This window comes from Tenrec ecaudatus, chromosome 2, assembly GCF_050624435.1.
Source record: "Tenrec ecaudatus isolate mTenEca1 chromosome 2, mTenEca1.hap1, whole genome shotgun sequence".
NCBI classification, from domain to species: Eukaryota; Metazoa; Chordata; class Mammalia; order Afrosoricida; family Tenrecidae; genus Tenrec; species Tenrec ecaudatus.
The window spans coordinates 77,188,562-77,332,740 of NC_134531.1; the positions used below are offsets into that span (position 1 = coordinate 77,188,562).

At 45.4% G+C, this 144,179-nt stretch overlaps 1 protein-coding gene and 1 pseudogene across 2 annotated transcripts; both read right to left on the minus strand.

Moving 5' to 3' along the window:
* Positions 1-18,432: 18,432 nt before the first annotated feature.
* On the minus strand, positions 18,433-118,020 carry SERINC5 (serine incorporator 5). Of its 2 annotated transcripts, XM_075541218.1 has the most exons (12): positions 117,873-118,020; positions 78,090-78,257; positions 57,171-57,349; positions 56,612-56,694; positions 54,191-54,284; positions 43,425-43,636; positions 40,859-40,954; positions 37,762-37,888; positions 30,117-30,183; positions 26,086-26,125; positions 25,147-25,291; positions 18,433-22,849 (listed from the first exon to the last, which is right to left on the minus strand). In XM_075541218.1, the coding sequence occupies exons 1-12, from the start codon at positions 117,897-117,899 to the stop codon at positions 22,702-22,704; spliced, it is 1,386 nt and encodes a 461-aa protein (XP_075397333.1). In that variant the 5' UTR covers positions 117,900-118,020; the 3' UTR covers positions 18,433-22,701. The 2 variants fall into 2 exon arrangements, with proteins under 2 accessions (XP_075397333.1, XP_075397334.1); XM_075541219.1 differs by lacking the exon at positions 78,090-78,257 and having other exon boundaries at positions 117,873-118,016.
* A 19,849-nt stretch (positions 118,021-137,869) lies between these two features.
* Positions 137,870-138,411, minus strand: LOC142440024 (putative ribosome biogenesis protein RLP24 pseudogene; annotated as a pseudogene).
* Positions 138,412-144,179: the final 5,768 nt, after the last annotated feature.

The following is a 144,179-nucleotide window of genomic DNA, read 5'->3' on the forward strand; positions in this document are numbered from 1 at the left end:
AATAATGGGTTGGTAATGGGGGAAACTTTCAGTAACACTCATTCACAAAGGCAGAACCATGCCTGCCAGACTAATGAATGACATACGACAGCAAGGGGAGCAATAAAATAGTGCACCCTGAAAGCAAGAGATCCAAACCAAAGTCCAATACCACCGATTCCATAACCTTGAGATTATGGAATTAAGTCCAAGGGAACGTGTTGGCTCCTTAAATCTGCTATAGGTGACTTTGAGGTGAAGCCCAGTTCACTTAGTGGGGATTCCACACCAAATCTTCCTGGTGTGGACGATGTCGTGTGCCTCAATAAGACAGAGTCTAAACAGTCCCTGGGTCACCAAGGGCTGGATAGAAACAAGGTCAAAAGCGTCCAATTAGAAACATAGTTCCAGGCATATTCTCCCCCTCGGTTCTGTAGAAATATTGTCAAGGGTTTTTCCGTTTTATTTTTCCTGAAGGGTGATGGGTACATCGTTTCCCCACCAATAGAAATGGAATTGCCTTCTCTGAGACAGACACACTCCCCTGTCCTTGTCTTGCCTTGCATTTCCAGTCATGTCAGCTTTTCACTCTTGGAGGAGTGACTGTGGATTTGGGGTGACCGCAGCACCGTGGTGGAGGCCGCCGCTGGACGGTCTCCCTCTGCCCCCTCCTGAGAAACCAATGCCGGCTGAGGTCTCCTCAGTCAGAGTCTTTGCTTTTGAATGTCGTTTATTGGTACATAATTCACAAATAACACAATTCAATAGTTCAGTCACTTTAAGAAGACTTATTCAATCATCACTTTTAGGACATTTTCTTTGTTGTTGCACTCACTGTTAGCTCCCCACCTACCCTCAACTCCCCATTTTACCTCCAGGGAAAAATTAATCCAGTTGCTGTCTGTATAGATTCACCTATCCTGGATTTCATACAGAAAATCAGTTTAAAAAAACAAAAGACCAAAAAACCCCACTAATAATAACAAACTAAAACAGAGAAAAACCTCAATTGAAAAGAAAGCAGAAAACGTTACAAACTAGAACAAACTGAAAGTGGATCAAAAGGCAGATCGGCGGATAAAGTGTTACACCTTCGCTGACCTGCATCTTCAGTCATCCACTTTCCAATGCAGTCTGCATAATAAAAAGGCTATTCACAACCCTGGTCTCTAGTCAGAGGGAATTCACCAGAGGTTTAATCCCTGTGCATTTGCCCTTCACTGCTTTAAAAACTGAACTTTGAAAGGGGTCAAAAGGGAGGTCACATGATAAGATTTTAAATTTTAGCTAAACTTCTCCTGCCATAATCGGCTTCGCAATGCTCTGTCTGATAACAAAGCTGTTCACGTGCCTCAGCTACGTCAGAGGAGATTCACGGAGATGGAAGCCACGTGTGGACCCTGCAAATACATTCTGGGCTTCCACTGTCACCTGTAGCCTTCTGCAAACCAGGTGCTCATAAATTAAGCTCTAATACCATTCCCTCCTTCAGATTTGGATTTTATTTGTTACAATATTGTTACAATATTGTTACAATATTTGGCTCCACAGGCTGGTGTGCTTCTTCCATGTGGAGTTTATTGATGCCCCACCTTAGGTAGAGGCTTGTTTGAAGACAAACCAAGACACTATTCCTCTCACAACGGGAACCATCTGGTTTCTTCACCACATTTACTGCAGCATCCATATTTTAGGGGTCTCTTCATGAGGGCAAATATCAAGTAGAAACATGTGTTGAAGTGGTTTTTAAGGTGAATATATAAAGGGGCAATATATGGTTCATAAGCACTAGGCAGGCTCTCTACCTCACTGCTTGGGTGCCCTGATCAGAAGATTACATGACCAGAGAGCAGGTCCATCCACGTCATGAGATGTTTCATGGTTTTATCACTTTGTTAAAGGATGCGTAGTATGCCATTCATTGTGTGTATGGACCATTGTTCTTTATAGCTCAACTGATGGGCATTTAGGCTGTTTCCAGTTTTCTGCCATTGTGCACTGTGCTGTATGAACATGGGAGAGCATACGTGTTTGTGTTCTATCTCATATTTCTTTGGGGCATATACCTAGCAGAGTTTTTGGTGGATCGTATATTTCTATTCCCAGTTGTTTTGGGTAGCGTAATATTGCTTAGCACAAAGGTTGTACTTATTTACAAGCCCACCAGCAATGTACAAGCATTCCGATCTCTGTGCTCCCTTTAGCCTTTGCTGTTCTCTGTTTTTCTGAATTGGACGGAAGGTGAGATTTCGTTGTTGTTTTGGCTTACATCTCTCAAATGGCTAGATCATTTGAATCCCAGATTTACAAGAGAGTGTGTCTCAAATCACATCTTTACACAAGCCACGCCCTTGCTCCAGTCTCACCCTTGCCCAACTCACACCCGTACTCAAGGTACAACCTTATTCAATTCACACCCTTACACAACTCACACCCTTAATTCACACCCATACTCAACTCACACCCTTACTCAACTCACACCCGTACTCAACTCACACCCATACTTAAGGTACAACCTTCCTCTGGCTTAAGGGGAGTGTCCTTGGAGGCATGACCATACCCATCTTACCATGAGCAGTAGAGAAGTGTGTTTATATCTATCATAGAAACCTTAAGCAAAAAACTCAAACTGCAGACTATGGTTTCTTGACATATTCTCCATCTGGAACACTTTCCCAAAGAATTCTTCACTCTTCAATCTACAAGACAGAAAGTGTGGTCGTAGTAGCTCTCTGTGGGACTTAAATCATGTTCCTTTTAAACCACTGCTTGCACAGACAGATTTAAATATTTTTGTTTGGAATAGACCCATGCAGGTGTGAACTAGAACCCTAGTAATAAAAATGTTTTACTTACTCTAATATATGACTATATGGATGCTCGGTGAGACTCTCTCTTGCCCTGATCCTGCAGCCAGCTCCTCATCTTCTGACCTCAGATTTCTGAGACGTGAGCTAGCAGTCTGTGATCAATCAATTCTCCAGCTTCCACAGCCTGTCTGGGACTTACTGATACTGAAACCACGTGAGTCAGGAGGCGGCTCCAGCTTGTTGGCTGGCCCACAGATTACAATTTGTCAGTCTCTCCAAGTGCATGAGCCAGTTCCTTGAAATGAATGAATCAATTAATCTCTTCCTCCCCATCTATTTGTCTCTCTCTCTCTCTCCTTATACACACACGTATATGAATGGTTTATATGCTCGCATACTTTGCTGGTTTTGTTTCTCTAAGAGAACCCAGCCTAGTACATTTGCACTACAATTGGTTATTGATCCACAAAATTTTAAGGATGAATTTTCTAAATTGCTTCTTAAATCGAGCTATTCTAAAGGTGGTGATGCCTCTGCCTGCTCCTAGTAGAAGAGAGGACACGCGCTGGAGGTACAACCATGGCTTGAGGTAACAATAGAAACAAAAATAAGCAGAATATCAGCACCAATAGATCCAATAAATGTAAGAAAGAAGTTCCTAGGAAGTTGCATATTGGATACATTCCAATTTTGTTAAAGTGAAGAGTATAAGATGCTGATTGGTTAGTCCTACTTTAGACAAACTCGGTGTTCGAAAAAGGAGATGAATTTTCGGTGTCAGTTACAGTTCAAGAACTTCATAAAAGAATTGAAAACTGTTGCTTTGTGCCTTGAAAGAAAGTATATTGTAAACAAGTGGTCATCTAGCTCAGAAGCAACAAAGCCCACATGGAAATAGCACACCAGCAGTCTGTGTGATCACGAGGTGTCGAAGGGATCAGGTATCAGGCATCAAAGAACAAAAAAAATCAAATTATTGTGAATGAGGGGGAGTGCAGATTGGGGACCCAAGACCCAGTAGCAACTGGACATCCTCTTAAAGAAGGGTCGCAGGGAGGAGACAACCCAGTCAGGGTTCAGTGTAGCAACCATGAAACATACAACTTTCCTCTGGTTCCTAAATGCTTTCTTCCCCCATCCCCCACTATCATAATCCCAATTCTACCTTACAAATCTGGCTAGACCAGAAGATGTACACTGGTACATATAGGAACTGGAAACACAGGGAATCCAGGAGAGATGAGCCCTTCAGAACCAGAGGTGAGAGTGGCGATACTGGGAGGGTGGAGGGAAGGTAGGGTAGAAAGGGGGAACCGATTACAAGGATATACCTATAACCTCCTCCCTGGGGGATGGACAACAGAAAAGTGGGTGAAGGGAGACATTGGACAGTGTAAGGTGTGACAAAATAATAATAATTTATAAATTATCAAGGGTTCATGAGGGAGAAGGAGTGAGGAGAGAGGGAGAAAAAATAAGGAGCTGATACCAAGGGTTCTAGCCAAAAGCAAATGTTTTGAGAATGATGTTAGCCGCAAATGTACAAATGTGCTTGACACAATGAATGTGTGTATGGATTGTGATAACAGTTGCATGAGCCCCCAATAAAATGATTTTTTTAAAGTATATTGTGTGATAATACAGCTGATGTTGCTGTAAACCTAGTCTTATTGTGAGAATTACACCACCAGGGGAATTCTCAAACTTCAATTGTGTCTAAAGTTAAAGTGAGGACATTGATAGAGGAAAAATGGTGTCATGAGAATTGGGAGGGGAGCACATGGGCAGACAATCAGTAAGATGAAAACACTGAGTCCCTACATTTTGCTGACTTGCTCCCACCAACAACACAACCCCATCGAATCTGACTTTATCCCACCTTGGTCTGCTAAACCACACTCCCCAGAAAAACCAGTATCCATACTTCCACCACGCTTGATGAGGCTAACACAGCTACGCCAGGAGGTCTTCGTCTAGGATGGCGCCTGAAATGTTGCCTGGGACATCATCTGAGGTAGACAGATGCCTTCTAAAGCACCGATGAATATTCTCCATACCCATCTCCACAATTCCTTTTTGTACCTGGCCCGATAACAAGATGTAGGTCTCATTATAAATACAGATACAAGTGTCAGGGAGCCAATAAAAAAGAAAAAGCTAAGTACCAAGTGTGACCCAGGAGGAGGTTCACTGTACTCCAAAAGAACAGTTTTATATATATATATATATATATATAACAGTTATATATATATATATATATATATATATATATATATATATATATATATCTTGTCTGATATATACCATGTATATATGTACTGTAGTGGCTTGTGTGTGACTGTGAGCTGCAAGCTATGCCACTGCTATTTCAATGACCAGCAGGGTCACACCAACTGAAGAGGTTTCAGCAGGGCTTCCAGACTAAGAACAGACTACCCAGAAAAAAAGGCTGTCTACCTCAGCGGAATTAGTCACTGAAAGCTTGTTAATATCAGCAAAACATTGTCAGATACTGAAAACCTCATGAGTAACAACCTAACATTGTCAGAAATAGAGCCAATATGAGGCCCTCGGGTCAGACAACACAAAAAGTATGCGGAAGAGCTGCCTTCTCAGAGTGTGATCAACCATATTGACTCAGAGGGACTAACACCTACAGGACTAAAGCCTGCAGGCCCTTCATTTGCTGATTGGCCATCACTCAAATTGAGGGGAAACAGCTGTAGACATCAGTTAATAATGGGAACTTGGAATGGACAAATTATGAATCTAGGAAAATGGAAAGTTGTGAAAAATTAAATGGGCTACTAACGTAAAGATGGATATCCTAAACATTAGTGTGCTCATTATCATTTGAATGAAAAATCCATTCTTCAGGTAGTCCATGGTGTATTCAATATTTGTCACGACCCCACAATCCAAATATGTTATCAGGGGGGGATATCAAGGAGGGGCACCTCAAGTCAAAAACCCAAGGTTGAGGCAATGAGGCAGGGAATTTTCCCAAAGGCAATAATAGTTTTGAAAAATAATACAATCTACTGTAGTGAGGAATAAGGACATTAAAAAAATTCCTACATAAGTACTCCCTCAATGCAAGAACATTTTATTCTAATAGCCTGGTATTCCATGATGTTCCCCTTCCCAGCACAATCGCTGAATACAAAATGGGTGCATAAGCAAATGCGATGAAGAAAGCTAATGGTGCCTGGCTATCAAAAGATGTAGCATCTGGAGTCTTGAAGATAAACAAGCAGCCATCTAGGTGAGAAGCAACAAAGCCCACATGGAAGAAGCACACCAGCCTGTGTGATTATGAGGTGTTGATGGGATAGGGTATCAGGCATCAAAGACCCCCCCAAAAATCATATTAATGTGAATGAGGGAGAGTACAGAGTGGAGACCCAAGGCCCCTCTGTAGACAATTGGACATTCTCTTACAGAAGGTTCACAAGGAAGAGATGAGCCAGTCAGGGTGTATTTTAGCACCAATGAAACATACAACTTTCCTCTAGTTCTTTAATGCTTCCTCTTCCCTACTATCATGACCCCAATTTTTCCTAACGAATCTGGCTAGACAAGGACATGTACTTGGGTATAGATAAGAGCTGGTGTGGTAGTCACCTAATCTGGTGTCAATTTAAGGTTTATGAGTGTATGGGGAAGAGTCTAGGCTGTCAATCTGGAGATAGCCAAAGAGACTTCTGTGTGGCCATGGCCTTCTCCTGAGAATTCTGGGAAATCTGATACTTCATCCTTGGAGGTGAGAGACACTTCTCTCTGTCTGCCAATTCCTGGGAGACATTGCGGAAGACAAGCCACATGGACGCAACCAGACCTTGGAAGCCAGAGAAGCCACAGAGAGACTCCTGCCAGCACTGAGATGCTTACAACGCCACTGGACCCAAAGACTTTCTACCCGCTGGTTTGTAATCATCCTGCATTTGGCTTCATTGCATGTGTTTTGTGAGTCTGAAGAGGACTTTATAGATTGGTATTGGACATATGAGTTAATATCAGACTAAGCCTTGGACTGGACTGGGTTGGGATGCTTTCTCAATGTTCAATTCTTCTTGTATATAACTCTCTTTCTTATACACAAATGTGTGTCCATGGATTTGTTTCTCTAGTCTACCCAAACTAACACAGCTGGAAACACAAGGAATCTAGGACAGATAAACCCCTCAGGACCAATATAAAGAGTAGCCATACAAGGAGGGGAAGGGGAAGGTAGAGGGCGAAAGGGGGAACCAATCACAATGATCTACATATAATCCCCTCCCAGGAGGACAGACAATGGAAAAGTAGGTGAAGGGAAGCATCGGTCAGTGTAAGACATGAAAAAATAATAACAATTTATAAATTATCAAGGTTTCATGAGGAAGGGAGGGAGAAAGAAGGGAGGGAAGGAGAAAAATGAGGAACTGAGTATCGATGAAGAACACAGCTTTCCCCCAGATCCTGGATGCTTCCTCCCCCCAACTACCATGATCCGAATTCTACCTTGCAGGGCTGGATAGGACAGAGGCTGTACACTGGTACATATGAGGGTTGGAGGTACAGGGAATCCAGGGTGGATGATACCTTCAGGACCAAGGGCGTGAGGGACGATGCTGGGAGAGTGGAGGGTGAGTGGGTTGGAAAGGGGGAACCGATTACAAGGAGCCACATGTGACCTCTTCCCTGGGAGAGGGACAGCAGAGAAGGGGGGAAGGGAGACCCCGAATAGGGCAAGAGATGACAAAATAACGAGGTATAAATTACCAAGGGCATATGAGGGAGGGGGGAAAGGGGAGGGAGGGGGGGAAAAAAAGAGGACCTGATGCAAGGGGCTTAAGTGGAGAGCAAATGCCTTGAGAATGATTGGGGCAGGGAATGTATGGATGTGCTTTATACAATTGATGTATGTATATGTATGGATTGTGGTAAGAGTTGTTGGAGTCCCTAATAAAATGTAAAAGAAGAAAAGAGAAAAAAATGATTAGGGCAAAGACTGTACAGATGTGCTTTATACAGTTGATGTATGTATATGTATGAACTGTGAAAAGAATTGTATCAGCCCCAATAAATTGTTAAAAAAAATGTTTTGAAAATGATGATGGCAACATATGTACAAGTGTGCTTGATACAATGGATGTATGTATGGATTGTGATAAGAGCTATATGAACCCCCAATAAAATGATTTTTTAATTCCTACAATTTGCTTTAGTTTCCCATTAGACATAATGTCAATGTGACCTGAGGTCTGCATTTGAGAATGATTATGGTTTTAATTTTCTTCTTTGTGAATTCTTTTCATATATTGATATTTTTCCACAAGGGAAAAAGACCTATCCTTTTTTCTTGTTTAATTCATCATTTTATTGGGAGCTCTTACCAATATTATAACAATCCATAATTCAGTTAGATCAAGCACAATTGTACAATTGCTAACACCATCAGTTTCAAAACATTTTCTTTCTTCTTTAACTCTTTGCTATCAGCTCTCCTTTATCTGCTCCCAATCCCTACCCACCAGGAACCCTTCATTAGCATACTATATATTATTATCTGCCCTATCTTACACCAGCCAATGTGTCCATTCACCTGAAATCCTCTCCAGTGGGGTTATATCGTCATCAATGCTATCAGCTCCCCCTTGCCCTCCCTTCTTCACCTTCCCGTACCCTCAGGGAATCATTACTCCTGTTACTGTTTCTGAATGGTTATTTATCTTGGCTTTCATGCATTGACCACTCTTAATTATACAAATGAACATATGCAGGCCTAAAAGATTACTGAGGTAAAACAAAAAACAAAAAGAGAAAGGGGAAGAAACATTAAAGAACTAGAGGATAGTTATGTATTTAATCAGTGCTATACCACTCCCTAGACTTACCATCCCTGCCATGTGACCCTTCTGTGAGGGACTGTCCAGTTATCTTACAGATGGACTTTAGGGCACCACTTTGAAAGAACTATCTTTTTTTTTTTTTAACAATTTATTGGGGCTCATACAATTCTTATCACAGTTCATACATATACATACATCAATTGTATAAAGCACATCTGTACAGTCTTTGCCCTAATCATTTTTTTTCTCCTCTTTTCTTTTTTCACATTTTATTAGGGACTCATACAACTCTTATCACAATCCATACATATACATACATCAATTGTATAAAGCACATCCATACATTCCCTGCCCCAATCATTCTCAAGGCATTTGCTCTCCACTTAAGCCCCTTGCATCAGGTCCTCTTTTTTTTTTCCCCTCCCTCCCCTTTACCCCCTCCCTCATGTGCCCTTGGTAATTTATACATCGTTATTTTGTCATATCTTGCCCTATCCGGAGTCTCCCTTCGCCCCTTCTCTGCTGTCCCTCTCCCAGGGAAGAGGTCACATGTGGATCCTTGTAATCAGTTCCCCCTTTCCAACCCACTCACCCTCCACTCTCCCAGCATCGTCCCTCACACCCTTGGTCCTGAAGGTATCATCCACCCTGGATTCCCTGTACCTCCAGCCCTCATATGTACCAGTGTACAGCCTCTGTCCTATACAGCCCTGCAAGGTAGAATTCGGATCATGGTAGTTGGGGGGAGGAAGCATCCAGGATCTGGGGGAAAGCTGTGTTCTTCATCGGTACTACCTCACACCCTAATTAACCCATCTCCTCTCCTAAACCCCTCTATGAGGGGATCTCCATTGGCCGACACTTGGGCCTTGGGTCTCCACTCTGCACTTCCCCCTTCATTTAATATGGTATATATATATATACATATATACATACACATATATACATATATACACATACATACACACACTTATATCTTTTTTTTTTGTTTGCATTATGCCTTATACCTGGTCCCTTGGCACCTCGTGATCGCACTGGCCGGTGTGCTTCTTCCATGTGGGCTTATTTGCTTCTGAGCTAGATGGCCGCTTGTTCACCTTCAAGCCTTTAAGACCCCAGACACTATCTCTTTTGATAGCCGGGCACCATCAGCTTTCTTCACCACATTTGCTTATGCACCCATTTGTCTTCAGCGATCCTATCATGGAGGTGTGCAGCCAATGATATGATTTTTTGTTCTTTGATGCCTGGTAACTGATCCCTTTGGGACCACTCGATCACACAGGCTGGTGTGTTCTTCCATGTGGACTTTGTTGCTTCTGAGCTAGATGGCCGCTTGTTTATCTTCAAGCCTTTAAGACCCCAGTCACTATCTCTTTTGATAGCCGGGCACCATCAGCTTTCTTCACCACATTTACTTGTTCACCCACTTTGGCTCCAGCCGTTGTGTCGGGAGAGTGAGCATCATAGAGTTCCAATTTAATAAAAGAAAGTATTCATGCATTGAGGGAGTGTTTGAGTAGAGGCCCAAGGTCCTTCCGCCACCTTAATACTTAACCTATAAATATAGACACATAGATCTATTTCCCCATCCTCCTATATATATTTGTGTGTACATGGAAAGAACTATCTTTTTAAGCTAGATTAAATGATAAATTACCTGTGGACAAAAAAGGAAATAGACAACAAGTTTGCTGTTTTTAATCCAGGGAAGGTGATGGGCATAGAGCAATGTTTTAGAAAGACATCTCTCAAAACAGCAAGGGAAGAAAGACATTTGGTGATGTATTGTGGGCAAGTGGAACTTGTGTTTTTGTTTAATTCTATCCAGCCTACCAGCACTAAAGCACTGCAGCTGAGAAACACAGTATGCAAAAAAAAAAAAAAAAAAAAAAAAGGAAAGGTGAGTCAACAGAATGCTCAAATTATAGAACAATACCATTGACAACACATACAAGTAAAATTTTGCTGAAAACCATTTAACAACAATTGCAACAGGACCTTGATAGGGCACTGTCAGAGGTACAGGTCAGATTCAGAAAAAAAGATGTGGGACAAGGGATATCATTGCTGCTGTCAGATGGATCTTGGTTGGAAACAGAGAATACCAGGATGATGTTTCCTTGTGTTTTATTGACAATGCAAAGGCATTCAACTGTGTGGACTGCGACAAACTATGAATCGTCTTAAGACGAAGGGGAATTCCAGAACAATAAATTGTGCTCATTGTAGAACCTTTATATGTCTCGAAAGAGAGTATGTGAATAGAGCAGGGAATACTGCATGGTTGAAATTCAGGAAAGGTGTGCCCCTCACCCTTTATTTACTCAATCTGAACACTGAGCATCTGATCAGATAAACTGAGCATCTGATCAGATATATGAAGATGGATGGATGTGGCATCAGGATTGGGGGAAGGCTTATTAACAACCCACAGTGTGCAAATGACACAATCTTGCTTGCAGGCACAAATTCGAAGCACTTGCTAATGAAGAGCAAGGCTTGCAGCCTTCAGTACGGATTAAAGCTCAGCGCAGAGAAAACCAAGAACTGGACTAGTAGGTACCCTCATGATAAAATGAGAATAGATTGAAGTTGGCAAGGATTTTGTTTTACTGGGATCTACAATCATGCTCATGCAAGCAGCAGTCAAGAGAGCAAGCGATGCACTGAGTAAAGCGTGTCACTGAGGAGCACTGGTGGTGCTGTGGCTCGTGTTGGGCTCCTAACGGCACACAGGTCAGCAGTTCACACCCACCAGGTGTTCCTCCGGAAATAGGCGAGGATTTCTTCTTCCAGCTGGAGCCCTGGTCGTGGAGTGATCTTGTGTTGAGCCGCAATCCAAATGGTGGGCAGTTTGAAACCACCGGTAGCTCCTCGGGGGAAAGACTAAGATTTCTACTCCCTTAAACAGCTGCAGTCTTAGAAACCCACCGAAGGTCACCGTGAGTCAGCATTAACTTGGTGACAGTGAGTTTGGGGTTGTTTCTTCTCCTTCTCCTTCTTCTTCTTCTTTTTCCTCCTCCTCCTCTCCCTTCTCCCCTCTCCTCCCCCTCTTCCCCCTCCTCCTCCTCCTCCTTCTTCCATAATGATTCCCAGCCTTGGAAATACACAGCGACAGTTCTACCCTGTTCTTTAGGGTCGCTATGGGTCAGAATCAGTTTGATGGCAGTGAGTCACTATGCTCACTGGTTTCTTGTCTATGCAGAGCTTCTGAAACTGTCCGTAACTGAATGTGGGAGTGGTGAAAATTTTCGCAAGGGTAAAAAGTTTCTGAATGCACAGCATCCAAAAAGCTTAATGAACCCAAATTTAATTTGGGTGCATGACTCCAAATGGGGTTGAGAACCACAGTTTCAAGATCTGAGTTCTCTAGAGAAGCAAACCCACTGAAGCATATTCTTTTTTTTTTTTTAACAATTATGAAGCATATTCTAAGACACAATCCAAAAATCCAAACCCACTGCCATCCAGCTGATCAGTCCTAACTGTAAAATCAGAAGCAAATAAAGGTCAATTAAGCACGAATGTTTACTGAGACTAAAAGCTGTGAAATCTAAACTGTATTAAAGATGAAGTTTTCTACCAACATCATCTTCCCTGGTGGCAAAAGTCAGAGTATCATGACATCAGCCAGATAACCACAAAAGAATGCCGTCTCTTGTAATGGATGACACCTCTGGGTCAACGTAAGACGCTGCTTCCCCCGCCCAACTGACCAACATCTATCACTAACCAGTTCTCAGCCGCAGTGTTTCAGCACTAGCAACTGGATAGAATTAGACCAAACCACACCGGCAAATGCCTTTCTTCCTTCAGCATTGAGAGAGATGTCTTCCTAAAATGTTATCCTTCCCTGCACTGAAAACAACAAACTAGTTATTCATCGCCTGTCCACAGGTAATTTATAGTTCAATCTAGCTTTAAAAGATAGGGGTTTTCCCCCTTGACAAATGTCAAGATATGAAAAGAATTTACAAAAGAAGAAAATAATAAGCGTAGTAATTCCTATATACAGACCTCAGGTCACATCAACAGCATGTCTAATGGGAAACAAAAGCAAACTGTAGGAATTTTTTTAATGTCCTTGTTCTGCACTATGCTGGATTGTATTGTTGTTCAAAATTATCACTGCCCTTGGGAAAGTTCCCTGCCTCATTGCCTCAGTCTTGGAATGTGACTTGAGGTACCCTCCTTAATATCCCCACCCTGATAACGCCTTTGCATGACGGATGGGGTGCTGACAAAATTTGACCACACCAGGGACTGCCAGAGGAAGGAACAAGTCTGCATTGGAAGACGTTCAGTCAGAATGCTCCCTCGTGCCACTTTGCTCACGTACTTTGAGCATGTCATCCGGAGGGATGTGTCCCTGGAGAAGGACATCATGCCTGGTAAAGCAGAGGACCCATGCAAAGGAGGAAGGCCCTCAACAAGATGGGCTGACCCCTTAAAAAAAAAAGATGGCTTGACACAGGGACAGCAAAAATGGCCTCAAACATAACAACAGTTGTGAGGATGCAGCGACTTGGCAGTGTGTCCTTGGACTGTCACTGTGAGCGGGGTCACTTTGAGTCAGCACCTGCTTGTCGGCATGTGACAGCAACGGTCTAAAGCCTTCAAACCCTCAAAAAAGCACATTCACATTTTTATAAAAAGAAACTTCAAAAGCACTTACCACACACTAGGTCTTAATAGTTTTCTGTTAACATATTATAAGAAACATGTAAACATCGATCCCACTTAATTGCTTAGAGAAAGTCTAACAAGTCCATCCATGCACCCCGCCGCCTTTTCTTCCCTGCCCCCACCCTCTTCTTACTCTCTTTTTTTCCTCTTCTTACTCTTTAAGGCGGCTGCTCTGCACATTGTTTTTGAATCCTCGATCTTGTGCAAAGTGACTCTCTGTGTTCCCATCTTTGATGCTTAAAATAGTCACAAACGGCATGTTTTAAGGCCCCCAACTTCTCAGTTCAAAGAATGGCCCCTTTAAAATGGAACTCTTTCAATTCCAAGGACACATCTCCACAGAGAGACCAAATGTCCCAGCCTAGATCGGAAGTCCCATCCTGGATCAGTTACCAGTAGCTGCGACAGTAGATACCCATGGAAAGAGCCTGACTGCCCCTGCTACCACCAGGAGGACCACAACTCCAAAACCGAAGCCACTGCCAGAGAATTGATTCTGACTTGTGGGGACCCGAGAGGCCAGTGTAGAACTGCCCGCCTGGGTTTCAGAAACTGTCAACCTTCACAGGAGCAGCAAGCCTCATCTTTCTCCCTTAGAGCAGCTGGTGGTTTTGAACTGCCAACCACCCAGTTAGCAACCCACCATGTAACCCACTACACTATCAGGAGGACAGTTACCAAAATAGGGATGAGGAGAGCAGGGCAGGTCACGCTGCTCTGAATATAAAGCAAACAATAGGTGAATGCTTGGGGACATAGCGTGTGTGTGTGTGTGCACGCGCACCTGCATGTGTGTAGTCACTTATGATGATTAGGATTACATTGTTTACAGTTTTCCTCATGATTTTCCCTTCGATAATCAACCTGAACACATTCAAAGATATATTTTTCCATAAAAAGATATTATTAGCTACTTGTTTCAATGTGCAAATGCTCTGGTTGAATTTATTGCTATCATTTTGTTATTACAAACACTGTAGGATATGCTTATAACGTTTAACTGGTTGTAATTATTCCTCATTAATCCCTTCCAAGGACTCCTTGAATTGAAATGACCAGATCAAAAGATATACCATTGTTTAAGACTTCTCATAAATATTGCTAAATTTCCTAAGCAATTGGAGCCTTATCGCTCCACAACATAAGAAAGCGTCTCCAAGTTATCTTTAGCATTTCGCTAAAATGAGTCACCAATTTATAGGTGAAACAAAATTTGAATACTAATAAGGGTCAACATAATTTTTTTGTTCACTGCCTTTATTGCCTTCATCCACTCTTGCCATTATTGTGTCTGAGATGCAATGAATTGCATTGGGGTGCTCAATGCGTTGCTCACGATCTACTCCACTAGTCGATCGCAAATGTAGTGTGGGTAGATCACATGGCATTAAAAGAATAGACGTACGCCTATCATCAACCCGTCACTTAACTGACATACAGCACAGCCAATCAGATAAAATCTCAGGTGTCAAACATATATGCAAACAACTGCGCTAAGTGCAGCACAACTGACAACTTATCGCCAATGTTCAGACCTTGTTTTTTTCCTTTTAAACGTAAGAAAGGGTATTAATATGAGTGGGGGAGCTGGACCAAGAAAGAAGACAAAAACGTATCAATTTCACACGGAATGGGAGATTTTGACACTACAAGCCGACATTCAACTGAAGTCCAGAGCGCATGCGCAGTTCTGGAACTTACGGAAAGTACCCAAACATGAGAAAATGTGCTACCTCCTTGACTGCATTATTCGGCTCTACTTATTTATGTGAGTCAGCCTTTTCCCACATAAAGATCGTTAAGTGCAAGTACCGTTCCACCATGACTGATGATCATTTGGAAGTGTGCTTGAGGCTGGCTGTCTGGACTATGCATCCCTGGCTCATTCCATTCAGTGCAAGTCATCAGAGTAAACTCAGGTAATAACAAAAAATGTACTTTGTTAATTGCGTTGTGTTGTGCAATATGGACTCATGTGGTTATGCAAGGTACATAAACATACATTGTACATATAAAGAATTCTCAATGCATTTATGAATAAATTTAATAAACAAAAATAAATGTTTTGCACTTATGTAGTTGGAAGATCATTTTGACTTGATCGTTTTATAAGTAGATCGCTCGCATGCTGAAAAATCGTGAGCACCCCTGAATCACATGGTATGGCTCTTGCATCCAGCGTCTTTGTAACTCCAACCAAATGACTGGGTGGAAACATGCAAATAGGATACATAGAACTCTAATGTGTCTTCCCTCTGGGTTTAAAATGAGCCAGGTCAGGAACAGGAAGGGGGATCTCACCATCAAGAAAGAAGAGCCAGGAGTGGAGCACATTATTCGGACTCTGAGATCCCAGAGAGCTGGTCCTCCCTGATCCAGGAGAAAGCTTAGCAACATCAGAGGTACAGTGCAGGCAGAGCCCGCAAATACAACAGTGGGTGTCAGGGACAATGGAGCTATTGAAGCTGAACGGCTTTGTAGTGGAGTGCTTCCAGCACTTCACCAGGGAAATGGAGAGCGCTTCAGGGCTGGGGCTTCTGGCAGAGGAGAACCTTTAAGCATTTGTGGGCAATGTTAAAGGAACTTTGTAACACTTGCCCGAACAGGGCAGAGGCCAAAGAGCCACCTGGTTGAGAGGCCATGGACTAGAAAGGACACAGCTGAGTTGTCCTGACCAGCCGACTATATTCTGATAATTTCTGATCCTGTTAACTTCCCTAATATATGCCAAAATCTTGAGTATGGTCTGAGCCCTGTTGGCCAACGCAATGAATTATCAAACCCAAGAGAGAAGTAAAGCATAGTGGGATGACCAGGATCAGAATTGGTCAGAAGGGCGGAGGGTGGAGGCATGAATGACTCCTTCCTCAGAGAAATCAGCCTTGGGATCTTTGACTTCCTTCACTCTTGTGATTTCACATCAGAGCCTGGTGGCATAATGTTTATTTGTTGGGCTGCCAACCGTAAGGTCAGCAGTTCGAAACCACCAGCATCTCCATGGGAGAAAGACAGGGCTTTCTACTCCCATGAGTTAGCCTCAGAAACTCACATGGGCAGTTCTACCCGGGCCCAAGGTTGCTGAGTTGGCATTGACTTGAAGCTGGTGGGATGGGTGTGTGTGTGTGTGTGTGTGTGTGTTCAAAGGTCAGACCTCCCCCACCCCATTCTTAAAGCATCTCTTTAAAAATTCATTTGTAAGGTCTTTTTATATTAAAGGTATTAACACTTGGTCATACTGCTTGCATTTTCCTGGTGTGTCACAATGTTGCCGCTCTGTAATTATATAGATATCATATAGATTTCAATCTGGTATATGAAGCTTTTCATGAAACTTCAACAGCTCTCTGGATCAACATCTCCCTGGCCCTCTCTCTTCCACTATCACCATTCACAAATACTTCTCATACAATCACATATTCATCACCCATCCGAGCACCTTATGCAGAAAGTGGTGATCCAGCAATGAACAAGTTACCCTTGAGAATGGGAGTCTGCCCACAAATGTGTCTCCGTTTGGCAGAGGATATTTGCATGAGTACTTACTGGTGCCCCAAATATATCCATGAGTGTGGTGGAACACGGAGGGCAAAGGCCTCTTCTATTCCTGAAGCGTGTCTGTATACATATCCATTAGTAACGCCCTACCTAGGAGCCAGGAGACATGGCTGTGCAAGTCAGTGGTGCCTGGCTCTCTCCGTTTCTGTAAATTGTGACAGGAGACCCAGGATAAGCCACTGCTTAGTCCTGGTTACTCTTTGGTGACATTTGTTGCACTCAATTTGCAGGAAAGGCGGCAGTTTGAAACCACCAGCTGCTGAGGGGAGAGAAAGACAAGGTTTTCTACTCCCATAAAGGCTTACAGTCAGGGGGAAAAGAGCAACCACCAAGGGCTCAAGCAGAAAGACCATGTGTTTAAAATGGTGATGGCAACCTATGTCCAAATGATACAATTGATGTATGGATTGTTATCAAAGCTGTAAGAGCCCCCAGTAAAATGATTAATTTTTTTAAAGGGGAGGGGAATTTACTGGGTAGTGGTTAGGCATTGGACTATGATCCGCATGGTCAGTAGTTCAAAGCCACCAGCACCTCTGTAGGAGAAAGACCAGGCTGGATGGAGTTCTACTCCAGTCAACAGTTAGTCTTGGAAACTGTGATAGTTAAGTTTTTGGGTGCCGACATGGCTCCAGTAAAACCATGTGGGCAGAGTTTAGCCTGTCAATCAGGTTGCAGCTCGATTGGAGGGAGACCTAGATAAACGGCTTTCCCAGAGCCGCCTCCTCTCTTTTATTCCCTAGAGGTTTTCTCTGCTTCACCTTCCTGTGGACAAGTCACAGTGGAGCCATGCTGAGACCTGTGAGAGCCCTGGACATGCTTCCACAGTCACTGGATCCACAACTGCTTCCACATCACTTTGCACCCACTGGCCTGTGATCTTCCTGCATTTTGCATCATTACATGCGCTGTGTGTTTGAAGAGGAATTTATGTACTAGTGCTGGAGTTATGGGCTAATATCAGACTAATGGACTTGATCTGCTCTTGGCTGTTTGCTTAATATACAATTACTCTTTGATATAAAGCTCTTTCCTATGCATATATGAGTGTCTCTGGACTTCTGTAGTCAACCCGGCCTACCACAGAACCCACCGGGGTCACTATGAGCCAGCATCAGCTGGATGGCAGTGAGTTTTGATTTTGTCCTTTGAACCAAGAGGATGTGCTTACTGGAAGTAGTCTGCCCAAAGCACAGCTTTCTGGAAAATACTGGAGTTCCTTAAACACACGCAGAGTCAGAATAGCTGAACCCCACCCTCTTTCAAAACTCAAGACAGAGCTCCCGTGAAGTGAGATACTCAGGTATACACCTCCTGAATTGATACTGATCCCCTTTCCTGTGTGAAACCTTGTGGCTTCAGGTTGGGTGGCTCAGATCAGAAGGAAGCAGCATTCTTCAGATGGTTTCATGAAAGCTTTGGATTTCACATTTTGTACTTTCATCTCAAAGGTCAGAACCAGCTTTGCTATGCGTGAGAAAGCTGGATGACATGGGAAGGTAACATCCTTAGGAAATTATCTGGCTCCAGTAGAAGGGATGAAAGACAATGTGGTTTCCATTTTCAAGTTTATTGAAGTACAGAGTTAACAAGTTTTGCATTCTTTACATAAGAAAAGATTGGTCAGCTTCAGGTGCTTTATAGAAAAATTAGCACTTTAAAAACAAACAAATATAAATTCATAGTTGGTTTTGTGATCAATGGTGAAAAATAACTATTAAAAGTTATCAAAATCCTAACCACCTCGTAGACCATTATAAATTTCAAACCATAAGTAGACTTGCTATACATATTACAATTTCAAATTATACTATAGTAAAATATAACCACATAATTTGGCTACAGCTAGTTGGTTTCAGAAAAGTTAAAAATAAACATGTATCACACCTAAGTTATAAATCTATAAAACTTTTTTAACTTTTTAAAAAATTCAAAATTTAAATCTTCAATAAGGAAAAACAAAACAAACCTCTTACATTTCTTATAAATACCACTTGAGACATATATTATACATCTGCTGCAAACTTTCTTTACCTCAAGTATTTCCTAGGACCTTCTGCCCCAAAGGATTACTTTATAGAGGTCTTTCATCATTTTATATAAACAATTAAACTTCTATCAAAGTAAATTTGGACAAATTAATTCTTCACCTGTTATTCTCCATCCTTTCCCATCAACTTTTTCTGAAAGGCTTTTGGCCCCAACTACTTTTTCTTTTCACAATGACGGACTGCAAATTTGGTTGACCGTAAAGAGATCTTTAGAATGGGTAGCATTTGTGTAAGCACCTCTCCACTACCGTGACGTGGAAGATCCAACATTAGACTCCATCTCTGCCTGAAGCACAACACTAAGGAGCATATTTACAGATGCATCGACGATGGCAAGAAAGCATGGTAGTCTTAAGAACAAGGCCACAAGAAGTTAATTCTATTAAGCAAGTTAATGGGACTCTTCCACAGACAAGTCTCTGATCCTAGGGCTATCGCGTTGCTCCTGGCTATGGGTTATGGTGGGACCCATGTTCTTTCTGAATACACAGGCCCTTAGCACAAGGGGAGTCCCTTCTTAGATCTATGCTGAGCCTTCTTGCCTTTTCAAAAGGTTTGACACAAGTGTACGCCACAATAAGCTACAAGTTAGCATGGCAGTAAAGAGGGGAAATGTCTAGGAAACTTAAATACGGGTTCTGGGATTCCCTTTGTGGGGTATCAAGAAGCACCAGTGGTGGTAAACATCTGGGGGGGGGGGAGTACATAATCTTAAAAAGCAGGCGGTGACAATTTTGGGTGGGGGGGGGATGTTAACACAACACTGAGGCTATTCCTAACAAAAGATGCTCTGATCAGAGGTATAATGTGGGGCTCTCCTAATGGAAACAAGAATCCCAGCGCCCCAGGAACCCACGTCTCTCAAACACCGTCTGCCATACAAAAGAGCTCCAAACACCAGTGGCAAACCATTCCCTCAACATCCCCCAGAAACAAAGCCAACTGACATCAGTGTCCCTAAGGGTCAATCCAGTCAGGGCAAAGTAAGGTCCTAAGCTTATGAGAAAGAGTCTCTGGTCTTTAGTCAAGTATTAACGACACTCCCCGAAGCAGTAACAGGTCCGGTACAGTAACACTCCCTGCCCCTGAAGCGCGTTTTACTATGAATGGCAAGAGGGGACAACAGAAGAGCACGTTATTACAATCTTTTTTCCACATCTGAGAAATGGCACAGAGGAAACACAAGACACATCTTCTTCAGCTTTCATGGCTAAAGGGGTCTGGCCAGCAGCTTCTGGGATTTTAAAGTCAAATACAAGAAGTTGTAAGAAACAAAGGTCTTTCTTTTTTAAAAATTCAACCGTGAGTTCGTCAAATTAGTATTATTCAAGGAGCACAAAACAACTGGCCAGGCTTTTCCAGTTTCTTAAATCCCAACAGCACAAAACATAGGTTCTCTAAACCGATGAGTGACGATGTCGACCCATCACCTGAGGAGTGTTTACTACGAGGAATAATCCGAAGTCGCCTTCTTATTGGTGTAACTATATGCTCTCGGGCCTCACGCCCATCAATCGCTCTTAGATTATCCAAGATAAACTCTCCACCGCTTGCAGCGGAGGATAAAAATCAGTGACCCGAAATCCTTTCATTGCATCAGACAGACCTTCAGGGAGGAACTTGGTGGTCACAAACCCAGTCTTGTGGAACCACAATATGGACGGTCCACTGAAGGGAATTAGCAAAGGTCCTGCTATTGGCAAGGACTTTTCTGTTGGTGGGAAGCGGATCACGAAGAACAGGCAAGAACTAAGTGGCACCGTCAGACCTTGCGCTGGTGCTGGTGCCAGTTCTGCAGGTAGAGCAGGTTGCAGCTGAACTGGGCTCAGAGGAAAAACCAAGAATTCTCCTAGAGCTCGCCAGGGGATAAATGACGGGGGTGTGGGTATAAATGACAGGGGGGGGGGGTGCGGGGCGGGACCAGCCACTGATTACCGCAGCTCTTGGCCTGCTTCTTCTCAGGTCTTTCCTAAGCTTGTTCAGAGCCCCTGGGCTCCCCCTCAAAGCACTGGCCCTCCAAAGGGCCTGTGTCCCTTGGGCCTGCCCTACCCAAAGGGAACTATCTCCTATTGGCTATTTAGGATACCTAAGGGGAGCATGTGAGATTCATTTTATGAATCCAGATGGATCTTTAAGGGCTGGGTACAAATAACTCATGTCTCCCCCTCAACCCCCCCAAAAAAAGAAAAAGGAAATTTTTACTATTTTTACAAAGCGCCCTCTCTAATTGGTGGCCTTTAAAACAATGAATCTCAGATGCTGTAAGGCAAGTTCCTGAAGCTACGAATTTATTTTCCGTGTCTCTCCAATCTCCTCCCAGCGACCCCTCCCCTCCGGAGGAGGGCAAAGGAGAATGCAGAAAGTGGAGAATTAAAAGAATTTGCTGTGACAAACTGGCGCCCAGCTTCAGTGGGATTCAGCTCTGCCCAACCCATTAAGGGAGGCACAGGAAGAAGGTCCAAGATGAGTCACCTTATTCTCGGATCTTTTCTTCCAGGAAACATAGTGGCACCCTCCCCCATCCCGACACAAAATACTCACAGGAGCATCTCCACCTTAGTTCCACCAACATCTTTAATGGATGGGACACTGAGAAAATCTCTCCCCTGACTGAAGACAGACGCTGAGAAATGGAGCATCATCTTGGGAAACTCTGTCTCCTATTACTTCACAAGGGTGCATTCTGGAAATTTCTGTGGCTATGGCTTAATCAGATACCCTGTCCCCACCTCACCCCAGCCTCCTCATCTGGATGCATTTGGTGACTTCACACCCACACAGGAGGCATTATCTGGTGGGTCATGTGGGGGCTGCTGCCGGAGAACCTCACCCCCGGAGTCTTCCTGAATGTGGTCACGTTGCAGATCGGGTCAACAGAGAAATCCTTTGCTTGGATGATTTCAAAGGCCTCACGGTGGAGGGGAAACTGGACTGGAAGAGGGGTAGAGCAGGCTAGTGTGATTATTATTAACAGCACAAACCATTCAGGATTATAGCCTGCTGAAGAAAGCAGCATGAACTTTATCCGGGAAGACAGCACAGATCATCATTATTGCAGCAACGCAGATCAAGTAGTGGCAGTCTGGGGCGCGGGGTGGGGAGGGGGCTGGTTTCACCGGGGAGGGTGATGGCGAATTGTGCTTTTTCACATTATGTTGAAGACACTGCCCAGAGAAGCCAAGGGCGCCTCTGGGAAAGGCGAGGACCAAAGTGAATGAAGTCTGATTCCCAGCACCACGCGTCAGGGGGTCTTCAGGAGCCAAGAGCAAAGGCATGGAGGGAGGGGCTTAAGCACAGGTGCTACTTCCAGGCCAGAGCTGTGAGCAGGGTGGCCGCCTGAAGAGCCCACAGGCTCCGGAGCCCCGGGTGCTCCAGACGGCCTGCGCTCTGCCATGAACACGGGGCTCGGGAGGTTGGCGTGCTTCTGCTCTCAGGATGAGAAGCGAGAAGCTGCAAACAAAGGTGTCATTCCCTGTGAGGGGGTGCTGTGCCCGAAACATTCACAAGTAGCCTAACTCCGATCCCACTCTCTGGGGGATATGACAGGCACAATCCTTTTGGTCCAGATTCCTTTGGGAGAAACGGGTAGCTTCGTTCCCAATTCCATAATTGAACAGCTAATCTAAAGTTGTTGCTTCGTTTTGTTTTCTGGAAGCTTCTCAGTAAGTCTGGGTGGTCAGTTTTTCGGCTGGCAGTGGTCACTCTGTAAGCATCGGGACGCTGGTTCAGAGGACGTCACTCCAGGCTGCAGGTGGTGCCAGACCCAGGGTTTTGCGGAGATCCTCACACGGAAAACTGCCGAGAGGGGCAGCAGAGGGGAGCGACGAGCGTGCCCACGTACAGCAGCACACACATCCAGCAGGAGGCCATCTTCACCCAGAAGATGGACCAGCTCTCATTGAAAAAGGTTTCGATCTTGGCACTTTCATAGCTGTGGAAACAAGAGGCCCGGCGGGGTCAGAGCAGGAAGAGCGGGTGGGGTGGGAAGAAGGTCTTAGGCATTAATTCTCCCCTTGCTTTCTATGACAGCCCATCCTTTCTTTTTTTAAAAAACAAAACAATGCATTTTAATTGAGGTCCCATACACTTCACCTGCTTAAATGACTTAATTCAATAGCTTTTATATCAGCATCACCACGATCGGTTTTAGAACATTTTCATCACCCTAAAAAGAAATCCTGCACCCCCTGCAGCCCTTGCTCCCTGGAAACCACTCATTTTCTCTTCATCTCCGGGAATTTGTATGATCTGACAGTTCATGTAGATGGACTCCTATGGTAAGTGTGCTTTTGTGACCGGCTTCTTCCGGCTAGCATAATGTTTTCAAGATTCCAGGAGTACGTAACAGGACTTCATTCCTTTAAGGGTCAGATGATATCCCACTGAATGGCGAGGTCACATTTTGTTTAGCCCTTCATTGTTTGGTGAACATTTGCACTGATTTCACTTATTAGCAGTGACAAGTGATGCCACTGTGAGATTTGGGTATACAGTTATGGATTTGCCATTTCTCTTGGGTATAGACCCAGGCGTGGGCTTCCTGAGTCAGATGAAATAATGCTGGATTTCAAACGAGTGTGGCTGTGGCCCCATTTGGGAGGGTGTATCTGCTAACAAACAGGGATGGGGTAAGAGTGAGCTCTGACCTGAGTGGAGGGTGTAGATCAGACCACACTCTTTGTTCAATGGTGATCTTGGTTACTATTACTTACAATGGATGTAAGGAATTACATACTAGAGCTCAGAGGAGAAAGCTGTTTGTTTCTGGAGGGACCTGGGAAAAGGCCTGGCTGATGTAGATTGGTAGGAGGCCAATGTCTACTGGAGACATCTTGCCAGAGGCCCCAGGTCATATATGCATAAATAAGATACAGTCCTGGGGTGGGAAATAGACTATGACATTTGGGCGAAATCTGATTGCATCATGTAACTCCCACCAAAGGACTGGTGAGAAGGTGGAGGAAGATACTGATAGGATTTGCCCATGAGTCATTGTAAACAGGATTCCCTGCAAAGCCCCCTGCTGCCTATAAAATGAGTTCACTGAGCAGCAGGGGGGAGACGGGGTGTGAGGTCATCACTGGCAAGAGCCAGAAGTGGAGCATATCCAGATCTCAGCATGCGGCTTACCCCTGCCTGACCTTTGCACTTTGGAGTGAACTGGCCACCATGGCATGAGATATTTCCTCGAACTTTCGTGAGCTCTGTGGGACTCTGTAGAGACTTGAGGGAACCGAAACTGTCAACTGTGCAAAAGGAATGACCCTCTACGTAGGCAGCTGCTGCTGGGTGAATTCCAACTCCTTGGGACCCCCGGGTGTCAGAAGAGTGCGCCCTACAGGCTCTTCAAAGGCTGATTTTGCAAAACAGGATCAGCAGATCTTTCTTTGAAGGTGTTTCCGTGGACTTCAACCTCCAACATGGCAGCCAGCAGACCAAGTGCCTAACAACCGTCTGTCCCTCCCAGGGAGCTACTGAGAGGGGGTAACCCGGAGGAGCATCACTTTGTTACCGATGAAGTGCAAAGACGACGACCTTCAGTGTGGCTTGAACCTCAACATAAGGAACAGCAACTTTCTCATAATTGGGAGCAGCAAGCAGCGTCCTGGTAAATGGGTAGTGCTGATGTGGTCTTTGCGATGCACCAGCAAGTGCTTTAGTCCTCCTTACTTTCTACACGCAAGATTGTGCCACCTGTGTGCGGCAGGTTGTTAATTCGTCTTCCTCAATCCTTGAACGGCTTGCTCTGCATACAGACTGAGTATGGACAAAGGCTACCGCACCAGCGCACACCTCTTGGGGTTTCAAACTGCACGGCATCCCCTTGTTCTAGTCACCTCCCTGCCTCTTGGGTCTATGTGCAGATTATGCATGAGCATAATTAGTTCTGCTAGAATTCCCATTCTTCTCACCAGAGTCATAATTTGTTATGCTCCACACAGTCAAACACTTTGGGATAGTTAATAAAACACAAATACACAAACACAAATGTCTTTCTGGCTTTCTGTCTGCAGCCAAGATCCATCTGGCATCAGCAACCCACTACCAGCACTCTAAAGCCAGTGAAAACCTGAGGGTAGCGTGAGAAGCCAGATGTTGGCCTGAAAGAGTTTCGTTTACTCTAGGAGATTCCATCTGTGACTCAGAACCTGAGAGAAACTCCGCCAGACCATTTTGTTTCCTTTAATGCTGCCCCTTCGGAAACGTCTAGGGAAACGGGCCACATACTTGAACCAGCTGGTGACGGTCATCATCATATAGAGCGAAGCCAAGAAGAACACGAAGTGGAAATAGGAGTAGAGATAGGCGGTGCCTCTCTTCTCGTCATAAATGACCCGAGACCCTTCTTTCAGATTCTGCTGCTCTTCTGGATCTGCGGGGTCACAGAGGAAAGCACACGTCGGAGGGACGTGGGCACGCACCCTTGTTATTTCAGCAAGACCGCACCCCCTAGTTTCAATCAGATGGCAAGAATCATTTGCATCCCCAGCAACTTCTAGCGTTGCTGTACATGGAAGCCCCTCCCCATAGCCCAGCCCCTCCCCACACAGGGCAAGTTTCCTGACACTGCATTTACTTTACCAGGGCAAAGGGCAGCACAGGCCCTCGCAAACATCAAAATCAGAAAGTTGAGATGTAAAAGAGTATACAGGAACTTCCCAAGGCCCTGGGGTCCTTCAACCAAGAAAAGCAGGCAGAAGAGGAAATGGTCCCCCAAATTAGCCATCAGGACCTCTTGGTGTTTCCCAAAGTGTTCCTTTAGATACGTACTGTCAGTTTCTCAACATCTTGTTTAACTCCAACATGAGACAAAGTACAGACTGCTGCCTGCTAGAATATCAACACACGCACACACGCACACGCGCACACACACACACGCACTCGCACACACACACGCACACACACGCACACACGCACGCACACACACGCACACACACCACACGCACACATACGCACACACACGCACACACACGCACACGCACACGCCTGGGGTCTCGAGCCCTTGTGGAAGAATGTGAAATGCACGTGCATACCCTCCTAGTCAAGTTAGGTGTTTCTGTCTCCCAACTGCCTGCAGAATGGAAGGGAGCAGATCCCCGGGGATAAGGCAGAAGGGGGGGGGAGGGGGGGCTGGTGCAGGGAGGCGCACAGATGCTCTCTACTCACCCTCTCCTTTAGGACCCAGGCAGAAGCAACACCGAGCTACCTGCAAAGGAAAGGTGAACGCCGTGAGTGGGTGTCGTCATGGATTCAGAAAGCACTCACAGGCCCTCCACCCGCAGCCCGTAGTGGACTGCATGTTGCTGGGCTGCCTGGCGCTATGATGTCCCGTCTCGTAAGCTATCAGACGCTCTCACGCTTTCAGAATATGTGCAAACGTGCGCTCATGTATGAAAAAGAGCAGTATGCCTCCCTTTGTGAGGTCTCTAACATCAGAAACCTTAAAGTCATTACGTGGTCTTTGTTTTTGAACTTGGGCACAGAAGCCTGGGAAGGATGGCAAGAGCATAAACCCCCTGGGTGTGTACTTTGACCAGCAAGCGGTGGCACACACAGACATCAGCCACAGCTCACCTCTAAATAGCCTTCTCTGGCCTTGAACAAAGGATGAGGTATCTAGCTGGCTTCTAACCCTCAAACTATAACATTAGCTTTCGATGTCACAGGGAACCCTGGTGGCAAAATGGGTTAAGCACCAGCCGGGACGGTGAGGCCAGTGGTTTGAACCCACCAGCTGGAGGCAGTCTGCTCCCATAAAGATTTAATCTTGGAAACCCAAAAGGGCAGTCCTACTCTGTCCTTATGATGGGTTGCCTGAGTCGCTAGGAGCTGGCATCGACTGGGTGGCGGGGAGGTGAGTCAGAATCAACTCGACAGCAGTGGGTGCGTGGGTCTGCTGCCACACTGGCCCTGGTCAGGCAGAGCCAGGCTGACAAGTCCACACTGTCAAACCTGTAAGAAGCGCAACTGATGCGGCTGCCTTGGTTTCCCGGCTCTCACAAGTGTTCAACCATTGATAGAGAGGGTGCAAGTTGACGCTTTTCCATTGTTCTCTCTTCGTGGGAAAGAGTTGAGTTGTCCTTCTCTCACAGTGTCCGCCTTACATGGGCTACAGATCTCGTAGGCTTTACTAAACAGACAGGAAATGTCTGCTCGCTCACCGAGGGGAGGCGGAGAAGGACCAGATTTTGGCCTGAACCACCAACCTTGGACACTACCTACAAGAGACCTCTCACTGAGTATGAGCCATAGCTGAGGCCTGAAGTCCAAAGACGTGGACTTTAACCAATGAGCTAACACTATAGTCATGACGGTCAATTCTGATTCTCTGGTTCTGGATGAATGTTGTTGTGGTGTCTTACCGTAAGGTGACCAGACGTCCCGCTTTTGGCGGGGCAGTCCTGATTTTTAACAATTTGTCCACGTCCCGCGGTATTTTTAAAAAATCCCGATTTTTGGAAAGAATGCACGACAAGCTAAGGTATGCCGTTTTTGACTGCCATGTGGCTATTTCGCCAGGACATGAGTTTTATCAATGGCATCCCGCTTTACCAATGTTAAAATCTGGTCACTTTATCTTACCGGCATGCCTCGCAATGACTGACCTGTGATAAACAACACGAGTTCATGCAAAACCCGACAACTCGCTCTTAATCCAGTGGGCTCCAACCATAGACTTGCGCATATCAACAACTGTGAAGGTGGTGCAGGGCAGCGCAGCATTTCACTCTGTCGTACCTGCCATCACCGTGAGCTGGAACTGACTGGATGACAGCTCAACAGCAACAAAGGTCCTTATGTGTCAAAGCGTCACCCACGGGAACTGGACTTCAGGCCCTGACCTGCCCATTTTATTCTTTCCATGGGCTGTTCTGGGTACCAGCGGCAGGAAAAGCGAAGAACTTGAGGACCACTTGGCCACACCCCTTCAAGGAAGGGCCGATTCTAGCCCACCCTGCTGACTACGCGGGTGCTGGCAGCAGCCTCTCCAGCTCCGCAGGCTTTGCCTCAGCTGCAGAGTCTCTTCACTTTGGAGTAAACCCTTGCTGGGCAGCCCACGTGCAAGGCCCAGCTGCGATGGCCAGCTACTGGACAATCCTGATGGGGTGGCCACACTGCTCCAGAGCATTCCACGAGGTTGGCAAAGCCTTTGTTCAGCTGGTACTGCCCTTTGACATCACCCGCTTCCCTCCTTCTGTCCTTTGACATCCTGCACATCAAGGCCTCGCCTTGAACATGGAGTCTGCGAGAAAGGTCCCTGCTCCCTTCTGGTGCTTTGCTTAATGTGCTATTTCCTTAAGTGCTCTGAGACCTTTGGGGCCGGGGTTCTTATTCTGTTCACAGGGGAGGAACCGTGGGTCAGGCAGGTCAAATAACGGTCCTCAGACCACACAAGTAGCTCGGTGACAGCTGGTACTCAAATGCCCGGCAGTGGCTCCAAGGTCGCTGGTCTACAGGGGAAACGCGCTCTCTGGGAGGTGGGGGTGCTGATGCCAGCCGAAAGGGTACAAGGGTGCAAGGGGAGGCCCTGGGAGGCAGCCCACGTGGACAGCCTCCTGCTCCCTCTGGGGACAGAAGGGAGCCGTCCAGGAAGGGGGTGGATGGGAGGCTGGCCACTGGCGAGTCATCGGCACCTTTAGCATTCCCTACCGTGTTTCTACTCATCAGTAAACATCATTTTAAATGCCAGTGTGAAAAACCTCACTACAGCTTCCTGAAGGGCTCTGGTCACTGGGTAGGAGCCACTGCAGGTGCCAAGATGGCCTGTCAAGTGCTGGATCCCTGGTACTTTTGGGCTGAAGCACAGGGCACACCAAGGCCATGGCAGCGTGGGAACCTTTGGCCCAGTTACGCATGTCCAGGCACGCATCTGCCTCTGCCTCTGCCTCTACCCTGCAGAGCAGGTAAGCTTGTCACACAGGGAATAGCCAAGACATAATCTCAGGTCAGGGGCGGCAATGATCCATGACTCATTCAATGGTCTAGACCTCATGTGCTCAGGGCCTCCTCCTTCTACAGCTCCAGCTGCCATGAGAAACTATTCACTGTCTCTTTCACAGGTGGGTCCCCGAGACAGGATGCAGGGAGAACAAGCCACCTTCCTTTCTGTGCCCTCTCTCAGGGATGTTTATTTTCCCTTGGACCGGGTAGAAGAAAAACATACTCACTTCCTGCTCTCAAATCTAACTTAGAGACTAGCTCTTTGAGCGTCAACACTGCACAATAGGGATATTGAAAGGGGTCTCAGCCAATCACAGCAGGTGGCTGCACAGTCAGGGGTGAGAGCAACAAAGCAGATTCTCTTTCTGCCTTTCTTCAGCAACAGAAGTTGTTGATGAATGATGCTGGCTGGCTAACAGCCCTGCATGGAGAGTTCACTGTCCTTATGCCAGGTGTGAGAGTGACCATCCCAGAGAGCCAGCTGCAGAGGACAGTGACCCACTGGCAGGGTCCACAGCAAAGACCAAAAGGCCCTGGCGGCAGAGTGCGGGGGCTCGGGTGGGGTTGGAATTGTCTCCTTTCAGGAACTGCTGTGCAGCGAAAGGAAGGAAGACCATGTTCACTGCCATGTCGGGCAGAGAGCAGAAACAGACGCTGGCTCCCCGATGCCCTGTCTCTCTCCCTTCAGACAGTGACAGCAGGCTCTCAAGGTCACACTGCGAAGGGCAGACTTAGGTAAAACAGGTGAATGAACCTGAAGTTAAAACGTACATGTGTCTCTTGGCCCGCTGGCTTAGCTGCTTGGAAGACCCACGGCTGGGGCAGAATTCTGCTCTGAGCAGATGGTTTCAAGCAGACTAGGGAGGATGCCTCTTTGGCTCCCCTATCCCACTCTACTCCACCTATTTCCACACAGTCCCTTGTTAACAAATGGCCCTTCGTTGTGAAATAAATAAATAGAGAAGTAAACAAATAACCCACCCCACACACATCAGAGAAAAAGAGCAGGGTATATCTTGATAGAGGTTCCTCCAAAAAACATTTGTGGGGAAAAATAATGAGATTGTTTTCCCCTGAACTTTCTGAAGCCCTTGTGCAGGGAGATAACATTTCATGATCTCTTAAATATTTTCTTCTTTTCCAAGGAGAAAAATAGGATCACAGAGTGGAAGTCAATCAAGATACAAATACACACGGAAAGCCTTCCTGAAAAGTCGTCTGGCAGGCAGCACGACCCTCAGGAGAAAGGGACTCACCTCTAGTTCAGGGGCCCCGTACCGGCCCTGCAGAGCGTCAGAGCTGGACCTTGTTGTGGAGGTCAAACTATAAACAAACAAACAAACAAACCATCAGGGCACATGGGAAGGGGGCGCTGCCCGGCTCGTGCTTGAAGCCAAGGTAGCAGAGCTTAACTGCTTAAATAAAAGCAAAGTGCGCTAGCCCAGAGCTGGCCAGCCGACTCTCGTGGGCGGCTTTGCCACAGATGGCTACGGTCATTCTCAGCAGAGAGGAGGCTGTGGGCAGTGAAGACAGTCATTCCTGTTCCTGTAGCTTGGCTTCCACTGCTGGGGTGAGCTTCCCCCCTCCAATTCCAAAGGAATTTTTCTGATGGAACTTTTATCTTTTCTATCTTTCAGACTAGTCTCCATGAGAGGGGACCTCCCCCCATCCCCCCAAAAAATCCACGAAGGAGCCAGAGAAGACAATAAAAGGCAGAGGTTACCATTGTTTACTGAGGTGTAATCAGCCAAGGGCAGAATGGATTTTCCTGTTTGAAAAGCAACAGTGTGATGACATCCCTTGCTAACACTCTCCTAGTGCCCAGAGAGGGACAAAGGAGTCCTGGGGAGAAGGCGCCCATGCTCTGGGCTGTGAAGCAAAGGCTCAGCAGTTTGAACCCACCAGCTGCTCCTCAGGAGAAAGACCTAATAATCGACATCCACAGAGTCCAGCCTTGAAAACCATGTGGTGGTTGAATTCTGTCTACAGGGTCACTGAGGACTCAGAGTCTATTTGACAGCCATGGACGTTCAACTGTGAAATAAATTGGGTGTGTGGGAGCTAAAGGAAGGTTATTTCTCCTTTCTGAAACAAAACAAAAACCTGGAATATTTTAAGCAACTAGGGATATATACAACGCTACCTTGACATCTGGTAAACAGGGAGGGCTTCAAGGGCCTAATGCGGTACCTCCCCACATTCCTCCCCCAGAGAGGGTCCCACAGCTAAACAACTGTCCGTTAGAGAAAGGACCAGGTGCCCTTTCCACTTAACCCTGACTAGCTGGATTCACTTGCAGCCAGCCCCCTAGGGATGATTTTAAAAGGCAGTCACAAGTCCGGGGGCCGGGGAGCCACCCCTTATATCTGTGCTGATGGCACTGTCCCTCTCCTCACCCTGCCTCATGCCACTGATGGTGAGTGATGTTACTACACTGATGCATAGCAACCCCACCCCGCTGCACAACCTTTCCTGTGTGAGAGCCCCATGGGGCCGCCACTGTGTCCATCCATCCAGGGTCTTCCTCTTTCCTGCTGATGCTCCACCGAGCAGAATGTCCTTCTGCAGGAACCTCACCACTCCTGACCACCCTCACTTCTAGGGAGCATTCTGGCCGTACTTCTTCCAAGAGTGCTCTATTTGTTCTTCTGGAAATCTGTTGCTTTCAGTACTCTTTGCCGGCACCCCAACTCAAGTGAACCCATTTTTCTTTGGTTTTCCTGGTCCGTCCTCCAGTGAGCTATATGAGGGGCTTTTCCTTGCCCCCACTATGCCAACATGCCAATACAAAACTATGCCTGCCTTTCCCCCACCAACACCTGTGCGTCGCTACCCTGCCCCAGACTGCATCGTTTTGGCAGAACAATTCACCGGGCAGGCAGGTGGCCGTACACACCTGCTTCCGCTGCTTTCTTTGGTTGTGGTTTGGGTGCCGGTTGAGAGAGCAAGTCACTTAGCCATTCAGCCGTTCACACACAGTTTGTGTGGTAGCAAATTGCAGCTCCCTCGAGGTGATAGCATGCCCCCGCCTTTTCCCTGGATCCCCGTATTAATCCTTCTTTCTCCTCCTTCCTGCCGCCTGAGTTTAGTTTGAGGGTAAATGTGGTCCTTCTGTGTCCTACAGTTGACCATTTCCTTCAGCAGAGTCACTGGGTACTGTCTCGGTCACTTAGGGAACTGGTTCAAGTTCATGGGTTACAGAAAATATCTAAAGAACACACTCACACGTTCCTGTTGGAGACCATGGATTCTGCCCCTGCCCACCCCCACCCCAAACTAATCTGCAGGGCCAGGCAGTGGCTGTTTACAGCTTTTATGTGATAGATGAATGGATGACACCCAACCACGTGCCCACTGCCCTGTACACTCCTCCTAAGGGTTCCGTGAGGGCACAGGAGGAGGGGTGGGGTTGGGGAACTGGTAGCACTGATGACTGCAGAACCCAATTCATGGGCCCAAACAACAGAACCGTATGTGCATGGATATATTGGAATGTGTAAGATGTGGCAAAAAAAACCCCACAAACGATTATAGAGAAAAAGAAAAGGGTTCCTGGGAGGGGGGGGAGAGGGAGGGAATAAAGGGGAGCTGCTATCAGGAGTTCAAGAAGAAAGAAAATGTTTCAAAACCGATTGTGGTAGAAATTATACCATACTGCTTGATGTGATTGAACTATGGGATGTTATGATAGCTGTAAGCGCTCCCATTAAAAATGATTACAAAGATAAAAAGAACTGCTCCTTCTTTGATCGGCTGAGGAGCCCTGGTGGTCTAGTGGTTATGTGAAGGATTTCTAACTGCAAGGCCAGCAGTTTGAAACCACCAGCCACTGCTCCAGAGTAAACCAAGGCTTTCTATTCCTGTAAAAAAATTAGTCTGTGAAACCTACAGGGCAATTCTCCCCTGCCTCATAGGGTTGCTACAAGTCAGAACCGACTCAATGAGTGGATTAGGGTTTTGATCTGCCAGTGTTTTCTCAGTTCAGGCTGATCTTTTCCCCAGGTCATCAGACCAATCTTGTACCTATTTTCACACGCCTCGCCATACTGCTGCGAGTGTTCCATTTTTGAACTAGCCAATGTTTAGAGCGTATTAGGATCTTACCCTACAAAGCTTCAACCACTGATTAATTTTTCTCCCTTAAGCATGGTTAAAACTGAAACAGCCAGGCGCCTTTCACAGCACGAACGTCTACTAATCCTGGACTGATGTGAGTCAGCCAGCTATCTTTCCACTTCAGAAGGACCCTACTTTATAGTCACTTCAGGAAAAAAAATAACCAGCAACCAGTCTCTCTGGATATTTCCAGCAGAGGAGACCGGATGTGAAAGTTTCCTGAAATTGGGGGTGGAAGGCTAAGGCTTAAGGGCTGCTCACCTCAGTTACCTCAAGTGTTCAAGGAAGAGGCTGAACTCAGTGGACTCCAAGTCCTTCCCTGTCAGACTGAGTTTAAAACTGAAGCTAGTAGATTGACAATAATCAATCATAATTCAGAGATCAAAGAGGGGTATCACAGCAAGGATCCAAGTCTACGGGGTTTCGGGGGGTGGTGGAGAAGTGAGAGCCTCCTTTTCTACAGGTAGATGAAATAAGTTGTGGCATAATCATGTTTGGGGGCAATGAAACAAGTTTTGGAAAAAAGGCAGCTGAAAGCTGGGGCATAGGGTTTGGGCTGAGTCTTCTTCTAGGCAGATACAGGAAAGTAGACTGACAGTACCAGGAAATAGGGGTTGGAACAGCCAGTCTGAGAGAGACCACATGTGTCGTGATAGTTAGGTACTATGTCAACTTGGCTGGACCAGTTTTCTCAGTAATTTGGGAGGTGGGGTCTCTCCCGTGATGTCATCAAACATGATGCAATCAACTTCACGATGGGATCTATTGTGAGCAGCCAAGTAGTTGTGGACCGATTAGGGTGGATTTCTACCACCTTAATCAGGTCACAGGCGTGATCAAATGGAAAATTTTCCTTGGGGGGTGTGGCCTACGCTTATATACGCTGATGCTGTGGGGAAGGTAAGCTCCCTTTTGCCGGGCCTGGACCCTGCATCTGGTTCATTGACTTTTGGTTCTTTGACCTTAAGCCAATGGCCTGCCACATGGCCTTCCAACCCTGGGAGGCATTGGCAGGTCGCCTAACCTTGGATTCATTCGACTCTGCATGCACCAGCCCATGGTCTTCCTGTTTTCTGGTTTGTCTGTCCTCACACCTACACGAGTCAGAAAAAGCCTCTAGCTTAGCTTAACTTCTGATCCATGAACTGGACTTAAGCACTCTACAACTGTGTGCGCCACTTTCTTGATTATCTTACATATTTAAAAATAAACAGTATACACACATACACGTATTGCTTCTCTAGCAAGCCCAGCCTCTTATCATCATGAGACCCCAAAATGTATGAGGTGAGGGTCAAGGAAGCTTAATGGTCTCTCCAGATACACAGGAAAATGCCAACCCCAAAGAGCTTCAGCTTTCACTGAAAACAAATGATTTGTACTCAAAACACAAAGCAGCAACTAGTCTACAGACTCATACCATGAGACCAGAAGAACTGGATAATGCCTGGCTACGGCTACCAATTTTCATCCTTCTAAAGGGGCCACAAGAGATGAACCATGGTGGGAGAGGGGACAAATGAGGAACAGAACCTCAACTTCCTCTAAGAAACCCAAACCAGGCCTACTGGACTGGTTGAGACCAGAGGGCTCCCAAAGAGGATTGCCCTGAGAGATTCTTCAAGTCTTAAACTGAAACTACCCCCGAGGTCACCTTGTAGCCAAAGAACAAATTGGCTCAAAAAACAATCCACATTGCTCATGCATACTATGCTCTTAAAAAAAGGAAAACCACCCATGAGACCGAATAGTCTGCCATTATTTTAAAAGAAAGAAGAGAGTGCAAGGGGGCAGGGACACCAGATTCATGAAAATGGAACCATATGGAAATAATGAGAATATTCACATGATGAGAATGTAACCAATGCCACTTATATATAACAATTTATATAAAAATTGTTGACTGGGAGCCTAAACCACTATGCAAATCTTCACTTAAAACAATATTAAGTTTTATTAGCTTTTTTTTTTAAAGAGGGAGATACATAATTTTCTTCTACATTTAATCTTAAGTATTTTGGTATTTTCAGTCAAGATTCTAGATACTACTGCAGCTTTATTCAAAAGGCAGTTCCCATCTAGAACCTAAAGCCTTTTCTGGTAATACCTTATAAGCTTCTATTTCTCTGATTCAGGGAGAAAAACTTCAAAACTCTAAAATTGGTGACTCTCCCCACTAGCAGCCTCTTTTCAAGAGTCTACTGAGCCCAAACAAGCTTTCCTAGGACCTCAAAGACCCTTCAGCTGCGAAGACCTCACAGCTAACTCCTGGAGCTGCAGCTGATAGACCGGAGACCCTCACTGACTCCTGGGAAGGAACAATCGGCCCATCACTGGGATCGGAGCTCCCGAAGGAACAAAACTCGTTATTCTTATCTCTACTCTGGGCAAGCTGCTATTTTATAGCTCCTGTTCCATTGGGCACCAGAGCCTTGCAGCTTAATTGCCCCACTAGATAGCAGTGTTTTTTATGGGCATTTAGACAGAATTTACACAGCAGCTGTTGGTTTTGGAAATGAACAGCTTCCAAGGACGCTAGATTAGACTTTGCCAAGTGGCGCTCTGGAGCCTCTACACACTGAAATGGGCCTACCTGCACTTCTCTCTCACTCAAAAAAGGTGAATTTTTACACCTGCTAGAAACACTGCAAATCTGATTGGGTGAAGATCCCACATCACAGGATAACTCCATATGTGGAAATTCTAAGATTCTTTTTGTCACCTTTTTCATTGATTTGTTTCTAACAGATCTAAACTTTATTATTATACTTGATCTTAGACAAAAGGTCAAGAAGCGATGAAGCTATTTGGCCTGCAGGAAAAAAAATTTTTCCCACATAAACTGTTAGTCATCCAGCCACTCACAAAAAAGCACACGATTTTACACCATCATGTACCTCCTCCTTTTTTTCTGATAATAAAAAGTATTAAAACAACCACACATCGAAAGGCAAGCTTATTATAAATTTTTTCAGTAATAGATATTTTTAAAAGGCAGGTGGGAGGAGATAAGTTATTCCTGTTAGCACTACTATTACATTGTTGATCATCTCTTAGGATTTGTTTCCAAATAACACATTTCGTTGTTAAAATAAAATATTACTAAGTATAGAGTTCACCAAGCTGCTTTTCCTTCACTTGATTTAGACACGGTTTCCCATGTTAATACAGAACAAAACGGAGGGGCAAATTCTGAGACTTCTCCCCCTCAAGCCTGACAATAACAGAGGCAGGAAGGAAAGCCTTACTCAAGAAAGGAAGAGCTGTGAACTAAGATTCCAACTTTAATGGCTTTATAGTCTCTCTAAAAATATTCCCCACTGACTTGGGCCTGGCCTGGAATCCCGCCCCCCACACCCCTAAACACACACACACACACACACACACACACACACACACACACACACACACACACTGCTTCATATAACGAAAACCACACTCGCTGTCATTGAGTCAATGTTGACTCATAGCAACCCCCATGGGTTTCCAAGAATGTAACTGTTTACAGGAGTAGAAAGCCCAGGCTTCCTCCCATGGACCTGCTGGTGGTTTCAAACTGCCGACCATTCAGACCGCAGCCCAATGTGTAAGCACTACACCACCAGGGCTCCTGCCTTCATGGCTAGCACTCCATGTTGTAGGTGCTAATGGAACAATTTAAGGAGATCATAAAAGTGGATGGCCAGTAAAAAAAACCCACAACAAAAAACCCCGAAAGGCCATGATCAACCATGGTCTCTCCCCATGCAATAAGGAGAGTCTGAAGGTCAAAAACACCCCCCCCCACCTCAGAATCAGCCTCACACAACAATTTTATCTCAATACCAACCTGCAACACTAGCCAGCATCTTTAAAACTCAGCTCGCTCACCCACCTCTACAATATGTGTGTGTGCCTCTGTTGCTCCCTTTCTGGCAGTAGGAGGTGTTGGAAGCTGTGTGAGAATTTATATATATATATACATATATATATAAAGTTCTCACTACCTGGGATGGATTTATATACTAAAATGTAGCCCCCTCCTAAAATCCCCACAGAGAGGAAACCTAAATGGGAAAGGTTCGTAACAGAAATTTAATGATCAGCGAAACATGCACCCGAATAAAGAGCTAACCAGTCTCTTCCTTTCTTTTTCCCTTCAGCAGTCTCTCATAATTTTAAGGTAGAATAAGACACCTCCCTTACGCCACTCTAGGCACCTGAAATCCAGCCTGCTTACTGTCGTAGGCCCCATCTACTGTGGGAAGGGCTGTGGGCCCTCCACTGCACTAGCATCACGGGTTTGAGCAAAAATGAAAAGGGATGTTTCCTGTCACTCGGGGGCTACGGACAAATGATGGTGTAGACCGTAGCTTTGTACTCTTTCCATGTACGGCTGCACAAAGTTGATTTCCCATGAGTCAGACAGTTGCCAAAACATGCATGGTCCCTTCCTCCCTCCTGCTCTCCCACCTCACAACATTAGCATTCTAGCAACTAATACTTGAATTAACCTTCTAGCAACTACTATTCGAACTGTGCTTTGGAGGACATTAGGCAACACATGTGCAGTACCACCATATATTTGTTTTAAGGGACCATATAAATACAAGTGGAAAAGGCGGAAGTCCTAACAGATTCATGCTGTCAAGCCACCTTTGTTTTTCTGGGGATGCCCCCCTCCCCCACCACCCGCCCCTGCCCAGGATATTTGCTTTGCGGCTTTGCAGGTGCTGAAGTTTATTCAAATTCTTTCCCTACTTCTAAGTCAGCAAAGTTGGCCACAGATACCGCCCCTAGACTTACCAGGAATAGAGAATACACCCAATCAGGAGGGTGGTACCTAGTCCAGTAACCAAGTTCCTCTCTCTGTACAGGTCCTGGCCAAAGTTAGGCACACAGATTGTGACGTTCTTCCCATGTTCATCCAGACCTAAACAACACAGAGGGCGCAGTCAAAGGAGGAAGGTCTCGCTTTGCGGAGACTCACTGCTTCATAGTAGAATGGAGACAGCCCACTAGGAATTTCGACGCAACATTTTCACTCTTGCCTTAGTGCGTGAGTTCCAAAACTTATTTGGCCTACAGTCCCCTTTTTCCAGTTAAAAAAGGCAATTAAAAAAGGTTGTACTCTATAGCCCATAAACCAGAATAAAGGCATCTGTTTTGTAGCCCCCACCCCTACCCCCACCCCATCTGGATTTTTTTCCAGTGTCCCGGAGTGGGCAGTACCACCACTTTCAGAAACACTGGTTTAATGGGTCAAACTGCAACAGACTTCAAAGCATTGCTCTTCCACTATCAACTCATTCTTCACACAAGCCCCGGATTCCAGTTTACCTAATAGATCCTACAGTTCTAGGACTTAGAGCCTTGCTCTTAATGTGCTCAGGCTAGAAGTTCGAGTCTACCCAGAGATGTCTTGCAAGGAAGTCCTGGCAATCTAGTTTGGAAAAACCAGCCGCTGACAACCCTATATGGAGTACAGTTCTAGTCTGACATACCCTGGGTCTCCAGGAGTGGAGCTGCTCTTTTATGGTACTTTTCAAGCAATAATAAAAAACAAACAAAATCCACTTTTTTTTTTCAGTTGATTCAACAGCCTGTAGTGAGCAAGAAACAATGTACAGATAATTAAGAACTTTTTCTGTGTCTTACTCTCTCTCCGGAGGAGTGTGGAGGCTAATTAACAGCCACCCATGCAATAGCAGCAGAACAGTGGTCTAACCTGTTCTCAATACAACAGCCTCCGGTCCAGAGGAGAAACCAACCATGTGGTGTAATGGCCTTAGTATCCTCAGTCTATAACTTAGGAACCTTTTTGTTTTTAATAATTCTTGTTCATTTATTAATGACATGAAAATAACTATTGGACCCAATAATTCAGGGATGGGAATTTTTTCAGCATCTTAATAGAAGAACTTATGAACTCCCTGAAGGAGAGGTCTGGATTTAAAAATAATAATTTTGGGAGGCTACCTCATGAATTCTTCTAAAAGGTTAGCATGAGTAGTAAACTGCATTTTATTTTTATTTAATGGTCACCTTCAATTTTGAACAGCCAACCGAGGCTTGAGTGCCAGCTAACCCCCAAATCAGGGCGCCTCCACATAGAATAACAAGTCTAAAAACTATTTGGCAAATATGCACACGGTAATCACACTCAAAGTGAAACTGCTTCTGATGTGGGTTAAGGACTTTTATTTTTAGCCCAGCAGAATTTTTTTGTGGGGGGCGGGTAATTAACCAAAATACGATTTTTTTTTTCCATTTCAGTAGCACCATCTGGCCTTAAAACAAGATCTCCCCACCCCCATGTTTTTAAGTACTACCTGTATTTTAAAATAATATTACTATAGTTATAAACAATAAACTCCCTTTTACTAAAACCAGAGATCAGCATGTAAAAGTCAAAAAGAGGAAGTCCTATGGGGAAGACTGAAATAAACTTAAAAACCTCTAATTACATCACTTTCCAGTATAAACAGCTATTCCGACAAGGTCCATATCTTTGTATCTGCTTTCCAAATTTAATATGGGGAAAGAGTACTAACCACTTTTGATTTAATTCTAGAGCAGAGATACATTTATTTACCTTGATCTGTACAAAATCAAATGTGCCCAGCCATAAACAGTTGCTGATGAATCCACTCGGACGCGTGGCAATTCCATGTGTATCAGAGGTGAACTGTGCCCACATGTTTCCAGTAGCTGGGTGCTTCCCCCACCCCCACCCCCACTCCCAGTAAATGGCCAGTCCTTCCTTCTGAGGCTCCTCAGGGTAGACTAGAACCTTCCACATTTTGAAAGGTTGCCAAGCACATTAACTATTTGTACTATTCATAGACTTCATACCAAAAATAAGCACATTTATAATACACTCAATGGGATTCAAAATGAGACAATTTAGCCCTTTATTGGAAATGTTCAGAGGCTTATAAACCAAACTAAATTCAGGAATTGATTCTGACTCCTGACAGGGTCCAACTGCCCCTGTGAATTTCCAAGGCTTAACTCTTTACACTTGTAGAAAGCCCTGTCTTTTTCCCAATGAGCTAGCTGGTAGTTCCAAACTGCCGACCCTGTGGTTAGCAGGCCAACTTATAACCACTACTCAATCAGGGCTCCTCAGGGGTATATAACATCTTTTAATATAACAGGCTCACAGTATCTTCTAACTACTATAATAGTGTTTACACTTTAAAATTTTTCTCAAATGATCATAACAACGGCCCTATAATAATAGCTAATTCTTAGATAGCACGTCAGACACTGGTTTAGAAGTATATGCATGCGTCCATGCATGAACATGTGTACATGCACACAAAGCGTAAGCACATAGCTTAATATTTTTCTTATTAAAATTACAACCCTTCACTCCGAGATGAGGTGCACAGGCATCAAAAGCAAAGTTACTTGAGTATCAAGACCAGGACACAAACCCAGGCACAAAACTCTGACTGCGTGTTCTGTAAACACAAGTTATTTAAGAAGGGCAGGTCAAGATCGCACAGCGGGGCTCTGACCCTGTCTCCCAACTCCCATTTCCCACGCCCGCATTTCTTTCCACTCCTTCTGTGAACAATCAGAAAAATGCCCATCTGAACATTAAAATGAAAACACATTTTTCAAAAATAAGCAAAGCAAGACAAAACGGTGCCTTCATAAATATAGATTGAACCTAAAAGAAATTCGAAGGCCTGTCTAGCTTTCTTACATGGTGAGGGGCAAAGACTCCAAAGAAGAAATGTTTGTTTCCGTCACCCAAATTAGAGACTTTCCTTAATGAAAATCCCTGAATCATCTATCTTTGCCCAGTGACTACCCTGTCAATATTTATTCATTCTCCCACAGATGGGCATGGGCATCCACACACGCATGCTCAGTATCAAGGGCAGCTTACCGAACTCTACAGGTTTGCTGGTCAGAGCTGAGAAAGAGAGGTAGGTGACGTAGCAGCTTATGAGCCCTGACTGCAGGAGTCCCGAGTGTGGCTGGCCTGTAACACACAAGAGACGTTTTAGTGACTAGAAAACTCGTGCCTCAGGAAGACACCAGACACCCCAACAAACACCCCGATACTCCTTAAGCTTTAGGACCCCACCGCCTCAAGTGAAAGTGGAGAAAAAAAGACACATAGAGAGACCCTGCTGTATCCAGTTTTCCCTTTGGTCAAATTTGTTCACAGGATAATTAGTATTAAACTATAACTGCCAAGGAAAACCAAAGCAGAGGCCATCGAGTCAACTGTGAGTCCCGGTGCCCTCGCGCGTCTCAGAGTAGAACAGGGCTCTCTAGGGCTGCTATAGCTCTGACCTTGGCAGAAGTACAATAAGGACTCTGTTCCCAGCTGTTTCTGGGGAGACTCAAAACTTTCAGTTAAGAGCCAAGAACTTAACTGTCTGTGCTATTCAGGGACCCTCTCGCTGCCAATAAAGAGCAGAAACCAAGCCTTTTACGAATGTTGCTTTCTGCATGAGAGTAAGACTGGCCTCAGCAACTAATCACAATAAACCAAATATTTCAAAATATTGAGCCTACCTCGAAAGGTGATTTTAATCTGCATATTGTTTAATTCTTAATGACATGAAGGAAATGGGAAACAATACTCAAATTTAATACTACTTTTGAAACCATTAGTATGTGCATTTGGAACCCACTACCTTTTCAAATCACACCGTTAGGAAGGATTCAAGTGGGATCCCACAATGAGGGCACAATATATTTAGAGTCCTGTGCACAGTCAGCAGGTGCGTGCAGTATATGTGAAAATCTGTATATGTTTCTTGGCCACATTCCCTTTTCCTGTGTGGAAACCTGCATGTCAGGCACATGCCCACTGCAAGCAGAGGAAGACACACACAGGAAATCTGAGAGCAGAGACTTCGGAGTTTACAATCCCAAAGATAGCATGGCGGTGCCGTCCCAAGACATCCAACGTCGTTCATCAAGGATAACCCGCATCTATACATTCCAAACAAAATCGCCCAGTGCCTCCACCAACTGCCTCCTAGGATTTCAAAAGCTGGGGCTCTTTCTCTCGTTCTCTACGTTTCAGTGGCACTTGATCCACATATCACACCAGTCAATAGTAAAAGCGGTAAATCCTCATGGAATCAAACGGACACATCTTTCTCCTTCTGAGCAGCTGGTAGGTTAGAACCACAAGCCTCTAGGTTACAGTCAGGTGTTTAACCATGCATCACATGCATCTCGCTGTCCTTAGCGCAATACAACCAGGGCAAAAGGAAGACCTTAAGAGTGACAGGCAACTACGGTAAATATGATCCCATGCACAATTCTGTAAAAGAATACAATAACCTCAAGGCGTTCAGACAGGCAGGCAAACCGAGCAGGTATAGGAAGGTGAACAGGATTATACCCATGAGCCTAAATAGAGGATAGTCCTACAGATGTTGCTGTATGCGCTGCAAAGATATCCATGTATACAGTAAAGCATATGGGGCAAAGTTGTGAAAACTTCTTAGCGATAAGCAAACCCCAAAGAAATGAGTCGTGGGCTTCGGGGCTGAGGACCAGAGTCTTGGAAGACAGCTGGGTCAATTACCATAATGTAGACCACAAAGCGGTGTTCTACGTTGTGTTGTGCTAAATAGTGACTGGTATCCTCAGAGTTAGAAGGTTTCGCTGGGGAAGAACCTAGGTCTAAGGAAGGTGGGTGTAAGGAAGAGTTTCAGCTGCTGGCTGATTCGGGATCTGATTTCCTGCTTCTGGACCATGCTGCCGCAGCTCTCTGGTTCACAGTCTGGGAGTGAAAGATGGCACTAGAAACCTCTCTGAGAGCCTCTAAACTCTGACACAGACATTGTGTGGGAGCTCCCAGACACCATTTTTTAACATACATGCTGAACATTTTTCATTTAAAAGACATTGTGGATAATTAAGGAAACACTGTCACGTCAGGAGAGCTGGTGGCAGGCTCACAGGAGGTTAGCATTTGGACCCACCAGTGGCTCCACAGGAGAGGGCTACGTGTGTCTGCGAAGATTTCCCGTCTCAGAGACCCAAGGGGAGGGCTACAATGCCCTAACGGGCTGCTTTGAGTCAAACTGACTTCATGGCCATGGGTTTGGGTTTCGGTGGTCTATTACTCAAGAGTGGCAACATCTATCTCGATATTCATGGAGGTAAGTTTAGGCTTCATATGCTCTTTTTGACATGGTGCAGGAGAAAGGTGTGGCCGTATGCTTCGGAAAAGATCGCAGCCTTCAAACCCTGTGGGGAATCTCTACGCTGTCCAACACGGTCACTATCAGGGGCCACAGACATGACACAGGTCACTATCGCCCTCAGCCGCCCAAGTGTGGGACAGGAAGAAGAGCCTGCCTGAGTTCCCCGAGTTCCTTGTCCATCCCTGGCGTAGCCAAAGTGAGAGAAAATAGATTCGCTAAAAACAAGACCACTTAGCAATATGAAAAAAAAGGAAGACTGGGAGAAGCCGTACTTACGGTTTTGGACGCATGGTGAGATGGCCATCAGTGAAATAAGCAGGCACAGACCTCCATTTATCCCCAGGAAGATTTTGTTTTCCATGCAGCCTTCTCTCTGAGTGTAAAACACCGCCATCAGGATCAAGCCGCCGGTGGCGATGGAGTACATGATGAGTGTCATCAGGGACAGAGAGGCGTACCACAGCTTGTTAGTCGCTGTCCCCGCAGTCCTGTTTCTCCAGGAAGCAGGTCCGAGGGAGAAGAGAAAAGAAAGGTCCGTGAGACACACAGTTCTGACAGTGTTCCCAGGCTTCCCAGTTCTGATAGTGTTTCCCAGGCTTTCTCGCTAGCTGCAATCAGGCTCCCAGGTGACATCTCGCAGATTTTAGCTAACTGATAAACATGCAAACTTCTTAGTTCAATGTGCGATCTTCTCTCCACACTGAGATGATTCCGTGTTAGGTTCAAGTGCATTATTCAATTCAAAGAAATTAATAAAGGCTTCAATCTGATCGTATTTCCCCTTCTCCATTCTGAATTTGAACTACCCCGGGAGAGTGTAGTGGGCTATGTGTTGGTTGGGCTGCTAACCGCAAGGCCAGGGGTTTGAAACCACAAGTGGCTCTGAGGGAGAAGGATCAGGCTTTCCACACCTGCAAAGAGGTGAGGCTTTTTAACTCCCATGGGGGTACAGGCTCAGAACCCCAGAGGGGCAGTTCTCCCCCATCCTATAGGCTTGCTAGGAGTCCGCGTCGACTGGGCGGCAGTGAGTGCTTTGGCAGCATGCAAGTGGCTCTTTCCTGGGCCTCGCGTTAAGCGTTCCTGGAAAACAGACTCAGAGTGTGCACCTCAGTCCCACGGCAAGTGCTGTCAGCAGCTTCTGCTGAGGCCCATGTTTGCTCAAACAAAGCAGCAAATGAGATTCACCCAGAGAAGGACCAGTGGAGGAAACGCCAGCTCTTTCCCACTTTACAGACTAGGAAGCTGTGGATTGCCAATGTTCCTCCAAAACAGTGTCAACACTAGGGAAAATCCAATTACTTAAAAAACGGTAAAATACAAAATCAAAAGAGTGAACATTGTAATAATGAGATTTACAACAACAAACTAACAGATATGAGAGATGGGCTTTAGAGTAGTGTATAAAAATATTAGTGAAGGGAAGAGAAAAGTGTGGTGTATATCTAAAGAAATTGCTCTGAGCAGGAACAAGTTTGTAAACGCGACACGAGGGCAGGAAGAAGGAGAGGGAGACAGGACAACGGGACAGGAGAAGGAACTGCGAATCAGCCATGTGCCTTAGGATTACACCGCTCTTTGTAATCACATTCTCAAGCCTTCACAGAGCCAGCCGCTTGCTTAATGTTCTCACAAAACTGCAGAGTGTTCCAGCAGCCGGCTGAGCTAAACTGCTCTGAAGATCAAACCGCTGCTGCAGCCAGAGGCAGAGAAAAGGGAGCGGCCAGGCTAAAAGGGATAATGACCACTGCGCTTCTGAAGCCCAGCCAAGCCGTCCAGTGACTGCAGAATCCCAGGGCTCCAATCTAAGGCAAGCAAGGACAGGAGAGAGACTCAGGAAGAAGACAGATCTACGAACCAGATAGAACTGATGTGAGGGCGGGCGGGCGGGAGGGAGGTGGGATACATTTATAGAAAAAGGAAACCGCAGCCGGCCTGCCGTGTGGGGTGCAACTTGCCCTGCAGCAATCTCGTGGGCTGTGAGTATGTGAAGGTCTCTCTTCTTTATCGTTGTTGTCACTCTTCTATTTTCAAACTTAAATCTCCAACCCCACTCTCAGGTCCTTCCTGCATTCCAGATTCTTATTAGCCAGCTGTTTGCTCAACCTCTCCCAGAAGGTCTGATAGTGTTGAGTTCTGGGCCAGAACACACCCATTTTGGTTTGAGTATAATTAATATGGTGGTTGATTTGTTATCAGCTTAATAACAAAGGTTTAGTTGCCAGTTTCCCGGAGCTCAGTCACAGCTTGGATAGCTAACTGGTGCTTCCGCTCTGCCTGTGGCATAAACTGAACCCCTAGCCTTCTCAGTCACTATACAGGGATTGATTGGTAGCTGTGTGGTTTACTCACTGGGCTTCGATCAGAAAGGCCTACAGTTCAAAAACCACCAGCCCCTCCCCGGGAGAAAGACGGCGCTTACTTAGAGTTAGTCTTGGAAACTCCACAGAGGCAGGTTTAGCCAGCCCTATAGAGTCAATATTGTCAGGCAGAAGCGGGAGTTAGCAGGGCAGGTGCGCTAGGAGACAGAGCTGGTGAAACCACTCCAAGGCCAGACCCCCTTCCTCCCTCCTCCTCCCCTTCAGTGCCTTCAGGCCCAGGTGCAGAGGACTAACGATTACTGATAACTTTGAACAGATAACTATGAACACTGTTGTTTAACTCTGGGCCTGCAGACACGCTGCAGTGAAAATTCCCCAGCTACTCCCCCCCCCCCCCCCCAGACTTGGGCTATAAAACTCTCCACCTCTTGCCTGGGGCCCCACCTGGGGGCAGTGAACCTCACCCTGGAGCTCAGGATGCTCCTGTCCCTTTCTCCGCTCTCTCCTCCTTCCCGGGTGGCACCATTTCTCTGGCCCTGATTTAGGGATCTGTGAATTTCGCCCGGGAGCTCTGAAATGGTTTTCTATCATTGCCTTCTTTGCGTCTTTCCAAATCAACCTCACAAATATGAGTCGACATCGACTCGACTGCATTGTTTGGTTTTGGTCATGAACTGTTAAAATTGTCACCCACCTGCATATAATCTGTAATGAGTATTTACCGATGAACCCAGTATAAATATATGAAAGATTCCAATAATTAGAGTCCCCACCAAACAGTTGAGTTGCTGGAAGATTACTCCGAGGCTAGTCTTTTTCCAGCTCTCCAACGTCCACTGACAGTGGACACAAGTTGGGCTCACCTGCTGTGAGGCAAGAACCCAGTATTTGTGGGTGATAAGAGGCACCTCAAACTCTGCCGGGCTGGTATTGCCGTCCTATAACCATCAGGTTTCCTAGGTTCTAATCTTCGCCCAAAGCAAAGAGAACTTAAAACACTTACTGATGAAGATCAAAGACTGTCACCTGGGGTCCTGCAGGTAACTCCAGGTAACTGGGTAACTAGCAAGTTCCACCCAGGTGATTTGTAAGGAGTCAGAGATAAGCCCCACCCATCACCCTCGCACTCACGTGCACACAGCAACAAAGAGTTAAGTCAAAAGTTTACTCAAGCACAGGGTCACTGCAAGAGATAAACCGAGCCCCCCTATAGAAGTGTGAAGAATTCCAAGCTAGGGAGCAGCCCCACCCATCACCCTCGCACTCACGTGCACACAGCAACAAAGAGTTAAGTCAAAAGTTTACTCAAGCACAAGGTCACTGCAAGAGATAAACTGAGCCCCCCTCTAGAAGTGTGAAGAATTCCAAGCTAGGGAGCTGCCTCCTGTTCTCGAAGGGCACTTTCAAAAAGGGGGGACCGCAGCTCGCCAGAGGCTGCTTTCTAATTAGTTAGTAAGCTTGTCCTTGGGTCTGCTGTATATTTCTAATTTATTTCAGGGTGTAATTCTGTGTCAGGATGTCTTCAGTTTTAACTCAGGCTATAGATACAGTGTGGAGGTCTCTACCTTCCCCGGGGGACTGTAACTGGGTTAGATATCTCAGGGGGATCACCTAGCCTGACTTAATTCCAGGTTAAGACACTTAATCAGGCTCATGATCTCAGGGCCCATTAACAGGCAGAATGCTCGCTCCCTTCACAAAAAGAAGATGATTCCTAGCAAGAAGAGGGTCCACTTCCTCAGCAAACAGTGTTCACTCATTCTTAGTAAGCAGAGCGTTCATTCCCTGGGCAGGCAGAGTCCCTGACCTGACCTGTCCCTAGTGAGATCAGTCTTCACTACGGAGTCCACCTCAACATGAAGAGAACAAAAGCCCTCACAGCTGGATCAGTGACACAACATCATGACAAAGGGAGGAAATACTGAAGCTGTCAAGGATTTCATTTGGCTCCAAACCGCAATCTATGCTCATGAAACCAGCAGCCAAGAACCCAAACAATGCCTTGAATGTCACTTTGAGGACCCAAGTCCGCCTGACTCAAGCCATGGATGGCCTTTTCAATTGTAAGAGCTGGACAATGAATACAGACGAACAAAGAAGGAACTGTTGTCTTTGAGTGACGGTGTTGGTGAAGACTACAAATACGCATGGACCGCCGGAAAAATGAGCACATCTGTGTTGGAAGTAGTCACTCTGGCTCCTTGTTGTCCTTCTAAACACCTCAGGGCCATCCATCACCCCATCAGAGAAGTTCCAGTTTCCATCTTCAGAAGGTATCTAGAATCCAACTTCTGCTACCCCGTGCCTCACCTGTGTTTGTCCCAACTAGCCTCCCTACCTGCACACTGACTTCTTCATCTCTTTTCAACCTAAAGCATAAATTCACATTACTCCTGTTTTAAAAGCCAAAACCCATGAACTGACCTAAAAAACAGTCTTGCAGGATGTGGCCCAGTGCCATCTAGCTGGTTTTTTACTTTACCTCCTACTCCTCGTCCCTCAAGGAGCCCTGGTGGCACAGAGCTTATGCATTAGGCTGTGAACCACCAGGTGTACAGTCAGAAACCACCTCAGGACAAAGACTGGGCTTGCTACACTCATAGTCCTGGAAACTCACAGGGCCAGTTCAACCCGGTCCGATAGACTCGATATGAGTTGGCATCGACTCAATGGCAGTGACTATGGTTTGGGTTTACTTACTCTTCCCTACCTGTGGGTGGAATCCCAGCTTGGGGTGACAGGGAGAGAGAGGCTTTGTTCCTAGCACAAGTGAAGCACAGAGTGCTGTCCCAGGCTCTCCCTCATTTCCTCCTAGTCTCCCTTAAAACTCCACTTCCCACTCATCAGATAGCCTGTTGGTTCATCTAGGCCAGTTTCCTAAAGTGGGTAAGACCCCTCTGGGATGGGGGTGGGAGGGTGCTGGACCAATCCAGGGGAAATGCAAAGACAGATATCCACACTTCATCCTGGATGATGGGATTCAAATTTGTAATTGCCAGGGGGGATGGTAGGTCAAGTAATTTTGTTGTATATAATTCTCCCCCACCCCACAGAGTTTTCACTATTGAACAAATTGCATATTTTTCTGACTATAATTTGTTTATAATCAGACAGAGATCTGACCCCCACCCCTAGCGAAAAAAAAAATTCATTGTGATCAAATAGATTCTGATTCATAGCAACATTGCAGGGCAAAATAGAACTGCCATTGTGGTGCCTAAAGCTATAAATCTTTACAGGAGCAGAAAGCCTCGTCTTTCTCCCTGTGGTAGTGGGTTCGAACTGCTAGCACTGAGGTTGGCAGCACATCACACAATCCAGCCAGGCTCCTCTGCAGCCCAAAAATGTCAACTCCACAGGCCAGGCCATGGCTGTGGTTACTGCTAGAAGAGGGCCTGGCACTTTTATTAAATACTGGAGCAAGGGTTATTTACTGTTACAAAATTAATGTGTTGCAATACAAATTAAAAACAAGATGTCTTAATTCTCCTTGTTAAAAATAATGAATGAGACTTCCTTTCTCCCTCCTCTTCCTCCCTTCTTATTTAGCACTGACTTTACAAAGAGGGGCCACTGTACTTCTTTCTGCCTTTTTAAAAATTATGTAAATACAGGATGTTTCTGCTCATATTAGGGAACCACTTCTTTTGAAAGGTAAACTTTCCATTTCCTTAGAGATGAGCTTAACTTAATTCAGGCGGCACTGGACTCCAAATGGCAAACCAAATTCTCTAGCCACAAAGATACTCGGAAGTTGACCCTGAGAAGGCAAGTATGATTGGATCGCGGCCACTTAGCTCTACAGAACAGGGGCACCTTTCGCCTGGTGCGTCACATTCTGATTTAATGCTTACTCAATAATTAGATTGCCGTCTTTCCCTCCCACCTTTCCAGGCAGGTTTCTGGGCTGGGAAATTTTATTTTGAATGCTATTTCCTCACCGCACCACTGTTAGCAGAGTTTTTGTATTCCTGTTGCACGAGCTTAACTTCCAAGCGACATCTTGTTTTTGCAGATTTCCCAAATAACTGCTTTATCTTTACATTCTCCGTGCCTGCTTGTCACCCACTGAGTATTTGGAAACGTTTGTTGCATTCATAGTGTCAGATAAAAATTATCAGCAGATATCTTACTTTGATTTGGGAGTCCTCACTTATGAATCCAAATACTCACTTTTAAAGAAATCCCTGGCCCAAACTAATCTGCCAGTGGCTTTTCTTTAAATCAAAGTTGCCAATCATTTCCTTCCTAAAGGAAACCAGACTTAGTAACCTTGAATTTCAAACGCTGTGGCTGGTAGAGGAGCACAGGCTCCCATGTGAACTGCAGCCCCAGGGTGGGGTCTGGGTGGCAGGAGGTCAAGTAGTGACATATTAAAGATCTAGCCCAACCACACTGGCCGGGTGTGACAACTGAGGTCAGTGAGATGCTACAGATAAACAGTTAAATAAACAGAGAACTGGAGTCATTAAAGCGGCAGCCTCCTAGTTTAGAACCCCTGGCCTTTCTGGTCCCCACTGTCATTAGAATCTCCTCGGGCTCGGGATGGATATAATAGATATGAAGACACAGATGGAAACAGACATGGACATAGATGCTCATACACGAGCGGGCTTCAAACGTTTTCACGTTTTAGAAGTTCACAGAAAACCAACTGAAAAGGCAGTGAAAAACTGTCATGAACTTTTTGAAGGCCCCCTCCAGTACATGTGTGTACCCATACACAGAAAGGAAAAGAGGGGCTCTCCCTGGGAGACACTGCAGCTGAAAAGACACATGGAACTACCCTAGTGCCCTGAGCTGGACAAGTCTCATGGATGCAACCAGACCTCGGAAGCCGGAGAAACCACAGAGACTTCTGCCAGCGCCGAGATGCTTACAGCGCGCCACTGGACCCAAAGACTTTCTACCTACTGGCTTGTGATCGACCTGCATTTGGCTTCATTGCATGTGTTTCGTGAGTCCGAAGAGGACTTTATAGAGTAGTATCAGACACATGGGCTAATATCAGACTTATGGCCTTGGACTGGACTGGGTTGGGATATTTTCTTAATGTACAATTGCTCTTGTATATAAACCTCTTCCTTATACAAAAAAAAAGAAAAAAAGAAAGGAAAAGAGGGAGGGGGGTGTAAGAGCGGGTTTGCCTTGAAGAGTGTGAGCAACATTGTAAGCAAGAGACTTTCTTTGCAAGAAACAAAACCTCCAACACACACACACACACCAAACTCACAAAACTTAATGGAAATATCAGCAAGCTTCCCAGTTTGTTCTTGATTATAACCAGAACAGAACCAACTCTGAATATGTGGACCAAAGGGATTTGGGGACGAGCAGCCTCCAGGCCTGGACAGGAGCAGCAGTGTTTGCTGCGAAGCTCTTCACGTCATGTTTACTGAAGCGGTTTCTAGAAAGTTTTCAAAGCAACCAAAGCAACCAAGCCCTTCTTCCAAAATGCCCGTTAAAACTTGGCATCGATTTGTTTAGTCTCAGAAAATGGCTTCAGGATCAATCAAAACACTCAAGTCAGAGTGAAGAAAACCATTCTCAAGGGAGCAGAGTATTTAATGGACTAGCCAGGCACTCAGCAAACATTTTAATATTTTACCATCAAAGTCCCCATTTGAAGTATATAGGTGAAATATTAAAGAAAAACTTTAAGAGAGCATACTTATTTTTCTCTAATGAAAATTTCAGAGTAACAGTACATTAAGAATGATGAAAATCAGAATAAGACTGTAATCAATGAGGATGCATTTCCATCATTGTGGGGTTTTTTTCTCTACAACTGAGCAAAATAGGTCACAAGAGAATGGCACTAACCCACTCGAGTTGTCTTTTAAAGAGCAGCACTGCTTCAGAGCAGGAGCTAGTGGGAACACGAGCGTGCCTAGGCTTTAAGGCTGGCTCGAAGACCAGGACAAGAGCCTGAGTTGGCTCTGAAAATTAGGATAATTTTTAAGATGAAGAACTGAAACACCAACACCAGCTCACTGGTATGCTTTCAAAAAATAGTAACCTCAGTCATAACCTTAGTCTCATAAGGCAGCACAATCAACTGTTCTCTCCTGTCCGGCAACTTCACGAGGTTCGTGGTCGGCACCCAAGTGAGGTGAGCAGCATCCGGGATATGAAAGTGTGTGAGCTGACAGCGAATGTAGACTCTTACCTTCAGAAGCAAAAGAGAAAGGAAAACGCAACCGTCTCCAAGCATCAACGCATCTACAGGGCTAATGGCCGACACAAGCCACAGCCTCCGCTGCCCTGAGACCAGGACCAGACGGTGCCTCGCTACCATTCATCACAGTATTCCGATCCAGACCCCAACAGATGGACCCCGACAGGTTGAGAGAGCAAGTTGAAACAGCACTCAAATTCTTAAACAGACTCCAGACTGTTATGGACTAGAGGATTCCCTAAACGACCCCTCCCTCCCCCGCCCCTAGATCTTCTTTAAACCTTGAACCCAAACTATCCTGGGTTCCCCTTTCAGCAATCTATCAGATTGGCAGGCAATCTCAAGTCAATGGCAATAGGTTTATATGGGATCAATTGACAACAAAATGCACAAGGCTAGATGGTCATCTTTGGGAGCAATGTCTTTAGATTACTGGAAAAGGAACAATTCAAGAATCAAAGTCACTAAATGGAACATGTAGAAAGTGCTTGTGTATGTATAATCTCAGCAAAAACAAAATAAATAAAATTGTATTTTAAAAAATATATGAGATCAAAAAGTCAACAAGTGCACTAAAGTAAAGATAAGGGAGCAGGTTAGAAAAGGAGGAAGGAAACGAGAGTAGAAAAAAATGGAGCAACCTGAATGCAATTAGAGAGAATGAAATGCTAACCCATTCATTCAGGGGGGAAATGTAATACAATGTTACAGAACAATTTGTGTAGATGCAGACAAATGGGAACCTAATGTGCCATGTAGCCTTTCACCAAATACAAACACGCAAGAAAATATATCTTTATTAAAAACAAAAAGACAACTCACTGCTCTGTAGGACAGGGCTACTGGCCCTGTGGGTTTCGTTGTGAAGCTGGTCATAAGTACTTTGTTGTGCTTAATCCAATATTTACCAAATCATAAAATAACTAATACTACATCTTTTAACTTAAATACCCTGACAATTGTATCCTAAGATTTTATCTTTTAAGAAAACAAACAAAATAACTACCATGCAGATCAATATATTCAGGACATACAGTATATATTGTTGCATCCAACATAGAAGTAAAACATTTTATATACACACCGGGCAGTGTTTCGTTCTGGTTCACCTGGGGCCACTATGAGTTGGAACCAACTCAATGGTACCTAACACCACATGGCATTTTCACAACCACCCCAAGCCAGCTCGGCTGAGATCCAAAGGGCAGCAGGTCAAAAGCACCAGGAAGAAAGACGGGCTTCTGCTCCAGTAAGGAATGAGTCTTGGAAACTCATGGAGTGGATTACTCTACTCCATACAGTCTCTGAGTCGGCACTGGCTCAAAGGTAGTGAGTTTCTTGTTGCTTTTACGATGATGTCCTAAACTTACAAAGCCTTACTGGAAACACAATAGGCAAGTCTTTATGTCTGTGTGCTAAATAGGGAAATTCAAATGCTCTGCCTACGGTCACAAGGAGAACCAATTTGGTGTTTGAGCTCAAGGGCTGGTCCCCTTGCCCAGCTGTCATGTCCTCAGTGTGGCTCAGCAAGGAATAAAACTGGCTGTTAAGTTTGGCCTTCCTCAATCAGCCTAGAATGTGAGTGCGATTTCAAAGTCCGCAGAAAGCCCTCTTTTTACAGGGCAGGATAGCTTTCCAAAGTAGCACTACCGATCTTCCTGACGCAGTGTAAGGGCCCTTTCCCTCTCAGGCAGTTGGGAAGGAATGAAATTGGTATTCAATCTTGCATTCTTCACAGAAAGCAAACCTTCAAAAAGTAATGTGCTGGGGTATTTCTCTTGTGTGGATGGGAAGCTGAGGCCCGACCACGGAGCCGGGGACAACGGTGGCAGTTACAGGGTTGAACGTGGTTTCCTCACAAGATTGGCTGGTTCAGAACCCAACTAAGACAGCCCCCAGAAAAGGAGAAGCAAACACTGACGGAGGAGGAGGGAAGGGTGTAAAAGGAGGAGAGGTAGGAAGGACAGGAACACAGAACAGGCGAGCATTAAATGAAAAGAGGCACCGAGGGCAGGCTCACGGTGAGCTTTAAACACTGTAACTCTCTGTGGGAGTAAAAAGCTACCTCTTTCTCCAGCAGAGCAGCTGGTGGTTTCAAACTGGTGGCCTGGCGGTTAGCAGCCCAGCGTGAAACCACAAGGCCGCCATGAGTAAGAACTGACTTGACGGCAGTGAGTTTCACTTGAGTTACAAAGGGCAGGGGTGAAGGGGGAACCCCAACCAACTCAAACCCCAAGCACCGCTGCTGACTCGATTCTGATTCACAGAGAACAGAGTCGAGCTGCCTCACAGGGTTTTGCAGGCTGTGAATCTTGACTGAAGCGGACAACCACATCTCCGTCCCCTGGGGCAGCTGGTAAAGACGAATCACCAGCCTTTTAGTTAGCAGCGGAGCGCTTGAACCACTGTACCACCGGGGTTCCCGAGCGAAGGAAGCCCACCAGAGAACATGATTTTGGCTGTAAGCAGGCTGTTTGTCGGCTCGGGACAGGGCCTTTTCTGCACTGTGCCCTGGGCAGCTGCTCCGAGGCAGTGGATTCACGTACCAGTTCTTGTTCCATTTATGTGCGAACTCCACGATCAGCATCAGCTGGATGCCTATGAAGATGAAGGCCCCCACGGCTCCCACATAGCGCCAGGCTGCAGAAAGTGACCAACAGAAAGGAGGTGAGCCCATTCACCCAGCTGTTTGCCTCAAAATGAAGGAAACATCTGCTGCTAATTTCCACGGCATGTTACACTGCAGGTATAACACCTGTAACTCCCACAGTCATGGGAGTGGGTACCTTGAACACACCCGCGTTGCACAAGAGAGCCCTGGGTCTAAGCGGTGCAGAGTTCCACAGCCAATATGAGTGGGACTGGGGATGAATACAGGTAGTCTGGATCCAAAGCCTGGCCCCCATGCCGTGACTCCAAGACAGCTGACAGATACAGGGATTTATAAAATGCACGAGTTAAAACCACGAGCACGCCACTCTTTCACACTCAAGGTTCCGATTATCTTGTGCACCATCATATCCTAGGAAGGAATGAGGTCCAGAGTGTGAGCGCAAGCGCCCAGAATCTTACTTTTGGCTTTGACAGGGAGGGGTGGGCCTTGAAGGAGCCAAGTCATGGGGTTTCGGCTAGTGTGTGGAAATGACTGAGCAGACTAGGGTACACCTACACATGATTCCAAGACAAGAAGTGCGTCTGTGGGGAATAGGGTCACTCTGAGTCAGAACTCACCTGATGGCAGTGTGCTTGGTTTTAGTGGTGGTGAACAGAAATCTACCTAAAGGTGCTCGGTTTACTTGTTTACACAAAATCCAGACACATTCCTTGTGGCTTTGAAAGGGCTGTCAAAATAGAGGTCCCATTTTCCTCAGTGAGCAGGCTAGTGGAGGCAAATAAGATTCCTTCGGTAGCTCATGATGGGGTGCACGTAGCAGCATGCCAATACACCAGGGAAGCTTTCCCAAATCTCCAAACTAAATCTTTTAGCATCAACCCCTGGGTCCTGCACTAATTATGAATTAACAAATGAGTAAGAGGAGTAGTTGTTTTCCCTCAGGATTGACGTTTAATTATTCTTTTTTTTCAATGGTGTTAAGAGGGGTACAACTTCTTTGAGGAGTACATTAAAAACTCGTATGACTGGGTGGGCCCTGATAAGGGACTGTGAGGAGGCCTGGCTGGTCCCTCGGAAGCAGAACATTCTTTTAGCGTCTTGATGAGGACAGCGGATCCATCTGAATGGAACAAAGCGGTACCCCACGGAAGCCCAGGGCCCTGTCGAAGAGCAAACTGGAGCTTTTGTGAAAAATGAGTTTCCTGAAGGAACAAAGCCATCCAGGATCGGGCAGAGCCAGTACCTTGTAAAGATTCACAAAATACTTCAGTGAAAGGAAATCTTCACAGAACTTACATACAGAGGGGGCCAGGCATGTACAAGAAAATTCTGTTTGGTTGACATTTACAAAATCAGGCTATAGAACAAGCCTCCCTCACTCACGCCCTGTGCTCACATGGATGCCGACTCACAGTGATGCTGGAGGACAGGGAGAACTGATCCCGTGGATTTCCAAGACGGGCACCCTCTACAGAAGTAGAGCGCCTCGTCTTTCTTCTGATTGACAGCCACAATGCCCCTCAAACATTATTTTGCTGAGCTTGAGTCCTTTAACAGCAATGGCGATGTCAAGGGTGGGTGGAATGAATGCTCTTCCTGGGAGCAAGCTGGGAGAGAAAGGGAAGGAAGAAAGCAGGGTGCCTGGGGGCTTCCAGAGGGGTTCTGCCTGTGTCTTCGGCGGAAGCGTCTCCTGAGGCCACGCACCTAGTTCTTTGGAGCTCCTTCACACTCCCTCCCCTGCCCCACTTTCCATAGCCCATAGGAAGGGCTTCTAGTTTCAGCTGCAATGGAAGGTTATATATTAAATCAGTACTGGCAGGTTCTACCAGTAAGGGATATAACTCAGTGCCATGTGGCTGCACAGAATGCAAGTTTCCAAGAGCGAGGATGCTAGTCCCAGCCCTGCCGGTGCTGAACAGATGGGGAGGGGCTGCAGTGCTCCGTGTCCCGTGGCCCCGGGGAGTTTGTCCTTTGCTGGCTGTGCTCAGAAATAGCAAGCTCTTGCCCAGACCTCTTGTGAACCTCGCTGGTGAAGACACACTGACATGCCAACAGACTTGTCCAACGGAATTCTAGGTGCCTCTGTTTCTCTACAGGCCAATACACTTACACTTATCATTCCAATCCCTCAGTCGGCAGAGTGAAACAAAAGAGGTGGCAGGGGAAAGGATGGAAAGGGAAGGGGTGGACAGGGGTGGATTGAGTGTGGGCAGTTAAGGGACATGGCTTGTTTTAAGATATAAGATAATACGTCAATCAAAGTATCAAAGGCACTTGGGATTTTGCCTTTGAAAAATTGTACAAAATAGGTTAAAGACAAAATAAGCAAGGTGCAACCATCATCTATTTGTACCATTCAGAAAGGACTCCTGGTCAGGAATGAAGAAGGCTCCTGAGCACATTGCCACCAGCAGCAGAAGCTTGAAGAACCAAAAGCTGGAAGGGAGAGGCAGAGAAAATGGATTCAAATTATATTCAAAGGAGGACAAAAGACCCCTTAGAAGGTAAGCACGTCCACCCATGATTCCACCCCTTGGTAATGTTCTCTCCAAATCGAGGGGAAGTAATTACGTGTCTGGAGAAGGCCCCTTTTCCTTAATCAGGCAGACTTGGCATGGCTCTGATTGTGCCGCACACCACTTCGTTGCAGGGCTGGAATTGACCCGGGAAAGGTCTCAGTACAAGAACTAGAGCCCTTTGTCTCCGCTGCCTTTCCACTACTGTAGCGGTATGGAAAAGCGAGCACTCCAGCTCTTCGGACACAGTGTGCTAATCGGTGCAAGGTCCACCTGTGTGCCAAGTCTACTCAGAGGAAGCAGTGGGAGGGAGCTAGTGCAGAGCAGGGCTGCTGGCCCACTGTTTGGCGCGGAATATAGGCGAGGGAAAAAACGCCACAAAGACCCAAGACTTACCCATTGTGAATATGAGCTCGGCAGCTTTTGCTGTTCTTGACTTTGAAGGTCAGCAGGGAGAAGATAAAGAAGAAGCACGCCATTCCAAAGCAGACTCTGTACACCGCAGAGTACCCTACCAGCTTCTCACAGGAGTCGCCAGCTTGAATGCCTTTGCAAATATCTTCAAAGAAAGGGATCTGAGCAAGAGAGGAAAGGAGTCACCTGTTAAAGCCAACTCACAGCCGTGCAGCCGGGCGCCGTCCATCCCGCCGCTAAGTCAGAACCCAGTGGTGCAAACAGACGGCGCAGATCTAGATCTGGTGCTCACAAAGGGCCCCCAGTTCTTTAGGCGGGAAAACAACCTGTGTGATCGAAAGCCCTACGACCTCACCCCAGGACAACAGTAGCATGTTTCTATGAACGTCAAAACAGAAGGATTCCGCCCACTATAAAAACACTGCCTCTCAACAAAACCAAACTAGGTAGCGACACCAGAATTGAACCTTCTTGAGAACTGAAAATATGTGCAAAAATACATTGTACATTTTCTCACAATGTAGCTGTTATGCACTAAAAGACAGTAACATTGCCCGGAGGAGAGAAATGGAGGCCCCATGTTGAAGGGAAGTACACCGGTGTGATTGTAATGACGGCCTTCGAGTGCTTCTCTCACTGCCGGTCCGTGAGGCTGCGCTAATAAACACGCACCACGGGTTCGACATGGCACCACGATTAACCGCTAGGGTGCTGACCTCAAGGTGGGTTGATCAAACCCAGCAGTCACTCCTCGGGAGAAAAAGGAGGCTGTGGAAGCTGTCTACAGCCTGAGAAACCCTACCGAGCAGTTCTCCTCTGTCCTACAGGGTCATTACGAATCGGACGGAGGTGGGAGGTCACTGGGGTTCCCATACAGAAGGGCTGAGTTGACTTAGGGCTCGTCTTCCTGAATGAGGATTCCCGCTCGTGCTTTCCTGCAAAAAGCACTCTAATGTCCACATCCAAACCTGAAAATGCTTCTCCGAAGCTGCCCTCGCCCCCTGGACTCTTGAGCATAACTCTATTTACATGCGTGTGTACGGAAGACTTAATAAAAATGAAACTGTTTTTAAAAGCCAAACCTTCTGTTTATAGTTGGTTCCTGCCACTACAATTGGTGTTGTTTGAACAGAGGGAGACCAAAAGAGATGCGTTGTTGTGTTTGGGCTACAAAGCAAACTACCACACCTGGAGGATCTCCAGGTAAAACAGGATGCCGGTTAAATCTGAATTTCAGGGAGACGATGAAGTGTCTTGGTAGCTGGCATTAACTAGTATATTAAAGGAAGTCCGTTGTGTCCTAGGGCCAAGCATCTGGCGCACCATCCTGCAGACACAGGAAGTGACTATTTAACACTTTATACTTCTGGCTGCAAGATCATAGGGCATATATTGGAAAGACGGTGGATCTGTGGCCGCAGGTCCGTCTGGAAACAGATGGCGAAGGCCAACCAGGCCCAGGGAAAACTGTCTGTGGGGGGACACAGGTTAGCAGGACTGTGGGTGAGGAGAATGCCAAGACAAGGGTCTCCCTTTGGGGCTGCAGTGGGAGAGAGGTGGCCAAGATCAGAAGTGGAAACGCAGAAACAGATCGGGAGCTTGTTTCACGGCTTACTGGGTTTGAAGCACGGAAGCATCCCAATGAGAATGTTTCTGGAACTTGGTTCAGAACACAACAGCGGTGAGGGCTGGCCACAACGAGGCAGGAAGTGCTCGCCACACACAGACGGCGAAGCCAAGCAAGTGATTCTTCGAGGAGTCTGGGTTTGTTGCAGTTTTAAGTGGAGTGTGAAATCACATGACTAAATGCTTCAGCGAGTGAAGTAATGAGGGACAAAACGAAAGTTTCGAGACTCTCACCTGAAAGTTGTGCTTTATGGGAGAGGTGCTGCTGATAAAGAGGGAAAATCAATTTAAATCTGTAAAAGCTTTCTTCATGAAGGAGAAACCACACTTGCTGTTTCATTCCCGTGCAACTCATTGCTCTATAATATTCAACTCCTTTCTTCCCTCCCTTCTCCCTTCTGCCCTGAAACCATCTTTGACCACGCCATTCCCTCTGTCCAGCCACTGCCCCACTATGATGTGTGCCTGTGAGCCCCTTTCTCAGACAGCAGCTCACCGTTCACCCCCAGGATCTTCTCCAACTCATCACCCCAGACCACTGCTGGCCCCCCTCTCGCCTAAGGTCCATTCCCAAGAGAATGTTAATATTCAGAGATGAGCATGAAGAGAGGTGACTGTATTTGACAGCAGTACTTAGAGAGGCAGGAGTTTCTGTCCCCTCCCTTGTTTACCCCAAACCACTGCCATCGACCCTATTTAGGGCGGATAGTCTCATCTTTCTCCCAAGAAGTGGTGGTGGCTCCTTGTTTACTCCCCAAAAAACACAACCCCCGCTCACTGCCATCCAGTCCACTCTAATTCGTGGCAACCCTCCAGGACAAGGTCCAACTCCCCTGTGGGTTTCCAAAGCCCAACTTAAATGTGCCCTGAGCCTTTAAGTCATCACAGGTGAGTGTGTGGCATTGCATGTTCATCCAAAATAAAAGTAGGCAAACAACCCCTGTTCCAACTATGCACCAAGACAGTCTTTATGCTCTGCGGGTGACTGGGCACACTGAGCCCTCAGTAAGTGGTGAATATATTCAGGGAAGGAAAAAACCCTCCAAGTTGAACAAGCTGGCAGAACTGTTAACAGGGAACATTTGTTCTGATTAAATATTTGCTGTTCCAGAATTTCAAATTCTCGTGGACACTAGACATTTTGGAGCCATTGAGGCTGGCTGAACCCTTGAAACTATTGCCCTGAGGTTTACAATTTTAAAGCTTAAACCAAAGATACCTCAAGTTATCTAAAACCAAACACAGATTTAAGTTAGCCAGTCAGCCAAAGTTCTGCAGTGAGTATTAAGCTCTCTTAAGAACAATCTCTATGGGATCGAACTAACAGCAGCAGCCAGAAAGATCAGACAGGAATGCTATGCTGGACTTGTGCTCACGAGGGCAGACAACTCAGTAAGGGAAGGTAGGACGGCCATCCAACGCAAAGAATGTAATCAGTGTGACAAAATTATACAGGAGAGACTCGAATTTGTCTACATCTAGCCATACTTATTCTCAACCACAACAGAATAATAAAACTTAGGGGCAAAAAAGGGGAGTGCCTACTAAGAGAGTGTGTTGCCTGCTAAGTCAGGTTCTGAGCATCCAAGGACAAGTGTGGTAGCCGGTCCACACACTGTACTGTTTTCTATACAGGCCTTTGAGAGCACGGGGTTTCCTCCCAATCTGCAAAACAACCCAAAAAAGCAAAGTCACAAATTATCAAGTAACACTAAATAAATAGTCCATGTCAACTTCCAATCTTAACTCCAGCTCTTACCAGGTGATCTGGGCAAGTTACACATCCTCTCTGAGGCTCAAGTCCTTTATATGGAAATATGAAATATTACTACCACCTACCACCTAAAGCTGAGGTTATTAGATGGTACATGTAAAGCGTTTACGCTCAGCCCCTAATATGCAGAAGCAAGTAAGTGAGCACCTTTAATTTGAAGGCAGTTACTAGCATATAAAGAGCTCTGGGTGAACTGTACTGCTAAGCACAAGGTCAGTAGTTTGAACCCACCAGCTGTTTCATAGGAGAAAGATGAATTTACCCATTCCAGCAAAGGCTTAAAGTCTCAGAAACCCAAAAGAGGCAGTTCTACTCTGTCTGACAGGGTCACTATGAGTCAGAATCAGTTCATAGGCAGTGCATGTTGAACTAGAATATAGAATTTCTGGGTGGTACACACTGCTGGACTACTAGCCAAAGGTGGAACCTCAGAAGAAAGAACGGTGATCAGCTTCCAAAAAGTCACCATCACAAAAGGCTCAGGACCACAATCCTAACCTGAAGCATGCGAGATTGACATAAGTCAGCAGAGACATTGGCAACTGATTTACCTATACCATGTTTCCCAAGGTGTGTGTTGGAGGGGGGAGGGTACACAGGACTTCGAAGGAAAATACCGATACTTTATCCTGGATTGTGGAACTTATTCGCAAAAGTACAAAAATTTTCAGGAGTGACACGATCACTGAAGACAAAATGTGTGCACAAGCAAATGTGGTAACAAAAGCTGATGGTGCCTGGCTATCAAAAGATATAGCGTCTGGGGTCTTAAAGGATTGTAGTTAAACAAGCGGCCATCTAGCAAAGTGACAAAGCCCACATAAAAGAAGCACTCAGCCTGTGTGACCATGAGGTGTTGACGGGAAGGGGCATCAGAAGTTCAAAAAGGAAGCAACCAAATTGATATGACGGGGAGTGGATGTAGTGGAGACCCAAAGTCCACTAGCAAGACAACTGGATGGTTCCTCTCAGAAGCGCCATGTGGAACAGAGGATAAATCCAGGGTGCGGTGTGGCACTGATGAACCACATAACTATCCTTTAGTTCTTTTATAATTTCCTCCCCTTACTATTTGGGTCTTTATATGATATACTCATTAATCATGTTAGAGCTGCACATGTTCATTTGTATATTTAAGGTCGTCTGTACCTGGTAGTCAAGATAGCCGACCCCTCAGAGACAGTGATGGGAGTAATGGTCCCCTGAGGGTATGGGAAATTAGAGGGGTGGGGAGAGGGGGCAGGAGGGAAGGGAGTTGATAGCACTCATGATTGTATGACCCCCTGATGGGACTGAACAACAGACCTGTGTGGGAAGGGAAGGGATACACTGGAATAAGATATGCTGGTAAAAATACTACATATATATATTTTAAAATCTCAGTTGCTTTTCTTTTTTTTTTAAGAGAGGGAGGTAGGTCAAATAATTTTGAAGCTACAATCCAGCATATGGAGTATTTGCATGATGTGGGGTCAGCATGCTTGGCTGATAACCAAAATGTTGGAAGGGGTACGCCCAAGTCACCGCAGAAAGAGTTCCAACTTCCAGAAGCAAACCACTGAAAACCCTGGGGTGCAAGATACGACTCCATAAAGAGAGATGGGGGCCTGATGCATGTTATGACATGAATGAACCTAGAAAACATTATGCTGAGTGATTTAAGTCAACTGTGACCACCTGCTTCCGTAAAGATTTATAACCGTGGAAACCCTACGAGGGGCGGCTCTCTCCTGGGCGATCAGGCTGGGTGAGTTGGGATCACCCAATGGCTGTGGGTCTGTTTGATTTTTCTGGTTTGTGTTCTATACGGCAATAAAGAAAAAGAACACCCCATAAAGGGTGCGCCCTTCTCCTCTGACACACTAGGTGTCACCAGGAATTGGAATCAACTCAATGGAAACTGGGGGTGATCTGGCACATACACAGAACTTTCAGCCAGGGCCCAGGCACTACCTCACCCCTTGTTCTCCGTCTCCTATTTAAGTGGCCTTGTTTCTGTGAATCCCTGGAGGCCTGCATGGTCTCCCTCATGCGGATGATGCGTCTTTCTCTTTGTCCTGCTGAAGAAGACTTAGAAAAAACCCAAATCTTTGCAAACTGCACTTGAATTTGGGGTCTCTTTTCTCCCCAAGAAGACTAGAGAGGAGGACTAGAAAGCCTGTGTGCCTGCTCGGTCAGACTCAGAGTGGCAGCACAGTCTTGGGGGGGTGGGTCCCACAGCGTTAAAGAGGAAGAAGACAAGACCCGTGTGCCCATCATGTAGACTGCTGCTGGGGAGAGATGAGAAAGTGGGGCGCTAGCAAAGCTTTGTCATTTGTTTGCTTCCTTACATGCCATCGTATCACACTCCTAGAGCATTACATGAAACTGGCTGGCAAGGAATACTGGAAGTACCATGGATTGTCAAAAGGACAAACATCTTAGAAGTACAGCCAGAATTCTCCTTAGAGGCAAGGATGATGAGACTTTACCTCAGCTACTTTGGTCGTGTTGTCAGGAGAGACCAATCACTGGAGAAGGACATCATGCTTGGTAATTTGGAAGGGCAAGTGGTGGTGGGGGTGGGAGTGGGGAGAGACTAAATCCAAGGCACAAATATGCTTCTAACCACACAGGTAACATACCACAAATTAAGAGGTCTGCGCTTCATTTGGTGGAAAACATCATGATTGTCCCTCACTAAACATAGGGTCTGCTGGTCTGGCATGAACAAGGCAGATAGAAAGAGTTCTCCTGAACATGGAAATTTTGAGAATTTCTCATGTAGGAGAGGTAAGTACCTAAACAGGCAGATCTCTCTCTTCTGACTACTTATTAGAAGGAGGAAGTATCTGAGAGCCTAACATCCACAGCCGCCCACCGCCACTGAATCAACGTATAGAGTAGTCTAGAATTGTGTGCTGGGGTTTCTGAGGCATGGAAGCAGAAAGCCTCATCTTTCTCCTGAGGAGTATCTAGTGGGCTCAAACCATCAACCTTGTATTAGCAGTCCAATTCCTCATGCATTATGCTACCAGAGTCTAAAGGAGTTCCCTCAGAGTCTAAAGGAGTCCCAAATCAACTATTTTTCTTCTGTAACATCTAGATCTTCAATGTAGTGAGGGATTACATACAAATTCAATTATAAATGTACTGCTGTCTTCCTTAAGTGATTGTATAAAATAGTACGATTAGAATTTGTATATGTCTTCTTTATTACACATTACACTAGGAGCCTGGATGGTATAGTGGTAACACATTGGGACGCTAACTGCGAAGTCAGCAGTTTGAAAACACCATCCATTCCACAGGATGAGGCTTTCTACTCCTATAAAGAGTTACAGTCTCGGAAACCCACAGGGGCAGTTGTACCGTGTCCTATAGGGTCACTGGCAGTGACTCAATGGCAGTGAGTCGGTTTTTTGGTTTACATATTACATTATATGATTATACACATATGGAGGAGTCTTCAAAATTTAATGGGAAAAAATGCAATTTCCCCACACATTTTTAACCTTCCTGTATATTATAGCACAAGGCTTGATCATTCACTAACTCATCCAGAATCTACTATGTACAGGTACTGTACTAGGCTATGGGATGACAAGCAGGCGAGTAAACCAGATGACCATCTGCAGTGCACTGGATTACTTGCTATGGCTCTCCTACCACAGTCTCTGGAATGCCCATCAGACGACTGGGGAGAACATGCAAATTAGGGATAGAGGACTATGATATATGCCCTGGGGACTGGTCAGTGGTATAAAGTGCACCATCTCAGAAGCAGGACTGGCACTCTGTGACCATCAGGAGAGTGTGTGTCCTTATGGGACTCAGCAGGAAGAAGAGAGAGTGCTGTGGGAGGGAGGAGGAGGGTACGGAAGGGTGGAGGGTGGAGCCTCAGCCTCAGAGGCACCAGTCTTGGGTTGGTGACCCTCCTTGTGAAGTCGGGAGGTGAGATGTTGCCTCCACCACTTTTGTTCCATCCACACTATTGCTGAATCTTCCTTCCTAGTGTAGTGGTAAATACACACACTCAAGTGTGCTATACTTAGCTTTACTTCAAGTACTTACAATTTTTGTTTCGTGTGGAACTTTAGAGCCGAAGTCAACACATTGAGATAAAATTCCACCATAGCTATACGCCCGGGATTCTGAGAATCCTAGCTACTTGTTGCCCAGGCCGAGTACTAGTTACCAGGCAGTGACAGATCTTCAGGTTCTGGTCCCAGCACCTCTCCTGTTTGACCTCAGACGTGGAATTGAGAGTCCCCAACAGCTGAGGAAGGATCCCTGCTGCTGCTGCGGGCTAACCAGTACTAACTGCAAGGTGTCCCTAGGCGAGCAGTAAGGCTCTCCTCCCACAGTGAGCTGCAGACTTGAAAAGTCTACGGAGTGGTTCTACTCTGTCCTATTAGGTCCCGGTGCACTGGAATTGACCTGATGGCAGTAGGCTGAGAGTTTACCAGATGTGGTTCACACATACCAGTTACCTGAAATTGAAGCAAGAATTCTGGTCACCGTTAACACAAAGGTTAGGGCATGGAGGCTTTCTCTTGGGAGAAGAAAAGAATGAATGGCTGTAACAGTGTAATGTCACTGAAGGGGTAGATCTAGCAGGTCAGTATCACCCAGCAGCCTGTTTATGTAAATAAAGTTTTATTGGAACACTGCCACTCTCATTTGTTGGCAAATTGCCGAAGGGTTCTTTCACGGTACAATAGCAGAGGCCGATGGTTGCCACAGAGACCAAAAGGCCCCCAAAGCCTAAGATGTTTTACTAGCGGGACCCTTACAAGACCCTTACAAGAAAAGTCTGCCTACCCTCCATCTAACAGGAAGCTGTGCTGAGCTGTTAACTGTACAAGGACAAATTAGCATCTCAAAGACAAATGACAACTAGTGATAACTCACTCCACAGATCAAAAGCCAAAAGGAGTGGCAGAGAGCTGTTGTAGTGGTTAGCTGCCAACAAGAGGAACAAAACCCTGTTGGCCCTGCACCATCCCCAGGATTGGGGCCGATTGGACCTCTGTTTTCCAGGCAGTTTTCAGTTTTACGGCGTGATTTTAGAAGCAGGTCTCTGGGCCTTTCTCGCTAGCTAGTCTATCTTCACTTGGAAGCTTCACAGGAAACCTGCTCAGTAATATCGTAGCAATATGCAAGCCTCCAGCCGCAGGGGATGGCTGCCCATGAGGTGCTCTGGGCAGAAGCTGGACCCCAGACTCCAGCGTGGCAGGTGAGACTCCTACCACTGACCCGCCCCTGTCATCCCAAAGGCAGATCAAGAGACTGGCTGGTTTGTCTTCTGGGTTCCCAGCTCTGTGCTCTAGCCTTCAGCCCAGCCTTCTCCAGAGTGCTTTTAAAGAAGGCAAACCCTTTGCCAAGGTCATGGCATCCATTCAGACTAAAAGCAACCCTGCTGGAAAGAGCAGAGCTGCCCCAGGAGTTTCTGAAGCTGCAGATCTTTAAGGAGGCAGGGGCCATCCTTGCTCCCATGGCGTGGCTGGGAGGGCATCAGGCCTTGCAGGTTGCCTGGTCTCCACCCCAGAGCGCTCCGTGCTGTCCTGAGATAGAACCTGAGCTTTAAGTAAGACTCAGTCGATCTTCTGAATGCTGTTTTTAGAGCAGCAAATTAGGAATATGAATTTATCTTGCTGTAAAAACAAAACCAAAAACTCTGTGTTGGGCGGAGCAGTGGAGGGAATGAAAATATGGCTGTGAACTTCCCACTCTTCCCTGTGGGTCAGGAACTCTCAATTACTTTAACTGGAAAAAAAAATTCCACATCTGTTATACAAACACAGCCTGTGAAACCAAAAATAAAACCATGCTGATGAAAGCCAGCTCATCAAAAGATCATTTTAGACTTATTTTAACTGTAGAACGTTTCACTGAAACTTCAAAACCACACCCCCCAAAAGATCCAGCCCCTTGTGATTCTCCTCAACGCTGCAGGAGGGAAACACTGAAGTCCCCTCGCCCCAGCTCTGTCTCCAGACAACGATGAGGGGAGTCCCAGTTCTAGAGATGACCCCAGAAGTCCACAGAGGTAACAGGTAAACAGACACACTGTCTCTGACTAGCTAGAGGAGTCCACACCGTCTCAGCTTTCAGACAAGTGCGCACGCATGTCTGTTCCAATGTCTGGAGTCCCTTCTCTACAAACTGACCACCGCATGAGAGGCCCAGCTCCCTGAGGACAGGCCTATATGCTAGACGAGGGCTTGGTGCCCACAGCTGAATGAATAATGCTATTTGAAACTGTTACAAAAAGGATGAACTCACATTACAGTTTCACTAAGTTAAAATAGGATCGCCTCCCATTCAACCCCGTCCAGAGGGAGTGAGATTCGGCTAGTCCCAATCTTTAGGCTTTGTCCCTCTTCCCAGGTTTCTCGGGCTTCCTTATCTTAGTTCATTTTGTGTTGTGCCATTTGTCGGTTCTGCCTGGCTCTGTTTATCTGGGGACTGTCTACTTCCAACTGTAGGCTCCCCCTGTGTTCTCTTATCTGCAGGGGCGCCAAGGCCTTGTCTGTGGGCAGTTGCATAACAGACGCTTTTGATGATTGAAAAGAAAAGCATTACGAACCTTATCATCCACCCTCCCACGGTCAAATCAGTCCTGAAACAGAGATCCAGTCAACAACTGAAGCCCCCCAAAAGCTTCTGAGTCACAGATCCAGGACAATCACTATTGTTTCTTATTTGTTGGCAAGCTCATCATTACTAGACACGGATCAAATCTTTGTCCTTGGTTCAGACTCAGAAAGGGTTCTCAGCAGGGTATCCATTAGTTCAAACTGCTGCCTCTAGTACAAAACTGGTTCCCCCCCCCCAACTCCCAGCATTCACTTGTGTGTGGGAGGGTGTGCTAAGCAGAGAGGAGTCAGGGATGGGAGGTTGTAGATACTTGCTTTCTCACACATGATGGACTTTAGACCAAAGGTTAAGCTGTCTACAGAAGCACGTGTCCTCAGAACACAGAGGCAGAGACCCAGGGTCGCGAGGTTCCCCATCTTGGCATCAATTTCCCTGTGTTCGACAAAGGGTTGGAGAGTCAACACCGCAAACCCAACCCTTGCCTCAAAAGCATACCTCTCAAAACACTTGCTAGTTGCTGTTCAGAAAGTGAACGTTTCTATCTCAGCTGGAAAACAGGGAAAGGCCAGAATCAAAGAAATGGGTCAGCAATCGTTTGAATAGTTTGCTGTTGTTAATGTAATACTTACTCTAAAGCCAGCTAAGACCAGAGAGTTCTAGTTGGCTCCTACCAGCAGCACCGGATGCTGGGTCACAGGCACAAAGCTCCTTCCCACAGTCACCAAGTGGGCGCCACACTCAAAGTAAGTGCCAGACTCTGGAGTCACATCTGTTCTTCCATACGGGGACAAACAAGTGGTACAGTATACTGGATCAAGCCGTCCTTTTCATTGATGGTGTTTGTTGGCTTGGAAAAGATGGCGACACCCAACCCTGCCTGGTCGGAGGGCAATCCATTTTATATACAGTCACTGAATAACAAATACTAGGAGTCTGCTGGTCCCTCTCTCCTGCTTCAGGCTAACAGTCGGCCCTGGAGCACAGCCCCTGGCCTCCACAGCAGGAAGGAGGCCATTGGGAAGAGGAGCCAAGTACGCTGTAGGAGGACCGACGGAATTAACGCTCCTCGTCCCGCGATAAGCACCTGCCCCCCAGGAGAAAAGTTGAGGAGTCGGGATATTTTGTCCAGGGGTCTTGTCATGGCATCGGCCTAATAACCAAACCGAGTCAGGAATTTGAGCAGAAAAGACTCTGGACAGATGACCAGCCCTTCAGCCTAGTCCCAGATCTGACCAGAGTCAGCCTCACACAAGCCACTTCCTTCCAATAGCCACATCCTCTCACCTGTCAAGTGAGATGCTAATTAGGATCACCATGAAGGACCCTTCCACGTAGAAAGGTCTGACATTTTACCCGAATTATATCCTAAAATAGATCATTACTTCCTCTGAATAACATTCAACACCGCATCCTAGTTGCAGTTTCAAACCAAGGCAGAGCACTCCCTGAAATGGGGCTGCATCCTTCACTGTGGACCAGATTTGAGTGAAGAGCTCTTTCGTGTGTTTTATTCCATCTCCCTAACCCACATAAAGAAGCTGTCCCACAAACCAGTCATGCAAGCATGCCTTCGTATTCCCCTTATACGCCGAGATAAAAGTACAAAATAAAGTGCTTCATCTACCAAACTTCAAAGTCTCAAACATTGTGGACCAAAAGCTCTATCAATTCTCACAACTGCTTAAAGTTCTGTCAATCGTCACTGTGAACTGGTTAAAAAAGGAATGGACTCAGAGCTTTGTGAAATCAAAGGCATTCCATGAAAAATAGCTTCTTTAGTCTCTAGGCCGTGGTCACCCCAGCATGAGGAAGTGGGGTCTCGTTGAGGAGACACACAAGTATGGATAGCACCCTTCTCAATCATGAGATTACGTCCTGTGTGCAGGAATAACTGTGAAGCTGGGGACATTCAGGATTAGCCTAAGTCCAATACGGAGCCTGGGACGTGACATCGAGGAGCAGATGGCTAAGACGTGACTGACTGCAGAGCCATGCAGAGTGGAAACATAACATGCATGTTTACGACCGGCCTGGGTTAAGCGTGCCGGCAGCAGTGACTCTACACAATGGACAGTGGGGACAATCAAGTCTGGTACTGTCCACGCAGGGCACTGTGGTGCCGGAACAAGCAGCTGCACATGTAGGAATCTTCCAAGCCACAGTGAATGAGCTTCCCGGAGGAGCAAAGGGTCCAGGAGGGAGAGAGCAGTGTCTGAGGGACCAGGAAAGAGAAGCCACTCAAACCATAGCTTAGATGGCATGCCACGCTCTGAGCTGGGTTGGTAAGAAAAAGAGGGCAAGAGGGACGCTAGAAAGCTGGGCAAATATTGACTACGTATGGATGGGGATTCAAAACGTTCCTGGGAAAAAAATCCATTATCTTCTCATTCTCTTTCTTTCCACAAACTTTTTGAAAACCCCTCATATCTAAGAGGGTAACTATCCTTCCCTCTCTGTGGGGCAGGAGCAACGGTGCCGTGAGACCCCGAGAGAAGGGAACGTGACCGTGAGGCCGCTGTCCTGGCAGTGGAAGATTTCTGAGAAGCCGAACTGTTCCAGGTGATGGGTAACAAGATATGAAATGTGGCCTTGGACGTAGCTGGATATACGTATGATCCCAAACCTTCTTTATCTACTTCGATATACTCTGCGAATTATGTAATGTGGCTCTTCAAACTCCCACCAAACCGCCTTTCCATACGTGGGTCTGGTAAGAAGGTGGGGGACGAATCGGAGAGGACTCACCTATCAGTAATTGTGAACAGGCTTCCCTGGGGTGGCGTCCTGCCATGTAAAAAATAGAGCCAGCAGTGGCGTGCATCCTCTGGACCCGAGATCCCTGCTCGGTGAACGAACCTCCTGTAGCCAGATGGCACCTATCACTGGCACCTATAATGTCAGAGAAGCAGCAGCAGAGCCAGAGCCAGAGCTTAGACGAGAGGGAGTGACAGACTTTCTGGCCCAAGAAGCAGGTTAAAAAGAGTGCTTTCTACTGGAGGCTGGTTAGCAGAGGGGAGTGCCTCCAAGCAGAGGGGAGGCAATTTGGTGGGAGTTCGAAGAGTCACATTACATAATTCGCAGAGTATATGAAGTAGATAAAGAAGGTTTGGGATCATACGTTATCAGGCCACGTTCAAGGCCACATTTCATATCTTGTTACCCATCACCTGGAACAGTTCGGCTTTTCAGAAATCTTCCACTGCCAGGACAGTGGCCTCACGTTCATGTTCCCTTCTCTCGGGGTCTCACGGCACCGTTGCTCCTGCCCCACAGTGGTTCTCAACCTTCCTAATGCGGTGACCCCTGCATACAGCTCCTTGTGTCGTGGTGACCCCCACCCCCCCAACCATAAAATTATTTCCATTGTTACTTCATAACTATAATTTTTCTACTTTTATGAATCAGGCGACCCCTGTGAAAGGGTTGTTCAACCCCCAAAGGGGTCAAGAACCACAGGTTGAAAAACACTGCTCCAGGCACTTAATTCAGGAAGCTGTGCTTAATGACTCCCAGAAGTGGAGCTGAGTGCCTCCAGGCACTTAATTCAGGGAGCTGGGCTTGCTGACCTATGGGGCTTGAGCTGAACACCTTTATTAGATTAAGGCTTACAGGAAAGTGGTGTGCCCATTTGGGCAGACTTGAAACTCTGTAACTGTCCTGGTAAACAACTACCCTGATCATTTCTCACTGGCATGGCAATTTGTTGACTTCCTTAATGAACCCTTTAATCATGACTTTTGTCCCTGAGTTTCTGTGTAGCTATTGCACTAGATATCAGAACCCCAAGAAGTAAAATAGATAGCACGAGTTAAGACAATTCATCCCTTTTGTCCGGAACACTAATCTGCAGGAAGCTTTGCTTTCATTGTTACTCGTTCTACTTTCTCCTCCTACTGTTGACAATTTTGAACAGTAAAAATACTTGAGAAATATCACTTATCTTCTGATTCCATTATCCCACAAACTTTCTGAAGCCCCCTGGTATATGTGGAATAAATATATATGCACATATACAAGGAAAGTATGTACAGACACACACATGTGCAGAGTGATTGCCATTAGGAATCAGTCCATACCTGCACGGGGTTATTCCAAGTGACACTTCTGGAAACATGTCTCTGTGATGAGCAGATGATTGCACACAAGTTCTCCCCATTATTCACTTGTCTTAGTCTCTGTGTGTTGCCTTTTTAAAAATCAAGTCCAATCAAAACAGTGGCTTCCAACGTGATGGATCAGCTGGGCTAGTTAAGTTGACAACAGAGATGTCTGCCAAGAAGATTACGGAAAGTGTTTGGGGGACATGTCAAAGGGACAACCCTTATACATTTTCTTCAAGGACACAGGATGATCAGAGAGGCTTATTAGACAGAAGTTTTAAGAAAACTGCATTGATGAAAAAAAAAAGCCAGGGAAGTTGAGCCCTGACATTAATGCACCCGCCCATTCTTCAAGCGTAACAAGGTCTGTCTTATGAGAACTACTTGGGAAACCTTACCCCATCCATCCTACAGCCAATCTGAGTCCCGAGGATGCCAAAAGTGCCAACCGAAGATGGTGTAAATCAGAGAGCTTAGCATTCTTCATGGAAAGGTTAAAGAAATGGAAACACTGTCGTCAATAGATCTCTGTGCATATATTTATAGGTTTAGTATTAAGGTAGCAGATGGACATTGGGCCTCCACTCAAGTACTCCCTCAATGCAAGAGCACTTTGTTCTATTAAATTGGCATTCCATGATGCCCACCTTCCCAACATGATTGCTAAAGACAAAGCAGGTGCATAGGCAAATGTGGTGAAGAAAGCTGACGGCGCCCGGTTATCAAAAGATATAACATCTGGGGTCTTAAAGGCTTAAAGGTAAACAAGTGGCCATCTAGCTCAGAAGCAACAAAGCCCACATGCCTGCGTGATCATGAGGTGCCAAAGAGATCAGTTATCAGGCTTTAAAGAACAAAAAAATTATAACACTGTGTGCTCACCTCCCCATATGATTGCTGAAGACAAATGGGTACATAAGCAAATGTGGTGAAGAAAGCTGATGGTGCCTGGCTATCAAAAGATATAGCATCTGAGGTCTTAAAGGCTTAAAGACAAACAAGCGGCCATCTAGCTCAGAAGCAACAAAGCCCACATGGAAGTAGCACACCAGCCTGTGTGATCACAAGGTATCAAAGGGATCAGGTATCAGGTATCATCAAAGAACAAAAAATTATATCACAGTGAATGAGGGGGAGTGCGGGGTGGGGACCCAAAGCCCATCTGTAGGCAACTGAACAGCCCCTATGGAAGGATCACGGGGAGAAGATGAGCCAGGCAGGGTGCAGTGTAGCAACGATGAAACATACAACTTTCCTCTAGTTCCTAAATGCTTCCTCCCCCCCCCCACTATCATGATCCCAATTCTACTTTACAAATCTGGCTAGACCAGAGGATGTACACTGGTACCGATAGGAACTGGGAACACAGGGAATCTAGGACGGTTGCTCCCTTCAGATCAGTGATGAGAGTGGCGATACCGGGAGGTTCGCGGGAGGGTGGGGTAGAGAGGGGGAACTGACTACAAGGATCTGCCTCCACCCTGGGGGACAGATAACAGAAAAGTGGATGAAGGGAGATATCGGACAGTGTAAGACATGACAAAATAATAATTTATAAATTATCAAGAGTTCATGAGGGAGGGGGTGGAGGGAGGTAGGGGGAAAATTAGGAGCTGAAGCCAGGGACTTACGTGGAGAGCAAATGCTTTTAGGATGATGAGGGTAATGAATGTACAAAGGTGCTTTATATGATTGATGTATGTACGGATTGCGATGAGTTGTAGGAGCCCCTGATAAAATTAATTTTTTTAAAGTGTAGACCAAGATGGACGATATGCCAAGAAACAATAGCTTCACACTTTGATGCTGATGAAGAAAGTTTAACAATACTTTCTGAGGGGCATTTAATTACTACCTTTGTTCTAGTAGCCCAAATCCACAGTTAGCAATCTCAATATGTGGATTGCTACCCATTCAGAGGAAAACTATAACCCAACTCGCAGGCAACAAATTACGTGTAAAGAAAACAGAACTCATTTCCAGAAGAGATGCAGTAAGAGTAAACACCCCCACGCCTCCCAAAAATGCTTTCATGAAACGAAAAAGACCACCACCAAATTTAAGATCATGGTAGTCTCACTTTTCAATACAAAAAGCAATTCAAAATTTAAAGTTAATTGGCAATGACACTAGCGATGACAACACTTCCTTGATTAGAACTCTTTCCACACACCATGTACACTACAAATAATTTCACCATCTTGTTTTTGATGTGTGTGGCTTCTGAAGAAAATAAAAGGCAAAAGATTCCATGATCTCAATGAGTCAGCATAGCCCTGTGGTGTAGCCGTTATGCATGGGGCTACTAACCGCAGGGTCAGCAGTCTGAAACCAGCACCAACAAGCAGTCTCGAAAACCCACAGGGGCAGCTCTACCCTGTGCTATAGGGTCACTGTGTGTCGGCACGCACTGGGTGGCAGTGAGTTTTGCCTTTTTGATTGTGCGGGACCAAGTGGATGGTATGATAAAGAAGCTGAATCTGCGATTTGCGGGCCAGGAATAGTTAAGGCTTGCCCCACCGCTGCCTGGGACGCTGAGCTCTCAGGGAAGAAGGCCTGAGTGCCAGTACCCACCCTTCCTTCCCCGGTGCAGTTTTGGTTTTAGAGATCCTTATTTCTGTGAGTCCTGGTGCAGGAAATACAAAAGGCTGCCTTGCCCCTCTGTCCCAAAGTGCTTGAGCAGCTTGCCAGGCTGCCAAAGCAGAATGTGTTATCATGTCCGTCAAGCAGAGCGATCCCACCGTGATACAGTGGTGCCGTCAGGGGGCTTAAGCCGCTCCTCCCCTCTTCACACTGCCCAGGCCCCTCCCCTTCCCCTTCCTTCCTTGCATTTCACATTCTTAAATGGGTTTTTAGTTTTTCCAGACATCAGATAGCAAAATGGTGTCTGCTTGAATTATGGCTAATGACAAACAAGACCCATAATAAAAGTGCTCCAAGACTTTGGAGTTGGAAAAATGGCTCCAGAAGGCAGAAGGCCGGCACTAGAGAGCTCCTCTGAGCTGACGTTCTCTGGTTAAACAGTTTTCCCTGGCGAAGGAGCTGGGCAAAGCTTGGCCCTGCTTCTCCTCCGCCTTAACTACAGGCCCATGTAGAAACAAAGGAAAACAGAGGGGAGCTGCCCTGGTGTTCTTAACCCACATACCACAGGCCCACGTGACTCTGGCCAGAAGGCCCCTCCCGTGTGAGAGAAAGGCGAGAGTGCTGGGTGGGCAGCAATTCCCCACTCCCGCGGTGGCCATCACAAGTGTGCAGTTCTTTCTCCTCTTCCAATCACATCCTCTCACATTTCCACAGGCTGACAAAGAGAGGGAGAAGCCCAGCATGAGTCCCCACAAGGGGACCTTTCAACACCCGCTCTCAAGCTCCGGCCGGGGATGAGGTCAGCCTCTATTCTATAGCCCAAGGAACAAGTTGACTTTGTGACCATCTGGCCAGCTCCCTGGGGGGCCCTAAGACTGGAAAAGGAATGGTTTCTCCCACATGCACCTCATTCCCTATGCAGGGAGCCCGTTTTTAAATAGGTACATTCAGGGGACCACCACAGAAATGTGTAAAAGAGTCTCTATAGTGCTGGGGCTCCTTCTTACTCCCTCTCCTAAATGGCTCTCAGAGTTGTGTCATCCTGCACGCACATACGCACACACACACACACACACACACACACACACACCACTGTTGGGTTCACCTCTCACACAGCTCCCTGTTTCCAGGGCGACAGCCTCCTGCTCAAGGGTCCTGGTTTCCCATCATTCCCAGAACTGGTCACAGCACTGCACCCTAACGGTAGCTCCTCTCTGTTCTCCTAATGGACCGTTCGTATCTGTGTTGGACAGGGTTCTCAAGAGAGACAAACCAGATTGCTAGCAATTATATATAAATATTTTTATAAAGATAGATATATAACACAAGAAATGAACCGTTAAATTATATACAGATAGATAATACAAGAAATTAACAGTTAAATTATAAAGCAGTGAGACACTAGCAGTCCTTTAAGGCTTCAGAGCCGCCAGTTGCCAGTCCCCTTCTGTAGAGAGAGCTGGGCTATATATACCCAGGCAGCAAACAGCAAGGCAGGTCTCCAACTGTCATCAACTGTCAGTCCCCAGCTCCAGAGATGAACATTCCAATCGTGTGGTCTTAAAGGGACCTCAACTTACAGCGACACAGTCCACAGGCTAGGCATCCCACAGGCAGTGTACCCCTTTAAATTGAGGCACAGAGCAAGCAAGGCGAGGCTCACCGAGCCATTTATCCCTCTGCCCTTCAGTTAATCCTACTTGTGTTTATCGGCCAGGCTGGCACAATAAACTATCGCAGTATCCTTGCTCTTTCTGTGCTAAGAACTCATTCAGTTGGGGTTCAAATCGCAACTATCACTCAGGCAAGGTGCTTAAGGGGCTCCATGCTCAGTTTCCTCATTTGTAGTCCAGGGTTAATAATAGTACCTGCTGTCCAGGTAAGCAAATGGTCATTACACAATGTGATATAGGGAAAAGGCTCAGAATAGCGCCTGGCGCATGACATCGCCGGATAAATATTAGCTATTAAAAATAATCACTATTGTTCCTCAAGGAGTTAAACACCGGCTTGGTACATGTGCCAGCAATTCCACTCCTGGTGCTATAACTGAATCATGAATTTCAACAGACACTGTGCAGCAACGTTCACTGCAGCACTGTTCGCAGCAGACACAAGGTGGCAATCAGATGCGCATCAGCGGGTGAATGGGAAACAAAAACATGGCACACATTACTCCTCGGTCATAGAGAAACGGGAATCGCATTGCTCTGCCATCACGGGAACTGAAGTGCTGGCCCTGAAACCCTGTGCTGAGGCGGGCAGTCAGGCAGAAGAGGGCACCCGGTGCAGGAGTGTGCCAAGAGTGACCATTATCGAAGCATTACCCAGCAGCTTTCAAGGGCCTACTTTCCCCCCAACCCCCTGTTTTGGTTTGTTTCTTAATCATTTTATTGGGGGCTCGTACAACTCTTAGCACAATCCGTACATACATCCACTGTGTCAAGCACATATTTACATGTGTTGCCATCATCATTCTCAAAACACTTTCCTTCTGCTTGAGCCCTTGGTATCAGCTCCTCATTTTTACCCTCCCTCTCTGCCTCACCTCCCTCACGAACCCCCTATAATTTATAAATTACTATTATTATGGCATGCCTTACCCTGTCCAGCGTTTCCCTTCCGCCATTTTTCTGTTGTCCATCCCCCAGGGAGAGGGTCATATGTAGATCTTTGTGATCGGTTCCCCCTTTCTCCCCCACCTCCCCCTTACTGTCCTGGTATCACTACTCTCATTATTGGTCCTGAGGGGTTTATCTGTCCTAGATTTCCTGTGTTTCCAGTTCTTACCTGTACCCGTGTACATCCTCTGGTATACGGGATTTGTAAGGTAGAATTGGGATCATGATAGTGGGGTGGAGGAAGCATTAAAGAACTAGAGAAAAGCTGTATGTTTCATCGTTGCTACACTGCATCCTGACTGGCTCGTCTCCTCCCCGTGCAAACGGCCTACTTTTAACTAATGGATAAGAAGGTATCCAGTCCATCCAACAAAGTGGTTGTTTTGAAGTTCTTGTGTGTACTCCAATGTAAAATAGTCGGCTTCAGTGTAAGGCGGAGGAGGAACCCTGCTCACAACTGCCTTTCCTGAAGTTCTCTATTAGAATTGTGCTCCTGGACCCACTCATCCTGCCCTCAGACGATGGAGTGCTGAGTGTGTGAGGAGAAATGGGGTTTCTATACCTAGCCTTTGCTCTCCCTGTGCCCTGGGATGAGGACTGTTCTCAGGGAAGATGGCTTCCACTCCTCCAGGCCTGGTGGCTGCGTACACAGGACGGGTTTACTGTGGGAAGTGCATCTCTCTACAGATCTGAGCCACATTGTTGTACCTCTGTTCTAGCCTTCTTTTCAGTTGGCTCGGAATCTGAAAAGGGGATAACGGTGTCATTCACTGAGCTCTGCCACACGCCCATCACATCCAGCTATCATCTTTGGGGATCAAGACATCTACTATGGAGAAGGAGAAAATCCCAGAAAGTGGTCCTGTGTATCTCCATCAGTTTCACATACCAGCCTACCCTGCCCAAGGGAAGGCCAGAAACTCAGCTCTCACCATGAAAGACACCCACTCGATAACCACTCGAACCAGAGAGGTGAAACTCACCACGGCCCACTTCCCCCTGTCCGTGGGACTGTCTGAGATTTACCAGAATTCCCATGTGGGCCAAATCAAATACTTCTGAAACACCTGCCCCTTGAGATCCTGGCAGTTGTCCTGTGATGGGAAAAGAACAAAAGCCTGGAAGAAGAGACTACATTAATTGGGAATGGCTAGTAACAGTGCTTGGACAGAGCACACAATCCTCAGATTTAAACATGCTCTGCTGTCAGATAACAGCGTCAGATGCCAGCGATCCTCTTTCTAACGAGCGAGCCCCGGTTTGCCTGCTTGACAGTGAAGTCTGAGAGACGCCTCAGAGGCTCACAGACCCCAAACCATGCTGAGCGGGGCGGCCCGGCGCCTGCCGAGGGGCTCAGACTCGTGGCAGCCCTGTCTGGGTCAGAGTGGGGCCGTGCTTGTAGAGTTTCCAACAGGGTTTCCAGTGGCTACTTTGATGGAAGTGGATCAATTGCCAGGCTTTCCTTCCAAGGCATAACTGGGTAGACTTAAATGCCCAATTTTTGATAGCTGCTGTCACGTGTGTCAGCCCAAAGGCTCCTGAGGCGGGTGGGTACCAGCTACCAAAGTGAGTGTGTCCCAAATCGGCAAGAAGGACTGGCGACGGGCCTACTCACATGCTCCCTCATCATTCTGAACACAGTTTCAGACATCATGATGCAGCAGAGAACAGCAATGAGGATGAAGTAGAGGGCGTACATGAAGCGGGTGCCACGGGACTGTGGGATCTTGGGGCAGCAGCCACAGCACGGGGAGCAGCTGGCAGGGCCACAGCAGCAGGCCAGCTAGAAAAAGAACAGACGACAACTTCTTAAAGTCAGCCCTGCCACAGGGTTCTTTCTGCAAGTCAGCCTTCTAAGGGATGAGCTGTCCCTTCTTCCAAGGCACCGGACAACAGAGCACTCAGCAACACTTGGCATTTCATAACGCAAATAATACGTACCTTCTACGGGTGGCCCTCATCATTCTCAAAGCATTTGCTCTCCACTTAAGCCCTTGGCATCAGGTCCTCTTTTTTTCTCCCTCCCTCCCCACTCCCCTTCCCTCATGAGCCCCTGATAATTTATAAATTATTATTCTGTCATATCTTCTACAAAGCCCCTGGCATGGTGTTTCCTATATGAGTTTGTGCTCTTCTATGTCTGTGCACATAATTGACAAGCATATGTTATATGGAAAATATGCAGTGGTATACAGTATGTGAACAAAGTGTTTACCAGAATTTGTCTGCTATTGCATTTCTCGGTCAGCATTAGGATAGAGAAGATGTCCCAAAATTAAGCCAAACAAAAGAGCTGTTTACCTGAACAAAACAAAGATTTCTGGAATCAACTAAGAAGCAAAAAGTAGAAAAAGGACCAAAGAGGTAGGAAGACCATAGAAAAACAGGGTGCTGAGCCCAAAATAGAGACTTGTCAAAACCCATGAGCATAAAAAATGTACTGTCTGACATCACGGAGCATGTTAGGAGGAGAACAGCTACGCTTCTACCCCCTCACCTTTCGAAGGAACGATGGGAGCGGACAGAAGGAAGCCCAAAAGGAACAGACTCATCTTGTGTTCAATGAAAATAAATAGTCTTTCCCTTTCCAAAACTTCTCATGTTGACTTTGCTATGGGGAACTTCTGCAATGGGGCGCATCAACTACCTCCAAAATATTCCTTTCCCATGCAGAGTAACTACTTTTACTGATCTCATTTGGTCTTGAAAGAATAGTCACAGTGGTTGTCTAAGGCCTCAGCCACCCTGAGGCTTGGCATGTCCAGGCTAGAGAGTGGATGTGGGTGCAGAAGAGCAGAGTTGCTGCTCTAATCCTTACCATTTCTTTGGGAAACAAAATAAACTTTTACTAAAAGCACAAGATCATAGGGCAGAGGCAGTAAAAGCTCTGGTTCCAACTCAGCCTGCCTGGGTTTGTAACTGGCTCGGCCACTTTGTGGCCATCGGCAAAGGCCTCGGCAGCCTCCTCATTCAGAAAGCAGAGGAGGCAAGAGCAGTGCTTCATGAGCGTGTCGGGGGGAGAGGGCGCTCTATCGGGGGCGCCTGCCCAGACCATCAGGCAAAGGAAACAGTATGCTCGTAGCTAAGTCCAAGGACAGAAACCTTCCCAGAATAGATGAATGAAAACACAAAGAACCTTCCCCCAAAAGTATGTAGGACATGCAATTCAAAGTTAATTCTCAGGTTTAAATGTTTATGGTATGTGAAGTATATGTCAATAAAACTGTCAGAAAAAAATTGTTTTAATTAGGATATTTGGAATGCCACTTTCTAGATAGGTTGTATTTGTAAGGGGGGGGTAGGAGTTAATTTTCAAACAAGGCACACACAGCAGAAGCACTAGATGACTAGAAGCTATTACCAATAAGACACGTAAGTGCATCAAAACCCTTCCTCAAGGTGTGTGTGTGTGTGTGTGTGTGTGTGTGTGTGTGTGTCCAACCAACCCATCACCACCAAGTCAATTCCAACTCACAGTGACCTGAGACAGGATTACTGAGGCTGTACGATCTTTAGCAGAGTAGAAGGTCTCATCATTCTCCTAAGGAGTGGCTAGTGAGTTTGAACCACTAACCTTGTCCAACCCTTACTGGACAGTGAGAGGTGTGTGTATGTCCCTACAATAAACAGGAGACGACGCTAAAAAACTCTCTATGAACTAGCCCCCAGATGACTCAAGAACAAATTATGGGAATAAGCAAGGCAAAAAAATACATGATTTTAAGCTGAATATGAACACATACTAGGCAGAAATTCGAAGCAACGTCTATAGAAGCAATATTATACTCGCATCTAGGAAAAACTCATAGCTCTGCTGACTTACCCACTTAATTCAATGAAGATCGGGGTTTGAGTGCAGCCCCTGCCACTTACCAGCTTTAAATACCTCGAACATGTCACACTGTGCAAACTAGAAAAGTTAGTTCCTGGTGGCCAGCTTAGACTGCAGGCTAATGGACACTCAGGTGAGCTCCAGCTCGAAGACTCCTAGCTCCTGAGGGCCCAGACCTAGTCCCTAAAGTGCTCTAAGCCTTTTATTGAAATCAGGATAGGAGAACAAAACCAAAAACCTATAAATGGGTACTGAGCGCAGTCAACTCCCAAGGAGAGCATGCCTCAAACAGAGACTGGCACTCCCACTCCACAGGGCTAAGTTCCCAGGCTCAGGCTGCATTCTGAATTGCTTACAGTGTCATTACCTCACAGGGTGTTAATGGATTTAATTTGTATGCATTTCAGGAAGAGACTTTCTTTTTCAACAAGAAATTATGTACAGTCTTTGGAGGAAGAGCTATACTCATTTCACACAATACTGCAATTGTATCCTTTTGATATCATACAAAGGCAGAGACTTAGGATGTAAGGATGCTCATTGCAAACACTAGACACACCTTATTCTTCAGCTACAAGGGGCTTATTAAGTGAACTGTTAGGTGCCACTGAGTTGGTTCCAAAGCACAGTGACATTACAGACAACAGACAACACACTGCCCAGTCCTGTGTCACCCTCACTGCTGTTATGTTGAAGCCCACTGTGGTAGCCACACTCTCAATTCACCTCATCTCTTTTCTCTGACCCTCTACCAAGTAGGAGGTCTTTCCTCCGGGACTGGTCCTTCCCAATAACCAGTCCGAAGTACAAGTACACAGTTTTCCATCCTCACTAGGGATTTGTTGGTTTTTCTGGCAGTTCAACATTCTTCCTCAGCACTGACATAATCCAAATACATCAGTTCTGTCGTCTTGGTTATTCTTCGTCCAGCTTTCACAGGCATCTGAGCTGACTGCAAACACCATGGCTTGTGAGTCCTCGAAGGGGCACCTGTGCTTCTGAACAAGAGGTCCTGCAGCAGATTTGCCCAGTGGAGTCTGCCCTTTGGGCTCTTCCGGTTGCCTCCATGGGCATTGATTGTAGCTCTAAGCCAAAGAAAGCCTTGGAAATTCCACTTGTTTCTCCTTTTGTCGCGGCGCAGTCTATTGGTCCAGTTGTGAGGATTTCGGTTTTCTTTAGGGCGAGGTGTAGTCCATAGTGGCAGCCGCGGTCTTTTGTTTTTATCACCAGTAAGAGCTTCGGGTCCTCTTCACGTTGAGCAAGGCTGTGTCACCACACACGACTGGCTGTTCGTGAGCCTTCCTTCCATCTTGATGTCCCTTTCTTCTTCACAGAGTCCAGCCTCTCCAAGTCTCAGCTCAGCATGCAGACTGAGTAAGCCTGGTGAGCAGATACGAGTATGGTACGGACCCTTCCTGGTGTTTCAGTCAGTGTCCTCTTGTTCGGCCTGAGCCACTGTCTGTGGGTCTGCGTCCAGCGTCCGCACGAGCACAAAGGAGTGCTCTAGGAGTCCTGTCCACCGCGATGTCTCCGTACTTCGTTATGATCCATGCAGCCTTTGCACAGTCAACAAAACCCAGCTAAACATCTTTCCAGTAGGCTCGGCTTTCAGCCAACAGTCAAGGGACAGTAGCAGCCACCTCTTATTCCACATCCTCTTCTGACTCCAGTTTAAATATCTGGCATTTCCGCATCCCATTGGATCCACTGTCTTTGGAATGGAGAGTTTCTATTACGTATACCGGAAAGGCCTTGCTCTTCAGGTATACTAGGCGGATTAAACAAAAGATGAGCTAGCTATGCGTTGCCCTATTGTTTAAAGGGAAATATCAGCATGCCTTACTATTGGATGTGTGTGTCGATAATAACCCCTAAGCTATGGGTCAGAACTGACTAGACAGCACACAGCATGGATTGCCTCTACAGTGGGACTCGATGTGGGCAAGAAAAAGGGACACCCTGATTCCCATTGTTCTGCTCTCCTGTTTGAATTCTTGGCACGTGGGGGAAGCAGTGCAGAGGGCACATCTGACCGCCTCTGGCAGGTCAGACATGCCTCCACTCTCCATCTTTCTTTTCCTACTCTGCCACCAAGTGTTCCTCCCCCGGGACTCTGCTTCTGGGCTGAGTTTCATAATGCACTGCAGTGATCACATAGAACTCACACACAAAACTCACATGAGGGACCATCAGGGAAGGTAACAGGTTACCACAAATCAGGATCGGTAAACAGTATGGTCAGCAGCCAAGTCTCTCTCCAGTCCTTGGCCCCTCAGCCACACGGTCCCTTCACGGACTAAGAAGCGTGCCAGCCGCTCTGCCTCACAGTCTCTACCCTGCTTCATGTTCTGTCTCAGAGTCTCCTTGCCTCGGCCTCTGGTCTCGGCCTGGGCCCTTTGCTCTGTCCCATGTTCCCTTGCTGGAGCCTCTCGTGCCTCTGGTCTCAGCTTCCATCACTTCAGAGAGAGATCTCAAATGTGCTCCACTTCTGATGACCTTTAGTTTCTCTCTATGCTCCTGCGATGGCTGGTATGCACACAGGAATGGCTTTCCGGTGTGTCTTTTTGGTTTTCAGCCGACCACAGCCCCAAGGAAACAAAGGGTGGGGGGACTTGTTGCATGGCTCCACTAAAGTGGTGACTTAATCACACCCTCTACAAGCCCTCAGGGCAGAGTGGGCTGCTAACCACAAGGTCAGCAATTTGAACCCTGTTCTCCGCCTGTGAAGATGACCTTTCTCAGAAACCCACAGGGGCAGTCCACCTCTGCCCTATCTATGGGCCTGGTTCCATGACAGTGAGTTTTGAGTTAGGAATCCTGTAGATTAGCTCAGCAGAAAACTTTTTCCAAAATGGGGCTATAGACCCCGGCACAGAGGCCAGAGTTTAATTTAAAATACAGCACATAAGGGATTATGGTCAGCGCGGCCATCTCAATTAACTTTGTCTCATCGTGTATACACATTACTTTATAAAGGGGTGCGTGCGAAACTGGATGTAAATGCCTCTTTGCAAATGTGGTGTGTAATCATGCAGTTATTCTTTCTGTAGAAGCCTAAACACTCCTGCAAACAGACTAGAAAAGAAAACCTTTCACTCCAGGATGCTGGCATCCTCCCCCTAGCGAACACCTGCTCTGCCTTAGAAACAGCATCATGACTAGCAAAGGCTTTTCTCAATAGCGGCACTTTGTCCTTGCCAGGGAAGGGATCAACGTGCTGCTGGCTACTACCTGCAGCTGGCCTGTCCCTCCATGTTCCTTTGTTCTTCCCACACAGCCACACACAAACCCCCGTAAGCAACATCACCGCCCACTGGCCTGAGGCACGGATGGCCTTTGGAAGGACTGAGCCGGCTAGGTGAGGCCATGCGCAGAAACATGAGCCCGGTTTGTAGTAGCTTCTCAGTTCTTGGACTACACGAAAACCCACCAATACCTTTATCATCCAAAAATTCCCAGCGGGCAACACCAATTGGAAACAGCAAAGAATCACACTATGTGCGACATCACATAGCTGTCACACAGCAGTGTACACAGTACTTCTAACTGCTGCACACACACAGACACGGACACCATGTGCCGTACTCAGAAAAGGAGGAAGGGCACCTGATTCGCCCGCCCCCACGCCTTCTTTGACACAGTTCCAACAGGCGTGGCTCCCGGGGTTTTTATGCCCACAGTGAACTGGAGATAAACTGGTGGGAAGAACACAGGTGCCAGGCCCCAGAACACGAGGAGCTTAATTCCAACTCTTTGTGGTGACGGGCAAATCCTCTCTGCCTGCTTGCATCTCCACCAGGAAATGGAAGGAGTCTGGGTAGGTGACAAGTCATAGTTCAATAGGTTTCACCTCACATGCTTCACCCAAGCCACAGGCAGCAGCAGCTTGGAATGCTATGTTCAGGTGGATTCTAAGGGTTATTATTTCCCACAGGAAGAATACAATCATCACTGAGTACTATCTGCCATGGACATGGCGAGAGAATGCGGCGGCACGCGTGCCACATTCTTGTCAACCACCTAAGAAAAGATCTGCCGTCCCACCAGCTCTAAGTTCCTTAAGTTTGGGTGGAAAAGCAAAGTGCAAGAAGCCAGCGTAGTGAGCGAGCACCCCAAAGAGCTAGAAACCTGAAGGTCTTCATTTAGTCCCGATTCTTGATGGTTAGAAATGCAGAAACTGCAATCATTACAAATGGCACTGGGCGGAAAGGGTGCTGGGGCAGCTCCTCAAAACTCAAAACCCCCAAATCTCTCCCAGCTATGGAGTCAACTCAGACTCATAGCGACCCTACAGCGCAGGGCAGAACCGGCCCTATGGGTTTCCAACACTGACTCATTACCGGAGTAGAGCGCCTCATGTTTCTCCCACAGAGCGACTGGTGGTTTCTACTCCCAGCCTGGCAGTTCCAGCCCAACAATGTCACCGCTGCGCCACCAGACCTTTCCCCGGTGGTCACTAAAGCGGTTGGACTAGAAACCCAGGTGGTCCTGGGACATTCTGAGGGAGTTATAATATGAACAAACAGAAACAATAAAGACTTAATATTGAATTCAATATTTCTTAGAATTTCCAAAGTAAGCAGATTTCCCCTGTGGTCAGCTCTAAGGAAAAACAATATACTGCAGACATGACCACCAACACTGTGCAGTGCATTCTCCCACTCCCCTGGGCCCCTAAGCTCAGGAGCATGTGAAGCTTCCCATGAGCTTGCTTGTGCAGGTTTCTTCCCCACCCCACCCCTGCTACAAAGAGGTCTACGGCCATGCCACCCTGAGTGCACACCGTCTTGTCTACCTTGGAAGCAGACAGGAGTTGGGTCTGGTTAGTATGTGGATGGGAGACCCCCCGAGAACAAAGGGTTCTGTACGCTACCACCTGTCTGTCGATTTGAAGGACTGACTTCTGCATTGCTGTTCAAAAAGCATTTACTGATGAAGAGCAAAACTCTGCTGCCTTTGGTATGGGTTATAATTCAGTGTAAACAAAACAAAAATCCTCACAAGTGGACCCCTAGACAAAATTGTGATGCACAAAGAACAACTGGAGTTGTCAAAGACTTCATTTTACGTGGATCCACAGATGCTTCAATCAAGAAATCAGATGATATGTTATTATGACATTGGGCAAATTTTCTGTAAAAGAACAAAGAGGTCATTTTGAGCAATAAAGTGTATGACAGAAGCCATGGTCTTTTGCACCCCCTCACACACACATGGAGAAGCTGGAACCAGGAGTAGTGAGAGGCCAAAGGAGAGGTGATATGCCTTTGAATTATGGTGCAGAGATGAAGAATATTAAAAGTACTGCGGGATGACAGAAGAACACACGTATCTGTCTTGGAGTAAGTACATGTCTTGAATGCTGCTTAGAAATGAGAATGGCAAGACTTTCCCTTGCATAGTTTGAACATGTTATTGGGAAAAATCGGTTCCTAAAAAGGGCATCGTGCTGGGCAAAGTAGAGGACGGTGAAAAAGAGGAAGGCCCTCAACTAGATGAGCTGACACATGGCTCCAACAAATGGGCTCACCCATGACAGCTGTGAGGGTGGGAGGGGCCTGGGTAAGGCTTCCGTAACTCTGGTGCAGAGGGCCACTGCGTGGGAACCAACTTGACAGCACCCACAAAGAGAGGGCAGTGGACGTGGTGGGAGAAGAGGAATGATATGGTGGTCAACAGCAACTAAGATTCATTAATCTCTCAGCACCATGGCGCCAGGTACACGGTATAAAGGTACACCATGGTACCAGATACACCTGGTCCTTATTATAGCTATGAAATAGTTGATGAACAACATGCACAATTCTTCTGTTCAATGAATTAGGATAGTTGCAGAAAGTCATAAGTTGACTGCTTCTGAAGACTAACAATTATTAATCATGAGTTAGTAAATTAGTTTAGGGGTGACAGTAGATTTCTCCCAAATAAAAAAAGCCAGGATAGGTTTAGAGTTTACTTAATCCATTATTTTAAAATCAAGCAAACAAAAACTCACTGCCAATGAGTCGATGCTGACTCAGCAACCCTACAGGACAGGGAAGAGCTGTCCCTGTGAGTTTCCAAGCCACTGAATCATTAAATGAGCAGAAAATGTGTCTCTCTCTCTAGCAGAAAATGTCCCCCCCCCCTCCCTCTCCCTCTCTCTCTTAGTGGTTGTTGATTTCAAACTACTGACCTTCCAGTTAGCAGCCTCCCTCTCACCTTCTATGTGACAAACCGGGATTTGATAGCTATTGTACCCTATGTGCAGTGGAGCTATCTCTAGTAATAAACTTCCAAATATCAGCCGTTTACATCCACAGGTAGGACCACAACTGATAAAGAGAATCAGGAAGTGTTTCATCCTGTTATACTTTGTTTAGGGGGTGAGGCGTGGGGGAGTGCAGAGAGACTGACTTGATGGTAACACGAATAACATAGTAGATACCTGAGTAGTATTAGCTAAGTCCATGCGTGAACTGGGTATTTCTGGAGGATAAGGAATAGGCTTGAGGTATGGGTTAAGGCTGGCGGTGAGGTAGAGAGAGTGAGCATGGTGAGGGTGTGCTTTCAATATTTGAGGCAGGGAGAGAAGAGGTCGCAAGGGCTGGCTAAGGAGAGAGGAAAGGACACAAAGTGAAATGACTTCTTCGGATGGTCATTGAATAAAGTGACCAGATTTTAACATTGGTAAAGCGGGATACCATTGATAAAACTCATATCTTGGCAAAATAGCCACATGGCAGTCAAAAACCATATACCTTAGCTTGTCATGCATTCTTTCCAAAAATCGGGATTTAAAAAAAAAAACGCCACAGGACACGGACAAATTGTTAAAAATCATGACTGTCCCAACAAAAGTGGGACGTCTGGTCACCTTATCATTGAATCCTTACTGCTGTGCACCTCCAGTCCTCCCTGAAGTGGTCTCCTTCCAGGAACACCCTCTTCACACCACTGTAAGCAGAGTAGAGTAGTAAAGAGAATGGGCCCTGGAACCAGCCTGCCAGCTGTCAATCCGGGCTGTACCACTTGCTAGAGTTATAAGCCCCTGACCTCTGAGCATTGGTCTCATCGCTGTGAACTAGGGATGATAACTGCCAGCAAAAACATCTACTATACTCTGTATAGACTAGGAGATCAGTAAGTCTGAGTTATTGTTGGGTAATATTACCACAGATTGTTAAAAGGGTTCACTACCATCAGGGGGCCATCATGACTTTATGTGCAATAAAACAAAATGCTGCTGAGTCCTGCACTGAACCATGATAGTTTACAGGGCAAACCACTGGGATTCACGGGGATTCTGGAAGCAGCTCGCCACCCAGGCCTTCTCTATGAGAACTTACATTCTAAGCATTTGGGTAGCAGAAAGCTGAAGTTTTCAGTGAGTGAGAGCCGTAACCTGGCCCAAACTATGGTATTTTCAATCTCTTCATTTGTAAATGCTGGAAAACAAATAAGGAAGATAAAAAAATTGATGTATTTCTGAACTCTGCAACAAGCATGTTATCTTATAATAAAAAAAACACATTAACACTTAGTTTCTATTTTGGAAGAAAATAAAACGACATCCTGCTCCACCTTGTAGGCAGGTAAGCACTCAAAATGTTTTTTGTTTTTTTTTAATGAATCAAGGAGCCAATGAAACTCACTTCAGCTCTGTGATTGATAAGAAAACAACCAGAATACGCTAACACTGTAACTGGGGCATAAAAAATAAGACTGTCTTAACCTTCCCAGTATGTTTTAGAGTTTAATGAATACAACAAATCTTTGCATGGCAGACTCTAGAAAGTTTTGGAAAAAATAAAGTTAAGAAAAAGTCCAAAATGTTGACTTGGAAGGCATGTTTGCCTCACCCATATGTCAGCAATTCTATTTCCTTTGGCTCAGATTCAAGAACTTCCCTCATTGAGTTTTTATCAAAAACCAAATCCCCTGCTAGTGAATATATTCCAAATCAGAACAATCCTATAAAGGGGTTCTTTAGGGAACAGAATAGAAGGCAGGTTTGAACCCTCACTGACCTGAGGTTAGCAGCCCAAAGGCCTGGGCCTCACCACCACCAGAGCACATCCTCTCAGGTTACAGTTCCTAAAGCTCGCCCATCGCCATGACAGTTATTCACAAGGGTTATCTTCTCTGCTTGTGCCTGGCTTCCCACTCGACTTCTCTCCAGAGCATCAGGGGGCGGCAGCCCAGCCACAGTGGAAAAGGACCACACAGGCACAGCATCGCCCACGGACATGCATGCAATGCAGAGAGTGGGCTCCGAAAGAGGAGCGGATGAGTGTCTAAGGAATGGATCGGTCTGGGGCACAATGCAGAGGGATTTAGCCTATTTTAGAAATGCACAATACCTACACGCCAAAAATAAATCAATAACCAAACTTACTGATAGCAAGTTGCTTCCAACTCATAGCAACCCTGGAGGACAGGGTAGACTTGGCCCTGGGGTTTGAGACTGTAAAGAATTTGTAGGTATGGAAATCCTCATCTTTCTCCTGATGATAACAAAGGGGAGCTATGTTCATGATTGCTCAGGGGTGGGGATTGTGGGGGACCTCTGATAAGTCTGTGATCCATCCCTCAATTTCCCTTATTTGGTCAGGCCAGAAGTGTCACGGCACTAGTGGGAGTGATGCTTTATTATTAGAATGAGCAGTAAGGTTTCTTGAGGTTCTTTCTTTCTCCATCACACGTGTACCCCTTGGGAGAGTTCTCTAACCACAGCGTCCTTGAACTAGTCCATTTTACTGCAGGTTTCATCTGAACTCTTCTTGACTACTCCCTCACGCTTGGGGTGTTTTTTCTACCAGTGGAATTTCCAGCTTCTCGGTTCTTTCCCTAAAAGAAGGATGATCCGAAGAGTTGGCTCCTCAGCGATCTAGGGCATGCTCGTTTCCACCTTCAGGAGTGTTTCCCAGGAGAACCAAGTTTCAAACAGTATAAGCATAGACTGAAAACACACATGACGCTGGCCACTGGCTTTTGGGTTACAACAGAGTTCTAGACAAAAGTGTGTGTGTGTGTGTGTGTGTGTGTGTGTGTGTGTGTAAGAGAGAGAGAGACTGCCACAAGACTGGGTTACAAAACAAAGCTTCTCAGGCTCTGTTATCAGCAGTGGAATTCTCTAAACCACCCCATCACACCACCCTCTACTTATAACCTGTTTAAACAACCACACTTAGTAAGACACTTTAGTAGATTAGTAATGGGAATATGTAAAGTGTGAGTTTAAAATGTAAAACACTCCATCTACTTACTGGCATTGCAACACAAAACATGCAGTGTCAGTTTGTCACCTTGCCACTGTGTGCGAGATGTCAGATACTTTTTTGTTGGCAGTCAGTCGGGAGCTTGCCTTGGGCACTACGGAATGTTTAAGAATGTTTAACAGCATCCTTGGCTTCTACCTACTAAATACCAGTATCAACAGCCATGACATCAGCAATGTCTCCCAACATGTCCCTAGTGATAAACCACAGATCTAGGGGGTTAAAAGCAAGGATAAAAATGAAGACTATCTGAGATCAGTCCTAAGCTCTGGTATGGCCTGGCTGTGCGGCACTGGGCTCATTACCTCCCTAAGACTCAAATACCTCATTTATTCAAGAGGGATGAAAAGATCCACTTCATATGGTTGTTAGGAAAAGTGAATCAGGAAAGGCCTCTTTAAAGTGGCCCAAAAGCAGACGCCACTTAGAGGGGTAAGGTGTAACCTGGCCCAAACTATGGTATTTTCAATCTCCTCACTTGCAAACGCTGGAAAACAAATAAGGAAGATCAAAGAATTGATGTATTTGAATTATCATGTTGCCAATGAATATTAAGTATATCCAAACTTTTCTCTGGCAGGAGAATTAATAAGGAGCCCCGAGATGGCACTGGGGGTTGCGCTACTAACTGCAAGAGGCAATGGTTCAAATTCACCAGCCACTCTGAGGGAGGAAAATGAGCTATGGTAAAAGAGTCATAGTCAGAACTGACAAGATGGCAGGGTTGTGTGTTTTGTTGTGCCAGAAAAAATGATCAAATCTGTCTTGGAAAAAGTACAGCCAGGATGTTCCTTAAAAGTGAGTCTCATACTTTGGACCAATCCTGGAAGATGGAGATCATGTTTTCTAGAGGGTCAGTGAAAGGGGAAAGATCCTCAATGAAATAGATTGGACATAGTAGCTACAACAAGGGACTCAAACATAGTAACGATTGTGAGGATGGAGCAGGACCAGGCAACAGTTTCTTCTGTTGTTCATAGAATTGCTGAGTCAGAAACAACCAACAGCAAGTAATAACATATCAGAGATTATTAGACTTGAGAATATATTCGCTGCCATTAGAACAGTCCTCGTCACAAAACTGTGTCACAAATTCAGTGTTAGCTATCAATATTACTCTTGTAGTAGTTAGGTGCTGCCAAGTTGGTTCCAGCTCACTGCAACAATAAGGACTACACAACACAATGAAACACTGTTGTTATATACTATATATTACATACTGCATTTGAGCACAGGGAGGCATCACATTGATGCATTAAGTCCGTCTTGCTGAGGGTCTTGGTCTTAACTTCCTCTATTTCGCTGTCCTGCTACTTCACCAAGCATGATTTCCTTCTCTAGGGGCTGGTCTGTCTTGATAAAATTACTAAAATATGTCAGTCTTCCTAGCCATACTTCTAAGGAGCATTCTCAATTGTACTTCTTCCAACACAGATTTGCTCATATTTCATATTCTTTCCCAACACCATAATCCAAAGACAGATTCTTTTCCAGTCTTTCTTATATACAGCTCGGCCTTCACATGCATATGTGCAATTTAAAATACCACGGCTTGGGTCTGCAACACCTTAGTGCGCAAAGAGACATCTCTGCTTTGTAATACTTTAAAGAGGTCCTCGGCAGCAGATGGGTTCAATTTTGTTGGACATTGTTTGACTTCTTGACTGCTGCTTTCACGCATGTTGGTTATGGATGTTGGCTAAAAAAATATCCTTGACAACCTTCTACCTGTTATCGGTTTATCATATTATTGGTCCAGCTGTGAGGACTTTTACTTTCTTTACGTGAGGAGTACTCCATACTAAAGCTATATTCTCTGATCTTCATTAGTAAGTGCTCCGAGTCCGGGTTACTTTACGCAAACAAGGTTGTACCATCCGCATGTCACCACAGGTTGTTCGTGAGTCTTCCTCCGGTCTTGATGCTACATTCTTTACATAGCCCAGCTTCTCTGGCGGTCTGCTCAGCACACAGATTGAATAGATATGGTGAAAAGATACAAGCCTGACGCAGACCTTCAGTAAGGGGTGTCCAGTTGGCTGCCAATGGGCTTTGAGTCTCCACTCTGCACTCACCCACATTTTCAATGTTAAGATTTTTTGTTCCTTGATGCTTGATACCTGATCCCTTCCACAGCTCGTGGTCACACAGGCTGGTGTGCTTCTTCCATGTGGTCTTTGTTGCTTCTAAGCTAGATGGCCACTTGTTTATCTTTAAGCCTTTAAGATCCCAGATAACTATATCTTTTTATAGCTGGGCACCATCAGCTTTCTTCACCACATTTGCTTATGCACACGTTTGTCTTCATTGATCGTATCAGGAAGGTGGGCACCCAGGGATATGATTTTTAGTTCTTTCATGTCTGATAACTGGTCCCTTCTGCACCTTGTGGTCAGCCAGGCTGGTGTGCTTCTTCCATGTGGGTTTTGATGCTTCTCAGCTAGATGGCCACTTGTTTATCTTCAAGACTTTAAGACCCCAGATGCTATATCTTTTGATAGCCGGGCACCATTAGCTTTCTTCACCACATTTGCTTATGTTCACGTTTGTCTTCAGTGATCGTATCAGGAAGGTGGGCACCCACTGATGTGATTTTTAGTTCTTTGATGTCTAATAACTGGTCCCTTCTACACCTCGTGGTCAGCCAAGCTGATGCGCTTCTTCCAAGTGGGCTTTGATGCTTCTCAGCTAGATGGCTGCTTGTTTATCTTCAAGCCTTTAAGACTCCAGACGCTATATCTTTTGATAGCCGGGCACCATCAGCTTTCTTCACCATATTTGCTTATGCACACATTTTTCTTCGGCAATTGTGTTGGGAAGGTGTGCATCCTAGAATGCCGATTTAATAGAACAAAGTATTCTTGCATTCAGTAAGTGCTTGAGTAGAGGCCCAATGTGCATCTGCTGCCTTAGTACTTAACCTGTAAATATATGCACATAGATCTGTTTCTCTACACTCATATAAATGTATTTACATATGTACATTCCAGTCTTTGGACCTCTATAAATACCCTTTGTCACCTAGTTCTTTCCTCTATTTCCTTTTACTTTCCTCTTGTCCCACTATCATGCTCAGCCTTCATTTGGCTTTCAGTAATTTCTCTCGGTTACCTTGCCCTGCTGAATCCCTACCAGGCCACTCACACCCTACTTGCTACTGATTTTGGATCACTTATTGCTCCACTGTCCCTGGGTTGGTCAGCACCACCTCCTTAACCCCCTCTCCCTCTCCCGTGTCCCCCAGAACCATTGGTCCTGTTGTTTTCTCCTCCAGACTACTCATTCAGTCTATCTTATCTAGATAGATCTGTAGAGATAATAATAAACACCAAAAATCAAGTCATAGCAAGATAGTTGATGAATGAGAACACAGCTATGACAACAAAAAAGGAAATCATTTACCCTTAGAAGAATAAATTAATTAAAAGAAAAAAATTTTAAAAAGAAAAACTTGTAAATAGATCAAGTTCTGATTTTTTATCTCTAGGCTTGTCCTTAAGTCAGTTCCAATGGGGTACCATGCTCTGACTCCAGAGTCTGTCCTTTGTACTCCCTCTGGGGCTCCCTGCTCTGCTCCCACGGTTGCTGTGTCGTATGCTTTTAGTGGTTTGCCTCAGTGTCACAGGGTCAGTCTGGGCCAGTCCCAGCCCTGAGTCTCCAGTGCTGTCCCCCTTAGGGCCCTGGGCCATCAAGAGACGGTGTGCCTCATAGTGGGATCAGCCATATTGTCCACTCTGTGCATTGGCTGTTCAGAGCGGGGATATCGTCCTCCAGGACTGATGGCCAGGATGCGCTCCACTCCCTCTCAGTGCTTTTCTTATGGAGCACCTCTGTGTTCCAAATGCTACGGCCCTGCCTATTGCCCGCCGGCCAGCATTTCTCCAGCTTACGCAGTGGGTGCTATCATTACCCCCTCAACAGCAACGAGCCGTTTGAGCTCCAAAACGTAGAGTCGCTTCAGGCCACAGCTGATTAGTGGTAGCAACAGTGCTCAAACCCAGGTCTTACTTCAAAGTCAGCAATCGTACCCACTTTCATCAATCCAAATGTGGAATAAGAGAGAACAGCATGTTTGTAGAAACAAGAATGATGCTGAAAAACCCCACCAAAATCTATTTTCCATTTGAATCATTGCTTAGTCAACCAGTTTGCCGCTCTGTATGGCAGGGAGGATAGTGGCGTCTTGACAATCCCATTACTCAGAAGCACAGAGCTGCAGTATATGAATGTCTCTAGTTACTGACACCACAGTATTTTCTGACTCGCACAAACAAAGTCATTTCTCGGGCCTCTAACTGCATCTACTGTAGCCTTGTGTAACTTACAGAGAAACCTCTGTAAATATTTAATCATATGATCACACAAAAAGATGAGTCATCAGTCACCAAGCAGTCCTCATCTGATGGTGGCAGCCAGCTCGTGTGTGTGATACATAATCCCCCCGCATACATTACAATAAATTGGAGGGTCCAGAAATTAACCTAAAATTGACTGATTTTCAACCAGAGTACCAGTGGGGGAAAGGATAGTTTTTTCAACAAATGGTGCTATAGCATTGGCGATCCAAACCGAAAAGACTGAAGTCAGTCCCCTTCCTTACATTGTAGACCCACACACTCCAAACTCGCTGCCACCGAGTTCATTCCCACTCATAGCAACCCTATAGGACAGGGTAGAACAGGCCCTGTTTGTTTCTGAGATTGTAACTCTTTGTGGGAGTAGAACACCTACTCTTTCTCCAGCAGAGCAACGACCCTGAGGTTAGAACCTGAACATGTTACCCAACAAGCCATCTTGAAGTAAAGGCTAAAACTATGAAACACTCAGAAGACAGAAGGGCAAATCTTAAACATCTTGGATCAGGAAAAGTTTTCTTAGATATAATCTGAAAAGCACAAACAAAAGACTTCATCGACATTAAAAATGTTTATGCTACCAAAGATATCAATAAAGTCATGTAACCCACAGAATGAGAAAAACTATTTGCAAAAATTCACGTGTCTCATAAGAGGTTCATATATTGAATATATAAAAGAATTTTTTACAACAACAGGACAAATAATTCAGTTTTTTATTGCACAAAAGAGCTGAGTAAATATTTCTCCCCAAGAAGATAGACACATGACCTATGAATACATGGGAGAGAAAATGCTCAACTTCATTAGTCACTGGAGAAATGCAAATCAAATCATATGATACCACATCACATCACCAGGAATGAGAAAGAGGGCAACATGAGACACAACGGAGGAATTAGACGGGAAATGCAGAGTGAAAGTGAGATCAGCGACAGTACTGGAGGGGACTGCCATGGGCGAGCTGAAACATGTCCATGTTTCATGAACTGTCCATGTAAAATGATGCTCTGCTCTCTCAGCCTGCACCTAATGCACATTACAAAGTATAAAGTAGATGTGCTCATAGAAGGAAAAAAAAGTGGAAGCTGTTAGAATCCTCGTATGAAAGGGATTAAAAAACTCCATGATCTTTTCATTCCACTGTTGCCATGAATGTTTTGAAGGCCCCCACTACACTTCTGGTGGGAATGCGATGCTGCAGCATGCTCTTGAGAACCGCCTGACAGCTCCTCAAAAGGCAGGGAATGGTTACCACGTTGGTGAGTGAGGCTGCCTGCCGCCAGATCCGTTCCGACCCACAGTGACCAAGGTGATACGAAAGATGTGAAGTCTCAATAATTAATGTTCTCCCTGTTACCTCTCAGGGAGACAGACAAGGCTTTCTAACCGTGTAGAGAGTTACAGTCTCTGCAGCCCACGGGGGCAGTTTTTCCCTGTCCTACAAGGTCACTCAGAGTCCACATGAACTCAATGGCAGTCCAAAGGCAATCACTCAGCTCCACTTTCATGGATCAGCAAGCCCAACCTACCTAGTACTTGTCTAGAGGTACCGGTGGTAGTTACACAATCTGGTGTCAATTTGGGACGTGAGAGGATTTAGAATGGAGGGGTGGAGCCTAGTCTGTCAATCATGCCATAGCCAATGAAGCCTCTGTGTGGGCATGGCCTTCCCCTGAGGATTCTGGGAACTCCTATATTGCTTCCTTGGAGGCAGGAGACATTCTCTCTGCTCACTCCCTGAGAGAAGCTCTACTGACAAGACACATGGCACTATGCTGAGAGACCCCATGCCCTGGGAACTGGAGGAGCCACGCGGAGACCCCTGCCAGGGCTGAGATGCTTCTACCGCCACTGTATCCACAAGACTTTGTACCCGCTGGCCTGTGATTGCCCTGCACTCCAAGTCATGGCATGTGTTTCATGAGTCTGAAGAGGACTTTATAGATTGATATCAGACATATGGGCTGATATTGGGCTTATGGACTTGATCTGGGCTGGGCTATCTTTTCAATATCCAACTGTTCTTGTATATAAAGATCTTTCTTATACACATAACAGTCTCCATAAAATTTGTTTCTCTAGTCTACCCAGACTAAGACATATCCTACTATCCAAACCAGCCTCCTGTACAAAAGATCTCAGCTTTACTTGCTCCTTGGGTTACAAAGTCCACCCCTCTGTTCCACACTCTGGCTCCTGGTTCTGCTGTTCCTCCTCTGATAGTATAGCTGTCTTTGGGATCCAAGAGGTTCCCTGTGCTGGGGTCTCGGGTCCACATGATGTGTTCCACTCCTGGCTCTTTCTGGTAATGAGATTCCCCACTCCTGCTTCTCGGGGAGTTCAATTTAAACATAGCAGAATGGCACTCCAAGGAAGCCCGTTCACATTACTGACAGGGGTATCATGTAGTAGCTTCACATTACTCATGTTACTCACAGGGGTATCCTGCAATAGCTTCGCCTACCTTCTTACCAGACCCACGCAGGGAAAGGTGGCTTAGCGGGAGCTAACGGCTTTGGCTAGCAGAGGCACGTTAGGTAATGCACTGCCCCTGCACTAGAACTGTCCTGTAGGGTTTCTGGGCTGCCGTCTTCATGGAGGCAGACAGCTGGGTCTTCCTCCTGGACTGATTCCAGGAGGAATCATCACCAGGGAGCCTCTTCAAGAAGCAGCAATTCCACTCCAGGCATAATCCCGAAGAGAAATGAAAACATAGGTCCATACAAAACTTGTGCAGGAAAGGTGAAACCCAAGTTATTTAAAATAGCCCCATAATGGAAACAACCCCAGCGTACATCTGCTGAAAATGAAAGATAGTCCATTCCACGGGAAGGAAGTAGGTTGCAAGCCACATGGCAAACTTTGAAAAATAAGAAAAAACCATGCTAAATGATAGGAGTCAGTCACCAAGAAAAATCACATGTCATCTAATTCTTTCTAGGTGAAAACAGTAGCCCTGGTGGCAGAGTGGGTTATGGAATAGGCCGCTATCCACGTGGTCAGTAGTTTGAAACCACCAGTCACTCCTTAGGAGAAAGGTGAGACTATCTATTTCCGTAAAGAATGACACTCTCTGGAACCCACGGGGTCAGTTCTACCACACCAACTAGGGTCCCTGTGAGTGGACACTGACTAGTGGCAGTGAGTGGTCTATAGGAAATGCCTGGAATGGGCACATCCATACAGAATCAACTGGTGGTGTCCATGCTTCCAGGAGAATGGAGGGGACCAGTGAGAGTGGGCAGAGGGAAGACAACATGATATTGTGGGACGGTTAACCTGCTCTGTTAATGTACTACAAGCACTGAATTGTATGCTTTAAATTGTATACAGAATTTTTTAATTAAAAATAACCCATTTTAAACCTTTCTGAAAAATTAAGGTTATATATATAGATAGCTTAAAATAAATATTAACTATATTTAGAGAGTTGGAAAACATTGCTCAATGGGAATGGAGTAAAAGCTTGGGCATGTCTCCAAGTCCACTTCAAAAATAAAAATAAAATGAAGGGGTTTTTTTTGGTACGCCTCATAATTTAAACAAGAAAATGGTGTCCCCAAAGGCAAATTCCCAGCATTTTAGGAACTGAAACTGTTTCATGTGTTTAACTTATTGGTCTGCTGTAAAATGCTTTGCAAAGTTTACATAAATATTTTATGGCTTTTTTAGCATTTCGTGTTCCTAAGAGATTGCACGCTTGAAATGGCTGAATTTTAGCCCATTTTCTGTTAACAATTTTCGGGTCTTGTGCCAAAGCAACCCAGTGAGTACTTCCTAAATGCCCAAAGTCAGCTGGGCAGCTGAAGCAAGAGTGATGTGACAGCTTCTGCCCCCTTATGAGTGGCATTAGCCCCACACCCCCTTCTGTTCCCAGGGCTCTGTAGCACAGGGTAATGTAGAGAACCACTATCTACAGTCACATATGTATATCACAGATGGTGCAAATAAAAATATCCCGCCGCACATTGAGACCAGTGAGACAACCAAATGCACTGTCGGCCAGTTTCCTCTTTTAATGCAATATGGGTTAGAATCTGCACCCTCCAAACTCACCACCTAATTATATAAACCGTGCATATTTCACCATCAGCTCCAGAGACGAGTAATACCAAAATGAAAGCTCTTCTAGGAGATGCAATTATACAATGTGTTGAATTGCCCAACAATGTGTTAATTTAGGCTTATGAAAATATGACTTAAAATTTTCAAAGTACCTCTTCACCTAATTCACAAAAGAAAGGTGGTTTGTTTGTTTGTTTGTTTTAATTAAAGAAGTAGTTAATACACGCTCATGATAATTTCAAATTGCACAGCCAGGTCTTCAATGAAAAACAAATATCCTATGTTACCCTCCACCCCAAAACCCCCTACTGTCACCCCCTTGTGGTCCCCACTCTGTAAATAGTTTCTAGAATATCTGTATTTAATAAAATTTCTCAGAAATTGTGCAAATACAAAACCAAATATCTTACTGTCATGGAGTCTATTTCAACTCATATAGGACACAGTTGAACTGCCTATTTAGATCTGCATAAACAAGCTTTCACATATATACATATGTGTCTGTCCCTTTTGAAAAGCACATAAGATTGTTTGCCAGGGATTCCAGGTGAGGAAGGGTGGACAGAGGACTCAGTGGAGCACAGGGCTTTGGTGTTAGGGTGGGGAAGGCAGTGAAGCTCTTTTGTAGAATTAAGGAAACACCACATTAAGTTATCCATCCAAAGAGTGAATCTATGGACTATATATTTTATTTAATAATATATAGTCCCTCCAAAAAATGGAATGCAAAGCGTTCAGGAAAGAAACAGTGTACACAGGGGAGTGGGTGAATGGGAACCCTTCATATTTTCCTCAAAATGTTTCTATAAACCCCAAACTACTCTAAACATATTACATATATTAAAATCAAGCCTTACAAGTAGGTGCATCATACACCTTTAGTTCCAGTTTGGAGTCTTTCTGCCAGTACTCAACCCTATCCAGTACACTTTACCCTCTGTAAACACTAATTTACTTCGTTCATGCCAATGGCAACAGCGTGTTTCAAGATATGGAGACTGGTAGCTTTTATTTTAGTCTCCACTATCAGTGACCATGAAGCTTACCTCAGGTCAAGTCTAGTATAATAGAAGTGGAATTGCTAGCATCAGGAACCTATGGGCATTCAATAATGATTCAAAGGTACTACATCAAGTGAGGTCTAAGAGCCTGGCTATATTTCCAATACCTTGCCAACTCTGGAGTTACGTAAACTCAGCAGTTCAAAATCACTAACCGCTATGAAGGAGAAAGGAAGGCTTTCTGCTCCCACTGGGGCAGCTCTACCCTGTCCTTTAGGGTCCCTGTGAGTTGGAATAAACTCAGGGGCAGTGCACACTGGCTTCAAATCCAACTCTCACTGCCATTGCGTTGATTCTGATTCATGGTGTCCCTCGAGGACAAAGTGAACTGCCTCTGAGACTGTAAATCTTTACAGGAGTAGAAAGCCTCATCTTTCTCCCCAAGAAGGGCTGATGGCTTCAAACTGGTGATCTTTCAGGGAGGAGAGCCCAAATCGTAACCACTACGCCACCAGGGCTCCAATATTGGTTCAGAAGTTAGCGGCACTATTGGGTAACTGTTGGTCTCCTAACCACAAGGTTGGTGGTTCAAAGCCTCTTGTTCTGTTCAGTGAGAGAAAGCTAACACTATTTGCTTCCTAAAGAACCTAAAGAAACACCTCAGAACTCCTACATGGCCATGCTGGGTCACGACCAACGGAATGGCAATAGGTTTTCCTGAGATTCAAAAATAGAGCCTGCTCTTCAGCTGGTTAGAGCAAAGTCTTGCCATTGAAACATCTACTTTTTTGGTGGTGCGGGGGAACTTTTTCATCTCAATAGCTGTACACTACTAGAAATGGACCTCTGTTTGACTGTTTGCCATAGTTCTAAGTTGTATTCTAGAAATTACCAAACATGAGGGGGGCAGGGTAGGCTAACAACGAGCATGAGAAGAAAATGTTCTGAAACTGACTGTGGTGATGAGTGCACAACTGAACACAATTAAATGATTAAATTGGATGATACATGAAAAAAGAAAATTACCTATCAAAGATCAGTACGCGGTCCTTCTGGGGCAGAACCACGCCCCCCCCAAAGGCCTTCTGGGTACTTGGTCCTAAAGGTGGGGGCAGTGTTCCACAAACTTATCTGAGCTCTACTTGCACTTGGGGGTTATCAAGGATACTGTATCAGTGCAGAACACCCTTTTACTAAAGAATTGCCTCATCCAAAATACCACTATTTCATTCCTATTAGGAAACACCACCTGATACCTGTCCTCCGGAATGTGACAGCTCACTTTCTAATTAACAGCAATTAGTAACTTTCTTTACTCCCTTATCATGACAAGCTCATTGTTGTTGTCGCTGGGCACCCACCAGTGACTCTGGCTCACAGTCAACGCACAGGCTAAAGTGGATACCTGCGCCCAGTCCCCTATGGGAGCCGGCTGCCACCCCTCTCTCCTGCAGAAATGCCGGTGGGTTCAAAACACGGCACTTTCCATGAGCAGCCGAGCACTCAACCACTGGGTCCCCAGGGATCCCTAATATATTTTTAAGTGTTTTATTAAGGGCTCCTGGTCTTGATCACAGGGGCTATTTTCACAAAGGCTTAGAACAGAAAAGAGAAAAGGAAAGGGAAGAGGGGGTATCGAGTAACCCTCGAATATTCCCCAACCACCTCCTGGGCACCAGCCTTCTTCCCAAGCACTCTGGAAGCGGCTTTCTGCCACACCAGAAGAGGAAATGAGGATCAGAGACTAGGCTTGGCGGGACCTCTAGCTTCCAAGGAAATGCAAACCCGTGACCAAACTTGTCTCCCGCTCCTCCCACCATAAGGAAATAATTTACTGCTGTAAACTCTTCGAAGCCTCCAGCCAGAAGCGGCCCCTGTGCACAGCCATTTGCATAGAGTGTCTCATTGGTTAACCAACTCTTGCTAAATGCCCTAATATCACTTACCCAGCAACCCACAGTGTTCAAAAAGCACAGCAGCTTGGTAAGAAAGCAGTCTTAAAAACGGCTTCCTGTTAAAACCTATGATCTGCACACACTACAGATCTTTCTGAGGAAACATATCAACAACCATTTGGGGATGAAAGCCAGGAGAAGAAAAATAAATAAACTGGCTTTTTATATTACAGCCAAATAGAATGTAAAAACTTGTTTTCTAGATTTAAAACCCTAAGGCTGTGTTTGCTATCTGTAGCTATGAACTCTGCTTGAAATGCCCTGCAAAGTCAGCAGATGTCATTCAGAAAAGCCCAACATCCACCCTCGCCCAGATTAATTTGTATTTTGGACCAAACCTGGGGCTGTCCTGTCGACTCATAGCAACTCGATGGGGCAGAAACTGTCCCATAAGGCTTCCAGGATGTCGTCTTTATGGAAGCAGACCATCCATTCCTGTGTGTCCCCACCCCTCTCCATGCCTGCCCCGCCCCCCACCACCAATGGAGTGGGATGGTAGGTTCAAATTGCATCTTTCTATTAGCAGCAAGGTGTTGAGCCACCGTGCCACCAGGGCTCCATACTCATTACTGACAATTGTGCTGGGCAAATGGCAAAGGCCAGCAGGGCTGAGTGGCTGTCCCTGCTGTGAGCTAACCAATTGGGTGCCCTTTGGAGAGGCCCTCAGCTCCAGCTGATGCAGATGACTTAGCTTCCCAGATTCAAGTCTCAATACCACTTTATGGGCAGTGTCCAATTCTCTCAATCCCCATGGCCGGTCCACAGCCATCTAAGAATCCTATTCCCGACCAGGTGTGAGAGGCACCGTTCTGGTCTGATATCTCAGCAACAGGGAGACTCTCTGGCTTGTTGTCAACCGTGGATATCCCAATATGGTTCCACACGCTGTAAAGCTTTGAAGTCTGAGTAAAATTTCACATGTCCACAGGTACAAGTGTCCTTTGTAAGCATGTCCCAGTTTCGACATTAGGAATCCTCCTTTCTGGGAGCCAAAGACTTTAACCTGACTGTGACCTTTTATGACCCTCCAGCTAGAGCCCTTGCCTGCTATCAAAGCCGACTCCTCGGGCATAATTATCTAAAAATGACTCTCTCTGAGCTAAATTCTTCTAGCAGGAGACTGGTTCTTTCAAGTTGGCAGGAGAAAAGAATGAAGCGCAGCTCTCTAAAGCTGAAGCAGAGCTAGCCCCAAAGACAGTGAGTTCTTGCCTTCCTCTGGAGTTGTGCACATATCACAGCACAAGGAATCTGCGAGCAGCTGGTCAGTGTGGCAGATGACCCTTCCAACTCCCCCCAAGATCGGCTTCCTGTGAGTCGGTCGGTCGGGAGAGCTGGCTCCCTCCTTCACACACAGGAATGTCAATTGGCCTACTTCCCTGAAAAAAGCCTGGCAATGTCAACTCCACTGTAATGCTAGCTTTAAAAATGCAAATTTGTCCCAACAAGATTGATATATCAGAGAAAAGCTCGAGTAGAAGGAGAACTTGCTGTGGCTAATGTGTAGATGTGATCTGCGTTTGTGTCACAGCTTAAATTTGGAGGACCCCATTTGCAGAAGGCTATGGATGGATGAAGGTGAAAGCCCAAAATCCATCTGCAGAGTCCCCACATAGACCAAGCCCCTACTGGGTTCCTTCTGATCATTCACCAAGGAAGGAGCCACCTTAGACTGCCAACCACAAAGTCTGCAGCTTGGAATTCCACAGCAGCTCTTAAAAACAGTCTGAAAATTCTTCAAAACGCCAGACACAATTATTGCATGGGTGATGTTGGGTGCTGGCAAGTCCGTTCCAATCCATAGTGACCCTTGTGATTGAAGTCTTAATTCCTGTTCTGTATTTTAACTCTCTGGTAGAAAGATGAAGCTTCCTGCTCTTGTAACGAGTTACAGTATCATCGCTTCTCCGCCTTTTGACTAAGTTCAAGTGTGGAGTTACAGTATCAGAAACCCAAAGGGGCAGTTCTACCCAGTCCTATAGGGTCACTATGAATCTGTAGCAGAGTTTAATTTGGGGTATTAACCAAGGATGTAGATCATCTTGCTCCCGGTCAAAGTACATCAGAGAGTTACCCCCATCTCTATCCAGCCCAGTCCAGGAGAGGCAGTCTCTCTTAATGGCTTGCCCAGAGGTGTCTGCTAGAGAACACTACTAGGAACAGTACAGGGGAATCGTGTGGTCATGAGTCATGCACTGGGCAGAAGGCCCTGTACTATCTTGTAAACTTCTAACATAATGCACATGTCCCAGTCCTGGTCTTGTTCTTGTTTCTGTGGTCCCATTTGTAACCTGATGCATGGCTCTGCCACCAATCATGAATTGGGAGTGGTTCCCTTTGTTCCAAGCCTTATTTAGTTAGTGTGAATCCTCAGACCTCCTATTAATGGCCTCCCGAACCTGGGTGATGTGTCCAGATGATGTGTCTGTGTCTTTGTGTTCTCTTTGTCCCTTTTCCTTTTGTTGTTGTTGTCGTTTGGTGCCATTGAGTCGGTTCTAGCCCATAGCAACCCTGTGCACAATAGAATGAAACCCTGCCCGGCCCTGTGCCATCCGCACAACTCTCCTTCCTCCGTTGGAGTCCACTGTGGTCAATCCAGCTCAGTGAGGACCTTCCTCTTCTTCACTTCTCAACTTCACCAAGCATGATTGTCCTTCAGGGGCTTTGTCCCTTATAACACTTAATGATTCTTCTCCTTAACCTCTATTTGAGATTGGGATATCTTTTGAAACCTAAAACGCTGTTAAACACTAAGAGAAGGCAGAAAACTGCCCCAGCTGAGTCACGCTACTGAGGCACACATGGAACACGCACTTCTCAGTTCACCACGGGTCAGAGGCACACCCACCCACGCCCGGTGCTACGGCTTTGCCCCACTGCACAATCATGCCCACCTCCAAAAGCAAACATCAAGGTTTTTTCAGAGCACAGTGCCATATTTTATTTTAGCAGTTATATATTTCTTTGTTATTTAATGTGCTGGCCAGTGACCTGCTCGGTCTGCCAGCTGGAACCCACGAGCCGCTCCTCGGGAGAATGGCAGGGCTTTCTACTCCCGTAAAGAGTCAGTCTTGGAAACTCACAGGGGAAGTTCTACCCTGTCCTATGAGATCGCTATGAGTTGGCATCGACTCCATGCCAGTGAGTCTTGGTTTTTTTCAGCAACACCATTTGACTACCATATATACTTGTGTATAAGCTGAGTTTTTCAGCACAAAAAGTGTGCTGAAAAACTGGGGTTTGGCTTATACACGGGTCAGTGGTACCCCAACGAGGTATAACATCTTGCTGGGGCCCCCCCACCACCCCCTGCTGAGGTAATGGGATGAGCCGTGGGTGATTGCCATTTCTCGGCTGTTCAATCAAAGCCCCACTGACACTGCAGGGCTTTGAATGTTTGTTTACTCACATCTAACCAATCAGAGCCGTCTTTGATGTGCATCATTGAATAAGCCTTTTAAAGACCATGTGCGAAGGATGTGGCATGAATGGATGTCATCTAGTCAAGCCCGACTAACAAAAGGAGGAAATCTCATGAAGCCTGACATAGAGTTAATAGCAAAGTGGGTTCGAGATGCATAGGAAGACATTCCAGAAGACATGGTGTGACGTGCCTTCCAGAAATGTAGTATTAGTAATGCTGTGAATGGCAGTGAAGACTGCGCTTTGTATGAAAATGACAGCAGTGATGGTGATGACGGCGATCTCAGTGAGGACAGCGTCTATGATGACCTCATACCAGCTGAAGCTCTGCATTGGGATACGGATGATGATGAGGAATCCAGTTTTGAAGGATTTTAACTCTTTCCATTTTAGCTTGGTTGCTGATTGAGCTCAGGGAATAGTACTCTTAAGGTATCATTGTTGATACCTTATTGTTTTTGTTGAACCTATTTTCCACTTACTGTGCTGGTTTACTAATGTTAAATGACTTGTCCTTTTATTTATGTTTTTAATTTAAAATAAATATTTAAATACATTACCCCACTGATGTCTCAATTTTTAGTAATTTTATTTTCATTTGTTTTGATTATTAAAACTCACCAATAGCTTCTGCATTTTCCACCCTAGGCTTATACTCGAGTCAATCAGTTTTTCTGGCTTCCCAGGTAATAATTAGGTACCTCGGCTTATACTCGGGTCGGCTTATATTCGAGTATCTACGGTAGGCCCCTTTCTTTTGAGGGGGAAAAAAATTGCGTGTGTGAGCTAGGTGAATATTTACAGAGCAAATTAAGTTCCCATTCAACAATTCATATATATTTGTTTCATTTCATTGATTAAAAGATCTACAATTTTACTTTTTTACTGACTTCCCTTATTGTATATTGTCATCTCCTTCATCCTGGTTTATCTGTGACTATCCTCTACCCAGTAATTTACTGTCCCTTACTATCCCTTGCACTCCCAACCCCAACCCCATCCCCCTACACACACTGGAGCCCTGGCGGCATAGGGCAGCTAACTGCAAGGTCAGGAACTTCCAACCGCTCTGAGGGAAAAGAGATGAAGCTTTCCATTTCCATTAAAAGTTAGTTTTTGAAACCACAGGAGATGTTCTACCCAGTCCTAGAGGGTTACTATATGTCAGAATCGACTAAAGGGCAGGGAAGTTTGGTTTCTTAATTCTCCTCCTATCTCTAGTAACCATCAAAGAATGCTTCTTTCTGTGTGAAACAGGTTCATTTCTTCGAATGTTGTCACCAGCAAAGTTTTCCAGAGCTATGCCATAAATACATTTACCCCATGAGGTCAGTCAGGGATGCATATGTCATGTAAGGGTTGTATTTCCAGAGATCTTCAGTAAAAGGCACTGTCATTGAGAAAACCAAACTCACTGCCATTGAGTCAATTCTGACTGGTAGCGGGCCCTATGGGACTGAGTCGAATTAACTACCTCTGTGGGTTTCCCAGACTGTAAATCTTTATGGGAGCAGAGAGCCCCTCTTTCTTCTCCAGGGGGCTTGATGGTTTTGAACTTCAGACCTTGTGATTTGATTAGCAGCCCAAAACATAATCCACCATACTACCAAGGCTCCTCAGTATAAGGGAAGGTACAAAGGAATTTCTTATTGTACACAGAAACCTAGGAAAATTTTAACATCTGAAAAACCTAAAGAATAGTGAGCTCCCTATAATTGGAAAGATCCAAACAGACCTGATAGGCATTTAGCAGCAACATTAAAAAGGGGCAGCCAAGCATCAGACAGAGAATAAAAAGGGATGGCTTTTAAGGTGTCTTACAAGCCAATTTCTCTTGATTCCATGATCTGCCTCAAATATTGCTAAGCAAGAAAACAAAACCTGGATCTCAGGTCAGAGGTTCAAACCCACTAGATACTGCTCAGGATAAGGCAAATTGCTCCCAGAAAGACTTATAGTCTCAGAAAACCTATACAGGATCACTGAGTCAGAATCGGGGAGACCTGGTAGTGGGTTATGTGTTGGGCTACTATCCACCAACGTCAGCAATTTGAAACCAACAGCCTCTACACAAGAGAAAGATGAGGCTTTCTTCTCTTGTCAAGAGTTAGCCTCAGAAACCCACAGGGGCAGTTCTACCTTATCCTGCAGGGTCCTTATGAGTTGGAATTGACTGGATAGTCTTGAGAGATGGGTCAGAATCAGTTCAATGGGTTTGGGGTTGGTTTTGTTCTTAACATTTCTTTTGAGAAAGCTGAGAAATACAATGCACCCTTTTCTTGGGGCAGTGGTGAGACTGCTCACAGCATGCACCACTGTGTAACAGAGGGCTGCCATTCGGGGGACCTGCTCTCCACAAGCTCCCTTGGGGAGGCTCGTGTACTGGCAGGAGCAGTACCCTTTAGGGGCCCATCAGCTTCTTCCACTTTTCCCAGGGGAAAGGGTACAAAGCTGGATGCACAAGCCATCAACCAGCTGGTAAAGTTCTGCCCCCCACTCCCAGGAGAACTCTTAGCCCAGAGCTAGAAACCAAGACATTGATTCACAGGTTGCTCCCAAGCACAAAAAGTGGGCCTGGTATTGTCTTTCCATTTTTATTATTTCAGGTGGTCAATGAATACCAACAATTGGCATATTGCTTTATGGGGTGGGAGGGGGGGATGATCTTGTTCTGTTGTTGTTTTTCTTGTTCCTTTTTTTTTCAACCAATGAAATACATCAATAATGTCCTAAGGTTCTTAAGGTACATGTTATCAAAGCCTAAGAAAAATTCCTACTGATAATGAATCCTATTACAGAGAACAGTTCCATTACTATGGCTACGCAAAGCTGCCATTGTTTCTGAGCCCTCCAGGAGAGAAAGTCAGCATTCCAGGCCGGCATGAAAGACGCTGACTCCACCCGACTGGGACACACACACATCTCACTGAGGAGCTGAGAATTAAGAGACTAAATCCTCCATTTTATCCCTGAGATAGCTCACAGAACAGAAACTAAAGAAGACTCCATGGGCTTTGTTTCAAAATGCAGTTGGCCAGTTTATTAAAAAAAAAAAAAAAAAAGGTTCCCAGCAGGAGTCCAACGGTCTGATGTTCTAGCTCCCCTTAGTTATCTTTGCATAAATAAAATCTGTAGATCAGAGGTTGTGCGCATGTGTTCTTCCTAGTTTTGTTTTGGCTAGACAGTTTTCGTGAGGAAGGAAAAAAAATGCTGTCTAATCACTACATACTGTAGCCTTACTGGAAACCGACAGATCACAATTCATTCTGTGATCAAACCCACTCTAAATTTCCCCCACAACAGCTGTTTTCCTTAAACATGAGCTCTCACAAGGCAAACTACAGAAGAAAAGCCAAAAGTAAAATCTTGTTTCCTTTAAAATCCAAGCAGATGTTTTAAATAATCAAACCAATACACTGTTTGAATTCCCTACATACACACTGCACTTGACTCCCAGATGATGCTCTAAAATTGCTAATACCACTGAGATACAAGCTAGAAGACAGGAGGGCGTACCACCTGGAAATCTGGTTTCAAATATATTAACCCGTTTTACTAAGACTGTAATGGTTCACATCTGACTTCTTGAAAAAACCCACTATTTGGAGACAGTCACCAAATAATCGAATAGATTCCACCTCACGTGACCTTACAGGAGGCTTTTCGGATTGCCCCCATAGGGTTTCCAATACTGTAAATCTTCATGGAAGCAGACTGCCACATCTCGCTCACAGAGCAGCTAATGAGTTCAAACCTGTCTGCAGGTAAGTGCCACCACCGTTCCTTTTCTATCAATTTGGCTTGCACCATTCAAAATGAACCTGACATTCAACTTTTCACAGAAGTGTGTATTGAAAGTCCACAAATAAAGCTGCTCGACTCTGGGTGCTGAGAGAATGGAGGATATCTTTGCTTATACTTGTCACTGAGCTGATTCCAACACATTGCAGTAACCACAGAGGCAGCCATAGCTGACCTCCTCTGGCTTCCCTATTGCCACTAGCCAGGAGTCAGGAAGCCTCCATGTTCCATCTTTCTTGACCTGTTCTGACAACAGCCATTCCTCCCAATCACTCTCCATCTGTGATGGTTCCTCATTTCAATGGCCACACAGAACTCGCAGACAATACTCTTGCAACACAAGATTGCATGGGTTTTGTTAGGGAAGCTAACAAAAAGCTTAGCAGTTACAAGTTGGGCTGCAATCTGCAAGGTCAGCAGTTCAAAACCACCAGTTGCTCCTTCGGAGAAAGACTGGGCTTTCTACTCCTTTAAACAGTTTGAGACTTGGGAACTCACAGGGGCAGTTTGTTCACTGTCCTACAGGATCACTATGAGTTGGCATCAACTCTACGGCAGTGAGTTTGGTTTGGTTTGGTTTGGGTTAGGGAAGTTAACAGGTTATACGTCAGCATCAGCAAACAGTAAGGTTACTTTTTCCAGCCAGCAGCCAAGTCGCCCTCCGGTTGTCAGCCTCTCAGTCTTGTGGTAGCCAAATCTCCCTCCCTCGGTCCTTAGCTTCTTGGTCACAGGTAGCCAAGTCTCTCTTTGGCTCTTAGTGTCTCAGCTATATGGTCCCTAGACCTTTGGATCCATGGACCAGGCAGCCAGCGCACTGGTCACTCGGTCCATAGGGAAGGTCCCCTAGTCTTAGCACTGCCCCTCTGAGTCTCTGTGCCACAGTCAGGATGCATCTGGTCTCGGCAGCCTGAACCCCTCGGACAGAGATCCTACACATGCTCTTCTTCCGGGGCCCCGCGGTTTCTCCCTCTGCTGCTCCAAAGATGGCTCATCCTCACAGGGAGCGGGGAACGGACCAATGCCCTCTTAGGGTTACACACACCTTATTTGCATAGTCCCAACCAATCTTTTAGTGGGAGTGACAGGGACTTGAGTAGAGGGTCATATTAAGAAATGTCAGTCGCACGCAGTGACTCCAAGGGTAAGGTGACCAGACGTCCCGCTTTTGGCAGGACAGTCCTGATTTTTAACAATTTTTCCTGCGTCCCGTGGTGTTTTAAGAAAGTCCTGATTTTTGGAAAGAATGCACGACAAGCTAGGGTATACGGTTTTCAGCTGCCATGTGGCTATTTCGCCAGGATATGAGTTTTATCAATGGTGTCCGCTGGTGCCCCGCTTTGCCGATGTTAAAATCTGGTCACCTTACAAGGGTGTGGAACAGAACCGCTGCATCAAGCCCCCAAGGCTGTGCCCTGTCTGAAGCAGAGCAGGCCTCACTCCTGAGGCACCTCTGAGTGGATCTGAACAACCCACTTAGGTTAGCAGCCAAGGCTTCTCCATCTGCACTACCCTGGAACTCCACCTATCGATCATCAGGCAGGTATAACCACCTTTCATAATTAGGCAAGCATTTGTTGTTGCGATTAATTGCCATTGAGCCCACTCGGACTCACAGTGACCCCGTGATGCAGGGCACAGCTGCTCTTCAGGCTTTTCAAGCGGCGACCTTTCCAAAGCAGACTGCCAGGCCTTACTACCCAGGCACTTGCAGGTGGGTTTGAACTGCGAACTTTACATGAATGCTCCAGCACTTACCTCCCATGGACAACCTAGGCAAGTAATAGCACAGTCCACAATACTGGAAACCATTAAGATGTAAAAGGGAATTGGCTGCCCTCTGGCTAGTCCTGCAGGCCTATCAGCTTCTGAGGACTTTTTTTAAAACATCAAACATCACAGGGGAACTGGCCGTGTCTTGCTGCTCTGGAATAAAGCTGCTAGCTGCCGGTCAAGTTGGCCCCAAATCAGGGCGACCTCAGACACAGCAGAAATCAATGCTGCCAAGCCTCGGCCAGCCATGGATCAGGCCACTGTGATGCATAGTTTTCAATGGCTGATTTTAGGAAGCAGATATCCATGCCTTCCTTCCTAGTCTTAAGGTCACCATGGCAACCGGCTGAAATACAAGTAGACAATGCCATAATTGAGGAACCCGGGTGGTGTAGTGGTTAAGCAATGGGCTGAGAGCTGCAAGGTGAACACTTGGAAGCCACCAGCTGCTCCACAGGAGAAAGCCTTGCCACTCCTGTGAAAGAGTTAATCTTGTAAACCCACCCACAGGGGCAATTCGACCCGGTCACTAGGAGTTGAAATCTACTCGCTGGCAGTGAGTGAGTTACTTAGCTACTAATCACCCATCTCTGAGGCTCTGACAGGTGATCTTCTAAAAGAAAACTGAACAGTAATCGATCGGCAATGCCATGACAGCACAGCTATGCCAGCTCTACAGGCCATGGTTCACAAAAGCTGGAGGCATCACACTCCCACAGGGCTCCCTCCCTGGGCCATCCCACTCAGAAATGCCGCTGCCCAGAGCAGCTGCCCAGCAGTCCAAGAAAACAAATGTGAGGGAGACATTTCTCCATGCCAACTCACCACAAACACCAGCCTTTACCTCACTCTCCCTTCTTTAAAATGCCAGTGACAGAGGTTCTTTATCTTTCCAACAACTTGAATGTGGTTACACTACCTCTCCTGCACCCTCTGGGTTTTGTTTATCTGTAATTAAAACCCAAACAAGAACTTGAAAGAGGAGTTAGGAGATTAAAAAAATAACTCTAATGCTGGGATACTTTTCCCTGTGGTCAGCAGTATACTATTAGTAACTAAAATAGAGGATTCCTGCATTAAAATGAACTCAGCAGCTTTCAAATGATTATAAGGATTGAACCCTCTAATAAGAAGCTTCTGTTGATAAACTTAGAAGCTGTAGATAGTTACATAATAAATATTTGAAGGTCAAGCTATGACTTTACAAAAAGCCTCCAAAAGAAGAATCTGTGGCCCTATTAATATGTAGGCGGAGGTTTCCAGAATGGAACTGATGAAAGGCCGGCTGCTGGTGCTGCTTATAGATAGCCAGACCTCAAGGGATCTGCCTTCTTGGCTCCAAAGTTTAGGACCATGGTTTTGTGGGGCCTATCATTATTAGCCTGATACTGTTCTTAGTGTTTCTGTTCTACCTTTTAATTGGTCGCCTGAGGCCCGAGAAGCTTGTGAGTGGCCATCCAATGTACATTTGTCGGCAGCAGCAGAAAAATAGGCGAGGCAGGCCCATGGTCTAGACTCCACGTCTGAGAGCCTTCCCTAACAATTGCCTACATTGCCACGAGATGGTGCCCAGCCACCAGAACTTTACTGATCGAAGATTCTATAGCAAAAACCTGATGAAAATGGGAAAACTAAGGAACAATTTTTCTAATTCTCCTATAAGTCAGATTTCTGGATTCCTAAAGACTGAGGTGAACCATCTATCTATCACCTCAAGATAATCTTTGGATTTCAAGTCTTGAGAAAATTGGTGTCCTGAGTCACCTTTAAATTAAACCATTGCACTCTCTTGAGTTGATTCTGACTTCACAACAACCCTCTCCGACAAGGTAGAACAGCCCAACAAGGTAGAACAGCCCGATAAGGTTTCGTAAACTAGAATCTGTCTTGTCTCCCTCAGAACTGCAGGTGGGTTCCAATGGCCAACCTGTCCATTCGAGGGACCTTTAGGTGAGCATCCATCCACCCATCCATCAGCACCAATCCATCAGCACTGAGCACTGTGCTCTTTTAAGGAATGATCAAAGTGCAGTTTTGACAACTGGAAACCTCAAAGGTCAGACTAGAATCTATGTTTTAGAACAAACCCCATGTTTTAGGACAAATGAGTAATTATTCTCTAAGATCATGCTGCGTGGACACCTGCAAGCCTGCACACTGTTCCACTAGTTGCAAACTGGAGTATAAAGAGCTGTAAAAGAGAAAGATCTTCTTTGGAATATTTCTTATTCTCTAAGGCTCAAATGCTGCCCCAATTTGCATACCATCTATCATCAAACTTTAATTTATATTATTGGCTCCAAAATATGATTTTTACTCAACATTAGAAATCATCATATTCCAAAGCTAGAGGATGGCTACCTATATCTAAATTTAACCTCAAATATTTCAGTGATTGCCAAGTAATGGATAACCCAAAACAAACACAAAAACAACTCACTGCTTTTGAGTACAGATATCTGGACTCATTGTGACCCATGGCAGCCATCCCCATCTTTCTCCCTCAGTGCAGCCAGGAGGTGTGAACCACCGACCTTGACGTTAGCAGGCCAAGTTTTAAACCACTGTGTCACCAAAACAAAACAGAGCCCACTGCCATTTTGATTCATACTGAGCCTCTCTATAGCTCCCAAGGCTGTAACCTTTATGGGAACAGTAAGCCTCATCTTTCTCTGGTGAAGCAGCTGGTGAGTTTGAACTGCCAACCTTGTGAACAGCCCAACACTTACCTGACACCACCACCTGGGTTCCTTAAATTAATGGTTGGTACATTTTTAAGACTTGCTCAGTTACCCATAATTCAGAGAAAAGACTGGGATCAAATATAGGACCTATAACATAAGCTTAATTTTGCAAAGTTATATGAATGAATGGAGCATGAAACATTAAAATATGGAACTCTCTAATAGTAATGATGACTATATAACCCCGCTCAAGGACAGTGAATAACAGAACTGTAGGTGAATGGATATACTAGATAGAGTGATATATATATATATATATATACATACATACATATATATAGAATAATATATAATAACAACAAGGGTTCCTGCGGGGAAGGGTGGAGAAGGGAGGGGATAAAGGGGAGTGGATATCAAAGAGTTCAAGAAGCAAGAAAATAAATCTTTTTAAAAAGCAAGACAATGTTTTGAGTACTAGCAATTGTACAATTACACTTGCTCTACTTGACTCATGGAATGTTACAACATCTGTAAGAGCTCCCAGTAAAACTATAGATAGCACTGTCTGGGTGATGACAGGTGTTCTCCCATCCTCCCTGCATGTTTCACTGATATCCAACATTGTTCAAACGCAACACAATCATGGAAGGAATGAATCCCTGTGTTTGGACTCCTTCCAGGGCTGGAAGCGACACGTTCGACACTGAGGAGCTAACCTTCCCAGTGACTATAAACTAAGGCTGCATGGAGAGTTTTGTAATCACAAACACTGGGGGGTTGGGGCAGGTGTTAAGCTAGATCTTGGACTATGCTCGGCCTTGAGGAGAAGACATGTCCTTGGAAACAAATCCAATGAGTCAAAGGGTCAGTTGGTGGTGTGTGGACAATTAAATTCTGAGGAAACACTCAAAATAAGGGAAAGACCATGACTGAGAAAAAAAATCTATCTTCAAAAACAAAACAAAGAAACTCGCCAATTCACTGCCATCAAGTCAAGTCAACTCCAAGAAACCTACCAGACAGATTAGCACAGCATCAGAGGGTCTCTGAGAATGGTAAGCTTTTCCACAGCAAACCACTTCACCTTATTCTGAAGAGTGGCTGTGGGTCTGAACCACCGATCTTTCTGTTAGCAGCCCAATCCTTAACCCACAGCACCACCAAGGCTCCTTAAAAGTATGTGAAACAAACTCTGCCATTGAGTCAATGCTGACTCATAACAACCCTCTACGACAGGGTAGAACTGCCCTGTGGGCTTCCCAGATTGTTTGCAGGAGAAGAAAGTCTATCTTTTTCACGGGGAGCTGCTGGGGTCTCGAACTGCTGACCTTGTGGATCACACTGCCCAACATGGAACCACTAAGCCACCAGGGCTGCCCTTAAAAGTATAGGTTTATGTTTTATAGAGGAGGAGGAGGCCGGGCATTTCAGGGGAATCATTACTATTATGTGCTCTGTAATTACTTTTGAAAGAAGCCCCCAGGGCCGGTCTGTGTGGGTGTTTCCAGCGGCAATCTAGGTGGTCAAGTTATCCCTGGAGGAAGACTCATTCCAGCAGCATTCAATCAGAGGCCACACTCTAAAGGAGTTCCTTACATGGGCTTTAATTACCTCTAACTCAGATCAAGACCAGAGATTTTGCTAACTAGCATAATAAAAGAGACTAAGGTAGTCCCATGGCACTCAGTCTTCGTTAATTACCATAATAGACTTCAGAAAAGGCTTTCATTGGGGAAATGTAAAGAGGCAGGAAATAACCTAAACCTGTTCCCATATTTACAGACTCTAAGCCCTAAGGGGTAACCCTACTCTCTTTAGAGACCTATGAGGTCGCTGAATCTGCGTAGCCTTGGAGGCCTAAGTTTGGTTTGCTGCACATCCCTGCCCTGGCTTAAGAGCAAATGCATCTTCAGTTTGGGATGACATCATGGCTTGGATCCATTCCCATGGTACTCCTGCTGTTGATTCTTGAGTCCAACGACAATATTAACCAAATTCTTCCGACTAGAATGCTGTTGCACCTGCCTCAGGTAAACTTCTCATGAAAGGCGTGTCTTGGAGCACAGGAAAGGCAAAGAACTGAGAGTTCTGGAAGCCTCTGAATAGCAATGACTATTCTGTGCCTGTCTGCCAAGATAAGTATATGGGGCAGAATGAGATCTAAATTTATTTTTTTATAAACCCACCAGGTGATGAGGAAGAAGCTGAACCTCACCTACTCTTAACCACTGGTAGCCAATGTCTCACAAAAGCAGCCTAATAACTGTGCACTCGAAACTGCCTTTCTGCCACTGGCAACAGTTACTAGATATTATCTAATGGCCCCATTCATTGTCCAACCCCCGCCCCCGGTTCCACCAGCATGTGATCTTGGCCAAGTTAATTCATATCGCTGTACTCCAGTTGCCTCACTGTAAAATAACGCCAAGTAGAGCCTCACTGTAAAATAACGCCAAGTAGAGCCTCGCCCATCTCATAAGGCTGTTGGAAAAAATGGATAAAAATAATGTATATAAATGCACCTAAAAACCAAACCCACTGCTGTGGAGTTGATCCCAACTCGTAGAGACCCTACAGGGCAGGGTAGAACTGTCCCCACAGTGTTTCCAAGGCTGTCACCTGTGCAGAAACAGACTGTTGCATCTTTCTCCCACACGGCAGCAGAAGGCTTCGAATCATCTCTGATTAGCAGGCAAAAGATTAAGCACTGTGTTGCCAGGGATCCTGCTTGGCAAACCAACCCACTGTCAGCCAATTCCAACTCACAGCAAACCCTATAAAGGGTTTCTTAGACTGTAAATCTTTACAGAAGCAGACAGTCTCATCTTTCCCTCAAGGAGAGGTTTGTGGGTTTGAACCAGTTGACCTTGTGGTTAGAATCCCAGTACTAACCCACACAGGGTTTCTTGGTATTCGTTAAATGAACAGCTCTTGATTGCTCTGACTTCACTTGTCTTGGGTGCAGCGCAAGTTTGTTCAACATCCAAGGTCATCTCCTGCATATAAATCTAATCAGAGCTCTCCCTGCACAACATTTCTCCAACAGCCTCTCACTGCAAACAATAACATGCAAAGTCCAACCGTGGCTGGCATCTGGCTCTGCGTCTCTCTGATCTCATCCTCTGACACTCTACCTACCCAGCTCCCCTTTATGTTCTTTGCACACCCCAAGTCTGGAAGACTCCTTACTTAGAAGCTGGCATGGGGGCCTGCTACTCTGATCAGTCTCAATGCCAGAGCATCTTAGACAAATTTTCCCACCAACTCCACTCCAGGTGGCTCCACTACAATTCCCTGTAAAACTCGGAGTATTTACTGCTTCATTGTTTCATTATTTACAAGCTGATGGACGCCAGCCTCCTCCTACCCCAACTAAACAGTTTTTGATGGCAGAGACTGTTTAAAAAAAAAAATCAGTAGAATGAGATAGCTTCAGATGGTACCTTGGGGTGGGTTTTTTTGTTTGATGTTGTGTTTTGAATATTCAACCTGATTCACAGTCCCACAATATGAAATCATATTGTGATCACCACCTTTCTGTGGAAGAGGCCCATCTAAGTGACAGATGCCCAAGCAGCCCCAAATGCAGAAGTTAACTTTTCCTTTGATGAATGGCCAGACCCTTGGTTCTTTCCAAAGTCCTATAAGGGGGATTTTCAGAAATAAGTCATTAAATCCTGCCAACATATGAACTACATCAATATTTATTTTACAAGACTCTTTTGAGTACTTGTAACAATCATCAGAATCCAAAATAATGCCTGTGGGGCGGGGGAGGGGGGGCGCTTGTGGCCATACAAAGTCTCAAAGACCTTTCAAAGGGCCAGGAGGACAGCTCCTAATGATCTGTCATGTAATTACCAAATAATAAAGTTTGGGATCTAGTTGGGGATAAAGCATTTCTAAGCAACTAAGATAAAATATCTGCAAAGCTTTCTTGAGATTCTGAACATTCAAAAATTCCACCTTGGAATTTCGAATGTTTCACGTTGTTGGCAAAGCAGAAGAAAAGTGAGCTGTCTACATCTATAAAGTGTTACAATATCCAATCCCCCCAACCCACCCCGCCAAGTTCTACCCTGAACTAACTGGTCACTTTGAGTGGGAATCAACTGGCTGGTAGTGAGGGTTTAGATATACATATTATAAGTTATTTATATATATATTTACCTTGGTAAAATAGTAGTAATCCACTTTGTCCTTACTCAACACAAGGCAAATTATTTCACCTCAAAAGCCCCAATTCCTAATCACTGAAAAGGTTGGCTTGAAAGATTGCCAAAACAGCATTACACTTCAGAAACCAAGGGCTAATTCCAAACGGCCGCTAGAGAAAGAGGCTGGTTTAACGACCAGCACATAATTCCTCACCTTAAAACTCCTGCACCACTTACGGATGGTCGCGACCACCTGCAGGAAGACTGGATTTATTAGGACGCTAGAGCATCCCTCTACCTGGATCCCCAGAAGCTAGATTCATTTGTGAAAGCTCACTACAAATACGCTATTGAAACGCTGATAATCAATATGGATGGAATGGGGGGCCCTCGACAACCAAAAGGCTTTTTAAAACAACAACAACACAAAAAAAAAAACTATTTCGTGGCGTCAGTCAATGCAGGAAGGAGTGCGAAGAGCCAAGATCTACATGCCACCACACTTGGGCATACATGTTCTAAGATATGGTCAGTTTAACCAGGGAGAGTCACCGAACAGGTTGGGGCAAGTCAGTAGAGAAAGGGCCGGGAGCGCCAGTCTTCCCCGGGCCCAGACCCGCTCCGGGAGCGACGGGATCAGACTTCCCGTGGGTCCCGGGCCAATGCTGCAGCCACGAGACGTCAAACTCCACCAGTGTGGGTGGGCTGTTTGACGTGACTTTTGTTCCGGACATGGAAAAGATGATCCCCGAGCCCAGGTCTTGCCCGGGGATCATCGGGCAGGGCAGGGCAGAGCCGGGTCGGCCACGGAGCTCAGTGCCACTGCCGGGTGCCCTGAGCGGGACCGGGCACAGGGACACAGCCCGGGAGCGATCGGGATCCCCCGGCCCGCCCCACGCGGAGTCCCCGAGGCGGGGCGGGAGGACCTGGGGTTGCCTCCCCGGCTTCCCCCGACACAGGGTTTCCCCGACGGCCGCGCGAGCGCCAGGTTCGGGCCCGAGACGCTCACCCGGGGCGGCACAGGGCACCCACCGTCGGTGTCCGCCACCAGAGCCACCACCACCCCCCCCCTGCGCGGCGTCTGGCCCCGCTCACCTGGCCCGCACAGCACTGCGCAGACATCTCCGGGGGCCGACGACCACAGCCGCGCTCGCAGCTCCGGCGAACCTCCGCCCACAGCTCCCTCCCGCGGCAGCACGCCACTCAGAACTGGCAGCCGCCTCCAGCGCGGAGCTCCAGCTGAGCGCCGAGGCACGGCGGCCTGGGCAAAAACAAGCGCCGCCAAGCCCCGCCCCGCCCGCCGCCGCCGCTCGCCCCGCCCCGCCCCGCCTCCTGCGCCCGCCCCCGCGAGCCGCGCCCGCCCCTTCCCGGGGAGCCCCACCGCGCGGAAGGCTGGCCCGGGGCTCGTACTTCCGCTATCGTCACACGGTGGCGCTGCAGCCTCCTCCTCCTCCTCCCTTTGGAGCAACGTCTCCGAAGTCCTCGCACGGAAGAGCAGGTGGCAGTTCCCTGTCCGTGCGCCTGGCAGAGCCCACCAGTTTCCTGAAAAGGGAAGACGGGAAATGTACATGTATGTGAACTTGTGGGGACTCACGTCTCACTTTATGGGGAAACAGACTCGTCTCTCGCCCACGAGGGCTCTACACGCCGGCCAGAGAGCTGGTTGCTTACTCCACGTTAGGAGCCCTTACGGAACGTTTCCCGAGTATCTTGCCCTGAACCGGTGCAGTGCAGTCTCCAGCGACCCTTGAGGAGCGCCACAAGGAATATTCTCGGGCTGCTAGTCTAGAAAGCCCTTTATCTCCCTCATCTAGCAGAAAAGCTCACTGAGCTCCCCTGTATATGGATCCGTTTTCCAGCCTCTCTTCCCTCGCCCTCCAGGGAATCAGCTTCCAGCTGGCCTTGGACCTCTCTACAAAGAGTAATTGCATATTCATTGTAAAAGGCAGGGAGCCCGGCCCCCCACGCCCACCCTCCTTTTTCTCCTTACCCAGATCAGTTCTCACAAGAGTAAAGGACATTTTACGAGTTTGAATTTTGCACAGCGCCTTTACTCTGGTTAAGAAACGCAAAGGGAGCCCGAAAAACTAAGTAAGTGGCTCAAAGCCTCACAGCTAAGGACCAAACAAAACCCGGGGCATCCTCGTTTCTGACGCCCACTTCCCACATGCACAACACAGCACAAGGCCTGGCCTTAACCTTTCCCCAGGTTGGGTCGTGGTTGGAAAGTTAAGAACTGCGAACTAGGAGGGAAGTTGGCTGGGGACTAATACTGGGATTATGAGCTACACCGGATCTCCCCAAATCTCAGAGCCTGTTCTAGGGGAAGAGAGATCATGGAGCAGGCCCCACACAGTGCCCACAGGGAAAGTCGAAGACAGTTAGTTGGCCCTAAGGTTGGAGTCCGGGCTGCGCAAACAGAATCTGTCAATGCAGCAACCTGCGGGGGGCAGGATTTGGCAGCCAGGAGACAGGATGGTCAGCCTGGTCTGTGATTGATCCAAATCCCAGGGTTTCCCTGTTCTAGCCTATGGGGGGAAGTGTTGAGAGATAGGGCATAGAGATTCCTTAAGCAGAGTGAGAGAAAAGAGGCCCAGGAAACCTGGAGAGGTGATTTCAACAGCCTAAGATATTTTAAATCTTAAGCCAGTAGGCTCCAGACCCCTCAAAACACTCAAACCAAACTCACCAAACTCTTTAGTCAATGTGGACTCATAGTGCCTTACAGGACCGGGTAGAAGTGCCTCTGTGAGTCTGCAAGACTGGCAATTCGCAGGAATAGGAAGCCCCGTCTTTCTTCCAAGGAGCAGCAGACCTTTTGGATTGCAGTCCAATGTGTAACCCACCACGCCGCCAGGGCACCGCATCGGACCCCTAGGCTGATTTTGAACTCCAAAGTACTGTTCTTCTCTCTCGAAATAAACTTTGCTGTCTGCTTGCCATTCTTTGGTTGGCGAGTCCAAGAACCCCTGGACACATCCGAGCCGGGGCAACAGTGCCACACTAAAGCTTCCTCTCTACTGGGAAGATCTGGAAGGACCTACTAGTTTCTGGGAAATCTATGTATCTATGTGTATATATATTTGAGTCAGTAGGACTTATAGGGACACTGAGGCCCAGGACAGCAGAGAACTCTTTAACAGGAAACACTGGGTTAGAGACAGAGCTGCCGCTAGAATCCAGGCCTTCAGACTCTTGATCCTGTGCTCTTTTCGCCAACTCCATTTCCTAAAGTGGGAAAATTGTGTGCATATATCAGTACCCAAACCCAAAACCAAACTCACTGCCGTCAAGTCAAGTCTGACTCGTCGTGACCTGATGGGCCAAAATAGAACTGGATATCCTCCCTGGTCATCATTGTCCACCCCCTCCAAGAGTTGGAGAGCCAGTGGCCCAACCAAGATAGAGAAGCATCACACCCACAGAGTCTCAGTCACCTACGTATTTACTGCAAAGTAAAAGTTCATTCCAAAGGAAGAAGCGGCCAGTCTCTTCAGAGTGGAGGAGACTCAGAGAGGTACAACATGGAAAAATGTGTTCTTGTTTACAAATATATGATTGATAACTAAACAAAAACAAACTTACTGCCATCGAGTTGATTCCAACTCATAATGACCTTATAGGACAGGGTAGAACTGCCCCTGTGGGTTTCTGAGACTAACTTTACCAAAATAGAAGGCCTTGTCTGTCTCCGAAGGAGCAGCTGATGGTTTCAAACTTCGGCCCTTATGATTAGCAGCCCATCCTGTAACCACTATGTCTCTACCCTCAGGGCTCTGTATAACTACCAAGGAAAAAGAAACTCCAAAGTCACTGCCATCTTGTAGGTGCTGACTTACAGTGACTCCCTGTGGGTTTCCGAGACTGTTACTGTTTAGGGGAGTAGAAAGTCCAGTTTTCCCCCACAGAGTAGCTGGTGTTTTGAACTGCAGACCAGGCAGATGGCAGCCTGACTCATTACCACTGTGCCACCATAGCATAAGGGAAGAATATTTATGATTGACGGGAGACGAGGAGTGGAGGCAGGGGGCAGATCGATTGGAATGGCAAGGAATTTCTGAGATTCACCCTCACTTTCCTATTTGGTCAGGTCAGAAGTCTCTGGGCAATCTCCTAGGCAAACCTCATGGCATTAGTGGGTGTGATTTTTTACTACTAGATCAATTCTTTCCCCACGCTGAATGCTCATGGTAAGAGGGCATTCCTTAATCACATAATCATTGAATTCTTACTTCAGTGTATCAGCTGAATTCTTCCCAACTACTCCCTTATGCTTAGAGTGTTTTTCAGCAGAATTTTCCAACTCCTCTATTCTTTCCCTAACAGAACTGCCCCTCCCTATTCCTCGGTAGGTTTCTTTATGGAGTAAAGAGCCTCATTTTACTCCCAGAGCAACCGGTGGTTTCAAACTGCTGACCTTGAGGTTAGCGGCCCAAAGTATAACCCACTAGGCTACCTGGACTCCTCTATCAATGCCACCCCTCCCCTAGGGAACGGGGCCTCGAGTCTTTTTGCAAAATGTGTCCCAAGGTACTTGAAACGCATAAAGAATGCTTAAGCTTCCAGAGTCAAAGATACAAATTCTAACTCTAGCAGCAGCTGGCTGGGTGACTTAGGAGCCACAATGTCCTCATCTGCAAAAAACAAGGATTAGACAAACGCACTAATATGGGCCATGCAGAAATAGGGCCTAGCCTCAGTCATAGAGGACTAAATGGTAGCCCTGATCAGTTTTTAAAATGTTAACCCAACAATAACAAAAATCACTACGTGTCCATTTCCTCTTCCTGCTGAAGATATCAAAAGATGAAGGCCAGATCTGGGAATTTGAAGAGCCCAGGTAAGCAGTGGTTACATGTTGGGCTCCTAAAAGCAGAGTCAGCAGTTAGAAACCAGAACAAGGAGGCTTTCTGCTTCCAAAAAGAGTTGTGATTCGGGAAACTCCCAAGTGCAGTTCTGCCCTATTTCTGAAGAGTACAATCAGCTCCATGGCTATGAGACTTTACGAGGTGCAGAGGTACACTAGCCTCCCTTGCTTAGAGACTCGTGGACCTACTTCTGCATCCGTGGTTGGTTAACCTGGTGGTAAGCAATCACAGCATGAAACAGAAGCACATTGGTACCTTAATTTTTATTTTAAGTGCCTTGCAGACTGTCAAAGAAGACAGTTGTACTAGGTGTTTCTAGCACATAGGTAGTTTTACAGTTGCTCTGCTTTGATGTGGATTTTTTCAGAAACAAGCAGTAACAGACCTGTTTTAATAAAACTGTAGCCCTTGGCAGACCATAGAGAGAGCTTTACCCACAAAAACTTTCTTAAATTAACCAAATTACTGCCTTTTAAAACAGTATGAGTATATATGTATATATATATAACATTATAAATAATTAACTTATAATTTGGTTGGTTTTTTTCTTCTGATTTAAGATTTTGGGGGTTTTCCTTTTTAAAGATGGAGAGTCAATTTTGTTCTAAAAGCACATACTACAACCCAAACTGAAAATAGCAGTGTGTATATATAAATATATACTTGTGAATACGTGCTTTTTCTTTTACTGAATTTAGAAAATTTCATTGCAAATTTATTTCCAGTTCAAGAACTATCTCAAAGAAAATTAACTATTCTAATTCTCCTTTGAACTTTTACAGTTCAAAAAAAATCTAGTGATGGTTTCTATTGGTTTTTAAATATTGATGGAAAAATTTCCCTAACCCTCACTTATAAAGTCTCTAGGGACCTCAATCTAAAGGTTTGAAATTTAATTAATTTCAATAATGAGTAAACTAAATATTCATTTAGTAGCAAATAGCTGTACACTTAGAACCCTAAGCAAACACTAATCAGATCCCTGTCAGGTTCCCTACCTAACTCCTTGATTCCCATCAACATATGCTCCATTTTTTAAAATTGTAACATTATAAAACTGAAAATGAAAAATAGCATCTCCCTTCTCCCCAGAAGTAACCACTTTCATGGCTTTTCCCCTGCTTTTTACCTCCACATTTTCAGGAAATATCCACATGTTATTTTTTTCCTGGTCTGCTGACTTTATTAATTAGTAGGTTAACTTTTATGCTCCACGTGGATAAGAGTCTCACTACTCTTATCATACTATGCACCTCCCCTTTCATCTTGACAATCTAATTGTATATTATATAGGCTTATTAAATGAGTGTCCAGTATGTTCATCATAACAGTGCAGATGGTTCAATGCTTGACTCTGAACCAAAGGATTGGTGCTTTGAATCCACCAAGAGGCACCTGGGAAGAAAGGCTATGTCTCATGGGCAGCTCTACAAGAAACCACATAGGTCACCATGAGTAGGAATCAAAGGAACAGAAACTGGTTTTGTTAGGAAAAGAACAGAGAAGCTGGAAACTTCCACTGAAAAACACCCTAAGCTCTCTTCCTCCCTGGAGGTAGACACACTTTCTGCTTCTTCTTCCTGCTGACAAGCCACATGGAGTTATGCTGATGGAGGCAGACCCCTGGAGTTGGAGGAGCCATGTGGAGACCCACACCATAACTTGGATGCTTCCACTGCCACTGGATCCACAAGACTTTTTACCTACTGGCCTGTGATCTTCTTGCATTCAGCATCATTGCATGTGCTGTGTGAGTCTAAAGAGAAATTTATGGACTCGTATCAGACATAAGGGCTAATACTGGACTTATGGATTTGATCTGGACTGGGCTGGGATGTTTTTTTAATATATAATTACTCTTTGATATAAAGCTCTTTCTTATACACATAAAAAAAAGAAAAACACCCTAAGCAAAGGGGGTGAAGGGAGACACCGGACAGGGCAAGATATGACAAAATAATAATTTATAAATTATCAAGGGCGCATGAGGGAGAGGGGAGCGGGGAGGGAGGGGAAAAAAGAGGACTTGATGCAAAGGGCTTAAGTGGAGAGAAAATGCTTTGAAAATGATGAGGGCAAAGAATGTACAGATGTGCTTTATACAATTGATGTATGTGTGGATTGTGATAAGAGTTGTATGAGTCCCTAACAAAATGTATTAAAAAAAAAAAAAGAAAACGTTTCAAAAAATGATGATAGTGACATATGTAAAAATGTGCTTGATACAATTAATGTATGGGTTGTTACAAGAGTTGTAAGATCCCCAATAAAATGATTTATTAACAATAAAGGAAATGTTCAAAAACAAAAAAACACCCTAAGCATAAGGGAATAGTCAAGAAGAATCCAGCTGATAAGCTCCGGTTACAAAGTACTAATTCAAGGGCCCTGCGATTCACGAACTCTCTCCCATCTTGAACATGTGGGATAGGAAAAGAACTGGCCTAGAAAAACCTCACTGCTCCCTATCATACTGAAAATCACACGCACTAAAGCCATGGCAGTTCACCATTACTTGGGAGGGCTCCATGAGACTGACCAAATAAGGGAGGGGGAGGGTTGGACCCAAAACATATTAGAAGTTCTCTTCGGAGGCCAGGCTTCAGCCCTGTGTGCCAACATGAATGCAACATACCATCATGAAGCAGCGAGCCAATAGAGAGGTCTGAGTGCCTGCCTCAATCCCAGCTACATGGACTTCCCCCACCCCATCCCCATCCTTCCCCACCCCACGCTGAAGAATACACTACAGAGGATAGCACTGAAGCTACAGCTCAGAGAAAAAGGCGTGTCTGATCAGAGCACACAGGAGCAAATAAAGAAGGAAGGAGAGAGAGTGGAACACATCCTGGCCTGCCAAGCTCCAAGGATGATGCTCCTGCTTAAAGCAGTCAATGCACAGAAAGGCCTGCCCCCACCATGAAACACAAAGTCCCTCCCTGACCCATACCACTACGGGGGTGGGAGTGGGGGAAGACACTGGGGACACAGTGCCAAAATTGTGCCCGATCTGACCCCACCACACCCACACCGGGTGAAACAATAAAGGCATGCAACAGAGCAGCAAGGGGAGCAAAACAATGAAGTCCCTGTGGAATACTAAAAATAGACTTTGGGGCCAAGGTGTGGCACCCCATCAAACTCTACTGGAAAACTCTCATAACGATCAACAAACAGACCTGGAACTATGTATAGGCTTTCCTTTTTTGTTGTTGGTTTTTGTTGTTGTTTTGTTTTTGTGCTTATTAATAGTCTTTGCATGTCTATCTAAATAAAATAAGTGGGATAAACAATTCAGGAGAGAAAATGATGGGGCCAACATTTCTGGAAGAGAAACAGGAGATGGGGAGGCAGGGGAAAGGATGGGGGCATGCCAACAAATCCAGGGACAAGGGAACAGCAAGTGATCTAAAATCGATGTCGAGGAGGACGTGGGAGGCTTTGCAGGGCTTGATCATGTGAAATGTAACCGAGTGGAATTACTGAAACCCGAATGAAGGTCTAACATGATAGTGGAACAAAAGGAAAGTAAAAGAAAACAGAGGAAATAACTAGGAGGCAAAAGGACATTTGTAGAGGTATAAATACAAGCATGTACTTGTGTTAATATGTAACTATAGAAAAATAAATCTATGTGTGTATATATGTGTGTAAGTATTAAGGTAGCAGACAGACATTGGGCCTCTACTCAAGTGCTCCCTCAACGAATGAACATTTTGTTCTAATAACCCAGCATTCTATGATGCTCACCTTCCCTGACACAATTTCTGAAGACAAAATGGGTGCATAAGCAAATGTGGTGAAGAAAGCTGATGGTGCCCGGCTATCAAAAGTTATATCATCTGGGGTCTTGAAAGCTTGAAGTTAAACAACCGGATATCTAGCTGGAAAGTAACAAGGCCCACATGGAAGAAGCACACCAGCCTGTGTGCTTCATGGGAAGTTGATAGGATCAGGTATGAGGCATCAAAGACTCGGAACAAAAAAAAATCATATTGATGTGAATGAGGGGGAGTTCAGAGTGGAGACCTGTCTGTAGAAAATTGGACATCCCCTCACAGAAGGGTTACAAGGAAGAGATGAGCCAGTCAGTGTAGAATAGCACTGATTAAATATACAACTCTCCTCCAGTTCTTTAAAGCTTCCTCCGCACCCCCCCCAACCCGCCACTATCATGATCCCAATTCTACCTTACAAATCTGGCTAGACCTGAGTATGTAAACAGGTACAGATAAGAGCTGGAAACACAGGGAATCCAGTACAGATAAACCCCTCAGGGCCAATAATTAGAGTAGCAATACCAGGAAGGTAAGGGAGAGGTGGGGGGAGAAAGTGGGAGCCAATCACAATGATCTATATATAACCCCCTTCCTGGGGGACAGACAACAGAAAAGTGGGTGAAGAGACAGTGGTTGGGGTAAGACATGAAAAAAGTAATAATTTATAAATTATCAAGGGTTCGTAAGGTAGGGAGGGGAAGGGGGTGAAATGAGCTGAAGGGCTCAGGTAGAAAGAATGTTTTGAAGATGAAGATGGCAACATGTGTACTTGACACAATGTGCTTCACACAATGGATATACGTATGGATTGTGATAAGAGCTGGAAGAGCCCCCAATAAAATGATTTTTTTAAGTTGCCTCCCATCCCCCCAACAATCATGACTCTTCCTCCCCTTCATATCATAGGGCGCCCTAGCGGCATAGCGGCTAGCTGTTGGCCTGCTCACTGCAAGGTCCGCAGTTTCACAGCACCAGCCTCTCTGTGGGAGAAAGATGAAGCTTTTAGTTAGTCTCAGAAACTCACAGGGCTACCCTGTGCTGTAGGGCCACCATGAGTGTGCTTCAACTCAATGGCAACGAGCAGTCATCATCCATTTGGACAATAAATCTCCCTGTACTGTGCCATCCTGGGCCCACTCCATTCCGCACAGACCGACTCGTTCCTCCTTAGGAACGTCCTTTCGCTTTGAAATAAATACTTGGCGGAGTGAGACACTGTGCCAGGGTGAGATTTCTCTACTGCAGTTGGCACACTGCCCTCAGATTCTTCGGAGGAGGAAGGTATTGGGAAGCCCGTGCATCAGGAGCAGATAGTTTGGTTTGTCTGTCTTTTTTTTGTTTACTTCATTGTGGCTCAGTAAAAATTATTCATTGCATAGACATGAAGGGGATGTAATTCTTGTCAATTTTTAAATTTTTCAATACCATTTCCTGCCCTGCAGAGGCATCCTGATCTAGTGGTTAGGAGCCAGTAGAAGGAAGCTGGCCAGACCCTGTGATTAGCTCTTTACTTTGCCTCTTACTGACAGTGGGATTCTGAGGCAGTGATTTCATCTCTTTGCCCCTCAGTTCTCTTCCCCTCCCTATCAAAGGGCAAGGTTAATCAATTTATATACATCGACTCAATTACAGGAGCACCTACTATTGTTTAAGTATGTCATTATGCCTTACTTACATGATTTTCTATGTGTCTATCTTAAAAATATTGACGAGCAAGGATGTCATTTTGAAGACTAAGGTGCACTTGTCCCAAACCACGGTATTTTCAGTGGCCTCGTATGCCTGTGACAGTTGAGTTCTGAATAAGGAAGAATCAATATATGTGAATTATGGTACTTTCAGATACTATTGAAAGGACCACGGACTGCCAAAAGAGCCAACATACCTGTTGAAATTTAACAAGAATTCCCTTTAGAAGTGAGGATGGTTAGTCTTCATTTCACATACTTGGAACATGTTGTCAGGAGAGATTCACTCACTACCATTGAGTTGACATCAACTCATGGTGACCATATGAGATGGTACAATTGCCCCTTTGAGTTTCCAAGACTGTTAACTCTTTAGTGGAGTAGAAAGACCTGTCTTTCTCCTGTAGAGTGGCTGGTGGTTTTGACCTACTGACCTTGCAGTTAACAGCCCAATGTGTAGCTACTGCACCACCAGCTCGAAACTAGTCTCTGGGAAAATGGTGTCATGCTTGGTAGAGGGACAGCAAAAAAGAGGAAGATCCTCCAGGAGATAGACTGACACAGTGGTTGTAATAATGGGCTCAAACATGTCAATTGTCGGAATGGCGCAGGACCAGGTTATGTGTTGTTGTACACAGGGTAACTGTAAGTTAGAAATGACTTGACAGCACTGTGGTAGTCAGATAGCATGTCAACTAGACACTCCTGGGTAGGTACGGAGTGCAGCCTGTCAATCAAATGGCCACTTGAGAGCAAACAACTCCTTGAGCCGGATAGCGTTTTTGCGTATGAGCAAGATCAAACAGAGACCATTTCTCTGCCATTTCACCTTCCTCCTTTCTAGGCCTTCACTGGGACTCTGTCTGCCTCCAGGGGCAGCCCCATGTGGGCCACCGATCCTGAGAGCTGCCGGCACGCTGCCATCTTTCCTCCAAACTTTGTCTTTGTGACTGCACTACCGACCCGTGATCCTCGTGCACTCCGCATCACCTTTCTGCATCGCCAGTCTGCACCGATGGGAGTCTAAAGTGGGCCCCGGCTTACAAGTGACTTGTGGGTTTTAATTGGACTTGCCTAGGATACCTTCATTTGATATAAGATTACTTGATATAAAGCTCTTACTTATACATATATGAGTGGGTTTGTTTCTCTAGACAACGCAGCCTAACACAGGCTCACCACAACAACATCCTCCATGATTTTAAGGAACCAGGGTGGGGCTAAACAGAAGGCCTGCAGTTCAAACCCACCAGCCACTCTGAGGAGGAAAAGGTGGCAGTCTGCCTCCTTAAAGATGACAGGCTTGCAATTGGCAGTTCTTTGTCTAGCCCACTATACCACCAGAGATCCTCAAAGATTGCAGACTTGGAAACTCTAGGGAACAGTTCTACTCTGCCCTACAGGCCCACTGTAGGCAGAACCAACTCAACCCCAAATAAAAACATATTGGCACAAATATTCCTGGTATAACGTTCCCTAGTGGCACAGTGGTTAATCACTCAGCTGTTAGCTGAAAGGTCACAAGCTTGAACCCACTTGCTGGACTGTGGGGAAAAGATAAGACAGTCTGTTCCCATGAAAATTAGAACCTTGGAGATGCTATGATGCAGTTCTATTGTGTCCTATCAGGTATCCATTTGACAACAACGGGTTTGACTTTGGATCACTGCTTCTTTTCCATCTGATCTGGCATCATATTTTCCCCCAGTGGTCAACCATATAAGGTACTCTATTAAAATTTCTTTTTCATAAGCAAATGTAGCAAATAAAGCTGATAGTGCCTGGCTATCAAAAGATATAGTGTCTGGGGGGTCTTAAAGGCTTGAAGGCAAACAAGCAGCCATTGAGCTCAGAAGCAACAAAGCCCACATGGAAGAAACACACCAGCCTGTGTGATCACGGGGTGTCGAAGGGATGAGGTATCAGGCATCATCAGAACAAAAAATCACATCATTGTGAATGAGGTGAAGTGCAGAGTGGGAACCTAAAGCCAATCTGTAGGCAATTGGACATCCTCTTACAGAAGGGGAGGGGGGAGAGGAGATGAGCCAGTCAGGGTATAATGTAGCAACCATGAAACATACAATTTTCCTCTAGTTCCTAAATGCTTCCTCCCCGCAAGCTCCTGCCCAATCATGATCCCAATTCTACCTTACAAATCTGACTAGACCAGAGGATGTACACTGGTACAGATAGGACCTAGAAACACAGGGAATCCAGGGCGGATCATCCCTTCAGGACCAGTGGTGAGAGAGGAGATACTGGGAGGGTGGAGGGAGGGTGGGGTGGAAAGGGGGAACAGATTACAAGGATCTACATATGACCTCCTTCCTCAGGAACAGACAACAGAAAAGTGGATGAAGGGAGACATCGGACAGTGAAGATATGACAAAATAATAATTTATAAATTATCAAGGGTTCATGAGGGAGGGGGAGGAAGGGAGGGAGGGAAAAATTGAGTAGCTGATGCCAGGGGCTTAAGTGGAGAGCAAAGGTTTTGAGAATGATGAGGGCAATGAACGCACAGATGTGCTTTACACGATTGATGTATGTATGGATTGTGAAAAGAGTTGTATGAGCCCCTAATAAAATGATTAATAAATAAATAAAACTTCTTCTTTTTTTTCTTTCTCTCCCAGAGTTCTCCAAACGACTCCACTTGGATCTCTGCAGGCCGCTGCTGCACAACTGTGGTCCTGGGACTCAGATTCGACACTTTCCTCTGTTGGACCTCTGGCACTGTTGCGTTAGCATGGAACTGTGAACCACTAGGTCAGTGTTAGACCCAGCAGCCCATCTGTGGGAGAAAGATGAGGTTATCTGCTCCCATAAAACTTGACAGCTTCAGAAACCTTGCCTACGGTCACTATGAGTCAGAGTCAACTTGATGGCTGTGGGTCGGATTGTTTCAGTCTGTGGATATCTGACTCTCTGGAGGCCTGTAGCCGAAGAGTTCCACATGAGACTGCTAATCACAAGGTCAGCAGTTTAAAACCACCAACTGCTCTGCAGGAGAAAGGTGGGGCTTTCTATTCCAGTAAAGAGTTATAGTCTCAGAAACCTCAGGGGCAGCTCTTCCCTGTCCCATGGGTCGGAATGGACTTGAGGGCAGGGAGTTGGGGTTTTTTGTTTGGTTTGGTTGATGTCCTCTTGATGGGTGGAGCACATCCTCTGTTAGCTTCTGACTCCCAAACTCTACTTTTAATCCTATGTTACCTTTTTTTTTTTGAGCTGCCCAACTTAAAATTAACTTTGCTCAGCCTTTGTAACACGAATCCTTTCCTCGTGTTCTCATTCTACCTGTAATTCTGCTACTTTTTGCCTGCTCAATTTTCCTATTTCTAAGCACTTTCTGATCCTTCCTTTCCTCAATCTTTTCTTTCTTTCTTTGTCGTTTTGTATCAAGCTGTAGATGTGGTCAGATTTCTCCCAAATGACCAGCAAAGGAAACCTCTCTTGGGCTTCGTCTCCCTTTGGAGGGAAGGAATGGGACAAAGGTTGATGCTCTTCTCTCTTACATGCATTCTTAACTGGCGTCTGCGGCTACAGGCCATGACAAGCACTCCTTCCAATGTCACGCTGCCTCTTGCTTCTACGTGTCTCATTCCCCCTAGCCTTTGCTGGTGTGAGATAACCCGTTAAAAGGATGTTTTTGTGAACTCTGTTTATGTTTGCAAAAATCAAATTTGTACTCCCACAAAGGAATTTTTCAAGCATGCACACATTTTCCCAGTTCATGTAAAGTACTCTAAATACTGTAAGAATGTGTTTCCTAATGAAAAATTTTAGAGGTGATGCTTTGAGAAATAAGAAAAACTATTTGGTCATTGTATCAGTGATTTTTATGCTCTTAAATGCTGTCTCAAGAGATTTGCCTCCATAGTTTAAAGATTCACCCTCTCAACTACTCGACATTATTAATTTCCTTGTTCTTTGACAGGTAGTACAAATGAAAATCCTCCTGTGTAACTAACTCCCCAGGGAACCCAAATTCCAAACTAATGAAGGAGGTTGCTCAACAGGCTCCTCAGCTCGACTCAACCCCTCTGGGAACAAATTAATTTCTAAATCCTCTTAGATTAGGCTCTAGGCTTGATAGTCATAGAAGGGCAAAACCAAAAAAAGTCTATTCTCACTCATGGCGGCCCCATAGTGCAAGGCTGAACTGTCACTGTGGGTTTACAGGACTGTGACTCCTTATTACTTTTCCCCATAGCAAGAAAGGGAAAAATATATAAACATGTGAATTTTAAAATGGTTTTAATTGTCATATAATAAATATCTAGGTATTTATGTTAATAAATATCTCTATGACATCTCAGTAGTCCCCGCCTCTCCCCATCTCTGAGTTGTTTTAGTTAACTCAGGTTTGAGCTAATTCTTTGCATTATGAAAACAGTAGGGATGTTTAGACAGGCTTTGGCGTTTCCACGAAAGCATTTTGTGATATTTGCAGCGTGCTTGGGGATGAAGCCCCAGTGAGTCCCCTCTGATTGTGGGTCAGGGTGGTGCAGAGCCTGGCGTGCACTTCAAGGGACACTTGTGCGGAGGGAGTTCAGTTAAGATAGAACACTTTATCATGTGTCTTCCCTTAAGACCCATTTTAAATCTGTCCTGGTTTTTATTAATTTCTGTTTTCTTTTCTGTGGAAGTTTTTCTCTGTTTTACTTTGTTATTGTCATTCTGGGGTGTTTGACTTGTGTTTCCTTTAGAGGAAATCCAGGAGCTGTAAATCTACAGCTAGTAACTGGCTTAATAGTTCCTTAGGGTTAGTGGGGGGGAGGTTGGGGGAAGCAGGAAGCTTCTAATAATGAGTACAAGAAAGAAAAAATGGTCTAAAATCAATTGTGGTGATGATTGCACAATTATTTTCCATATACTGAAACCATTTGATTATATAATGTGAACTATGTGCCAATAAAACTGTTAAAACATTTTTTAAGAATGTCATAATCTTTGACTAGATTTTTTTACTCCTATTTCTTCTTAAACGTAAGTACTCCACTGCTACAGACAAGAGCCCACAACACAAGGAATCTGGGATAGATAAGCCCTACAGGGCCAATAATGAGAGTAGAGATACCAGGAGGATCAGGGCAGGGTATGAGGAGAAAGGGGGAATCTATCACAAAGATCAACCAACAGCCCCTTCTTAGAGGAACCAAACAATGGAAAAGTGGGTGAGGGGTGATGGAAAATAATGTGATATATGAAAATAATAATATATAATCTAATAATAAAGGGTGATGGGAAATGATGTAATATATGAAAATAATAATCTATAATCTATATGAAAATAATCATCTTATTAAGGATTTGTGAGGGAGGGTGGATGGGGAGGGAGGGGAAAGAAATGGGGAGCTGATATCAAGGGTTGAAGTGGGAAGAGAATGCTTTGAAAATGATGACGGCAGCATATACGCAAATGTGCTTCACACACTGATGAATGTATGGATTGTGATAAGAGATGTAAGAGCCCCCAATAAAAGTGTTTAATAAAGAAATATTTTTAATCATTTTATTATGGGCTCATACAACTCTTATCACAATCCATACATACATCAATTGTGTAAAGCACACTTGTACATTCATTGCCCTCTTCATTCTCATAATATTTGCTCTCCACTTAAGCCCCTGGCATCAACTCCTCATTTTTCCCCTTCCTCCTCACTCCCCGCTCCCTCATGGACCCCTGATAATTTATAAATTATTATTTTTTCATGTCTTGCACTATCCAACGTCTCCCTTCATCCACTGTTCTAGAGCAAGTTTCATAGTCTCTTCTAACTTCCACTGTGGTCTTTTCTTCCTTTCTTGTTTTTTGGTGACCTCTGGCTTTTTTCTTCACGTGTGATCATCTTGACATCGCCTCACATTCCACTGGTCTTCGGTCATTAGCTTTCAATGTATGTAATCTGTTCTTGAGATATTCTCTAAATTCTAGTAGATACTTAAGTTCATATTGTGAGTCTTGTGAGATTGATTTAATTTTATTCAGCTTCAACCTTAACATGCCTATGACCTATGGATGGTCTGTTCTATAGTTGGCCCCAGGCCTTGCTTTGACTGATGATATTGAGTTCCTGTAAACAGCATTGACTGTGTGGTCTCTAGGTCTGTTCATGCCTGTATTTAGACCTCTATAAGTGCCCATTTACCTCCTAGTTCTTTCCTCTATTTCCTTTTACTTTCCTCTTGTCCCACTATCATGTTAGACCTTCATTCGGGTTTCAGTAATTCCTCTCAGCTACATTGCCCTTGATCAAGCCCCATTAGGCATTCTATGCCCTCCTTGCCATAGATTTTAGATCACAAGTTGTTACCTTGTCCCTGGGTTTGTTGGCACCCCTATTCTTTCCCCTGCCTCCCCCTCTCCTATGTCCTTCCTGAACCCTTGGACCAGTTGTTTCCTCCTCTGGAATGCTTATCCTTCCTATCTTATCTAGACAGACATGCAAAAACAATAATAAGCACAAAAACAAGTCAAAGCAAACATAACAACAAAAGAAAACAAAACAACAGAAACCCGATGACAAAAAATGGAAAACCTATAAATAATTCCTGGTCTGTTGGACTTTAGGAGTGTTTTCCAATCAAGTCTTATGGGGTGCCATGCTCTAGCCCCAAAGTCTATTTTTGGTCTTCTTCAGGGACGTCATTGCTTTGCTCCCCTTGCTGCTCTGTTGCACACCTTTAGTGTTTCATGCAGGTGTGGTAGGGTCAGATGGAGCACAATATCGCCACTGTGTCTCCAGTGCTGTTCTTTGTAGGGTCAGTGAGGGACATTGTATCTTGTGGTGGGGCTGGCCCTATAGTCCTTTCGGTGCATTGGCTGCTCTGAGCAGGGTTATCAACCTTGGGGCTTGGATCAACCTTTTCTTTAAGAAGCACCCAGACAAAACCAACTTTGAAAGTTGGAAAATTTAATACGATAAAGAGGTATTTTTCAATATCTTTGCCCAATGCAAAAATCAAATCCTTTGATTTCTTGACTGCTAGTTCCATGAGCATTGATTGTAGATGCAAATAAAATTAAATCTGTGACTACTTCAGTCTTTCCTCCACTAATCATGATGTTGTCTATTGGTCTAATTGTGAGGATTTTTGTTTTGTTGACATTGAGGTGTAGTCCATACTGAAGGCTGCAGTATCTGATCTTCATTGGTAAGTGCTTCAAGTCTTCTTCCAGCAAGCAAAGCTGTGTTATGTACTTATCACAGGTTGTTGGTGAGCCTTTCTCCGATCCTGATGCCCTTTCTTCCTCATGTAGTCCAGTTTATTTGCTCAGCATACAGATTGAATAAGTATGGTGAAAGACTATGAGTCTGGTATATACCTTTTCTGATTTTAGATGATTCTGTACTATTTGTTCTTCCTGGTCTATGGACAGGTTCTGCATGAGCACATTAAAGTGTTCTGGAATTTCCATTCTTGACAATGTTATTCATGGTTTGTTAGGATTCACACACTCAAAAGTCTTGGCCCGATCAATGAAACACAAGTAAACATCTTTCTGGTATTCTCTGCTTTCAGGCAAGATCCATCTCACTCAAAATTATATTCCTCATGCCATGTCTCTTCTGAATCTGGATTCAATCTATAACAGGTCCCTGTGCTTGTACTGTTGTGACCATTTAATTATCTCTAGCAAAATTTTGCTTGCATGTGACCCTAATGATATTGTTTGATAGTTCCCACATTCTGTTGCATCACTTTCTTTGGAATGGGCACAAATATGGATCTTTTCCTGTCAGTTGGCCATGTAGCTATCTTCCAAGTTTCTTAGAAGACTAGTGAGTTCTTCCAGCATTGCAACAGCTGGTTGAAACACTTCAACCGATATTCCATCGCTTCCTTGGAGACGTGTTTTATGATAATCCCTTCAGCGCAGCTTGGACTTCTTCCTTTACTACCACCAGTTCTTGTTCATGTGGTACCTCTTGAAATGGTTGAATGTTAATCAACTGCTTTTTGGTACAGTGACTGTCTGTAGTCCTTCTTTGATGCTTCTTGTATCTTACAATATTTCCCCCCTAAGAATCTTTCAAAATTACAATTCAATGGTTGAATTTTTCCCTTCAGTTCTTTTAGCTTGAAAAATGCTGACGTGTGGTCTTTCCTTTTTTCTCCTTTTTTTTAACTCCAGCTCTTTGTAGATTTTATTATACTTTACTTTGTCTTCTGCTCTTTGAAATGCCCTTTTCCACTTATTTATGTCATCATTTATTCAGTTGCTTTAACTACTATACACTCAAGAGCAAGTTTCTTTTTGACTTTTTATTTTATTTTAAAAATAGCTTTATTAGGGGCAAGATGTGTGCCTGACACTAGCCATGGTGTTTTTAATTACCTCATATGTATGGGGAAATTGGACAACAAATAAATAAAACTGGAGAGGAACTGTGTATTTTAATTCTGGTGTTGGCGAATAGTATTTAATATCCAATAGACTACCAGAAAAACAAACATATCTGTTTTGGAAGAAGTACAGCTGAATTCTCCTAGCAAGCAGTGAGGATGAAACTTCATTTCTCATGCTTTTGACATGTGATCAGGAAGGGCCCATCCCTTGAGAAAGACATCATGCTAGTAAAGTGAAGGGTCAGCACAACAGAGGAAGACTGGCAACACAATGGATTGAAACAAAGGCTGCAAGAAGGCACTCAAACATGGTGACAATTGTGAGGATGGTGCCTGGCCCGGCAGTGAGCTGGAACTGTCTCAACAGCACATAACAGCAGGAACTTGGCCAACCACACATCTCTGTACCCTTTAATGAACAGTCTCTTCTTTAATCATTCATCTCCAAGATCTTTAAAGTCTTGAATCTAGTTTCCACTTATGCATGGGTTTGTTTTCTGGACTCTTTTATAATCTGTTCACCTATGTATCTATCTCTGCAGCTATCTCTGTGTTATATTCCACAGCTTTGGAATACATCTTGTTATATGATAGAGGAAGTCCTACCACCTTCTTCAGGAGTATTTTTTACTATTCTTGGCCCTTTGCTCTTCCATGTAAATTTTTTAATTGCCTTGAAATGTTTTTCAGAAATTCTTTTGGGATTTTTTTATGGAATTGCATTAAATCTGTAGATTATCAGGAACGAATATCTCACAATAATGAGTCATGTTAGGTTTGAGAATTTGTTCCAATGGCCACACAGAACTCAGATACAACTCATGATTAAGGGGGTTTATTGATAACCTATATGCTCTATTATATGAAGGAGCTTCAAAAAGTTTGCGGTAAAATTCCATTATCCTTTAATTCAGAAATTTTGTAGCCCCATCATACACATGAATATACACGAAGCACAAATATATATGTCGACAAATCTTCAACCATACCTATATATGTATATAAGTGCTGTCCTGTGTGAATTGTCATCCCTGTTGAGCTTACGTGTCTATTCAAGTATCCACTCACAAATTGCCAATACTAGTATTGTAGGATTGCATATGTTATGGTATTTACCGTATTTGTTCTTTACTCTTGTGTACCTCTGTGTCTTACTTTACTTTGATCATGTAGTACTGATTTCTCCATATTTTGTATTGCCGTTCACATTGCCAGAATTAACTCTTGTCTACCATCGCTCAAAAACAAACTCACTGTCATTGAGTCAATTCCAACTCATAGCAAGCCTATTGGACAGAATTGTCCCTATGAGTTTCCAAGACTGAAATTTTTTCTTTCATTGCAAAGAATATTTTATTGTATATATCATTAGCCATAATGTTTTGTCATCACATGAATGCTGCTTAATGCCATTATCCAAACATGGACCATTATATCCACAAATCACTTCTGTAGTAACAAAAAGAATTTTCGTTATTTGTGGACGTGAAGATTTAACACTAAGATGCACTTGAACATCTGTGATATCTGATGCTTTATAAACAGCAATGTAGGAGAGATGTATTTTTTTATTATTCATTTTACTGGGGAGGGCGTTTCCAAATCCTATAACAATCCATCATTCAATTGTATTAAGCACACTTGTACATATGTTGCCAACAACATTTCCAAAACGTTTTCTTTCTACTTGAGCCCTTGGTATTAGCTCCTCTTTTTTACCCTCCCTCCCCCACCCTCCCATCGAGAGATGTATTTTTAATCACCTTTCATCTGAGTGACCTTATGTTAAAAAAAAAATCAATCAATCACTGAGAAGTTCCAAGTTGTCTGAGGTAGTCAGTTTATTGTGCCAACCTGACCGATAAACACATGTGGGATTAATTGAAGGGTGAAGAGATAAATGGCTTGGCAAGCCTTGCCTTTTTTGTCTCTTGCTCTTTGATCATCAGACTAGTGTGCAGCTGCCTTGCTTGTTCTTTGCCTCAATTTGCAAACTACACTACCTGTGGGACACCTAACCCGTGGACTATGTCACTGCAGCTTGAGGTTCCTTGAAGACCGGCTTCACCACACCATTGGAATTTACATCTCTTGATCTGGGAACTGTCGGACCCTGTCATCTGGCTGACTGTTGGTGACCTGCCTTGCTGTTTGCTGCCTGTGCCTAGATAGCCTGAATTGCTCTACAGAGGACTACCTGGCAGCCCGCAAGACTTGAAGGACTGCCAGTCTGTCCCAGCTGTCTCACGGGAGTAAGTTGCACTGAGCCATTTGTAACTGCTTTGTAATTTAATTAACTGTTTACTTCTTATGTTATACATCTATCTGTATAAATATATATATATATATATATATAATTATTAGCATTCTGGTTTTGTTTCTCTAGAAAACCCTATCTAACACATTGTCAAAGTTTTCAAATGCACAGATAGATAGGAAGGGTTCTGGGCAGCAGGACTTTTAGGAAGCATTTCCTCTTGTAATTTCTATACCATTTTGTCTTCCAGCAGCTTTCCTTTGCCTGCAAGATGTGTCTGGATAAAATGGATCTTTTGTTTAACTTCTTTGATGTCCTGAACTTTCTGTAGCTCTTTATTTTTCTTTAACTAGTTCATTATGAATGTAGCTTGGTGTTTCTGCTTGATCTCTTCAACCTTCTTCCTTGCATCAACAGTTTTGTCCCAGAGCTTTCACTGCTATTTGATTGGTTCATTTCTACATTTTCCAAATTCAAATGAATTATCCACTGTAAGCTCTTTATTGGCAGCTTTTTTGAATGACCTAGACCACCTGACCTGGCGAGGATTTCACTTCTTTTAAAGTTTTTATCATAATTGGATTTACAGAATTGGAACACCTTGCAGTCATTGTGCATGAACATCATGCTGTGGCCGGGGAAGAATGGCCCAGAACAGAAAGGACACTTCTCTGTAGGCATGTTGACCCCGCATGGATGCCCACTGGCCCAGCGCTGACCTTGAGAGGAAGTAAACTATAACTCTTTATTGGGAGAGAAAGCCTTGTCTTTCTCCAGTGGGGCAGCTGGTGGTCCCAAACTGCAGACCTTGTAGTTAGCAGCCTAATGCATAAAAACTGAGCCACCAAAGCTCTAGCTAGTGATTATCCCTGCCACCCCTTTCCTTTCCATGCAGGAATATTTCTTTCTGTATTTGAACCTATTCTTGATTTTTTATAATAGTGCTTTCACACAATATATGCCTCTTGTGATTGACTTACATCATTGAACATAATAGCCTCCAGATTCACCCACATTGTGAGATGTTTTGCTGCCATTATTCTTCATCATTGCATAGTATGCCATTATATGTAAGTGCCAGAGATGCTTATCCATTTATCCATTGATTGACTGACATAATTTTGCTAATCCTATTCTGACACCAACCACCCCTCCCATGGTCATCTACTTCTCTGCTGGGTTTGATAATACATTACAATAGCCACATGGAACTCAGACAGTAATCACAATTATGAGAGTTTACTAGGGAAGCTAACAGGTTGAAAATAGTTACACATACAGTTCTTTTGTCCACAATGCCTCTTCTCAGCCAGGCTGGCCAGCATGTCTCTCTGATCCATGGTCTCTCCGCCACTTACTCCCTTGGCCTCTGCCTCCATGTGCCAGGAAGCCAGTCTCTCTGCCTCGTGGTCTTGGTGCTGCAGTCTCTGGGGCTTGTGCTGCCGCTCAACTTCAGACAGGGATCGCACTCCCACTCTGCTGGTGACTCTTCTTTCTTGACGATCACTGGATTTCCTGTTCCTGCTTCTGAGATACATCTCTCATACCCAGCAGAATGAAAACAACACACACACACACAAAAAAAAAAAACCCCAAAAAAACAATCCCCATGTTAGAGTCTACTACACCTTATCTACATGCTCCCATCCAATCATTTGGTGGGAGTGACAGCGACTTTGCGACTTTGGATACAAGAGCCACACCAATTTCACCACATTACCATCAAGGGCCCTTCAATGTGGGGTAGATGGCAGCAACACACCCTGGAAGCCGTGTCTGTTTCTAATTTCTAAATATGTGTTATTTGGACTAGCTCTACTGCTGAGGAGAAGGCCCAGCTGAAGCAGGAATAAGATCTGGGCAGGGACCAATTCTGTGTGATTCTGGAACTCAGTCCTGAGTGCTAGGGCCAGACCCTAAACAGCAGACACCCTGGAGGGGCGAATTCATCCCAAGCTCCAAATCCTCCCTCTGGTTGGCTTTCTTCTCAGCCTGGCTCTGCCAGAAATCAGCTTTAGCTGATACACCCGTTTTCTTTCCCAAACAGACTCTTCTCTCTGGCCCAGTGTCCAATGACACAATAAGCAAGGTAAGCACCAGCTTACTTGTGCTTATTATTTACTAGTCTGTGGTGAACAATTTCACATGTTCTTACCATAGCCAGGACTCCGCTGCTCGGAAGGGCTGGCAGCTGCCTCTCTCCCAAGGCCACAGAACCTTCCTTCCCACAGAATCAAAGCTGCCACCAATTTACAGTCCCTGACCGGTAGTGGGTACCCGGTGAGTAAGGTGAACATGGGGTGACTTGTGATTACTTAGTCACAAGTTTCATGTGTTTTTGCAACACATCACGAATTAGTAAGTAAGCCTAAGTAAGATCAAGCATGCTTACCTTGCTCCTTTGGGTCATCGTCCCCTGCCCAGTGCCTGCTGACCTCAGCCTTGTCTCTTCTGTGCCATCTCGCTGTGACAATCCCCAGGGCCTTAATTATGGTTGTATAACTACCTTCCTGGGAGGTAATTACTTTGGTTTTGTTTGTTTGTTTCAGGGGAGAATATTCTGACCAATTAAAAGACAAAGACAAGAAGTGAGGGACACTGCAGGGGCCCTCTCAGCTGGAGTCAACTTGGTGGCAGTAAGTTCCATTGTGAGTATGTCTTGTCCTGTTTAAAAACCCAAAGCAAGCTCACTGCCATCCAGTCTATGCTGACTCACAGCGACCCTCAAGGACTGGATACAACTTCCCCGGTGGGGTTTCCACGACTGTGACTCTTTATGGAATAGAGGGCCCATCTGTCTCCTGAGGAGCAACTGGTGGTTTGGACATGCAGTCTTGTGTTTGGCAGCCCTACATGTAACCACTAGGCCACCAGGCCTCTTCTCGCTCTGTTTAAGATGTCATAAGTGTGTCCAAGATAGAAATGAGAATATCTTCAAGGGGCAAAGGGCTTTGAAGGAACAAGTCAAATGCCAGCCATACTTGTGCTTGCTATTTTAGGTCCTAAAAGAAGACAAAATAATGGACAGCGAGAACTCAGTGGGAACATTCCTAGTTTGGGAATGTATTTTGCCATTTGGAAAAGTTCTTTTAAAGAAAATCTAAGTAAAGAGACAAAACCTGAATTTAAACCAGCAGAAAAGAGTGCACTGGATTTAAGAAGAACCTGGATCGATTTGAAACAGGAAGCAGATTGGCAAGAGTAAGCTTGGTGATCTAACCAAACATTGTCAGAAATCTCTGAGAAAACACGCTAGGAGCACTTGCTCACAAAGAAAATGGAAATCAAATTTTGAGTGATGGCATTGTGCGTCGGAAGCAGATGACAGGTGGCCAGGCTGGAAAGTTAGAAAAACAGAAGACGGATGGCTTACAGACAGGGCCTCTGTTGACACTGGTTTAAAATGGAAAAGCATTTCCAAATGAAAGGCTGAATTGATTACTAGGCAAGAACTGGAAATCAGAGGAGTTGGAACATAATTCTTGCTCACTGCATTAAATCAAATGCTCCCTTGGAAATGAATGCAAAACTCATCATCAGAAAGCTAATATCCATAACAAACTCCTGAGCAGCAAAAGAACATTCTTCCAAAGAAGTGGCTACAAGGACAGCAAGAACAAGAATAGAAAGACCAGAAGTTTCAGGTATAAACAAACAAATAACAACAAAAAATAGCCTCTCTCATCGGATCAATTCCAACCTATTGTGACTCTACAGAGTAGAACTGCCTCTTGGACTTTCCAAGACTGGGAATCCTGACCAGGAGCCAACAACCCCTTTCTTTTTCCTGCGGAGTAGCTGGTAGATTTGAACAGCAGCTCAACCCTGAACTGACGCTGCCACCAAGAACCCAGCACATTGTCATTAGGTCAACACTGCCAACTTCCCCGTGCTTATGAGGCAATTGAAGATGCCATGGCTTGGGTCAGGCATCCTTTAATCCCCAAAGTAACAGAAGGGAGGAAAACCCAGTAGAAGACAGGGATTGAAGGGGAAAATAATGTTTTCCTAGACCCTGGCTTCCTCAAGCACTGATTGTGGATCCAAGCAAAACAGGATCCGTAACAACTACAACTTTTTCTTCATTTATCATGATGTTACCTATTGGTCCAGTTGTGAGGATTTTTGTCTTCTGTACATTGAGTTGTAATCCTTACTGAAGGTTGCAATTCTTGATCTTCATCAACAAGTGCTTCATCAGCAAGCTTATGCACAGCATCAACACATGGACGTTTTAGGGAGTCGAATGGTGGGGATTTGGTGTTTGATTGGATCCAGGAAGGGATGTTGGGAAAGCAAAGAGGAGTCCAAGTTGATTCTCTGATTTATGAAATTCCATAGGTACTACTTAAAGAGGCAGCATTACAAAGCTTTGTGGTGTTTTAACTTAGGCGATTCTCATCTCCTTTGCCCTGAGTTCTGTGGTATTCTTGACAAAAGAAACCAACAGCCTTGCTATACGTGGGTCCCTGATGGGACGGCAGTTGCGTGCAAGGGCTCACAGACAGGTCAGCATTTCTGACCCACCAGCCGTCCCAATGGAGAAAAGACGTGGACGACCCTATGCCATAAAGACTCTAACCCACAATGAAACCCCACTGTCACAGAGCTGAGTCCAATGCACAGTGATTTTATAGGCCAGACCAAAGGGATACTGCACGGCTTAAAATCAGGACAGGTGTCACGGTTGTATGTGGTCACCATACTTATTCAGTCGGTGTGCGGAGAAAATAAGCTGAGAAGAGAGGCAGATCAATTAACCACCCACGATAATAAGCAAATGGCACCATGTGCTTGCTGAAGTGAGTCGGACTGGAAGCACTTACTGGGGAAGACAAGACTTCATCTTCAGTAATGATCAGAACTCAACATAAAGAAAATAAAATTCCGAATACTGTAACAATGAGCAACATCGTGATAAATGACGAAAAGATTGACATTTTCAAGATTTCATGTTATTTGGATCCACAATCAACACCTGTAGTAGCAACACACACACACACACACACACACACACATACACGCGTGCGCCACCCCAAATTCACTGTCATCAAGTCGATGCAGGCTCCACCTTACCAAGCATGATGTCCTGAAGGTACTGGTCTCTCCTGACAATATGTCCACGGTATCTGTGTGGTACTGAGGTGGCTTGTGTGTGGCTATGATGCTGGCAGCTGTGTCACTGGGGTTTCAAATGCCAGTACGGTCCCCTAAATTGAGCTGGTTTCAGCAGAGCTTACAGACTAAGAACAGACAAAGAAGGAGGACAAGGCTCCCCACTTTGGAGGAAGGAGCCCCTGAAAACCCAAGAGATGACAGCCTCGGAAACGCTGTGGCAGTGGGGCTCCGTCGCTGAGGGTTGCTTTGAGTCGGAATCAAATAGATGGCAATGAGGAGAAGGAAGGAACCAAGAGCTTCCAGAGAAGTCGAGGCCCACAGAACTGTCGCCACTTGACCTACGCGTGGCACCTTCCTACAGCGCTTCATTCCCAGAGCGTGTCTGTATTGACTTCAGAGATACTTTACGGGGAAGGGGACCTCACTGCCACAGAGTCAGTGCCAACTCATGGAGCCCGGTAGGACAGGAAACTCACCAGTCTGTACCCTCCACAGTAGAAAGCCCCGTTTCTCTCCTGTAGAGTGGATGGTGCTTTCCCATTGCTGACCCTTCAGATCACAGTTCACGGCATGCCCGCTCCGCTAGCAGGGGGAAAGGGGACCCAAGTAAACGTGTATTCATAGAAACACAGTTATTGTCTTAAATAGAACAACAAAAAGACAAACTATCTGGATGCAGAAGCCCACAGCACAAGGCCAGAATCACCTCTGAGCAGTCTCAGCTGCCTGGTTTCTAAGGAAATCATAAGTGGCGGTAGCTCAGTTTACCACAGTTGCAGGCAGAACTTCAGAAGTCAGACTGTGGCAGATTGTAAAAAAAAATTACAAGATTAGTTCAAGGCCCTCTGACCTCCTTGACCAGGTGTGGCTCATGACCACGTAGCCTCCACCGAAGGCACTCCCAGGCAATTTACTGAGAGCTAGACTGTGGCAAAACGACAAGATGGATTGACGCAGTGGCTGCATCAGTGGGCACAGGCCCGGGAACCATCGTGAGGATGGCGCAGGCCTGTGCTATGCTTCATTCTGTTGTGCATAGAGTCACTTTAGGTCAGAGCTGTTGATGGCACCTAACAACAACAACAACAAGAAACAACAATAACAGATCGTCCCACCCTGGGCTAGCCAGGGGAATGGGAACAAACTCTCTCTGCCTGAGGGCAAAGTATCTTACACTATCCGTCAAAGGTCAGAAAGAATTCAGTGGCGGATGAATCTGTGTGGAAATGCAGGACGGATTTAGAGTTCCCATTGTAAATCCCATAGTGACCCTCTAGGATGGAGAAAACTGTCCCCAGTGGATTTCTGAGACTGTAGCTCTTTATGAGGAG

Excerpts from the sequence above, each read along its gene's own strand:
- SERINC5 (XM_075541218.1), bottom strand. The coding sequence starts at position 117,899 with ATGTCTGCGCAGTGCTGTGCGGGCCAG. Across the intron at positions 54,285-56,611 it reads CCAGGAGTCCTTTCTGAATG|CCTGGCGCTATGTGGGAGCC; the intron begins GTACAAATAGAT and ends CACTTTCTGCAG. Across the intron at positions 43,637-54,190 it reads CATAAATGGAACAAGAACTG|GACTGCGGGGACAGCGACTA; the intron begins GTACGTGAATCC and ends CTGGAGAAACAG.